This window comes from Phyllobates terribilis, unplaced genomic scaffold (genome assembly GCF_046119375.1).
Source record: "Phyllobates terribilis strain yellow unplaced genomic scaffold, ASM4611937v1 Scaffold_265__1_contigs__length_2625494, whole genome shotgun sequence".
Classification (NCBI taxonomy): Eukaryota; Metazoa; Chordata; class Amphibia; order Anura; family Dendrobatidae; genus Phyllobates; species Phyllobates terribilis.
In genome coordinates, this window is record NW_027363025.1 from 158290 (window position 1) to 302468 (window position 144179).

Consider the following 144179-nt stretch of genomic DNA (forward strand, 5'->3'; position numbering starts at 1 on the left):
TATATTCAGCCCATGTCTGCTTTCATCTTATCACTGCTCATATCATTAGGACATTGTTGGTTACATCCCCACAGAGCATTTACTATAGGTTATCTATTACCAAGATGCTCGTAAATTCATTGATCTTGGTGCAGGGGCGCTATGGGGCTCATCAGTCGGAGGGGGTCTGTCGACGCTCGGCAGTGGGCAGCATCCCTCCACCTGTCATCACAATTTCAGCGGTATTTGCTTCTTCAAGGAGGTGGGGCTGGTGGGGGCAAAAATACTGAGTAGGTGGCTAGTAGGGGCCAAAATACTGAAAGGGGGCGGTATGACTAGATATGGGGGGACTGTGAATGCTGAGTGGAGGTCATCATATTAAGTGGGGTGCTGTGGGGGTTCTCACTCTATATGGAGGCCCCCATTCTGTGTGAGGACATCATACTGAGTGGGGAGTTATGCGGACCATTATATTGTGTGAGGGACTGTGGGAACCATTATCCTGAGTGGGAGGGTTGCTGTGGGTGCCATCACACCGAGTAGGGGGTTGTGGCTGGCCTCCTTCTAAGTGGTGGCCTCCTTAGGAGGATTCACTGTGGGGATACCATACTCATTGAGTGTGGGTGTGGGCATTTTTGGGAGCATCATACTCTAAAATGGACATAAAAGTTGTATTGCTGGTGAGAACACCAAGCTGCTTCAACAGGGATATAAATATATTTCTTTTTTATTTTTTAGGGTGGGGGGCAATTATGTAGCACCCTGAGGATTCGGCTGCTACAGGTGTATTGCACCTCAACCCAGAGGTGTGATATTCCACTCCCGGGTAAGGATGGAGTGTGGAACTGAGCTCAGTTAGCTGCATGCACTACACACATCCCAATTCCGGGGAACAGACCGACGGTACTCCCACCAGTTTATGTGCAGGTACGACAGTGTCTGTTCCTGGCTGGAGTGGGAGGGGGGTGGAACATCCCAGTAGTGTAGGGGCAGATAGGGGGAGCAGCCTGGGTAAAGCTAGGAGCTCATTGGGTGCTGGTCACCTGAGCTCACACATAGAGGGAGTATATAAGGTGGGAACCATCTTAGATCAGGGTCAGTCTGTGAGACGTCAGTCTTTTGTAGAGGTTTGGTCAGTCTGAGAGAGCCTGAGAAGCAGAGAAAGAGGAGAAAGAAGGACCCAGAAGGGGGAGAAGAGGGAACTCCAAGAACCCAAAATTAGATCAGAGGGTGAAGAGTTGGCAACAGGGTACCGGATCCCAAGCTGGTGGAGGCTACAGCACACCTTAGCCAGAGACCGGAGGTCGTGGGCAGGATCTGCCACGACCACCCACTAAATCCACCCGGAAGGCAAACCAAGAATAGGGTCAGGGAACCCAGAGACAAGGGTTTACCAACAAGAGGCCCGAGGGAGCCGGACTTAGGTGGATCCCTGGTGGGGAAGGCCAGAGAGAAGGACAAGTCAGAAAGGGAGCTCAGGACCACGCTCCAGAATCACCTGGGTGTTGGCCGAGTCCAAGACCTGGTGGACGCAGCACGGCTCGGGCGGTCACTTAAGGCCAGAGTGACCACAAGAACAGCAGTAAGTAAAAACCCTGAACTGCACAGCCCGGCTCGGAGTCTTCTTAACATCCACACTGCACCACCACTACCACCATCCTCTACACCTGACCCCCTGAGGCTATACCCCTCCCGTTGGGGGTTATACTACCAGAGCTGCACAAGCACCACCAGCCTCAGCGGACCCTGCTGCAGCGGCGGCCGTATTGACCGCAAATCAACGGGTGGCGTAGTCGACACAAAGAACACTAATAACATCTGTAAGGTCTGCCACACACTGAGCTTGACACCCTGGGCACGGACCGGGTCACCGCCACTCGGAGACTACAACCCCCATCTGATCCGGCTCCGGGTATTCCCCCAAACAACACTGGCCCAGGGGGCGCGTCAACTTTGGCGTAGTCGGCAGGATAACGTGCCCGCAACAACCGGGTACTGCGTGCCTGAAGAAAAGTTCACCGTTACCTCAAAAAGAAGTCTCCCGCCGGTTCCGGAGGGTCCCCGCCAACGGACCCCATCACAGGTCGTTTCCCGCCGGTTGTCCGCCATTTGCAGCTTTTTCCCGCCATGCATGGAGTTTCCCGCCACAGGGAGACGATTCCCGCCATTTCCAAAGATTTCCCGCCTTGGAAGAGCGGACGCCATTATGGGCGTGCCAGAGGGTGGCAAGAGGTCACCTCCCATCGTGGGCCAGGTCGAAGAATGGCGCCAAAAGCGGAAACCGCGCCCACCAACAGAGACTGTGATGCTGGAAGTGTCCATCAGCGTAAAAGAACTGCCCCTGGAACTGACAATCACAAAGTTGCCCCGGGACCACCCTCAATGTGGGCGGAGACAGAACAAGAGAACGAAGATGGGTGTCGCCTGGAGCAGTCTGGAGAGAGCGCACCCGGAGACAAGAAGTCTGGAGAGGAGTCCAGAGAAAGCCTACCCGGAGATGGAGGGAAAGTCAGGCAGCACCGACCCAGTGGTCAGGAGCCTGCTACAAGCCACAACCCCACTAGGCCTAGTGGAGGTCCTGGCACAGCTCCCCCGAGACCGGGAGTGTGCACAGACTGCGCTGGAGAGCCTCGCACGGAGGATGGCCCGGGTACAGCGAGAGACGTTGGCGGAGTGGAGCAGAGAGATGGCCCAGCAGACCGAAACCCGTCAGCGGAGCACGCCACCCGAGACGAGGAGACAGACCGCCTCTGAGGATGGTGCAGGAGGACTGAAGGCCGGAGACGGCGCCGAGAAGGGAGCTGAACGGATGGAGGCAGGTAAAGGGGACGTCTCTACCCCGAGCCGGGAAACCGCGTGCCTGCCCCAGCTCCCCGTCGCAGAGCCCGAAGTTCCCCCTGCCGTGCCCGTCGCTGCATCGTCACCGCCGCCGACTAGGCCTCAACCGGAAACCGCGGCCGCGACCCCTGTGACGTCACACGCCTCGACCTCGAGCGTGGCCAAGCAGGAAATACCACCGGCCTGGTCGCAAGGCCTAGTACACCCGGGCGCCGCAATTCCAACAGCGCCCCCTACCTCCGCGGAGCCACCGGCCTGGTCGCAGGGCCGAATAACCCAGGGCGCCGCCGTTCTTACGGTGCCCTTTGCCTTTAGGGTGCCCCAAGCCTGGTCGCAAGGCCTGGTTAACCCGGGCGCCGCTACCATCAACGCGCCCTCAACATCTAGAGTGCCGCACCTGGGTGAAGATCTATTCGCCCAGCATACATGCCCGGATGGGCAGCCCTTCATATGGCCCCAGGAGTATATTCAGCTGGAACTCCAAAAGGCAAGGCCCATGTGCGAGCCCCTGATTCCGGCTCCGAAGCCCGTAAAGAGGACCTCGCCCCCGCTGGAGGAGGCACAGTTTGAGTGGGATCCCACTGGAGAAGACCTCATGGGATTCACTCAGGAGACTCGGGCGGCCGCAGCAGAGCGTGCAGAGTGCTGCCGCCAGCAGCTCGAGGTCTTCGAGAAGGAGCGGAGAGAGAGGCGGGTCCGGGAACAGCAGATGCAGATAAGAAGCGCGGAGCAGAAGAGCCGGACCAGGAGGAATCCCCGTGCAGCTCATGGTCCCCCTTCCACCGGGACTGTGATAAAATTCAACATGCGGCATGGGTGGGGCTTCATTAGAGACCATCATACCCCCGGCGACGTCTTTGTGACCCGCAGAGACGTAGAAAGCCATCTGCCGGAGGGACACAGAGGTCGTGACCTGTATGTAGGGGACGAGGTCACCTTCACCCGGCACAAGTGTGCCAAAGGACCCTACGCCCTCCATGTGCATCGCCTGACGGAGGAGGAGCTGCGGTGTGAAGAGGAGCAAGAGGACCCGGACGGGTCTGAAGAAGGAGCAGGAGGACGCCGTCGTTGAAGTACGGTAGAGAGAGACTGTACATAGTTACCCGTCAGGGTATAAGAACTGTTCTAGTTAAAATATAGTCCCCGTTGGGACCAGCCAATTGAACTGAAACCCGTGTGTCCCTGTTCCCACTGACCGAGGACTGAGAGCGGTCATTCCTCCCTAATACCTGGCCGAGGACTGAGAGCGGCCATATTTCCCTTGTATATAGTTGCGCTTCCTAAGGCGCCCCCTACCGGTTTTATAGGAAACTGTTTTCTTCCAAGAGAGACTGTCGCACCTTACCCGGTCACAAGTTGCACCGTGGCCGGAGGAACAAGAATGTTATTTATGAAAAGTTTTATATGAAAAGTTTGATAGCTGATAATATATATGATGTTTTATATGTTGATGTTTATGAAAAAAAAAAAAATTGTATGTTTTGATGTTTTGTTATCTTACAGCCCGAGGACGTGCTGTGGTTTACCAGGGGGGAATGTAGCACCCTGAGGATTCGGCTGCTACAGGGGTATTGCACCTCAACCCAGAGGTGTGATATTCCACTCCCGGGTAAGGATGGAGTGTGGAACTGAGCTCAGTTAGCTGCATGCACTACACACATCCCATTTCCGGGGAACAGACCGACGGTACTCCCACCAGTTTATGTGCAGGTACGACAGTGTCTGTTCCTGGCTGGAGTGGGAGGGGGGTGGAACATCCCAGTAGTGTAGGGGCAGATAGGGGGAGCAGCCTGGGTAAAGCTAGGAGCTCATTGGGTGCTGGTCACCTGAGCTCACACATAGAGGGAGTATATAAGGTGGGAACCATCTTAGATCAGGGTCAGTCTGTGAGACGTCAGTCTTTTGTAGAGGTTTGGTCAGTCTGAGAGAGCCTGAGAAGCAGAGAGAGAGGAGAAAGAAGGACCCAGAAGGGGGAGAAGAGGGAACTCCAAGAACCCAAAATTAGATCAGAGGGTGAAGAGTTGGCAACAGGGTACCGGATCCCAAGCTGGTGGAGGCTACAGCACACCTTAGCCAGAGACCGGAGGTCGTGGGCAGGATCTGCCACGACCACCCACTAAATCCACCCGGAAGGCAAACCAAGAATAGGGTCAGGGAACCCAGAGACAAGGGTTTACCAACAAGAGGCCCGAGGGAGCCGGACTTAGGTGGATCCCTGGTGGGGAAGGCCAGAGAGAAGGACAAGTCAGAAAGGGAGCTCAGGACCACGCTCCAGAATCACCTGGGTGTTGGCCGAGTCCAAGACCTGGTGGACGCAGCACGGCTCGGGCGGTCACTTAAGGCCAGAGTGACCACAAGAACAGCAGTAAGTAAAAACCCTGAACTGCACAGCCCGGCTCGGAGTCTTCTTAACATCCACACTGCACCACCACTACCACCATCCTCTACACCTGACCCCCTGAGGCTATACCCCTCCCGTTGGGGGTTATACTACCAGAGCTGCACAAGCACCACCAGCCTCAGCGGACCCTGCTGCAGCGGCGGCCGTATTGACCGCAAATCAACGGGTGGCGTAGTCGACACAAAGAACACTAATAACATCTGTAAGGTCTGCCACACACTGAGCTTGACACCCTGGGCACGGACCGGGTCACCGCCACTCGGAGACTACAACCCCCATCTGATCTGGCTCCGGGTATTCCCCCAAACAACACTGGCCCAGGGGGCGCGTCAATTACAACTTTTGATATGGGGTCTTGTGATTTCTATGTACGCCACTATCTGTGTGATCTCACCAGGATGTTTCCACTCACTGCTCATTATACATCATGGTTATCTGCTCGTGGTATATCATGGTTATCTTCTGTATAAACCCCTCACCGGTCATATTTCCTTTCTTCTATAGGTGGAGACTGTGGGACCCTTCTAAGCACCAGGGGTACTTTCTCTGTCCCCATGGCCCGCTTGTACTTTGCAGAGGCGGTACTTGCCGTGGAATATCTGCATAGTTACGGTGTGGTGCACAGAGACCTGAAGCCGGAAAAGTAAGTGCCCCCGTAGTATAATAAACTGGGGAAAGTTGTCATTTATTATCATTCAGTCTGTGAGGCTAAAACCATCTTCTCTTTTGCAGCCTCCTGATTACATCTACTGGACATATTAAAGTTACCGATTTTGGGATTTCAAAACTTGGTCTAATGATACCGAAAACCAACACCTACAAGGAATTAGCAGTGGACATCTCCAGAGAGTTCCAGGACCGTGAGGTCAGCATCACCTACAAGAACTTAGCTTGTTATTTGCAAATCTCATCACACTATTGTCTCTTCTCTACGTTCTTCCTTTCTAGAGAACTTTTCCACTAATATTTTATCTTCTGCATTGTGTTTTAACGATGATATCTTGTCATAATAATTGTTTCATCGATTCTCATCTCTATGTTCTGTTGGTTTCCAGTTCTGTGGCACCCCATGTTACATAGCCCCAGAGATCATCCTGAAAGAAGGCTATGGAAGACCTGTTGACTGGTGGTCATTGGGGATCATCCTGTATAAATTCCTGCTGGGATGTGTACCATTTGATGCTGATTCCCTCACTGAGCTTTATAAAAGGGTTGTCATTGGTGAGTAGAATAATCCGATCATTGCGTTGATTGGTTACATTTGTTTAGTCATTTCCTTTGCTTTATGTTACAGTCCAGTAAAGAGGTTTTATTTTCTGTAATTTTCTATGTAACAGGAGAACTAATTTGGAATTGTGATCGCGCTCCACCCCTGGATGCTCAGAATCTCATCACTGAGCTGCTCAGAAGAAATCCTGTGCGTAGACTTGGGACAGGTAACAGATATACTAGTATTAATATTCCCTTATTAGACCAAGGACATATCGCTCATGTCCATGAAGATCAGCATTTCTCTATCAGCTCATCTACTGTATTTCTAGTTCTCCACACTAAGACTTTCAGTTTATTTCCTTCATGTCGGCTCAGTTTTGTCATTAGTTCAGATTACGATAAACTGTTCAGATATGGAGCCATCCCTGACTATGTCCGCATCACTTTTGTTTTTCTTTTTCTAGGAGGAGCATTTGAGATCAAGGTTCATCCATTCCTGAGTGACTTGGACTTTGACAACATTCTGAGCCAGGAGCTGGAGTATGTTCCTCAGCTTGTTTCAGACGCAGACACCAGCTTATTTATCAGTAAGTAGAAGGAGACGTCATCTAGACTAAGCGACTGTTTGTCTCATCTTCCCTAATATGTGATCATCTGTTCCCATTAATATTAGTGATAAATAGTGACTGTGTTATACTGACAACCTCTAATAATACTTCATTACCTATTTCTTGTAGATCATTCTGATATAAACAAACATCTGGTCTCAAAGGATGAGGAAGGCACAAGTGAGAACAATGAGAGCCTTGACTTCCAAAATTTTACGTCATCTTCTGAAAAGCTTTGTAAAGTAAGTATGTGATTAATAAATCCAAAATATGTAAAAAAAAATAAAAAAAACTCTAAAAGTACATAAAAAAATATTTTATATCTTATTTTTATCCGTATTTAGCTCTGTATCATCGCTACCAGGATGGTGAACAATGAGGATCCCAATGCCCCTCCAGAGTATACACCAGAAACCAACACAAACATCTCAGAAATGTGAGTAGATTATAAAGGGTCATTACTTCATTACTGGGAGTTCCAGGCTGATCTATGTACACAACACCAAATATAGGACATAAATATCAGAATATCAAATGCAGCATCCACCGCTTCATGGTTAACGGTCATTGTACTTTTGGCTTCAGAAAATGCAGAAGATAACAGCCCATAATTGTGGCAGGTCATGCATTTTTAGCACTGCCTACTCTGTAGGAGAGCTGTAGTATTACTTGCCAGACATTCTTGGTAGTTGTGTTCTGATCCATGGAAGGTAGTTTTGAGCAGAAAACCTTCCCCACTATGACAGTCATATGTCCTATTAGGCCTTATAGTCAGTGTTCTTATAGTGAGACAACCCATTTTATACTGTGTTTACTTACGATTTACATGTTTTTCTTCTTCAAACAGGCAGAAAGAATCTGTTCCTGTATGTAATACAGACTATGCTGTTACCATCTTGCCACCCTCGTCCCCATTGCCAGGTATGTACATGTCTACAGCACCAACAATGTGAATGTTGACTTCAAGGCTCAAATATTTCCACATGGTTTTTCTGGTCTACTATGTTATCCATGTTTCATGGATCTCAGCTATGTTGACCATGGGTTCGTACTGTATCCCTATTTCCCTAATTTTGTACAGGAGTTTTTTTTCATGTATTCTGTATATTACGTTGCATCATCTATTAACCTAGTGAGATATAGTGACTGTGTTATACTGACACCCTCTAACAATCCTTCCTTACCTATGTCTTGTAGATCACTCTGATGAAAACAACCATCTGATCTCAGAGGATAAGGAGGGCACAAGTGAGGACGATGAGAACTTTATCTTCCGAATATTTGCATCATCATCTTCTGAGAGGCTTTCTAAAGTAAGTATGTGATCGATAAATCCAAAATATGTACAAAAAAAGGATCTATAAAATTAAAAAGTATGTATATTTAATAACTTATTGTTATCCACATTTAGCACTCTACCACCACTAACGGGATGGTGAACAACGAGGATCCCAAGGCCCCTCCAGAGTGTACACCAGAATCCAACACAAACATCTCAGAAATGTGAGTAGATTATGGGGTCATTACTGGGAGCTCCAGGCTGATATATGTGCACAACACCAAATATAGGACATAAATACCATAATATCAAATGCAGCATCCACCGCCCCATGGTTATGGGTCATTGTGCTTTCAGCTTTCGGAATTGTTGGAGATAACAGCCCATAATTGTGGCCGGTCATGCACTTTTAGTGCTGCCCTCACTGTAGGAGAGATGTAGTATGAAATGCCGGCCATTCTTGGTAGTTGTTTTCCTCTCAGCTCTCTATAAAAGGTAGTCTTGAGCAGAAGACCTTCCCCACTATGACAGTCATATGTCCTACTAGTCCTTATAGTCGGTGTTCTTCTAGTGAGACAACCCTTTTTATACAGAGTTTACTTGAGATTTACATGTTTTTCTTCTTCAAACAGGCAGAAAGTATCTGTTCCTGTATGTAATACAGACGATGCTGTTACCATCTTGCCACCCTCGTCCCCATTGCCAGGTATGTACATGTCTACAGCACCAGCAATGTGAATGTTGACTTCAAGGCTCAAATATTCCCACATGGTTTTATACAATACTATAGGTCTCTTATGTTATCCATATTATGACAAAGCAGATCCTATAAGAATATATTGTTACTGATTTTTTTTTTTTAATTTTTCATCAGAATTTCCATCTCATGAAGAAAGAAAATCGGCAATAAATCTGAGTATGGAGCAACAAAACTCAGAAAATGGAAAAAATGGGAAAAAGAGACGAGGTAAGTGTGAGAATCAACTCCATGTTGTGTGATGTCAGTGATAATAATTCATGTGGAGTAGATGTCATCTGTCAGTGATGGGATTGTCACATGTATGATTGCTGACAATGACCCCTGACCTCTGTATGATAATATTCCTCTGCCGTCCGGCCACAGTGACTGCACAGCATTATCATGTAATATGGAGTCCCATCACTTACATTATATTTATTTCTCTTGTCATAGGTTCCATCTTCCGCCGGATCTTATCATCCTGCCGGCGTGGATTATCCAGGGCTGCTCGTGCATTTGCATGCTGTCACTGTTGCCCTAAAACCATCTAAAAGACGGGACACCTAAGCATCTAGCGCCCTGAAGTCCAGCAGATCCATCATCACTGCTGGAGCTGTATAGAAGGACCTTCACCATCTACCTGTGGCCTTCTGACTGGTCAACCTGGACAAGTTTCAGTAACGCCTCTGTCATCGGGCTCCGCGGTATTCATACTGCTCGTCTGACTTGTCATTTACTGATCACCTGGTATCTGACCCCGGCTATCTTCCTGACTTTGATTTAGTCTATTGATAATGTTCACGATTTTATTCATCCCATTATTAATTAAAAAAAAGTTATATCTGTTACTGTTGCTCTGATTCCTTTTTGTCTTGAATTCACAAATACTTGTAACTCACTAATTGCTCTTCTTCACACTAAATGTATTTCTCATTATCCTTAATGCAGCAGTCAGTCTCATATTTCTGTCCAGCAGTTACACTGGTGCCTCCACCCTGTACCAGTCATTACACTCATCCACAAACCTCTCCACACTGCTGCACAGTCCTGCATCTCTACCATATCTACACTCCAATGAGCTAAGATTAACATCCTCCATAATCAGGACCTCCCACTCTCATGTCCAAGACATTTTCTCTGCTGCACCAGCTCTCAGGAGTGCACTACTGCAGGCAATCATGTTCATTCCCACTATCAGAGATTTTAAGTGTGGAGTAGAAACAGATTATTTGTGGCAGGACTATCAAATCACCTCACTATTCTAAGTTTTTCCTACAGCACTCAGTAGCACTTAATATTTGTACATATACAGATAATGGTTGGTGACTGGTTCATGCAGCCTTAATTCCACAAAGATAGAAATAAAAGGTCAACATGTTTCATACATCCAAACCATCCTTAATCATGGCAGAAAAACATAATTTTAAGTTCCCACTATGAATATTTGGTGAGATATCACAGCACAAAGAACGCATCTTGCAGATCAGCAAATCACAGTGTGCTGACGCTTAGTGTTGTAGTTTTGAACAACACCATTCATTTTATCATATAATGTGTTGAAAAGTGAGAAAAAATGCCAGGTTTGGGTTCCTTCATTTTACAGTGTGTATTGTGTTGTAAAAACAAACTGACAAAATGATTCAGAGTCAGTAGTACGATTACTGTGATACCAAACTTATAAGGTTTATATATATATATATATATATATATATATATATATATATATATATACACAGTGTTTAGCATACATCAGTACACCCAAATAGATTTGTCAGCAAACCTGTAGTTTCCTTTCAGAATCATCATTTTATATGGGATACCATACTACAAAATACTCTCGCAAATTTGAGCCATTGAATGCAAACAAGATTTGGTATTTTGCAGACCCCAAAAAAGTAATTTTCTTAACAAACTCATTCAAGATCATGTTTCAAAAATGAGAACATCCCAGTAACAGTCTTAAGAGAAAAGCTAAGTTTAGACAACAAAATTCTAATTAACAAGAACTGAACCACAGGTAAGTGTAATTATTCATTAACCAGAAGTCCAGCAGACAGGTGTCTGTAAAAGGAAGTTACTTAATAAAGAAAACTCCTTCCCATTTCATGCTATCAGCAATGGCACCACATAGAAGGGAAATGTCACAAAACCTGAGAAAGAAAATAATTTCTTTGCAATAAATGTGAAGTCTACAAGAAGATCAGCAAAACTTTACTTATCAGTCAGAATACTGTAGCAAAAGTGATGCAAAACTATAACAAAGATGGAACTGCAACCATCTTACAGAGACGTCCAGGCCGACTATGGAAGTTAACACCTAAACAAAAGCGTCCTCTGATGAGAAGGGTAAGTGGCACCACATAGAAGAGAAATGTCACAAGACATTTCTGAGAAAGAAAATAATTTCTTTACAAAAAATGTGAAGTCTACAAGAAGATCAGCAAAGCTTTTCTTATCAGTCAGATGGAAGTTAACATCTAAACAAAAGCATCTTCTGATGAGAAGAAAATCGACAGGCAAATTCATTGCTATTAGCTGAAGAAGAAGAAAGCCAAACCAGGGCGAGTGTTTTCCATGACACGACACGGTGTACACTGCAAATGAATGGCATTCATGAGTGTCCTCCACAAAGGAAGCCTCTCTCCCTTAAAGCCCATGAACAATAGAAGTCCGTCTACAATTTGCCAGGGTCCATGCTTAAAACTATGAGGACTACCGGGACTCTATACTGTGTATGTGCATCTTATGTGTATGTCCGTATTTTATGTTTGTGTGCACTATGTATATGCATACGTTAAAATGTGTATAGAGTATTAGCATGTGCAAATTTTATATGTGTGCCTAATATAAATATACATGGAAATGTATATGTAGGTGGTGCCTGATGGAGGATGGGGGGCCCAGATCAGAAGTCCTGATTAAGGGCCCTTCACTGTCATTGTCTGCCCCTTATATAAACAGTAAAATCTCCTTTAATAACTGGACTTCCATTGGGGTGGACTTCTCATAGATGGCCAGTAGGCATACTATATTGTGAATCTGGGCATCTCTCACAGAAAATCTGATCTGGATATGTGGGTGGTCTTCTATAAGCGGTGATGTTTTGGAGAGATTTAGGGAAAAGTCCCAATGCTTATCCATCGATCTGGTAATTTGAGTAAAATATTTGTGTTGATAACTGATCACAAAGTCACAAAATATGTAAGATTTGGCAAAACCTGGTTCATTTTTCAAAAAGTTATGCTCAATTTTTTTAGCACCAAGTTTTGTTGCTTTTTTGTAGACTTACACTAACTTAGTATATTGTGTGAGAATTAAATGAATTATGAATTAGTTGGTGCATTTTACCACACTCTGGGGGTCCCTGACAGTCCTTCTTTACCGGCCCTCTAGTGATGCCAATGTAAACTTCCAAGTGACCGCGCAGTCAATCACTGTCACGAATGCAGGACAACCTATGATTAGCTAATTTTTGGGAAATCCTTATAACAAAAGGGGATTGAAAATATTTACAATTATTTTAAAAGCATTAAAAAAAAACAGACCCAATACTTATAATTAGTTTGTTGAAAGTAGTCTAATTAAAGGGAGCTGAAAGGATTAGAGATTATGAACCCGATTCACCAGTGTTTTGCCAGAAAACTGGCATAAAGCTCTTGAAAAGTTGCAAAGTTTTGTGACTTTTCCCATTTTCACATAATTTTAACTTCTTTAAAGCCCAAGACGTACTGATACGTATCTGCGCCCTGGGACTTAAGAGCCTGATACGTATTAGTACATCTTTGTGATCGCGCACACAGGCTGTGCGGGCGTGATCGCTGCCGGGTGTCAACTGATTGTCACAGCTGACACCCGGTGCTATGTGCTGGGAGAGGTCCCGCACATTAACCCCCGCAATGCTGCGATCGAAGTCGTTCGCAGCATTGCGGGGGAAAGGGGAGGTGATCGGGATAGTCACCTCTCCTGCCGGCGTCCAGCAATGTGTGCCGCGGCTTCCCGGATGTTGCCATGAAGACCCGATTCACTGAGCGGTGCAGTTTTAAGAATGGTGTCACTTTTGGGTATTTTCAGTCATAAAGACCCCTCAAAGTGACTTCAAATGTGATGCGGTCCCTAATAAAATGGTTTTGTAAATTTTGTTGGAAAAATGAGAAATCGCTGGTCAATTTTAACCCTTATAGCTCCATAATAAAAATAAATTTGGGTTCCAAAATTGTGCTGATGTAAAGTAGACATATGGGAAATGTTATTTATTAACTTTTTTTGTGTGACATATCTCTCCGATTTAAGGGCATAAAAATTCAAATTTTGAAAATTGCAAAATTTTAAAAATTTTCGCCAAATATCTGTTTTTTTCACAAATAAACACAAGTGATATCGAAGAAATTTTACCACAATCATAAAGTACAATATGTCATGAAAAAATATTCTCAGAACCAGGGGGATCCGTTCAAGCGTTCCAGAGTAATTACCTCATAAAGTGACAGTGGTCAGAATTGTAAAAATTGGCTTGGTCATTAACGTGCAAACCACTTTGGGTTGTAAAGGGGTTAAGGACTCTACCTGCATATACAGTCATGGCGGAAAGTGCTGGCACCCTTGAAATTGTTTCAGAAAATTACACATGTTTTATTACACGCATGTTTATTTCCTTTGTGTTTATTGGAACAACACAAAAAAACTGAGAAAAAAAAGGCAAATTGGACATAATTTCACACAAAACTCCAAAATGGGCCGGAATACATATATATATTTTTGATGGGACAACACTGAAGATGCGACACTTTGATACAATGTACAGTAGTCAGTGTACAGCTTGTTTAACTGTAAATTTGGTGTGCCTGCAAAATAACTCAACACACAGCCATTAATGTCTAAACCGCTGGCAACAAAAGTGAGTACACCCCTAAGTGTGTTCTCAGCTGATGTTATTTGTTGGTTTTTCTTTGCATCCCGAACAATTTTCTTGGCAGTTGTGGCTGAAATTTTTGTTGGTCTACCTGACTGTGGTTTCGTTTTTACAGAGCATCTGATTTTCCATTTGTTAATCACAGTTTGAACACTGCAGACTGGCATTATCAATTCCTGGGATATCTTTTTGTATCCCTTTCCTGTGTTATACTCTTTTTGCCTCCCTTTCCTGTGTTATACAGTTCAACTACCTTTTCCCGTAGATCCGTTGATAATTCTTTTGCTTTCCCCATCTCAAAATCCAGAAACGTCAGTGGCTGGATCCCAGAAACTCACTCAGCTTTATGCACACACACTGATTACAAGCAAACAGGTCATAGGTGAGGATGTTACCTTTAGTAGCCATTCAAACCCATTTGTGTCAAATTCTGTGCATGTTATCAGGCCAAAATCACCAGGGTATGTGAACTTTTTGATCAGGATTATTTGGATGTTTTTGGTTGTCATTAGTGATGAGCGAGCACTAAAATGCTCGAGTACTCGTTGCTCGGGTCGAGCAAATTGAAATACTCGGGTGCTCAACCCGAGCAATCAGCCCAATATAAGTCTAGGGGAAACTTGAGCATTTTTCAGGTGGCTCCCCACGGCGGTCTGCAGAGGGCCTAAAAATTGCCCAAATCGATGGGAACTGTGCTCAAATGACATGGGAACAGCATGGGGAAGACCCCTGGAAGCATCTCTGAATCCCAGATCACTGCTGTCAACAACGTCGTCAGAGTATTACGCCACTTTTACGGCGTAAGGAACATCCTTTCCAGGGTGATGACTTGTATATAAGGCAAAATAAATAAACAAAAACAAAAATACTCCTACACACCTTGGGCTATGTTCACACGTAGCATTTTTGACACGTTTTTGCACTTTTGCATTGCTTTCAACCAAGACAAATGCATTCACCAGGAAATGTCATTTTAACATTTTACAACCTTATCTGGCCATGTGGTGTGTGACACATCATCAGACACATGCATACAGTGCTGAAAAGACATGGGAACAGCAAGGGGAAGACCTCTGGAAACATCTCTGACTCCCAGGTCACTGCCTAAATGTGTGCCCATCATAAGTGATCCTTGGCACATGCGAAGATGCCTCCCGCCATGCACCTGTCGTTGCAGACTTGCAACAATCACCGTCCACGTCCTTGTCCCACTGCAGTGTTCAGTTGTCCCTACCCCATTCCTTGGAATGCAAGCACAAGAATGCCGGCAGCCACCCACCCACAGGCAGCAATACTATACTGCCAAATTTTTGACAGCTGCTTGCACTTGAAATGTGGCCTTTTAGGCTCGTGGAGGCGGAAGCTTTTCATAACCTCATGCCAGCGGCGGCCGGGTGTCCATACTCGGTCCCCAGCCGCCACTATATTTCCCGGTATCGCCTCCGCCTTCCACAAGCACGGGTCCCATAACATTACCCGTGCCCTCCCCAGTGCACTTACTGGGAAGGACCGCCTAACCACAAACACGTGGACAGGTGAATGTGGCCAGGGACGGTACGGAGCCAGTCCACAACTTTTTTTGCTAAGAGTTGTATTTAGCTCGGTGAAAGGAATGGCATAGAGGGAAACCGTATCTACCCTGCGTGTCATTTCTCCCAGAAAATCCTGTAATTGAGCTTGTTGCAGAAGCAATGGCAGCCCATCCAACATCAACTCGCACTTGTCAATGGTGCTTTGACACACACACATCTTTCTTTGCGCATTTAATTTCTTGAATACAGAGTTGGAAAATGGCCTGATCCGTAATGCGTTTTGAGAAATAACATGCATAAGCATGGTCGATCCGCATTAAAAAAGGCAGGGTTGCACGGGCCCACCAGAGAACCGGAGACTCCTCCGGCGGGCCCTGGCTTCTCCTTCAGGAGAGTTCATAGTGCCGAGGTGAGGCCATGATGATGATAGAGGCCATCATCTGCTTAGTTTTCTGTTACTTGGAATGTAATTGCAAGTATGCAGCCAGCCACCCACCCACCCACAGGCCGCAACACTAAACTGACAGATTTCTGGGCAGCTCTTTGCACTTGAAATATGGCCTTTTAAGCTTGTGGAGGTGGAAGCTTTTCACAACCTCATGCAGGCGGCGGCCGGGTGTCCATACTCGGTCCCCAGCCGCCAGTATTTTTCCCTGTATCGCCTTCGCCTTCCACAAGCACGGGTCCCACAACATTACCCATGCCCTACCCAGTGCACTTACTAAGAAGGACTGCCTAACCACAAACACGTGGACAGGTGAATGTGGCCAGGGACGGTACGGAGCCAGTCCACAACTTTTTTTGATAAGAGTTGTATTTAGCTCAGTGAAAGGACTGGCATAGAGGGAAACCGTATCTACTCTGCGTGTCATTTCTCCCAGGAAGTCCTCTAAAGCTGCTTGCACTTGAAATGTGGCCTGAACATTACTGCTGGTACTTTTCTGTGGGAATTTTCTTGCCTCCTACCAGCCTGGAATATTTCCAGCAAACTATGGTACAACACCATGGTATTAGCACTGCCCCCTTACCAGTAGCGAAGCCATCCTCAATTTCCTTCTCTGGAATTTTATTTGGTAGACTGAGTGGCTGCCCAAATACATTTTCTCACAAAGGAGCTGATGATAGAGTGGCAGTAGGTTCAAGTTTCTCCAGCCTGTTAGATATTAGAGGGTGAACGGCAGCACATTGGATCAGTGGTTAGCACTGAAGTCTTGCAGCACTGGGATCCTGGGTTCAAATCCCAGCAAGTACAACATCTGCAAGAAATTTGTATGTTCTCCCCATGTTTGCTTGTGTTTCCTCCTCAGTAAAAATAGAGTGTCCTGGAATCTTCCCACACACTTTTCTTAGCCAGGACTGCTTCTCGGCAGGGTTGGACAGTCCCTCCAGAGAATTCTCTGGTGTGCCTTGGCTTCTACCTCAGGAGAGTTCATGATAGCGCTAACTTTGCAGCTGCTATAGGGCTCTTGAGCGGGTGAGAAAGGTTAGCCCGCAGAAACAAATCCTCTGGTGGGCACAATGTTTTTCAATCTGAAACAACTTCTCAGTGAGAGTTGTATTTCACCACAGCCATATTCTTTAGCTCTGTGAAAGGACTGGCATTGAGGGAAACCTTATCTACCCCGGTTGTCATTTCTCCATCACCAGGTTCCGCCCATTGTAACACACGACCGTGCATGGCTGTATGTTCAGCGGTGAGAGCCACAGATCAAGCTGCTGTGTTACAGCTTTCAACAACTATGCAGCGCTGGGCGGTTTGTCAATTAAGCATTAAGCATGTTATCTTCAGCACAGCCTGTTGCTGTTTGGCCAAGGCAGTGCTGCAGTGCTGTCAGCTTGTGACTGATGTGGTCAATTCGGAGATGGAGGAGGAGGTGCATGAGCTGAACAATGTGATTACATTGAGGTTAAATTGGTGATGCTGTTTTTTATACTAAAGAAAGATCCTATTGTTATGTTTTTTTATGTTATTTTTTATGACAAATGCATTCACCGGGAAATGTCATTTTAACATTTTACAACCTCATCTGGCAATGTGGTGTCATCAGACACATCCTGTTTTATTTATGATGGAGGGACTCTGAAAGTCATAAAGCCTATTTTTATAGGGACATCAGACGGCCCTTACTATTCTTAAAAGGCCAGCAGTCGGCCCTAGCTATTGTTAGAGAGCCATCAGAGGGCTATGCTTTGTTGTTCCCATTATTAACAAGTGGGTCTCCTATACTGTTATTGCGCATCCAGTGACTGCAAGGGTTGTCAAAAATTTGGACGCAACCTAATACCCCTTTGAAGAGACATAGAGGAGGGTCTCAGTAAAAAAAATGTTCCCATTATAAAGGAGCGGGTCTTCTATAGTGGTAATGCCCATGCTGTGACTGCAAGGGTGGCCAAAATTTTTGAAAAAAAACACTAACAATTTAAAGACACAAAGAGCATGGCCACAGTAACAAGGTACGACATGTTCCTGTTAGAAAGGAGAGGGTCTGCTATACAGTTATAGGGTATGCAGTGAATCCAACGGCTGACAAATTTTAGGAAAAACCCCACTAAGAATTTAAGGACACACAGAGCAGGGCCACAGTAACAAGGTACGACATGTTCCCATTAGAAAGTAGAGGGTCTGCTATACAGTTATAGGGTATGCAGTGAATCCAACGGCTGACAAATTTTAATGAAAAACCCCAATAAGAATTTAAAGACACATAGAGCAGGGCCACAGTAACGACAAATTCCCATTAGAAATGATAGGGTCGGCTATACTGTTATAGGGTATGCAGTGAGTCCAACGGCTGACAGATTTTAGGAAAATCCCCACTAAGAATTTAAAGACACACAGAGCAGGGCCACAGTAACAAGATATGACATGTTCCCATTAGAAAGGAGAGGGTCTGCTATACAGTTATAGGGTATGCAGTGAGTCCAACGGCTGACCAAGTTTAGGAAAAAACTCACTAAGAATTTAAAGACACATAGACCAAGGCACAGTAATGACAAATTCCCATTAGAAAGGAGAGATTCTCCCATAGTGTTGGACTATGCAGTGACTGCAAGGGCTGCCAAAAATTTGGAGGCACTTCAATGGCCCTTGGAAGAGACGTGGAGGAGCGCATCATAAAATTTTTTTACCATTAGAAAGGAGCGGGCCTCCTATACTTGTAATGCCATGCATTAAGTGTATGGGCTGACAAACATTTACTCCTGGGGGGTATACATGAACATACTGTGTAAAAAATTGTTTTTACAGGCATCATAAAAATGTAGCGCCCCGAGGGCTCGGACGCTACAGGGGTATTGCACCTCTGCCAGAGGTGTGATATTCCACTCCCGGGTAAGGATGGAGTATGGACCAGGGTTCAGTTAGTTGCATACAGCACACTCACCCCATTTCCGAGGGACAGCTCAGCGGTGCTCCCATTAGACAGAAATGCAGGCACGACAGACCATGTCCCTGGCTGGAGTGGGGAGGGGGTAGGAATACGCAGTGATGTAGGAGCAGATAGGGGTTGTTTCCTGAGCGTAGATAGGAGCTCATTGTTTGCTGGTTACCTGGGCTCATGTTCTAGAGGGAGGTATAAAAGGTGGGCACCATCTTAGAACAGTGTTCAGTCAGAGAGAAGAAGTGACAGAGTGGGGGCCTTGGTTGTCGAACGAAGTGTGCCCTCTGCCTCCAGCGTTTTTAGATGGGAATTTTTTTAATAGTTCCGCAACAAGGGCCTTCTGGTACTGCCTAATTTTTGTACACCTGTCCGCCTCAGGAATAAGAGATATAAAGTTCTCCTTGTAGAGTGGGTCTAGAAGTGTCACCAACCAGTAATGACCTAAAATTTTGAGAATGCGAGGGTCATGGGAAAGGCAGCATAACATAAACTCAGCCATGCGTGCCAGACTACTAACAGGCAAGACTTCCGTGTCCTCACCAAGAGGATGACTGACCATGCTCTCCTCCTCCTCCTCTCTGTCCTCTGGCCATCCACGCTGAACAGACGGTATGACAGCTGTGCAGATAGCACCATCTATAGTGCATGAAACTAGTTCCTGTCCTTCCTCCTCCTCCTCTTCCTCATTGTCACCCAATCCACGTTGAGATGAGATGAGGCTTGGCTGTGTGTAATCACCCTGTATGGTTAATTGCTCCATCTTATCGTGCTCCGCCTGCAATGCATCATCTTTGATTGTGAGCAGAGAGCGTTTCAGAAGACAGAGAAGCGGGATGGTGAGGCTAATTATGGCGTCATCGCCGCTCACTATCTTGGTGGAGTCCTCAAAGTTTTGGAGGATGGTACATATGTCTGACATCCACGTCCACTACTGAGGTCTTATGTGTGGAGTCTGAACTGAATACCGATAGCCTTTTTGATGCTGGTACTCAACAACTGCCCTCTTCTGCTCACAAATCCTTCCCAACATCTGCAATGTAGAGTTCCAACGTGTGGGGACATCACACACCAGTCTGTGAGCCAGAAGCTGCAAACGCTGCTGAAACACTGCAAGGGCGGCGGAAGCTGTAGCTGACTTTCTAAAATGGGCACACAGGCGGCATACTTTAACAAGCAGATCCGGAAGCTCCGGGTAGGATTTGAGCAACCGCTGAACCACGAGGTTAAGCACATGGGCCAGGCATGGTACGTGTGTGAGCTCGCCTCGCCTCAGAGCCGCCACCAGGTTCCGGCCATTGTCACACACGACCATGCCTGGCTGTAGGTTCAGCGGTTTGAGCCACAGATCTGCCTGCTCTTTCAGAGCTGTCCATAACTCTTCAGCATTGTGTGTTTTTTCACCTAAGCATATTAGCTTCAGCACAGCCTGTTGCCGCTTGGCCGAGGCAGTGCTGCAGTGCTTCCAGCTTGTGACTGATGTGGTCATTTCGGAGATGGAGGCTGAGGAGGAGGAGGAGGCTGAGGAGCATGAGGTTCAGGAGCTGTAGACCGTGGGGGCAACCCTGATTGACCTAGGGCCTGCAATCCTTGGCGTCGGGAGGACGTGTTCCGTCCCAAGGTCCGACTGGGTCCCGGCTTCCACTATGTTAACCCAGTGTGCCATCAGCGAGATGTACCATCCCTGCCCACAAGCACTTGTCCACGTGTCCGTGGTTAGGTGGACTTTACCGGTAACTGCGTTGTTGAGGGCACGGCTAATGTTTTGGGACACGTGCTTGTGTAATGTGGGGACGGCACACTGGGAGAAATAGTGGCGGCTGGAGACAGAGTACCGAGGGACGGCCGCCGCCATCAGGTTGCGGAATGCTTCTGTCTCCAGAAGCTTAAAAGGCAACATTTCGAGCCAAGCAGTCGTGAATTGTGAGAATTTAGTAGTGTGGCGTGTGGGACGTTGGCTGCATATTTGCGCTTGCATTCCAAGGACTGGAGTATGAACAACTGAACGCTGCGCTGGGACAAGGACATGGACGTGCTTCCTGATGCTGCTACTTATCATAGAATCATAGAATCATAGAATGGTAGAGTTGGAAGGGACCTCCTGGGTCATCTGGTCCAACCCCCTGCTCAAAGCAGGATTCACTAGATCATCTCAGACAGATGTCTGTCCAGCCTCTGTTTGAAGACGTCCATTGAAGGGGAACTCACCACCTCTCGTGGCAGCCTGTTCCACTCATTAATCACCCTAACTGTCAAAAAGTTTTTTCTAATATCTAATCTGTGTCTCCTCCCATTTAGTTTCATCCCATTGCTTCTAGTCTTTCCTTGTGCAAATGAGAATAAAGATGATCCTTCTACAATGTGACAGGCCTTGACATATTTGTAGACAGCTATTAAGTCTCCTCTCAGTCTTCTTTTTTGCAAGCTAAACATTCCCAAATACTGCAATCGTTCCTCATAGGACATGGTTTGCAGACCAGTCACCATTCTGGTCGCTCTTCTCTGAACTTGCTCCAGTTTGTCTATGTCTTTTTTAAAATGTGGTGCCCAAATCTGTACACAGTATTCCAGATGAGGTCTGACCAAAGAGGAGTAAAGACCGATAATGACTTCACGTGATCTAGACTGTATGCTTCTGTTAATACATCCCAGAATTGTATTTGCCTTTTTTGCTGCTGCATCACACTGTTGACTCATGTTCAGTCTATGATCTATTAGTATACCTAAGTCTTTTTCACATGTACTGTTGCTTAGCTCTATTCCTCCCATTCTGTGTATGCTTTTTTCATTTTTATTGCCCAGATTTAGTACTTTGCATTTTTCCCTGTTAAAAACCATTCTGTTGGTTGCTGCCCACTGCTCCAGTTTATTTAGGTCTTTTTGAATCCTCTCTCTCTCTTCTCTAGTATTAGCTATCCCTCCTAGCTTTGTGTCATCAGCAAATTTAATCAGTTTACCCTCAATTTCTTCATCTAAATCATTGATAAAGATGTTGAACAATACAGGTCCCAGGACGGAGCCCTGTGGTACCCCACTTGAGACATTTATCCAGCTGGATGTGAAGCCATTTACAACCAACCTTTGAGTCCGATCACTAAGCCAGTTATGAATCGACCTAACAGTTGCCTGGTCCATTGCATACTTGGTCATTTTTTCAATAAGGATGGTGTGAGATACTTTGTCAAATGCTTTGCTGAAGTCAAGACATACTATATCTACAGCATTTCCCTGATCCACCCAGTCAGTGATTCTGTCATAGAAGGAAATTAAGTTAGTCTGACATGACTTGTTAGTTACAAACCCATGCTGACTCTGGTTAATCACTTCATTCTTATCCATGTACTTACATACATGTTGTTTAATAATTTGTTCAAAGATCTTTCCTGGTATAGAAGTCAGACTCACCGGCCTATAGTTCCCTGGGTCCACCTTCTTCCCCTTTTTGAAGATAGGAACAACATTTGCTCTTCTCCAGTCTTCTGGGACTTCTCCTGTTCTCCAAGAATTTTCAAAGATTATGGAGAGTGGTTCTAAAATTTCTTCTACGATCTCCTTCAGTACTCTGGGGTGTAATTCATCTGGACCTGGAGACTTGAACTCATTTATGTTAGCTAAATATTCCCTCACAATCTTTCTGTTTACAGATAACTTGGATTCCTCTATTCCTTTAAAAGGACAGTGAAGATCAGTTGATGTTACATTTTCTTTCTGAGAGAAAACAGATGCAAAATAGGAATTAAAAAGTTCGGCCTTCTCAACATCCTCTCTTACCATTTCTCCATTTTCATCCTGTAAAAATCCTATAGCATCTTTGACTTTTCTTTTACTTTTGACATACCCCCAAAATCATTTTTTATTGCTTTTGACATCTCTTGCAAGCCTTAATTCATTGTCAGCTTTAGCTAACCTGATACGTGCCCTACAGGATCTGCAGACTGCATTATAATCTTCTTTAGATATGCCTCCCTCTTTCCATTTAATAAACATTTCTTTCTTTCTTTTTAGCATGTGTTTAAGTTCTGTGTTCATCCATCCTGGTTTCCTTAAATGCTTCCCATTCTTCCTACTTTTCGGGATTGTTAACGATTGTGCTTTGAGAATCTCATTTTTAAAAATTTCCCATCCTTCCTGGAAATTTTTGTCCTTAAGGACATCCAGCCATTGGATCCCTCCTATTCTCTTTCTGAGTCTCTTAAAATCTGCCTTTCTAAAATCTAACCTTGAAGTTTGAGTCTTCACATGTCTTCCTCCTCTAGTTATCCAAAATTCTATAATAGCATGATCGCTGCCTCCTAGGGTCCCAGACACCTTTGCCTCCTCAACCATTTCCTCCTTGTTTATAAGGATTAGATCCAAAGTAGCAGATCCCCTTGTTTTCTCCCCTACCTTTTGGAAGATAAAGTTGTCAGCAAGAGAGGATAAGAATTTGCTTGACCTGTTAGTTTTACTTGAGAGAGATTCCCAACAAATGTCTGGATAGTTGATATCTCCCATGACCACTACGTCATATTTTTTGGAGAACTTGGTCATTTGATACATAAAGAGTTCATCCATATCTTCAGCTTGCCCAGGTGGCCTGTAGTAAATGCCTACAATGGTGTCCTTTCCGTTGTTCTCTCCTTGTATTCTTACCCAAACAGTTTCCACAGAACTCCCAGTCTCTGAAGCTTCAATCTCTGTGCAGATATACGCTTTTCTAACATACAATGCAACACCTCCTCCTCGTTTATCAAGTCTGTTTCTTGCAAATAAGTTGCATCCTTTTAGCCTTTTATTCCAATCATGTGTATCGTCCCACCAAGTTTCAGTGATTCCAATGACATCATATTCCTTTTCCTGCATTAGTAGTTCCAATTCTCCTTGTTTGTTGCCCATGCTTTGTGCATTTGTATAAAAACATTTTAGTTTGTGATTGGTTTCTCTTCCTCCCATATTTTTATTATTTAAATTGTTTTGTCTTTGTTCTTCTTTTCCACTTCCAGTAGCAGAGATCTCAATAGTATTTGTCAGCTGTATGGCTTTTTCTGGCCTTTTGCTTCCCTTCCCACATTGTTCTAGTTTAAAGCTCTTCTGATGAGTGTAGCAAGGCGACTTCCAAATACATGTTTTCCAGTCTTCGTAAGGTGCACCCCATCTCTAGCAAGTAGTCCATCGTATAGGTAATTCATTCCGTGATCCAGAAATCCAAATCCTTGTTGACGGCACCATCGACGTAGCCAGTTGTTCACCTGTAGAATCTTATTCCACTTCATTGTTCCATGGCCATCCACTGGGAGGATGGATGAGAAGACCACTTGCGCTCCCAATTCTTTCACTTTCTTGCCTAAGTCTTCAAAGTCACTGCAGATGGTTTCCAGGTCCTTTCTTGCGGTGTCATTTGTCCCCACATGTATTAGCAGGAATGGGTAGTGATCTGTAGGTCTGAAGAGTCTTGATATCCTGTCAGACACATCTTTAATTTTTGCTCCTGGAAGACAGCACATTTCTCTTGAGGTTATGTCTGGTCTGCAGATAGCGGCCTCTGTTCCTCTTAACAGGGAATCCCCCATGACCACCACTCTCCGTTTTTTCTTCACAACATTCTTCTTTCTCCATCCAGGAGGATTCTGAGGGCTTACAAGGTTATTCATTGCTGGCAAAGTCTTATTTTGCTGTATTTCTTCATGGTTCTCCTGCGTGAGAGCCTGGTACTGGTTCCTGAGCAGTATGGGTGCTGACTGCCTCTCGATCCTCCTGCTTCTGTGGGTCACATGCTTCCATTCCTCTGTTTCGTCAGGTGCAGTTCGAATTTCTTCTCTTTCTGAATCATGAAGAGATAATTCTGCTCTGTCTAAGAACTCTTCACCTTCCTTAATGATTTTCAAGGTAGTTAACCTCTCTTCTAGATTTCGCAACTTTTCCTCCAACAGGGACACAAGCTTGCATTTCTAGCATGTGAAGTTTGGCTTTTCCACTGGCAAGTCTGTGAACATGTAGCAGGATATGCAGCTCACCAAATGGCTCCTGGACTCTTCCATGTTCTTATTGTTAATGTTCTGAAAACAGTGAAAAAAGCTTAAAAAAAAAGCTTCAAAATGCGCGGTTTACCGATGTCCTCTTTTCAGCTCCAACAGCCAAAATCCAGTGTTCTTTGAGCTCGCGGAGACTCTTCACTTACCCCAAAATGCAGTGGGAATATGCAAATTATCTCCTCAGGACTCCTCCCCTGGTTTACCGATGTCCTCTTTTCAGCTCCAACAGCCAAAATCCAGTGTTCTTTGAGCTCGCGGAGACTCTTCACTTACCCCAAAATGCAGTGGGAATATGCAAATTATCTCCTCAGGACTCCTCCCCTGGTTTACCGATGTCCTCTTTTCAGCTCCAACAGCCAAAATCCAGTGTTCTTTGAGCTCGCGGAGACTCTTCACTTACCCCAAAATGCAGTGGGAATATGCAAATTATCTCCTCAGGACTCCTCCCCTGGTTTACCGATGTCCTCTTTTCAGCTCCAACAGCCAAAATCCAGTGTTCTTTGAGCTCGCGGAGACTCTTCACTTACCCCAAAATGCAGTGGGAATATGCAAATTATCTCCTCAGGACTCCTCCCCTGGTTTACCGATGTCCTCTTTTCAGCTCCAACAGCCAAAATCCAGTGTTCTTTGAGCTCGCGGAGACTCTTCACTTACCCCAAAATGCAGTGGAAATATGCAAATTATCTCCTCAGGACTCCTCCCCTGGTTTACCGATGTCCTCTTTTCAGCTCCAACAGCCAAAATCCAGTGTTCTTTGAGCTCGCAGAGAGAGTGTGCAATGACAGGTGCAGGGCAGGAGGCATCTTTGCATGCACTATGGACAGGGGATTGACTTGCATGCACAACAAGCAATGGTGCCACCTGTAGACACTGTTCCTGGACCCTGGTGTTCGGCTCACAAAGTCGAGTGCTTTGCTGCCATGTGCCTGATCATGCTGGTGGTGGTCAGGCTGGTCGTTTTGCCACCCCTGCTGATGCTGGTCTGGCTCGTGATGCAAATGGCCTTTTTGGAGTTAGCGGCAGAGTCTTTAAAAAACAACCAGACTCGGGAAGACCTAACAGTTGTAGTGGCAACTTCCTTCGTGTTGGTGTTACGGGAAACGGTAGCCTGCCTTCTGTCTGCGGCCACCACACTGCTTCTTCCTGCCTGTTGGGGTGCTCTGCCTCCCTCCCCCTGTGTGCTGCTGTCCTTGCTCTGCATGTCCTCCTGCCAGGTTGGGTCAGTTACTATATCATCCACCACCTCGTCTCCCACTTCTGCACCCTGGTACTATTCCTGACTTTCTGCCAATTGTGTCTCATCATCGTCCACCTCTTGTGACAGTTTCTCACCGTCGCCTTCGTGTGACTGTGGCTGCTCAAATATTTGGGCATCGCTACACGTGATCTCCTCTTGCCCTGCTTCAAGTGGACCGGGCGAGAGGCCCGAATCTATAAATGGAAAAGTGAACAGCTCTTCAGATTGTCCAAGTGTGGGATCAGTTGTCTCTGGGTACTCGGCATGGTGGGAGGAAGGAGGATCAGGGTGAGGAAAATGAGGTCCAGACTCATGGCTACTGAGACTTGACCGTGTGGAAGACAGGGTGGTGGTGGTGGTGGCTAAGTGACTGGAAGCATTATCCGCTATCCAACCAACAACCTTTTGACACTGATCTGGGTTCAATAGTGGTGTGCTGCGGTCCCCTAGAAATTGGGACAGGAAGGTCAGGCGAGAAGATGTGGGTGTTTGTTGTGGCACAATTTCGGCTTACCCACGGCCTTGTCCTCGGCCTCTGCATGCACCATTACCATCACTTCCAGTTCCCCGTCCCTTGCCACGTGCCTTGCCCATTTTAAATGGAGGATAGTATCTTCCACGCTCACTACAAATGACTGAGTTTGAAGCGAAGTTATATGTGATCGGTGTGATGGAGAAAACAGAGTTTTAAATACCTGGCCTGTAGGTAAGTAGTGTGAACAGCAAACTGCTGTGAATTGCTTCACTGACACACTGAAAAAATGGAGGCCAGAAATGGCAGTATTTTCTGACAACGTATATGTGATCCGTGTGACGGAGAAAACACAGTTTTAAATAGCTGGATTTCTAGCGCTCTAATATGGAAAGGACCTGGCTGTATTCTGCAGTGCCAACAAGCAAATGGCGCAGAAAAACGGTGTTCTCTGGATTGCTTTATAAGCAAATAATGAGGATTAAGATCCAAAGAAAAGTATTCCTCGCCCCTGAGACCTGGGCCTTTGTATAGAAATATCTAACAGCAGCAGAAGGCAGAATTGGAATGGAGCCTCTTGTGCTATATGCACTGCAGTCTGCTATATACACTGCCTGCCGGCCTATATACACTGCCTGCCTGATATCTCTGCAGATGGATTAGTCCTCAGAAGGACTGTTTGTTGAGATGGATATGTGTAATGTGCGGTTTTTCTCCCTACACTACCTAATGCACGATCAAATCTCTCCCTAACGCAGCAGCAGCTCTCCCTACACTGTCTGATCCGGAGTGACTGTGATGAGCATGGCGGCGCCAGGTCAGATATAGACCTGATGACGCTGTGCGGCCAGCCAATCACTGTAATGCCCACAACCAACATGGCTATGGCATTACAGTGCATGGCAGGCAATCCCTGCATGTTCATTGACTCTGTAAAGAGCGCCAAACATGCAGGGAGGGGACCCGACTTCCCGCCCGACCAACCCGGAAATACTCGGTGAGCGCAGAGCATCTCGAGCAGTGAGATACTCGGGCGAGCACCGAGCAGTAGCGAGCATGCTCGCTCATCACTAGTTGTCATTAAGATTTAAAAAGAGAAAACACAGAAATGTGACAGTAAATGGCTTCACCCAACCAATAACCATGAGTGGAGAAAAAGTGTTTTTGTTATCATTCATTTTCTCTGAAACAAGGCCAAGAAAGGAAAAATTCTGCTGGGGTATGTAAACTTTTGAGCAGAACTGTATATGCGCCAGCCCCAGTGTCTCCTATTCTATATACTCCAGCCCCAGTGTCTCCTATTCTATATACTCCAGCTTCTTCTGTGATGTATATGCTCTAGCCCCAATGTATCCTGTGATGAATATACGCCAGCCCCAGTGTCTCCTATTTTATATTCTCCAGCTCCAGTGTCTTCTGTGACGTAGCTAATGTAGCCCTAATGTCTCTTATGCAGAGGCGTCGCATGATAAAGCAGTGGGACACAAGCTCCCTGCCCTATCACTATCTCTTTCATATGCCACAGATCGCCATAGGCCTGCGGTTAACGAGATGTCAGCATACTCACGCAGGTGGCTCGATGACATCATTGCATCGCTCTGCTCTGCTGTCCCGCCATGGAAGAGGAGACAGAGGCTGTGATGTAGGGAATCAGGATTAAGTGAGAATAAACTTTATTTTTTTAAATGATCGGGCAGTGGAGCCATCCTACTATATATCTGGAGTAGTGGGTCCATCATACTACATATGGAATAGTGGGGCCATTATACTATATGTATGTGGGGCAGTGGTACCATCATAGTATATACAGGTACATCTCACTAAATTAGAATATCTTCAAAAAGTTAATTTATTCCAGTTCTTCAATACTGGTTAAGTATGCTCCACAATCATGAGGAAGACTGCTGACTTGACAGATGTCCAGAAGGCAGTCATTGACACACTCCACAAGGTCCTAGAGTTCCAATTTTCATTTGGAAATCAAGGTCCCAGAGTCTGGAGGAAGAGTGGAGAGTCCACAATCCAAGCTGCTTGAGGTCTAGTGTGAAGGCTCCACAATCAGTGATGGTTTGGGGGACCATGTCATCTGCTGGTGTAGGTCCACTGTGTTCTATCAAGACCAAAGTCAGCACAGCCGGCTACCAGGACATTTTACAGCACTTCATGCTTCCCTCTGCCGACAAGCTTTTTGGAGATGGAAATGTCATTCTCCAGCAGGACTTGGCCCCTGTCCACACGGCCAAAAGTACCAATACCTGGTTTACACACAACAGTATCACTGTGCTTGATTGGCAGCAAACTCGCCTGACCTTAACCCCATAGAGAATCTATTATACAGAATCTATGGGGTATTGTCAAGAGGAAGATGAGAGACACCAGACCCAACAATGCAGATGAGCTGAAAGACAGCTTTTTGTATTGAAGAACTGAAATAAACTAACTTTTTGATGATATTCTAATTTAGTGAGATGCACCTGTATATGGAGCAGTGGGACCATCATGCTGTATATATGGAGGAGTGGGGGCATCATACTAAATATAGAGCAGTGTGTGTGTGTCACCCCAGGCCTGGATGCCACAAACAATAATCTGTTTCTGAAAGCAGGAGGGAGGTCCCCTGGTTAGGGACAGTTAGCATACAGCACCACCTGTCCCAGGCCAGCAGGGGGAGCTGGCTGCCCCTATAAAAGCTGGAACTGGGGGCAGGGTTAGAGAAAACTGGACGACATAGCTCAGGAGTGAGACTAGTCCCAGAGAAGGAGGGACAGTTCAGCTGTAGCTGAGGAGTCCGTGAGGCAGAGGAGAAACTGTAAGCCAGGGACAGAGGCGACGAGAGCCTGTCCTGGCAGAGAACCAATCTACCGGACATTGGGGTCTGAGGCTGTCAGGGTTACAAGCCCGGAAGCAGAGAACCAACCTGCGAGGGATTTCAGGTCCCTTGGCCTAAGAAGCCTGGAGGCTCCGCCACACAGAGGGACCAGTACATCGAGGAGCAAGCAACAGGTACCCAAGGCCTGAGTCGCAAGCCATACAGGAGAGAAGTACACGGCCAGCTCAGGGACGTGGGCTATTACACCACGAAAAGGGGGATAGTCAGAAAGAGCATAGAGAGAACGGTAGGCCTACACACTCACCCTGACCAGTGGGTCTCGCCCGAATGCTCTCAGACACCCAGGCCCATTCTTAACCGATACTGTTGGGTCATTAATAATATCTACAATAAAGACCCTGAACTGTTTGAAGCGGACTCTGAACTCTTACTATTGCGGCCTGCACTATCACCCCCAACATCCACCTACACTGCCCTGAGGCTACACTCTTCCCGTGGGGAGTTATCCTACCCCTGTGCTGCACACTAACACCAGCCTCAGCGGTCTGCCTTGCAGCGGCGGTTATCTCCAACCGCAATCCACGGGTGGCGTAGTCGGACATTCAAAACACTGATAAATAGACTGCCACCATTTGGTCTGACCACCCTGAGCCACGGGATCGGGTTGCCACTACTACCCCCATCAGCACCGTACACTAGAAGGCCCGGTTCCGGGTACCCCACGGCCCAGGGGGCGAGTCAGCTTTGGCGTAGTCGGCAGAATTGTGACCAACCTGCCACAAACGGGTATTGCATGCCTGTAAAAGACTCTATACATATCTGAGTGAAGTTTCCCGCCATTCGGGGCCATTTCCCGCCCTACGCTGAGACGCTGCTCATGGTCCTGGAAGGAGATCCAGCGGATGCCGACGTCATCACCGAGCAACGCAAGGTCCTCGCCCAGAGCATCGCGAGCGAAGCCGCGGCCTACAGAAGAGGATCGCCAGAAGGTAGGCCACGGTTAACTAGGGGGGAGGAAGATGTCGGACGCGGAGGGACCCTCTACCACCAGCGTAGCCGCTGCAGCTGTGATGCCGTTTTCCATGCCCTATATCCATAGGCGGATTATAATGAGGGCAATCCGGGCGACCGCCCAGGGCCCCGAGCCTGCAGGGGGTCCGCGGCTCCAGGCGGGGTGTCTAATGCCAGATTGCCCTCATTATATGTGCGGGCCGCCGCGGCACATAGCGGTAGCAGTGGCGGGAGGGGGGGGCCCGGACCGCTCCACCAGCAGCGGCCGCTGCTACTTCTTCATCGACCGGGCAATCACTGCAGCAGTTAACTTCCCTGTGCTGGCCCGGCCGCGTCACTGCTAGGAGACATGGCCCTGTGCGCGGCTGTGTCTCCTAGCTGTGACGTCACGCAGTGCGCCCCGGCCTGCAGTGCTGCACCGGAAAAGAGAGAGAGCAGGCAGGAGGAATTGAGCCGGGGGATGGTGAGTGTGTGTGTGTGTGGGCAGGTGTGTGTGTGTTTGTGAGCAGGTGTCTGTGGGGGCAGGTGTCAGTGTGGGCAGGTTTGCGTGTGTGTGTATATGCGTGTGTGTGTATATGTGTGTGTGTCTCTGTGGGCAGGTGTGTGTGTGTGTATATGTGTGTGTGTGTGTGTGTGTGTGGGCAGGTGTCTGTGTGGGCAGGTGTCTGTGTGGGCAGGTGTGGGTGTGTGTGTGGGCAGGTGTGTGTGTGTGTGGGGGCAGGTGTGTGTGTGGGCAGGTGTGTGTATATGGGTGTGTGTGTGTTTGTGGGCAGGTGTCTGCGTGGGCAGATGTGTGTGTGGGCAGGTGTGTGTGTGTGTGTAGGCAGGTGTGTGTGTGTGTGTGTGGGCAGGTGTGTGTGTGTGGGCAGGTGTGTGTGTGTGAGCAGGTGTTTGTGTGTGTGTGGGCAGGTGTGTATGTGTGTGGGCAGGTGTGTGTGTGTGTGTGGGCAGGTGTGTTTGTGTGTGGGCAGGTGTGTGTGTGTGTGTGGGCAGGTGTGTATGTGTGTGGGCAGGTGTGTGTGTGTGTGTGGGCAGGTGTGTGTGTGTGTCTTTGTGGGCAGGTGTGTGTGTGTGTCTGTGTGGGCAGGTGTGTGTGTGTGTATATGTGTGTGTGTGTGGGGGGGGGGCAGGTTAGAAAGTCTTGCCCTGTTGAACACTACACCTGACTTGAGGCCACCACCTCTTGGTTGTCCAATGTTCTTGCTTCTCTAGGGCTCTTCTCAGATATTCATTATACCAGCTCCCCAGAATACCAAAGTTAGGGTGGGTGACCGCGAGCCCTGGTGGTGGTCATAACTGCGGCCACCCAGGGGCAATACTCCATAACAACAATCCCCTGAGGTGGTGTAGGATGTAAGGACCTATTCACACTACATTCAGCTCTGCATTCAGGTCTTTACACAAGGCTTACAACTGAATCCCTGAAATTCAGGATTGTGCTGTCTGAAATGAGACATCTGAAAGCAGAGAAAATGGAGCCTAAAGATTCAGACTTTAGCCTCGGTTTGCCTTTGTTCAAATCAATGGCTATGTCAAGGCACATCTGAATGACATTTTTCAGGGATTTAGATAGAAGCCTGGAAAGAGGAGATGAATGCATTGCAAAATTCAGTGTGAATAGGCCCTTATATCTGGAGTCTTGATATTGATGCCACAAGCATTTTACTTGTTTTTAACTTAAAAAAAATACACACACACAAATTATACACACACACACACACACACACACTATACATACACACACACTATACATACACACACATTATACACACACACTATACATACACACACACAGATGTGTATGTGGGCAGGTGTGTGTGTGTGGGCAGGTGTGTGTGTGTGTGGGCAGGTGTGTGTGTGTGATGTCTGTCTGTTTGTGTGTGTGTGTGTGTGTGGGCATATGTCATTGTTTGATGTCTGTTTGTATGTATTTTTGTGTTTCAAATGTGTTTATGCGTGTCTGTATATGTATGTGTGTGTGTGTATGACTGCATGCGGCCTCCTGCTGAGTATAGTTGGCACCGTGCGGACTCCTGATGTCTCTGGGGGGGCTCCGTGCAGCCTCCTGCTGAGTATAGATGGCTATGTGCGGCCCCCCGCTGTTTATAGACGGCGCCGTGCGGCCCCCCGCTGTGTATAGATGGTTACGTGCGCACCCCCGCTGTGTATAGATGGCTACGTGCGGCCCCCCGCTGAGTATAGATGTCGCCATGCGGCCTCATGCTGTGTATAGATGGCTACGTGTGGTCTCCCGCTGAGTATAGATGGCGCTGTGCGTCCTCCTGCTGTCTCTGGGGGGAGCGCCGTGCGGCATCTATACTCAGCAGGAGGCCGCACGTAGCCATCTATACACGTATACTCAGCAGGAGGCTGCACGTAGCCATCTATACGGTGCCATCTATACACAGCGGGAGGCCGCACGGCGCCATCTATACACAGCGGGAGGCCGCACGGCGCCATCTATACACAGCGGGAGGCCGCACGGCGCCATCTATACACAGCGGGAGTCTCAGTGCTTTGCAAGAGCAGTCAATAAATTCTGCTTGACTAATTCTGAGCACCATAAAGTCTGGTTCGCTTCTAACCTGCTGTCTTCATTTTCAGCTTGCTGAATTCTAACTCATTTACTGTCATTCGAGACGATGCCTTTGCTGGTCTCTTTCACGTTGAATACCTGTAAGTGCTCCACTTAATGTCATATTTTTGATTGTGTTCTTCTTCATCTTTTGGCATGTGCAATTGTATGAGCAAGTATTCATATGAATTTATGACCTACTTAAACCTTTGAGGACCTTAAATTTTATTCAATCAAATTTTTTTCCAGTTTAAAACTATGGGACATATATGTGCCTTGGTCCTCAAAGGGTTTTTAAAGGGGCTGCAAATATAAATACGAAAAAAATAATTCAATTAGTGCTTTTTGTGTTCATTTAATTTTTATTTGAAGTCCATTTTTTTATATACCTTGAAATTAAGCCCTACCCCATGGAATGAAGCCCTACCTACATGACATCTGAGAGCTACATGGATCCCGCTTGTGAGGTGCCTGTCCGTCACTACTATTCAGTTTTAGGGTCCACTCACTAAGCCATATATTCTCTCATGCAAGAGAATAGGGCCAATTATGCTAATGACACTGGGCTCAAACTCTGTCAGAGCTTCAACTGAGTGTGATCCGATTCTCTCGCAGCACAGATATGGAGAAGATGGAGAACTTAATTTCTCCATCTTCTCCATAGTCTCTGTGAGTGTTCATCGGACTGCACTTGGACGACATCCGAGTGCAGTCCAATGTTTTACGTGCACCCATAGACTTGTATGGGTGCACATGGTCCGAATATCGAATGAGATTATTTTCTCATGCCAATAATCGCACTGTCCCATAGTATAACATAGGGCCGAGTCCTATCCGATAAAACATAACATAGCATTCGGCCGTGTTATACGACAGTGTGAGCGAGCCCTTAGAGTCAAGGAATATTTACATGCAGATGATGATATTACTCTCCAAGTGTATATTTTTTTAGGCGAGTTCATAGTAAATGCTTTGCATTTTTGACATGTGATCAACTAAAGAACAAGAAAGATTTAGGACCTCCCCTATAGAGAAACGGAAAATAGTTTGGAGGACTTGCATGTCCTTTTTTATTTATTATGAGAAAATCATAAAAGATCCCATTTTTTAACCATGCTGTGACTTTCTGCTGAGGGAGAGGGAGAGAGCTGCCCTATTCAGAGTCTGTAATAAGACCTGCTGACAAAAGTGTTGAAGATACAGTCTAATGTGAATTAACAATGAAAAAAAGTTAATTTAACAAATGGCTTGTATTTTTTTTAATACAAACTTTTTTGTCTTTACAGCTCCTTTAAAGGGAATCTGTCATCAGGTTTTTGCCATCTAATCTGAGAGCAGCATAATGTAGGGTTAGAGGCACTGATTCCAGTAATGTGTCACTTACTGGGCTGCTTAGTGTTGTTTTGATAAAATCATTGATTTGTCAGAAGGTAATTATTACTAGATGACTAGTAAGTTCTGTAGGACCCCACCCCCATCACTGATCAGTAGATTTCTGTGTACACTGAGCATGGGCAGAAAGCTGCCAATCAGTGGTGTGGGTGGGGCTATACAGAGCGCAGCATTCAGAGAGCTGCTAGATCTGCAGCAGATAAAACGGTGATTTTCTCAAAATGACAACAAGCAGCTGAAAAAGTGACACATCGCTGGAATCAGGGTATCTGCCCCAATATTGTGCTGCTCTCAGATGAGGCAGCACAATTAATATTATGCCAAATTAATTTCCCGTGAACTATCACATGATCTATCACAGGGGATCATGTGACATGTCACGTGATAAATCAGGTGTGTGGAGGGGGCCCGCGCCTTCTAAACTGCCCGGGGCCCTTGCTACTCTTAATCCACCCCTGCCTATATCCCCGGAGCGGCCTGGCTGCCCCAGTATGCCGGCGAGTCGCATACCTTGGGCGACTTTAAAGAAAGGCTGTATAGACTGTTCAAAGTTTATCCCCTGACAGAAGAACAGAAAGTAAGCATACTGATAGGGCAGTTAACTGGTGCGGCCCAGCGGGAGGTAAAGTCTTGGACAGCTGAGGAGAAAAGGACTGTAAGGGGGGTTCTGACCCGTCTACGGGACACCTTTGATACCCGTACCTCAGCAGAAATCAAAATGCGGTTCTATGGATGTAAGCAGCGAGATCAAGATAGCATCCGAGATTATGCCCTAAATTTACAGGAAGCCTTGGGGGCAATTAAGCAAGCTGACCCTGGCAGCGTGCAGGATACAGATAAACTATTGACTGACCAGTTCATAGAAGGTCTGCTGTCCAGCGCCCACAGAACCCAGCTGCGCCTCATGGCCCTACAGAACCCCGATTTGACTTTTGCACAGTTCAAAGATAGGGCCATCCGGGTGCTCCGAGAACCTGCACCGGGTGGTGCTGTAGCTTCCCGGCGCCCTGCCATCCCTTACCACCAGGGGGCGGCGCCCTATCCCGCAGACCTTGTGGGGGCTGATGCGCAGGCCCTAAATCCATCCCCGCCTGCAATCCTGCACCATCAGGTCCAAGAACTAACAAAGCGTGTTGCTGCATTGACCAGGACCGTACAGTCGTTACAGATGGACCCGTCAGGACCAATCAAGCTGGCTTCCAGTCCGGAGGATGTCCCGTGGCGTCAACGGAGGAGGATCCCGTCATTCAGAGGGAGGCCCGCCGATCATTACACTGAGGATGGACAGCCGATTTGCCGCCGTTGCAGCCAGCCGGGACACGTAGCCAGGTACTGTAGTTTAAATGGGTCCGACCTGGGGCAAAGGGCCAACCCCCAGGCATAAGGTCATCAGGCCCATCTAATTGGCGTGATAATTACGTAGGGGGACGCCCGGTTTTACCCGTAGTGCAGGACGGTATCCCCATGAGTGCACTGCTGGACACCGGGTCCCAAGTGACTACCATCCCCTATGTACTTTTCAAGCAGTACTGGAGTGACACTGATATAACTCGTTATCCAGACGATGACTTGAGCATCATCGCCAGCAATGGTCAACCCGTGCCGCAGGTGGGGTTCAGAGAGATGACCATTAAGATTGGTAAAGTTGAACTGCTGGCACAGGGAGTGATCATTGTGGACATTGACCGTCGAGAAAGTCACCCTAAAATAACCTTGGGTACTAATGTGATTGAAAATTGTCTTTCAGAAGTAATTGTAATTTTGCAGCAGGTGGCGATGAATGCGAGCTCCAGCCAACAGAGGGTCCTCCAGAAGGAGATAAGAGCCCTGATGAGATGGCAACAGGTAGAACTGTCTGGTGGTGAGATCGGTAGCGTGAGGATGAGTGACCCGTTCCCCATTGCTATGCCCCCCAAAAGTGAAATGATCTGGTGTCGGACTGCAATCGGGTTAAGAGGGAGAGACTACCAAGCCATGGTAGAACCCGTGTACTCAGACAGCAGGCCCACCATTTTGACAGCCCGGGGGTTGGTCTATGTCCGCCATGGAAGGGTGCCCGTCCGGATCTTAAACATTGGGGAAAGGGAAGTACACTTGCCCCGGTACGCTACACTAGCCAAATTGTATACTGTTGAACACAATGCTGTCAGGGCCGTGGAACCCTTGCCTCCATCTCCCCAGGCGGAGGGTAATGGTTCCCAGAAACCCAAGGAGGACTGGTGCCAGAAACTCCACGTGGGTGCTGACTCCACTCCCTTGCACCAAAAACAAGGAGTCTACCGGGTGGTTCAAGAGTACGAGAGAATCTTTAGTAAGCACCCGCTAGACTTCGGCAGAGTGAAAGGAGTAGAACACCACATCCCCACGGGGAGCCACCCACCAATAAAAGAAAGATACAGACCTGTACCACCCTGCACACTATCAGAACGCAAAGGGCATTCTGAGAGAAATGAAGGAAGCCGGGGTCATTAGAGACAGTTGTAGCCCCTGGGCAGCCCCCTTGGTTCTGGTAAAAAAGAAAGACGGTACTATGCGAATGTGCGTGTGACTCGCCCCCTGGGCCGTGGGGCACTCGGAGCCGGGCAATAGGGAACGATGGGAGTAGTAGTGGCAACCCGGTTCCGTGGCTCAGGGTGGTCAGGCCAGTGGTAGTCCGTTATGTGTTATTGGTTATGTCCGACTACGCCACCCGTGGATTTGCGGTCATTAGGAACCGCCGCTGCATGCAGACCGCTGGGGCTGATGAGGTGTGCAGCTAGGGTAGTGTGACTCCCCACGGGAAGAGTGCGGCCCCAGGGCAGTATAATGGATGTTGGGAGTGATGGTAGTGAGAGTCCCAGAGCTGATAGTGCTGGAGGAGCAAGGAGCACGCAGACAACAGGTTGCAGTCCAGGGTCTTTACTAGAACAGGTAAATTGACCCACAAACAGTCCCAGCTAGGAGGGGACCTGGATGTCTGAGAGAAATGGGGAAATTGGCCCTGGTCAGGGTGAGGGTGTAGGCCTACCGTGCTTTCTGTGCTCCTTCTGGCTATCTCCTCGTTATAGGGTAACAGCCCACGTTTCCGAGCTTTCCGTGTATTCTCGCCTGTATGGCCTGCGACGTGGGTTCCTTTCTGCTCCCAGCCTTGTACGGCTTTACTGGTCCCTTCGGTTGTGGCAGGGCCTCCAGGCTTCTTAGGCCAAGGAATATACAGTCCCTTGCGGACTAGTTCTCTGCTGGGGAATGTGGAATCCTCCCAGCCTCAGACACCAAAGTCTGGTAAAGTCAGTCTCTTATTTGCCAAGACAGGCTCTCTTCGCCTCTTATCTCTGGCTTGTGGCTCTCCTACTGCCACACTTCCTCTTAGGTGCAATCAACTTTCTGTCCCTGCTCCACTCTGGGACACATCCAGTTCTCCTCTAACCCTGCCCCCAGTACCAGCTTTTATAGGGGCAGCCAGCTCCCCCTACTGGCCTGAGACAGGAGGCATTGCATGCTAATGTTCCCCTGACTAGAGAACCTCCCCCTTGCTCTCAGACACAGCTTTAATTACACTTGTGGCATCCAGGCCAGGGTGATACATTCCCCCCTAGTGAAATTTAGTACTCCGGGACTAAACAGTAGACAAAGACAATATGCATAACAATAAAACATTAATAGACAGATGACGCACAAATTGAGTTCTTTAGGTCACAGTGTGGTCTGTGACCGGGTGTCCATATCACCAGAACAACGGGAGCCTTAACCAGGTGGGGGTCTGTCCTACCCCAAGTCCTTTACAGTCTTAGTTCATTCCTGGGTTAGACTCCAAACGCAGTCAATACAAGGTCCCGGTTATAAAAAGTCCATAACCTTTGAGTCCTTACGGTAGCTGCAAGAAACTGAAACACGCTATTAATAATCACGCAGGTAACTTGGCAAACATTTCAACATTTTGCAACAGGGTTATTTACAATTTTAGTGTACAGGTAAGGCAGGCAGCTGTCTGCGGGTCCTTTGGCTTACCGCAGGCATGGCAGGCTCACTGTCAGCAGAGGGTTGACTCTCCTGGGCTGCTGGAACAGGCTCTTCTGCCTCTGGAACCGCTTGCTCCTCTTCACCTTCCGGCTCTGGTGTTGGTTGTTGCTGGGCCGGTTGCAGAAAATGCAGGACGGGTACCACTATGGCATCATTTATGCGAGTCCAGGACTGAGGGAACTCTCCGAGAACGGTGCTGATCATTTCTTCCTTGTCCTCTGCGGGTTCAAGGTCACTCTGATCCTCTTCTGCACTACGGAGTTGCTCGGGGCACCTTTTGAGGTGGTCTCTGGAGACGACACTAGTGGTTTCTCCTCCGTCCTTGGTGATTACGCACACCTTTGGGTTGTCTTGGTCAGACTGCAGTACGGTGTAGGGTTCCCTTTCCCACTGGTCGTCCAACTTATGTAGCCTTCTTTTTCGCTTTAGGACTTGCTCACCAGGTTCTAGGGGAACAGCAGGGGCGTGTTGATTGAAGAGTCTTTCTTACTTCTCTCTCACCTGGGCCAGGCTCTTCTCCACACTCTCCTGTACCTTCTTGTACTGCAGTTGCCTTTCCGTATCCCAGTCCACATCCGGGGAGGTGTCCTCAGGTATTAGGACTCCCATCTCCAGGTCTACGGGCAGCTTACCCGGTCTGGTTCGCATCAGGTAAGCCGGGGTGCAGTTTGTAGCATTCACCGGGATATTGTTGTATAGGTCTATCAGGTCCGGCAGATTTTCTGGCCACAGGCTGCGTTCCTCCAGGGGCAACGTCTTCAGGAGATCAATGACTATATTGTTCATCTTCTCACACATCCCGTTGGTTTGGGGGTGGTAAGGCGTTGTACGAATCTTCTTACAGCCATAGAGGTTGCTGAACTCAGGAAGATTTCAGCCTCGAACGCTGGACCCTGGTCTGTCAGGACCTGTTCCGGATACCCGTGTGGATGGCAGAAGTATTGCTGGAAGGCTCTGGCCGCTGATTGGGCTGTCAAGTCCTTTACCGGGACCACCACTAGAAAAAGGGAATAGTGGTCCACGATTGTCAGGGCGTAGATGTATCCGGACCGGCTTGGAGCCAATTTGACGTGGTCCAGAGCTACCAGCTCAAGAGGCTGCGTGGTGACGATGGGCCTCAAGGGTGTCTTCTGGCTGGTGCGGTCCTTCCTCCTTAGGTGACAAGGGCCACAGTCTCTGCACCATTTTTCTACAGCTCCTCTCATGCCGACCCAAAAGAACCTTCCTTTTAGAAGGAACTCCAGTTTCTTCCAACCGAAGTGTCCCGCTCTGTCGTGGTAAGCCCCCAGGACCATAGCTGCATCCCGCCTTGGTACCACGACTTGCCAGGTCAGCTCGTGTGTCCGGTGGTTAACAATCCTTCTGCACAACTTGCCTTCGTAGAGGAACAGCTTGCTCTTCTCCTTCCATAGCTGCTTGGCTTCCTCTGGGGCATCTGGATCTAAGCGGGCGTCTTCCCGGGTCAGCAGATCTTTCACCAGGCGGACTGCAGGGTCACTATCTTGGGTCTCGGCCCAGCTGTGGTGAGGTAAGGGATTGATCATCACAGTTGTTAGATCCTCCTCCTTCACGCGGTGAGAGTGTTGAGCGGCTCCATACCGGTGAAACGCGGGGAGTTCTACCTCTTCCAGCTCTTCTGGGTCTTCGTCACCTTCAGGTAAGTGAGGCATCCTTGATAGGGCGTCCGCGTTGGCGTTGGTTTTGCCTGCCCGGTACTTGATCACGAAGTCATAGTTGGAGAGACGGGCCATCCACCGCTGTTCCAGGGCACCCAGTCTTGCATTGTCCAGGTGTGTCAACGGGTTGTTGTCCGTGTACACGGTGAACTTTGTGGAGGCCAGGTAATGCTTGAAGCGTTCCGTCACGGCCCACACCACTGCCAAGAATTCTAGCTTGAAGGAGCTGTAATTCTCCGGGTTCCTCTCGGTGGGCCTCAGCTTCCGACTGGCGTACGCGATCACCCGTTCTCTGCCCTGTTGGTTTTGGGACAGTACGGCTCCCAGTCCCACATTACTGGCGTCTGTGTGGAGAATGAAAGGCTGGCCATAATTAGGGTAGGCCAGGATCTCATCCCCCGTGAGGGCCATCTTTAGCTGGCGGAAGGACTCCTCTTCCGGTTTATCCCACTTGAAGGGCGGCTTTTGACTTCGGAACTTAGACTGTCCAATCAGGAGGTCCTGCATAGGAGCTGCCATCTTAGTGAACCCAGGGATGAACCTTCGGTAGTAGCCTACCAACCCGAGAAACTGTCTCACCTCTTTGATGTTCGAGGGGCTTGGCCAGCTCTTGATTGCCGTGACGTTGTCAGGGTCGGGGGCCACTCCTTCCGCGCTTACCACGTGCCCTAGGTACTGGACCTTTGGTTTCAGCAGGTGACACTTCGATGGTTTCACCTTCAGGCCGTAGCCTGCCAGGGCTTCGAACACCTCGGCCAGGTGCTTTAGATGGTCCTCGTAGGTCTTCGAATAGACGATCACGTCGTCCAGGTAAAGGAGGACCGTCTCGAAGTTTCGGTGCCCTAGACAGCATTCCATCAGCCTCTGGAAGGTCCCTGGTGCGTTGCAGAGCCCGAAGGGCATACAGTTGAACTCACTCAGTCCCATCGGGGTGGTGAAGGCGGTCTTCTCCTTGTCAGCCTCTGCCACAGGAACCTGCCAGTACCCGCTAGTAAGGTCCAAAGTAGAAAAGAAGTTAGCAGATTTTAGTGCGGCTAAAGACTCCTCTATTCTAGGCAGCGGATATGCGTCTTTGTGGGTGATACGGTTGATTTGTCTATAGTCCACGCACATTCTCATGGTGCCGTCTTTCTTTTTCACCAGAACCAAGGGGGCTGCCCAGGGGCTACAGCTATCTCTAATGACCCCAGCTTCTTTCATCTCTCTTACCATGCCCTTGGCGTTCTGATAATGTGCAGGGGGTACAGGCCTGTGTCTCTCTTTTATTGGTGGGTGGCTCCCTGTGGGGATGTGGTGTTCTATCCCCTTTACTCTGCCGAAGTCTAGCGGGTGCTTACTAAAGACTCTCTCGTACTCCTGTACCACCCGGTAGACTCCTTGTTTTTGGTGCAGGGGAGTGGAGTCAGCACCCACGTGGAGTTTCTGCCACCAGCCCTCCTTTTGTTTCTGGGAGCCATTACCCTCCGCCTGTGGAGATGGAGGCAAGGGCTCCACGGCCCTGATAGCTTGGTGTTCAACAACAAACAGTTTGGCGAGTGTAGCGTACCTGGGTAAGTGTACTTCCCTCTCCCCAATGTTGAGGATGCGGACGGGCACCCTCCCATGACGGACATCAACCACCCCCCGGGCTGTCAAAATGGTGGGCCTGCTGTCTGAGTACACGGGTTCTACCATGGCTTGGTAGTCTCTACCTCTCAACCCGATTGCAGTCCGACACCAGATCATCATTTCACTTTTGGGAGGCATGGAAATGGGGAATGGGTCACTCAGTCTTACGCTACCGATCTCACCACCAGACAGTTCTACCTGCTGCCGTCTCATCAGGGCTTTTATCTCCTTGTTGAGGACTCTCTGTTGGCTGGAACTAGCATTCACCGCCACCTGTTGTAGAATTACAATTACCTCTGAAAGACAATTTTCAATTACGTTAGTACCCACAGTTATTTTAGGGTGACTTTCATGACGGTCAATGTCCACAATAATCACTCCCTGTGCCGGCAGTTCAACTTTACCAATTTTAATGGTCATCTCCTTGAACCCCATCTGCGGCACGGGTAAGCCATTACTGGCGATGATGCTCAAGTTACTGTCTGGATACCGTGTGATATCAGCATCAGTCCAATACTGCTTAAAAAGTACATAAGGGATTGTGGTTACTTGCGACCCAGTATCCAGCAAGGCGCTCATAGGGATACCGTCCAGCACCACGGGTAAAACCGGGCGCCCCCCAACGTACTTATCACGCCAATTATAAGGGCCTGGTGATCTTATGCCTGGGGGTCGGCCCTCTGCCCCCGGTTGGACCCGTTTAAATTACAGTACCTGGAAATGTGTCCGGTCTGGTTGCATCGACGGCAAATGGGCTGTCCATCCTCTGCGTAGCGGTCTGTGGGCCTCCCTCGGAACGACGGGATCCTCCTCTGTCGACGCCACGGGACATCCTCCGGACTTGAAGCCAGCTCGATGGGTTTTGATGGGTCCACTTGTAACGCCTGGACGCTCCTGGTCAGCTCCTGGACTTGGTGATGCAGGTCTTTCGACGGGGCTTGATTCAGGGCCTGTGCATCAGCCTCCACGGAGTCCATAGAGGAGGGCGCCGCCTCCTGGTGGTAGGTGATAGCAGGGCGCCGGGGGTTTATAGCGCCACTGGTTGCAGATTCACGGAGCACCCTTATGGCCCTGTCCTTAAATTGGGCAAAGGTCAGGTCGGGGTTCTGAAAGAACATGAGGCGCAGTTGGGCCCTGTGGGCGCTAGACAGCAGACCTTCTATGAATTGTTCTGTTAGCAGCTTATCGGTTTCCTGCACACTGCCAGGGTCAGTTTGTTGAATAGCCCTCAAGGCTTCCTGCAGATTTAGGGCATAGTCTCTGATGCTGTCCTGTGCCCGCTGCTTACATCCATAGAACCTCATTTTAATCTCAGTGGAGGTACGTGTATCAAAGGTACCCCGCAGCCGGGCCAGAATACCCTTCACAGTCCTTTTCTCCTCAGTGGGCCATGATTTTACCTCCCTTTGGGCTGCGCCAGTTAACTGCCCTGTCAATATGCTGACCTTCTGCTCCTCTGTCAGGGGGTAAACCTGGAACAAACTTTATAGCCTTTCCTTAAAGTCAGTTAGGGCATGGGGCTCCCCTGAGTACTTGGGCAACCAGGCCGCTCCAGGAGTGTAGGGCAAGGAAAAGGGCATCACCGCTGCTGCAGCTGCGTTGGTGGTAGTGGGCGACTCTGTGTCCGACATCTTCCTCCCCCCTAGTTAAGCGTGGCCTACCTTCCGACGATCCTTTTCTGTAGGCCGCGGGTCCGCTGCTGCTGCTATGGACGAGGACCTGGCGTCGCGTCCTGATGACGTCAGCGTCGCTCTCTTTCCCTTCCAGGACCTTGTGCAACGTCGGTGCATGGGGCAGAGCTTCGGATCTCGCGCGGTTTTGACGTCCACGCCCCCTGCGCGGCGTCCTGAAGATGGCGTCCGATGGCGGGAAGCAACCGCAGATGGCGGGAAGACGGCAGAAGACGGCGGGAAATGGTCCAAGATGGCGTCCGATGGCGGGAATCGGCTCCGGATGGCGGGAAACGACTCCGGGCGGCGAGAAACGGTCCAAGATGTCGTCTGATGGCGGGAATCGGCTCCGGATGGCGGGAAACGACTCCGGACGGTGGGAAACTTCGCCACAGGTAAGTTACAAAAGTCTTTTTCAGGCACGCAGTACCCGGTGGTTGCGGGCACGAAATCCTGCAGACTACGCCAAAGCTGACTCGCCCCCTGGGCCGTGGGGCACTCGGAGCCGGGCAATAGGGAACGATGGGAGTAGTAGTGGCAACCCGGTTCCGTGGCTCAGGGTGGTCAGGCCAGTGATAGTCCGTTATGTGTTATTGGTTATGTCCGACTACGCCACCCGTGGATTTGCGGTCATTAGGAACCGACGCTGCATGCAGACCGCTGGGGCTGATGAGGTGTGCAGCTAGGGTAGTGTGACTCCCCACGGGAAGAGTGCAGCCCCAGGGCAGTATAATGTATGTTGGGAGTGATGGTAGTGAGAGTCCCAGTGCTGATAGTGCTGGAGGAGCAAGGAGCACGCAGACAACAGGTTGCAGTCCAGGGTCTTTACTAGAACAGGTAAATTGACCCACAAACAGTCCCAGCTAGGAGGGGACCTGGATGTCTGAGAGCAACGGGGAAATTGGCCCTGGTCAGGGTGAGGGTGTAGGCCTACCGTGCTTTCTGTGCTCCTTCTGGCTATCTCCTCGTTATAGGGTAACAGCCCACGTTTCCGAGCTTTCCGTGTATTCTCGCCTGTATGGCCTGCGACGTGGATTCCTTTCTGCTCCCAGCCTTGTACGGCTTTACTGGTCCCTTCGGTTGTGGCAGGGCCTCCAGGCTTCTTAGGCCAAGGAATATACAGTCCCTTGCGGACTGGTTCTCTGCTGGGGAATGTGGAATCCTCCCAGCCTCAGACACCAAAGTCTGGTAAAGTCAGTCTCTTATTTGCCAAGACAGGCTCTCTTCGCCTCTTATCTCTGGCTTGTGGCTCTCCTACTGCCACACTTCCTCTTAGGTGCAATCAACTTTCTGTCCCTGCTCCACTCTGGGACACGTCTCAGTGCTGAGACAGGCCATCCAGTTCCCCTCTAACCCTGCCCCCAGTACCAGATTTTATAGGGGCAGCCAGCTCCCCCTACTGGCCTGAGACAGGAGGCATTGCATGCTAATGTTCCCCTGACTAGAGAACCCCCCCTTGCTCTCAGACACAGCTTTAATTACACTTGTGGCATCCAGGCCAGGGTGACACACGTGGACTATAGAGAAGTCAATCGTATCACCCATAAAGATGCATACCCGTTGCCTAGAATAGAGGAGTCTTTGGCCGCACTAAAATCAGCTAATTTCTTCTCTACTTTGGACCTTACTAGTGTGTACTGGCAGGTTCCTGTGGCAGAGGCTGATAAGGAGAAGACCGCCTTCACCACCCTGATGGGATTAAGTGAATTCAACTATATGCCGTTCGGGCTCTGCAACGCACCCGAGACCTTCCAGAGGCTGATGGAATGCTGTCTAGGGCACCGAAACTTTGAGACGGTCCTACTTTACCTGAACGACGTGATTGTCTATTCGAAGACTTACGAGGACCATCTAAAGCAGAGGTCCCCAACCGCCGGTCCGCGGACCAGGACCGGGCCGTTGGGGATTTTCAGCCGGTCCGCGGGGAGAGGGGGCCCCTCCAGCCTCCAGCAGGGCCGCCATCAGGGCATGACTGCCCTGACTCCAGTATGGGGCCCGGCCGGTAGGAGCCCCCTCGGAGCCCCCCTCTTGTGCGTCTCTCTCCTCATGGGGCCCCCGGCCGCATGCTAAGCGCCGGGTCCGGAACATCTTAGCGCTGCGCTGCTGCGGCAGCACCTTCATGATTCCCCTGACTTCCGGTCATGTGACGGCGCCGTCACATGGCCGTAAGTCAGGAGAACCTGGTGTCAGCGATTTGGACGAGCGCCAGGATTCTGCAGGGATCGCATGGGGGTAAGTATAACAAGTTTTATTTTTTTTTAAATACAATTAACTAGGAGTGGGGGGAATGGGAGATGCACATGGGGGGAGGGGAGAGATGAGAGATGCACATGGGGGAGGGGAGAGATGAGAGATCCACATGGGGGGGAGGGGAGAGATGAGAGATGCACATGGGGGGAGGGGAGAGATGAGAGATGAACATGGGGGGGAGGGGAGAGATGAGAGATGCACATGGGGGAGGGGAGAGATGAGAGATGCACATGGGAGGGAGGGGAGAGATGAGAGATGCACGGGGGGGTGAGAGATGCACGGGGGGGGATGAGAGATGCACGGAGGGGGATGAGAGATGCACGGAGGGGGATGAGAGATGCACGGAGGGGGATGAGAGATGCACGGGGGTGAGCTGCACATGGGGGGGTGAGAGATGCACATGGGGGGGTTATGTTTACATAACTTTGTTGCCTTATGAAGGGCGGGGGGGGGGCCCCCAAAAATTTCTTGCACAGGGGCCCACTACAGTCTGTGTCCGCCCCTGGGATGAAGTAAATGCAGCTGAACAGCAGCTGTCAGGACAGCTGCCCTGTCCTGCTGCAGGGCGTGATGGGGCCTCAGTGATGCGGCTCCTGGCACAGCACATTATGTGGGGCTCCTGGCATAGCTCCTGGCGGGGACCTGGTCTACACTATATGATAAGTATGCACTAAACTCCAAATCCCTCCATTACCCCGCCCCCATATGACCAAAGCCCCGCCCACCCCACCCCCTCCTTGCTGGGCCATGGAAAAATGATCTTGCTTCAAGCCGGTCCCTGGTGCAAAAAAGGTTGGGGACCACTGATCTAAAGCACCTGGCCGAGGTGTTCGATGCCCTGGCAGGCTTTGGCATGAAAGTGAAACCCTCCAAGTGCCATCTGTTAAAGCCGAAGGTACAGTACCTGGGACACGTGGTGAGTGCAGAAGGAGTAGCCCCTGACCCTGACAAAATCACGGCAATAAAGAACTGGCCAAGCCCCTCTAACATAAAAGAAGTGAGGCAGTTCCTCGGGTTGGTAGGCTACTACCGAAGGTTCATCCCCAGGTTCACCAAGATGGCAGCCCCTATGCAGGACCTCCTTATAGGACAATCTAAGACCAGAAGCCAAAAGCCACCCTTCAAGTGGGACAAGCCGGAAGAGGAGTCCTTCCGCCAGATGAAGATGGCCCTCACGGGGGATGAGATCCTGGCCTACCCTGATTATGGCCAGCCTTTTATCCTCCACACAGACGCCAGTAATGTGGGGCTGGGAGCCGTACTGTCACAGAACCAACAGGGCAGAGAAAGGGTGATCGCGTACGCCAGCCGGAAGCTGAGGCCCACTGAGAGAAACCCGGAGAATTACAGCTCCTTTAAGCTGGAGTCCTTGGCAGTGGTGTGGGCCGTAACAGAACGTTTCAAGCATTACCTGGCCTCTGTGAAGTTCACTGTGTACACGGACAACAATCCGTAGACACATCTGGACAATGCGAGACTTGGTGCCCTAGAGCAGCGGTGGATGGCCCGGCTAGCAAACTATGACTTCACCATCAAGTACCGGGCAGGCCGAGCCAATTCCAATGCAGATGCCCTATCGAGAATGCCCCACTTGCCCGATGAGGGAGAAGATCCAGACAAGTTGGAGGAAATAGAGCTCCCTGCATTCCACCGGTACGGGACCACTCAGTACTCCCACCGTGTAAGAGACAAAGACTTGACCACTGTCATGTTCAATCCCTTACCTCACCACGGCTGGGCTGAAACGCAAGATAGTGACCCTGCAATTCGCCTGGTGAAAGACCTCTTGACCCAGGCAGACGCTAGCCCTGGCTCGGACGCTCCAGAGGAAGCCAAGCAGTTATGGAAGGAGAAAAGCAGGCTATTCCTCTACGAAGGTAAGCTGTGCAGAAGGCTTGTCAACCACCGGACGCACGAGCTGACCTGGCAGGTAGTGGTCCCGAGACGAGATGCAGCAATGGTCCTGGAGGCCTACCATGACAGAGCGGGACACTTTGGGTGGAAGAAACTGGAGTTCCTACTGAGAGAGCGGTTCTACTGGGTCGGAATGAGAGGGGCCATAGAGAAGTGGTGCAGGGACTGCGGCCCATGTAACTTCAGAAGGAAGGACGGTACCAGCCAGAAGACGCCCTTGATGCCCATCATCACCAGGCAGCTTCTTGAGCTGGTAGCTCTGGAGCATGTGAAACTGGCTCTAAGCCGGTCGGGCTACGTCTATGCCCTGACAATAGTGGACCACTATTCCCGGTTCCTGGTGGTGGTTCCTGTTAAAGACTTGACAGCCCAAACAGCGGCCAGAGCCTTCCAACAACACTTCTGCCGTCCACACGGGTATCCGGAACAGGTCTTGACAGATCAACGTCCAGCGTTTGAGGCTGAAATCTTCCAGGAGTTCTGCAACATCTACGGCTGTAAGAAGATTCGGACAACGTCTTACCACCCACAAACCAACGGGCTGTGTGAGAAAATGAATAATATCGTCATTGTTCTCCTCAAAACGTTGCCCCTGGAATAACGCTGCCAGACCTGATAGACTTATACAACCATATCCCGGTGAATGCTACAAATTGCACCCCGGCTTACCTGATGCGGGCAAGACCAGGTAAGCTGCCAATAGACCTGGAGATGGGAGTCCTGACCCCCGAGGACACCTCCCCAGACGCGGACTGGGATACGGAACGGCGGCTACAGTACAAGAAGGTACAGGAGAGTGTGGAGAGGAGTCTGGCTCAAGCGAGAGAAAAGCAAGAGAGGCTCTTCAACCAACATGCCCCTGCTGGTCCCCTGGAACCTGGTGAGCAGGTCCTGAAGCGGAAGAGAAGGCTTCACAAGCTAGATGACCAGTGGGAGAGTGACCCGTACACAGTACTGCAGTCCAACCACAACAACCCGAAGGTATGTGTAATTACCAAGGATGGAGGAGAAACCACTAGCACCATCTCCAGACACCACCTAAAAAGGTGCCCCGAGCAACTACAGAGTGCAGGAGAAGATCAAGATGACCTTGAACCCGCAGAAGACAAGAAAGAAATGATCAGCACAGTTCTTGGAGAGTTCCCCCGGTCCTGGACTCGGATAAATGATGCAATAGTGGTACCCGTCCTACACTTCCTTCAACCAACCCAGCAGGAACCTACAGGAGAGCAGGAGGAATCAGAAGACCAAGCAGCCCTAGAGGCAGAAGAACCCATGCCAGCAGCCCAGGAGAGTCAACCCTCTGCTGACAGTGAGCCTGCCATACCTGCGGTAAGCCAAAGGACCCGCAGATAGCTGCCTGCACTGCCTGTAAACCCAGCTAGTAGCTGTACCCTGAATGCTAGTGGGGAAAGTCAGGTTAGACCACCACCAGACAGTGGGTTACGCAGGTCAACCCGGAGCACTAGGGGGCAAATACCAGCTCGCTGGAAGATCTAAATGCTGTATATTGTAAATGTTTTATGTTTGTTGCCTGGTTGCTAATTATGTTTTTCCAGTCTTTCTAGTTCATGGACTAACAGGTTATGGACGCTGAATAACCGGAACTATCTTGTAGATAGTTGCACTTGGTGCCCTCTTTCGAAGATGGCCACGGAAGAAAAATCTGTCCGGTGTGGCCTCCTTGTGGCCCAAAGTAGAGAGTTCAGCCTTGTCGCCACGCCCAAGGCCAGGAAATTGGGGTTTATGGAAACAGGTCCCCACACCGTGGAAAACTTCACCTTGTTGGGTGAAATGGACACCCGGTCACGGAAGCGCCGTGACCTCAAGGACAAAATATACTTGTATATATGTTATGTTGTCATTTATACCCTGTATTTGTGTTTCCTGTTTAGTCCGGAGTACTAAATTTTACTAGGGGAGAATGTGTCACCCCAGCCCTGGATGCCACAAACAATAATCTGTGTCTGAGAGCAGGAGGGAGGTCCCCTGGTTAGGGACTATTAGCATACAGCACCTCCTGTCCCAGGCCAGCAGGGGGAGCTGGCTGCCCCTATAAAAGCTGGAACTGGGGGCAGGGTTAGAGAGAACTGGAAGACCTAGCTCAGGAGTGAGACTTGTCCCAGAGAAGGAGGGACAGTTCAGCTGTAGCTGAGGAGTCCGTGAGGCAGAGGAGAAACTGCAAGCCAGGGACAGAGGCGACGAGAGCCGGTCCTGGAAGAGAACCAATCTACCGGGCATTGGGGTCCGGGGCTGTCAGGGTTACAAGCCCAGCAGCAGAGAACCAACCTGCGAGGGATTTCAGGTCCCTTGGCCTAAGAAGCCTGGAGGCTCCGCCACACAGAGGGACCTGTACAGCGAGGAGCAAGCAACAGGTACCCAAGGCCCTAGTCGCATGCCATACAGGCGAAAAGTACACGGCCAGCTCAGGGACGTGGGCTATTACACCACGAAAAGGGGGATAGTCAGAAAGAGCATAGAGAGAACGGTAGGCCTACACACTTACCCTGACCAGTGGGGCTCGCCCGAATGCTCTCAGACACCCAGGCCCATTCCTAACCGGTACTGTTGGGTCATTAATAATATCTACAATAAAGACCCTGAACTGTTTGAAGCGGACTCTGAACTCTTACTATTGCAGCCTGCACTATCATCCCCAACATCCACCTACACTGCCCTGAGGCTACACTCTTCCCGTGGGGAGTTATCCTACACCTGTGCTGCACACCAACACCAGCCTCAGCAGTCTGCCTCGCAGCAGCGGTTATCCCTGACCGCAATCCACGGGTGGCGTAGTCAGACATTCAAAACACTGATAAATAGACTGCCACCATTTGGTCTGACCACCCTGAGCCACGGGATCGGGTTGCCAATACTACCCCCATCAGCACCGTACACTAGAAGGCCCGGTTCCATGTACCCCACGGCCCAGGGGGCGAGTCATGTGCATCAAATTATACATAAACATATGGGGCATTGGGGCTTCATACTATATACAGGTGCTTCTCACAAAATTAGAATATCATCAAAAGTTAGTTTATTTCAGTTCTTCAATGCAAAAAGTGAAACTCCTATATTATATAGAGTCATTACACACAGAGGGATCTATTATATAGAGTCATTACACAGAGGGATCTATTATATAGTCATTACACACAGAGGGATCTATTATATAGAGTCATTACACAGAGGGATCTATTATATAGAGTCATTACACACAGAGGGATCTATTATATAGAGTCATTACACACAGAGGGATCTATTATATAGAGTCATTACACACAGAGGGATCTATTATATAGAGTCATTACACACAGAGGGATCTATTTTAAGTGTTTATTTCTGTTAATGTTGATGACTATGGCTTACAGCCAATGAAAACACAAAAGTCATTATCTCAGTAAATTAGAATACTTCATAACAACAGCTTGAAAAATGTTTTTAAAATCCGAAAAGTTGGCCTACTGAAATGTATGTTTAGTAAATGCCCTCAATACTTGTTCGGGCTCCTTGTGCATCAGTTACTGCATTAATGCGGCAATGTGGCATGGAGGCGATCAGCCTGTGGCACTGCTGAGGTGTTATGGAAGCCCAGGTGGCTTTGATAGCAGCCTTCAGCTCATCGGTATTGGGGGGTCTGGTGTCTCTCATCTTCCTCTTGACAATACCCCATAGATTCTCTATAATAGATTCTCTATGGGGTTAAGGTCAGGCGAGTTTGCTGCCAATCAAGCACAGTGATACTGTTGTGTGTAAACCAGGTATTGGTAATTTTGGCAGTATGGACAGGGGCCAAGTCCTGCTAGAGAATGACATTTCCATCTCCATAAAGCTTGTGGGCAGAGGGAAGCATGAAGTGCTGTAAAATGTCCTGGTAGACGGCTGCGCTGACTTTGGTCTTGATAAAACACAGTGGACCTCCACCAGCAGATGACATGGCTCCCCAAACCATCACTGATTGTGGAGACTTCACACTAGACCTCCAGCAGCTTGGATTGTGGCCTCTCCACTCTCCCTCCAGACTCTGGGACCTTGATTTCCAAATTAAATGCAAAATTTACTTTTCATCTGAACACAACACCTTGGGCCACTGAGCATCAGTCCAGGTCTTTTTCTCTTTGGCCCAAGTAAGACGCTTCTGGCGTTGTCTATTGGTCATGAGGGGCTTGACACAAGCAATGCGACACTTGTAGCCCATGTCCTGGATACGTCTGTGTGTGGTGGCTCTTGAAGCAGTGACTCCAGCAGCAGTCCACTCCTTGTGAATCTCCCCCAAATTTTTGGATGGCCTTTTCTTAGCAATCCTTTCAAGGCTGCGGTTATCCCGGTTGCTTGTGCACCTTTTTCTACCACACTTTTTCCTTCCATGTCCATTAATATGCTCGGATACAGCTCTCTGTGAACAGCTGCTTCTTTAGCAATGACCTTTTGTGGCTTACCCTCCTTGAGGAGTGTGTCAATGACTGCCTTCTGGACATCTGTCAAGTCAGCAGTCTTGCCCATGATTGTGGAGCCTACTAAAACAGACTAAGGGACCTTTTTAAATGCTTAGGAAGCCTTTGCAGGTGTTTCTTGTTAATTCTAATTTACTGAGATAGTGACTTTTGTGTTTTCATTGGCTGTAAGCCATAATCATCAACATTAGCAGAAATAAACACTTAAAACAGATCACTCTGTTTGTAATGACTCTGTATAATATATGAGTTTCACTTTTTGGATTGAAGAACTGAAATAAATTCACGTTTTGATGATATTCTAATTTTCTGAGAAGCACCTGTATGTAGTAGTGCGGCAATTATACTATATACAGTCAGGAGTATAAGTACTTGATACACTGACAATTTCGAAAGTTTTTCCACCTACAAAGAATGAAGAGGTCTGTTTTGTTCTACTTAACTGCTGCAACTTGGACCTTTAACAGGATTTATATTTGACCTATGAGAAAGCATACTATGTGTATTTGGCAGATTAACTCAGGCATGTTTATGATAAACTGAATACCTGGATTGGAGTCCTATTTATATACAGAATATTGACTATTAATGCTGGCAGAGTAAGTCTTAGGCTATATTCACACTAGGTGTTTTTTTTCTGCAGCAAAACATAATCTCTTGGCAGGAAAGAAGTAGCGTCAAAAACGCAGGTTTTGGTGTGTTTTTTTGCAGTGGTGCTTGGTGCATTTTTGGTGCATTTTTCAGGATCCCAAAGTTCAGCTTTGCTTCCAACATAGACACATGAAAACAGGTCACCATTGCAAGGCATATGTTCATGAAAAAGTACACATTACAAATGTAACAGGGGGGGGGGTGAATTGGTCTGGAATGGTTTATCTAAGACCCTGGCAGTGCATTGAATTTGTAGGACACTATTTACTTTCACATTATGGTTTGCCATTGAGTTGCTCAGGCATTGTTCATTTTCACACCTCCCTGGGCCACACGTGTTGTTCAATCTCACACCTAGCTCAACCAATGTTTACTTTGTAGGCATCACTAATTTAATTAAACTGTAATAATCCAAGCTGCTATCTCAGGTGACCAAGACAAGATGGTTTAAAGTTGGGAAAATCCCAGGAATAAATGTGTGTCACACACTTGCTTTTTTCACTAAAAACGCAGCAAAATGTTCACACTAGGCTTTTTTTCAGCATTTTTTTCCACCACCCTTTTTTTAATGGGTGAAAAACGCTGAAACAAGTGACATACTCTATTGCAAAAAGCCATGGAAAGCACAAAATACTGAGGACAAATAAGCAAGCTGTGTGCATGAGATTTCGGAAATCTCATAGACTTTGTTGGTACTGTAAAACGCAGCTGAAAATTTGCATAAAAAAGCCCGCTAAAAAAACGTCTAGTGTGAATATAGCCTTGTATAACAGTTTGCCAATGAGTTAGGATATATGACCACGATGCAGAAATGCTGCAGATTTTTCCTAAGCGTTTCTGCATCTCCCTGGGTTGTCAAGCGCTTTGCCAAGTGATTTTAGCATCACTTGGAAAAGTGCTTGACAACTTGGTCACACTATATAATTCCATGCAACCGGCATGGATTTACATAGTGTGACCAAGTTACAATGCTGCAAATGCAGCATCAATAATAAAAAAAAAGAATAATAATGGTGAAGAATAAAAAAAATATATTATACTCATCTTCCGATGGTCCTCGATCTCCTTCTCCGGTGCGTCCGGTGTCTTCGGCGGATCACGATGCTGTAAAAGGACCTTCCATGACGTCATTTAGTCATGTGACAGGTCACGCGACCGCCGATGTCAGCGGTCGCGTGACCTGTCACATGACTAAATGGCGTCATGGAAAGTCCTTTTACCACCGCGATCAGCGGAAGAGCCAGCAGCACCGCCGGGAGCAGACAGGGGCCATCAGAAGGTAAGTATATGTTTATTTTTTATTTTAATTCTATTTTAACTACAGGTACTATGGTACCCGGGTCTGGAGGAGAGTCTCTTCATCTCCAAACCCGGGTACCATCCACGCATTGAGTCGCATAATATCCACATGTGTATTTGTAGTCATGCGGATGTTATGCGTTCCAATGCAAGTTAATGGCGGCTAAATCGCAGCGACTCTGCAAAATTAAAGGACGTGCTGCGGATTTTTCCGCAATGATAATCCGCAGCGGAAATCTCCGCGGCATGTGCACAGCACATGCGGATTATCATTGGGGACCATTGCAGACCTATCACCAAGCGTTTTTTAAGTGTTTGCGCGGCAGAAGTTACGCTGCAGAAACGCCTAAAAAACGCATAGTGGGCACACAGCCTTAAAAGCTCTATGGTGAAGAAAAACACGTGAGATAATAAATGCGAAATATACAATATTTCCCATAATATGACTGAGGATATCTTTAGGGTGTATTCACTGTTTTTTCTTCTGCAGCAAAAATGCTGTGTTTTACAGTACCATCTTAGTGAATGACATTTCTGAAATCTCATTCACATGCTGTTTTTTTTGCATTTTTTTTAAATCTGCAGCTTGTCAAGTCTTTCAGAGGTTTTGCAGCATTTTTCACCCATTCAAATGAATGGAAAAAAAAACACAAGTAAAAACACCTGAATTTTAAGCAGCGTTTTTCCTGCCTCCTTTGATTTTTGAGGTAGAAAAAAAATACTGCCAAAATCCAACTTGTGAACACACCTTTATCCTGGTTGTGTTCTAATTGGATATAAAATAGAACGGCCATGATAACATGGGTATTTAATTGTATGGTGTTTTCACTTTATATAATGCCAGGCCGCATTCTATTTGCGCAGAGCTGCTCCGTGAAGATTCTATCACAAGATTCCGTGATGACATCACAGGTGATGGTGACATCACTGCTCACAGTCGCTATATATACAATGCACATAGGCTCACCCGTGCCTTTCTTGGCTCTATAGTGACTGATAGCACTTGCAGTTTTTCACTATGGCTGGAATTGTTTTGGACATTCCTCAGGTAAAAGCACTATTGTTGATCCTTATGATCAATCGTCCTAACAGTGTGCTTCTACCACCCGATGGCGTCCTCAGCTTCACTCACCGGCTGGTGATGGAGCTAGTAAAGGATTGCCTGACCAAACACCGACAACGTCGTCTAACGTCAGACTATCTGACGGATTTACTTCAGAACATCAGGACATTACTACACCAGGTAAGTGGCGGACACTCTGCACAGAACATCTCAATATTAACAGATAATAATGGAGGGATAGAAGCTTTTTCTTCTAATATATCATATTTTGCAGACCATAAGACGCACCAAAAATTTTTGTGAGGAAAATAGGAAAAACATTTATTATAATAAAATGGGGGTCTGTCTTATAGTCCTGTCTTATAGTCCGAATTTTCGGTTGCTTACTGAGGTGGGTGGTGGCAGTGGAGCGAGGTCACAGGAGGCAGAGTCGCTGCTGCAGGAAGTCAGCAGTAGGAGTGGGGCGCTGCTGCGGGCCCCAAGCTGGGAGGAGCGGGGTGTCCAGAAGGTGCGAGGAGGCGGGCCCTGGGCTTCAAGGAAATGTTAGCGGTAATTCAGGAGGGGAGGCCCTGCTCTGCTTATTGATTTCTCTGCAGTGGGCTTCAAGAAGTAGGCTGCTGGAGATGGCCAATACGCAGATTGAGATCTCAGCTCCTCATTGAGCCGAGATCTAAATCTGCACATGCACTGCCTCCAGCGGCCATTTGCCTGAAGCCCACCGCCAGAAATTCAATGGGCAGAGCGGGGACTCCCCTCCTAAATCACCGCTAACATTTCCTTGAAGCCCAGGGCCCGCAGCCTCGCACCTCCTGGATACCCCGCTCCTCCCAGCTCGGGGCCCGCAGCAGCGCCCCACTTCTACTGCCGGCTTCCTACAGCAGTGACCCTACCTCCTGTGACCTCACTCCACCACAGCCACCCCCCTGGTAAGCTACATTCAGACAATTATTATTATTAATAATCTGTCTGATATGCTGGGGTGGAGAGTTCCAGAGTAGGGGGCATGCACGGGAGAAATCTTGTATGCGATTGTGGGAAGAGGAGATAAGAGGGGAGTAGAGAAGAAGATCTTGTGAGGATCGGAGGTTGCGTGCAGGTAAGTACCGGGAGACTAGGTCACAGATATATGGAGGAGACAGGTTGTGGGTGGCTTTGCATGCCAAGGTTAGGGTCTTGAACTGGAGTCTCTGGGTAATGTGGAGCCAGTGAAGGGATTGGCGGAGCGAGGGGAAAAGCCAGGGAATAGCGGGGGGACAGGTGGATTAGTCAGACAGCAGAGTTTAGGATAGATTCGAGGGGTGCGAGAGTGTTAGAAGGGAGGTTAAAAATTTTGGAAAAAAAGGCATCTTATAGTCCAAAAAATACGGTAAAACACAACGAGTCCCCAAATACAGTATGTAGTCATTGTATCTGCAGACAGAGAACCGATGTCACATACAATTTCCGCCTCCATTCTGACTGCTCTCATCTCAAAATTCTCCTTTCCATTTTTCCTTCTTTATAGGCTGAAGAAAGATCTCAGACTGAAGATTTGGCTGTCTTTAAAGAACTGGCCGAAAAAGTCCTGTCTATACTAGAACGCTCATTGGAACGCCCGGTAAGGATCAATATTAATAGACGTATCTTAATCCACCGTATCTGAGGAGACTTTCTGAGAAAAGGTCTGAAGATGGCGCGGGATTTGTATCGTTACAATTGGTGCATCTGTAAATGTTGGTTTAGTCCTTCATGATTTATGTATTTGGTGATTTAGTGAAATCTTCCACATAGTAATTATATATATTATATCTATCAGGAAACAACAGGAGGTGATGCCAAATATGGGCAAAATGTGACCCCGAAAATCCCTGACCCTAATAGGAGTCAGCCGGAGCTGAACAGCGATCTGATTACAGGTGAGCGATCACCCGACCTTCTACAAGGAATTTCCAGATATTACAGAGGACGGAGGATAATGTTAGATTTACTCTCTACTCTGTGTAATGGGAACCTGGCAGCACATTGTTACATATAGAAGTAGTGGTGTGACGGTATAGGCCATTGTCCCCTAATAATAAATCCAATGTGCCAGTCAGGAGAAATGTAAAGTAGACACCATATACAAATTAGAATGGAAGTGCGCTGGGGGCGTGAAAGAAGAAATCCAAGTGCAGTGACACGCCCCCAGTGCACTTCCAGGCTAATTTGCAAATCTCTCCTATGTTTCAGCTCTCTTACCATCACTCATATGTGCAGCGTGGGTGGGGGGTTCCTCATTCATGTGATGGAGGGTCCATTCTGCTGTGCTATAGCAAGTAACATGAAATAAATTAAATTTAAATTGCATTACTGCTCTAGTAAATGGGAAAAAACTAAGATACTGAGCACATAATTTGGCCAATTCATGAATGCCCTGCAGCCAATGACAAGGCGATCTTTTTGTTGGAATCCTCTCCTAATGTGAATCCTCTCCTAGACTGAAGCCTACATTTATATGGGTAGGTAGGATCCTGTTGTAATTAAAACCACCCCGGGCTGATGGGTGGAGATAGGTTCTCAGCAAAAAAGGTCGCCTTGCCGTGACTGCTGGGCATGCACCGAGCAAAAGAAGGTCGGCTTGCCGTGGCTGCTAGGCATGCACCCAGCAAAAGAAGGTCGCCTTGTCGTGACTGCTGGGCATGCACCCAGCAAAAGAAGGTCGCCTTGTCGTGACTGCTGGGCATGCACCCAGCAAAAGAAGGTCGTCTTGCCGTGACTGCTGGACATGCACCCAGCAAAAAAAGGTCACCTTGCCGTGGCTACTTGGCATGCACCCAGAAAAAGAAGGTCGCCTTGCCGTGGCTGCTGGCCATGCATGAATTGGCCAAATTATGCGTTAAGTATCTTCCTTTTATCCTATTTTCTACAGCAGTAATGCAATTCAAATTTCATTTATTTCATGTTTACATGCTATAGCGTTACAGAGTGCAACTTTGTTAGTTATGTATTTGGATGGCTACTCTTAGTATGCACCTGTTCACACCCATTTTCTTTTCGGAAGTGATGGTCAGTCTTTTGTTATTTATGAAGGGGTTCCTCCATCATTTACATTACATTTATCTATGGATTCCCCGTATATTCTCATATTTAGAATCCCCATATAACGAGTATTAATCCCATTTACAGACATCTTGTCATTTCTCCGTTATATTGCTGTATTATCTATGTAGGAATAATATCCTCTAATACATTTCATTTCTTCATCATTATTTTAGAAACAACTGAGCTGTCGAATCCTAACAATGGAATTAGTGAGATCCCGGAGATCCAAGAATCCGTAAGTATCATAGAGGGGGTTGCGTGTGTGTCATCAGATCATGGGGTGTGAATGACTCGTCCAGTATTATCCCCCATACAACCATGGGACGTCTCTATTCTAAGTGTAGATGACCCTATGGTGTTAATTACATTTGAATTACAGGGAATCTGTCACCAGGTTTATGCTATTTGGTCTGAGAGAAGCATGATGCAGGGACAGAGACCCTGATTCCATGTGTTGATTACTTTACTCGGTGGAGCAGTTGTGATAAAATCACTATTTTTTTCTGCTGCAGAGCTCTGAATGCTGAGTCTTGATTGGCAGCTTTCTGTGTACACTGTGCATAGGCAGAAAGCTGCTAATCAGTGGTGGAGGCAGGGGTACAGAGCAATAGGACTACCTGGCTAGACAGATAGTCTTCTAGTGATAATCTACTGATTTTATTGAAACAGCCACACACAGCCTAGTAAGTAACACATCACTGGAATCAGGGTCTCTGCCCCTACATCATGGTGCTTTCAGAATACATAGCAAACACCTGGTGACAGATTACCTGTAAGTCCTCCTCTGTGTGATCTCCCACATTATCCAGAATGTTATAGTAATGTATGATGACCGTTGCAGGGCGGCTCCAGGATTTCGTGGGCCCTGGGCGACAGAGTCTCAGTGGCCCCTTTAACACATACCACGATTCATGATGCACAGATACCGCAGATAAATATATATATATATATATATATATATATATATATATATAGTACAAGCCCGAAGATTTCACTTCTTACATTACATGAGCGATATCTATTGTAAATTCCACAATAACTCAGAAAGCGGCGAATCCTCACAGCTCACAGTGCAGACCGGACAGTATAATGGCACCACATAGTCCTCTATACCGTATTATGAGCTCCATATATTGCTCCATATAGAATAATGGACCCCATAAAATGCTCCACGCAGGCTGTGCCCCCATATAATGCCCCATGCAGGCTGTGACCCCACACATAATGCCCCATGCAGGCTGTGCCCCCCACATAATGCCCCATGCAGGCTTTGACCCCCCACATAATGCTCCATGCAGGCTGTGACCCCCACATAATGCCCCATGCAGGCTTTGACCCCCCAAATATTGCCCCATGCAGGCTGTGCCCCCCCCAACATAATGCCCCATGCAGGATGTCCCCCTCCCACATAATGGCCCATGCAGGATGTCACCCCCCATATAATTCCCCATGCAGAATGTCCCTCCCACATAATGCCCCATGCAGGCTGTGCCCCCCACATAATGCCCCATGCAGGCTGTGCCCCCCCACATAATGGCCCATGCAGGATGCCACCCCCCATATAATTCCCCATGCAGGATATCCCCTCCACATAATGCCCCATGCAGGATGTCCCACCCCACATAATGCCCCATGCAGGATGTCCCCCACACATAATGCCCCATGCAGGATATCCCCCCCACATAATGCCCCATGCAGGATGTCACCCCCCATATAATTCCCCATGCAGGATGTCCCCCCCACATAATGCTCCATGCAGGATGTCCCACCCCACATAATGGCCCATACAGGATGTCACCCCCCATATAATGCCCCATGCAGGATGTCACCCCCCCATATAATGCCCCATGCAGGATGTCCCCCCAACACATACGGCCCCATGTAGGATGTCACCTCTCACCCCATATATTGCCCCATGCAGGATGTCACCTCTCACCCCATATAATGCCCCATGCAGGATGTCACTTTTCCCCCCATATAATACCCCATGCAGGATGTCACTCCCCCCATATAATGCCCCATGCAGGATGTCACCCCCCATATAATGCCCCATGCAGAATGTCACCTCTCACCCCATATAAAGCCCTATGCTGGATGTCACTTCCCCCCCATATAATGACCCATGCAGGATGTCACTTCTCCCTCTCATATAATACCCCATGCAGGATGTCACCCCCCTATATAATGCCCCATGCAGGATGTCCCCCCCATATAATGCCTCATGTAGGATGTCACCTCTCACCCCATATAATGCCCCATGCAGGATGTCACTCCCCCCCATATAATGCCCCATGCAGGATGTCACTTCTCCCCCCCCATATAATACCCCACGCAGGATGTCCCTACCTCCCTCCCATATAATGCCCCATGCAGGATGTCACTTCTCCCCCCATATAATGCCCCATACCTCCATACATAAAAAAAAAAATCAAATGCTCACCTCACTGCTCACCAGCTGTGGAGAGGTAAGTATTGTGCCGGCCGTGGTCCTGGGCAAGCATTGGGGGGGGGGAGCAAGGCCCACTAGCTGGCGCTGGCAGCACTCTCCTCTGCTCACTGGTCCCATAGCGCGCCAGGGTGCCCGACAGCAAGTGGGCCCCTCGCCTACTCAGGGCCCCGGCACTTGCCTGGGTGTGCTGGGTGCTAGCGCCAGGTCTGCCCAGCGTCCGGTTTGTATCCTCCCAACATCATATCAGTGTAAATCATCTGGGACATAATATGGGGGGAGAAGTTTTTGCATCTCTAACTTTTTTCCTGCATCTTCAATAAATCAGTATTATTTCTTATTCTTTTATAGAGCGTGATGGATTCATTGGTTCTGGCGAGAAAGCCGCATATGAGCGACTATGAAACTTCCAAACTCATCAGCAGTGGAAATTTTGGGTGAGATTTCTGTTGCCATAATCCACATTTCTCAGGGTTCCCTATGACAATGCTTCTGCCCCTGCACTCTGCCATTCAGTGTTATCATAGGGAAATTATATGATCTGTAGCAAATCAAACTGTAAGGAAAGCGATTTAAATAATATAATTACATATAATATAATATATAATAATATAATATTATTACATTTGCCTGTGCTAGACCCTCATCTGTTCTTATGCTGCCTCCTCCACCTGAGCTTTTCTGCTCTCCACTCTGATCTTTGTTTTGATGGGGGGGCTCCATTATGAAGCTGATCAGAGAAGTTGGCTACACATGGTCACATGAAGGGTGACACCATATTGATGTCAATGACATCTACACCCTCCACCATGACCATGTGGGCCCAATCACTGGCCTCAGCAGCAGAAGAGAGCCCTGGAGCACATTCATTTTGGACCAATTTTATTTGCACTAAATTGTATTTGGTCAGTTATAGCGAATCTGCCCAAAGAGAATTTCGATAGATTCTCGTATCTATAATGTGACCTGGGTGATGGCTCCGGCAGAAGTGGCATTGTGGAGACCTCCAATAGGTGATCTATGTAGTGCTATTTTATGTATTTCTAGATGTGGATTTATAGTGGCGGCCAGACTTCTAGTATTAAACATATGCAAATTGTCTCTTCAGAGAGGAAGCAAACTAGAACTCCACCTATAGGAAGTAGCAATCCTAAAAGTCAATATCGACCCTTTAACAAGCCTTGTCGCATGACTTAGGATAATAGCCAAAACCAAAATCTCAATTTGCAGGAACTGTGTTCTGGGGTACTGCCCCTCTTCAGTGCAAAGTGTGAGATATGGTTTGACTGGGTGAGAGGTGTCTGACCGGTATCCAAGGGGTTGACGTTTCTCCTTGCGGACATGAGGAGACTTTTAAGACTTTTAAGCCGCAATGCTCCTCTGGGAAATAGGATTGCTACTTCCTATAGGTGGCACTAGGGTGCTAGTTCTCTTCCTCTCTGAAAAGAGACAATTTGCATATTTCCCAGAAGAGCATTGCAGCTTAAAAGTCTCCTTACCTTGACATGCTTAACATGGCTTTTTCCGCAAGGAGAAACGTTACCGCTTGGATCCCGGTCAGATGCCTCTCACCCCGCCAAACCATATCTCACACTTTGCACTGATGAGTGCTTGTACCCCAAAACATAGTGTCCGAAAATTGAGATTTTGGTTATGGCTATTATTCCATGTCATGTGTTAAGGCTCGTTAAAGGGTCGATATTGACTTTTAGGATTACTACTTCCTATAAGGGGCACTAGAGTTCTAGTTCTCTTTCTCTCTGAAGAGACAATTTGCATATTTCCCAGAGGATCATTGAGGCTTAAAAGTCTCCTCACCTTGACAAGCTTAACATGTCACTCTCCGCAAGGAGAAATGTTACCCCTTGGATACCAGTATTAAACATATAATGATTTCTATAGATGGATTATTAATAAGGATTTATTATAACCGATGGATTCTCCTTCTCTCCAGGGCCGTCTACTTAGTGCATCATAAAGACTCACACCAGACCTTTGCTATGAAGAAAATGGCTAAGCGGAACCTAAATACTGCACAGAGATTGGAATGGGCCTTTCTGGAGAGGGACATCTTAACATTTGCTGATTGTCCCTTTGTGGTCTCCATGCTCTGCTCCTTTCCAACTAGATCTCACCTGTGTATGGTCATGGAGTATGTAGGAGGTAAGACACATCTATTGTATTATATTCAGCCCATGTCTGCTTTCATCTTATCACTGCTCTTATCATTAGGACATTGTTGGTTACATCCCCACAGAGCATTTACTATAGGTTATCTATTACCAAGATGCTCGTAAATTCATTGATCTTGGTGCAGGGGCGCTATGGGGCTCATCAGTCGGAGGGGGTCTGTCGACGCTCGGCAGTGGGCAGCATCCCTCCACCTGTCATCACAATTTCAGCGGTATTTGCTTCTTCAAGGAGGTGGGGCTGGTGGGGGCAAAAATACTGAGTAGGTGGCTAGTAGGGGCCAAAATACTGAAAGGGGGCCGTATGACTAGATATGGGGGGACTGTGAATGCTGAGTGGAGGTCATCATATTAAGTGGGGTGCTGTGGGGGTCCTCACTCTATATGGAGGCCCCCATTCTGTGTGGGAACATCATACTGAGTGGGGAGTTATGCGGACAATTATATTGTGTGAGGGACTGTGGGAACCATTATCCTGAGTGGGAGGGTTGCTGTGGGTGCCATCACACCGAGTAGGGGGTTGTGGCTGGCCTCCTTCTAAGTGGTGGCCTCCTTAGGAGGATTCACTGTGGGGATACCATACTCATTGAGTGTGGGTGTGGGCATTTTTGGGAGCATCATACTCTAAAATGGCCATAAAAGTTGTATTGCTGGTGAGAACACCAAGCTGCTTCAACAGGGATATAAATATATTTCTTTTTTATTTTTTAGGGTGGGGGGCAATTACAACTTTTGATATGGGGTCTTGTGATTTCTATGTATGCCACTATCTGTGTGATCTCCCCAGGATGTTTCCGCTCACTGCTCATTATACATCATGGTTATCTGCTCGTGGTATATCATGGTTATCTTCTGTATAAACCCCTCACCGGTCATATTTCCTTTCTTCTATAGGTGGAGACTGTGGGACCCTTCTAAGCACCAGGGGTCCTTTCTCTGTCCCCATGGCCCGCTTGTACTTTGCAGAGGCGGTACTTGCCGTGGAATACCTGCATAGTTACGGTGTGGTGCACAGAGACCTGAAGCCGGAAAAGTAAGTGCCCCCGTAGTATAATAAAGTGGGGAAAGTTGTCATTTATTATCATTCAGTCTGTGAGGCTAAAACCATCTTCTCTTTTGCAGCCTCCTGATTACATCTACTGGACATATTAAAGTTACCGATTTTGGGATTTCAAAACTTGGTCTAATGATACCGAAAACCAACACCTACAAGGAATTAGCAGTGGACATCTCCAGAGAGTTCCAGGACCGTGAGGTCAGCATCACCTACAAGAACTTAGCTTGTTATTTGCAAATCTCATCACACTATTGTCTCTGACGCGCCCCTGGGCCTTCATTGCGCGGCATCGCGCGCACGGGGGAGGGCTTACCCGGAGCCGGATCCGATGGGAGTAGTAGTCTCGTGGCGGTGAACCGGTCCGTGCCCAGGGAGTCAAACTGAGCGGCACTGTTTTGCAGTAGATGTTAAAATGTTCGACTACGCCACCCGTTGATTGCGGCTATGAGGCCGCCGCTGCAGGGCAGACCGCTGAGGCCGGTGATAGGATTGTGCAGCGTAGATGGTATAACCCCCAACGGGAGGGGTATGGCCTCAGGGCAGCAGATGTAGATGACAGTGGTGGTGATGGTGAAGTAAGGAAGCTCAGAGACGTGTGGTGTAGTTTCAAGGCTTTTACTCACAGGTGTTGCTCCGGTCACTTCGGCCAAGAGTGACCACCCAAGCCGTGCTGCGTCCACCAGGTGCGGGACTCGGCCAACTCCCGGGCAGTTCCAGAGCGTGGTCCTGAGCTCCCCTCTCTTCCTTCCTACTGGCCGTCCTCACCAGGGACCCACCTATGTCCGGCTCCCTCGGGCCTTTTGGTGGCGAAACCTGTCCCGGCTTCCCTGACCCTATTCGTGGTCTGCCTTCCTGGTGGATATGGCGAGGGGTCGCGCCAAAACTTGTCCACGACCTCCGGTTCCTGGCTAAGGATGATTAGCCTCTACCAGCTTGGGATCCGGTACCCTTTTCTGCCAACCCTTCACCCTTCTGGTTTACTTCTGGGATCTCAGGGTTCCCTCTTGTCTTGTGTCTCTGGGCCTCTCTTCCTCCTTCTCTCCACTACAGGCCTGGCCCGGGAGCTGGGCCCAGCCGGAGCCACAGCTCCCTGTCAGCCCTCCTGGCTGAACTCTCTCTCAGAACTCACCCTGTCTCTAGATGGTGCCCACCATATATACTCCCTCTATGTGTGAGCCCAGGTGACTAGCACCCAATGGGCTCCTACCTCTATGCCCAGAGCCCCTCCCCTATCTGCCCCTACACTACTGGGATGTTCCTCCCCCCTCCCCACTCCAGCCAGGGACAGACGCTGTCGTACCTGCACAACTATTTGGTGGGAGTACCGTTGTTCTGTCCCCCGGAAATGGGGTGAGAGTAGTGCATGCAGCTATCTGAGCTCAGTCCCACACTCCATCCTTACCCGGGAGTGGAATACCACACCTCTGGTTTGAGGTGCAATACCCCTGTAGCAGCCGAGTCCTCGGGGTGCTACATCTCTTCTCTACGTTCTTCCTTTCTAGAGAACTTTTCCACTAATATTTTATCTTCTGCATTGTGTTTTAACGATGATATCTTGTCATAATAATTGTTTCATCGATTCTCATCTCTATGTTCTGTTGGTTTCCAGTTCTGTGGCACCCCATGTTACATAGCCCCAGAGATCATCCTGAAAGAAGGCTATGGAAGACCTGTTGACTGGTGGTCATTGGGGATCATCCTGTATAAATTCCTGCTGGGATGTGTACCATTTGATGCTGATTCCCTCACTGAGCTTTATAAAAGGGTTGTCATTGGTGAGTAGAATAATCCGATCATTGCGTTGATTGGTTACATTTGTTTAGTTATTTCCTTTGCTTTATGTTACAGTCCAGTAAAGAGGTTTTATTTTCTGTAATTTTCTATGTAACAGGAGAACTAATTTGGAATTGTGATCGCGCTCCACCCCTGGATGCTCAGAATCTCATCACTGAGCTGCTCAGAAGAAATCCTGTGCGTAGACTTGGGACAGGTAACAGATATACTAGTATTAATATTCCCTTATTAGACCAAGGACATATCGCTCATGTTCATGAAGATCAGCATTTCTCTATCAGCTCATCTACTGTATTTCTAGTTCTCCACACTAAGACTTTCAGTTTATTTCCTTCATGTCGGCTCAGTTTTGTCATTAGTTCAGAATATGATAAACTGTTCAGATATGGAGCCATCCCTGACTATGTCCGCATCACTTTTGTTTTTTCTTTTTCTAGGAGGAGCATTTGAGATCAAGGTTCATCCATTCCTGAGTGACTTGGACTTTGACAACATTCTGAGCCAGGAGCTGGAGTATGTTCCTCAGCTTGTTTCAGACACAGACACCAGCTTATTTATCAGTAAGTAGAAGGAGACGTCATCTAGACTAAGCGACTGTTTGTCTCATCTTCCCTAATATGTGATCATCTGTTCCCATTAATATTAGTGATAAATAGTGACTGTGTTATACTGACAACCTCTAATAATACTTCATTACCTATTTCTTGTAGATCATTCTGATATAAACAAACATCTGGTCTCAAAGGATGAGGAAGGCACAAGTGAGAACAATGAGAGCCTTGACTTCCAAAATTTTACGTCATCTTCTGAAAAGCTTTGTAAAGTAAGTATGTGATTAATAAATCCAAAATATGTAAAAAAAAATAAAAAAAACTCTAAAAGTACATAAAAAAAATATTTTATATCTTATTTTTATCCGTATTTAGCTCTGTACCATCGCTACCAGGATGGTGAACAATGAGGATCCCAATGCCCCTCCAGAGTATACACAAGAAACCAACACAAACATCTCAGAAATGTGAGTAGATTAGAAAGGGTCATTACTTCATTACTGGGAGTTCCAGGCTGATCTATGTACACAACACCAAATATAAGACATAAATATCAGAATATCAAATGCAGCATTCACCGCTTCATGGTTAACGGTCATTGTACTTTTGGCTTCAGAAAATGCAGAAGATAACAGCCCATAATTGTGGCAGGTCATGCATTTTTAGCACTGCCTACTCTGTAGGAGAGCTGTAGTATTACTTGCCAGACATTCTTGTCAGTTGTGTTCTGATCCATGGAAGGTAGTTTGGAGCAGAAAACCTTCCCCACTATGACAGTCATATGTCCTATTAGGCCTTATAGTCAGTGTTCTTATAGTGAGACAACCCATTTTATACTGTGTTTACTTACGATTTACATGTTTTTCTTCTTCAAACAGGCAGAAAGAATCTGTTCCTGTATGTAATACAGACGATGCTGTTACCATCTTGCCACCCTCGTCCCCATTGCCAGGTATGTACATGTCTACAGCACCAACAATGTGAATGTTGACTTCAAGGCTCAAATATTTCCACATGGTTTTTCTGGTCTACTATGTTATCCATGTTTCATGGATCTCAGCTATGTTGACCATGGGTTCGTACTGTATCCCTATTTCCCTAATTTTGTACAGGAGTTTTTTTTCATGTATTCTGTATATTACGTTGTATCATATAACCTAGTGAGTTATAGCGACTGTGTTATACTGACACTCTCTAACAATCCTTCCTTACCTATGTCTTGTAGATCACTCTGATGAAAACAACCATCTGATCTCAGAGGATAAGGAGGGCACAAGTGAGGACGATGAGAACTTTATCTTCCGAATATTTGCATCATCATCTTCTGAGAGGCTTTCTAAAGTAAGTATGTGATCGATAAATCCAAAATATGTACAAAAAAGGATCTACAAAATTAAAAAGTATATATATTTAATAACTTATTGTTATCCACATTTAGCACTCTACCACCACTAACGGGATGGTGAACAACGAGGATCCCAAGGCCCCTCCAGAGTGTACACCAGAATCCAACACAAACATCTCAGAAATGTGAGTAGATTATGGGGTCATTACTGGGAGCTCCAGGCTGATATATGTGCACAACATCAAATATAGGACATAAATACCATAATATCAAATGCAGCATCCACCGCCCCATGGTTATGGGTCATTGTGCTTTCAGCTTTCGGAATTGTTGGAGATAACAGCCCATAATTGTGGCCGGTCATGCACTTTTAGTGCTGCCCTCACTGTAGGAGAGATGTAGTATGAAAAGCCGGCCATTCTTGGTAGTGGTTTTCCTCTCAGCTCTCTATAAAAGGTAGTCTTGAGCAGAAGACCTTCCCCACTATGACAGTCATATGTCCTACTAGTCCTTATAGTCGGTGTTCTTCTAGTGAGACAACCCCTTTTATATGGAGTTTACTTGAGATTTACATGTTTTTCTTCTTCAAACAGGCAGAAAGTATCTGTTCCTGTATGTAATACAGACGATGCTGTTACCATCTTGCCACCCTCGTCCCCATTGCCAGGTATGTACATGTCTACAGCACCAGCAATGTGAATGTTGACTTCAAGGCTCAAATATTCCCACATGGTTTTTATACAATACTATAGGTTTCTTATGTTATCCATATTATGACAAAGCAGATCCTATAAGAATATATTGTTATTGATTTTTTTTTAAAATTTTTCATCAGAATTTCCATCTCATGAAGAAAGAAAATCGGCAATAAATCTGAGTATGGAGCAACAAAACTCAGAAAATGGAAAAAATGGGAAAAAGAGACGAGGTAAGTGTGAGAATCAACTCCATGTTGTGTGATGTCAGTGAGAATAATTCATGTGGAGTAGATGTCATCTGTCAGTGATGGGATTGTCACATGTATGATTGCTGACAATGACCCCTGACCTCTGTATGATAATATTCCTCTGCCGTCCGGCCACAGTGACTGCACAGCATTATCACGTAATATGGAGTCCCATCACTTACATTATATTTATTTCTCTTGTCATAGGTTCCATCTTCCGCCGGATCTTATCATCCTGCCGGCGTGGATTATCCAGGGCTGCTCGTGCATTTGCATGCTGTCACTGTTGCCCTAAAACCATCTAAAAGACGGGACACCTAAGCATCCAGCGTCCTGAAGTCCAGCAGATCCATCATCACTGCTGGAGCTGTATAGAAGGACCTTCACCATCTACCTGTGGCCTTCTGACTGGTCAACCTGGACAAGTTTCAGTAACGCCTCTGTCATCGGGCTCTGCGGTATTCATACTGCTCGTCTGACTTGTCATTTACTGATCACCTGGTATCTGACCTCGGCTATCTTCCTGACTTCGATTTAGTCTATTGATAATGTTCACGATTTTATTCATCCCATTATTAATTAAAAAAAAGTAAAATCTGTTACTGTTGCTCTGATTCCTTTTTGTATTGAATTCACAAATACTTGTAACTCACTAATTGCTCTTCTTCTCACTAAATGTATTTCTCATTATCCTTAATGCAGCAGTCAGTCTCATATTTCTGTCCAGCAGTTACACTGGTGCCTCCACCCTGTACCAGTCATTACACTCATCCACAAACCTCTCCACACTGCTGCACAGTCCTGCATCTCTACCATATCTACACTCCAATGAGCTAAGATTAACATCCTCCATAATCAGGACCTCCCACTCTCATGTCCAAGACATTTTCTCTGCTGCACCAGCTCTCAGGAGTGCACTACTGCAGGCAATCAGGTTCATTCCCACTATCAGAGATTTTAAGTGTACAGTAGAAACAGATTATTTGTGGCAGGACTATCAAATCACCTCACTATTCTAAGTTTTTCCTACAGCACTCAGTAGCACTTAATATTTGTACATATACAGATAATGGTTGGTGACTGGTTCATGCAGCCTTAATTCCACAAAGATAGAAATAAAAGGTCAACATGTTTCATACATCCAAACCATCCTTAATCATGGCAGAAAAACATCATTTTAAGTTCCCACTATGAATATTTGGTGAGATATCACAGCTGTGTATTTTCACAGCACAAAGAACGCATCTTACAGATCAGCAAATCACAGTGTGCTGACGCTTAGTGTTGTAGTTTTGAACAACACCATTCATTTTATCATATAATGTGTTGAAAAATGAGAAAAAATGCAAGGTTTGGGTTCCTTCATTTTACAGTGTGTATTGTGTTGTAAAAACAAACTGACAAAATGATTCAGAGTCAGTAGTATGATTACTGTGATACCAAACTTATAAGGTTTTTATATATATATATATATATATACATATATATATATATATATATATATATACAGTGTTTAGCATAAATCAGTACACCCAGATAGATTTGTCAGCAAACCTGTAGTTTCCTTTCAGAATCTTCATTTTATATGGGATACCATACTACAAAATACTCTCGCAAATTTGAGCCATTGAATGCAAACAAGATTTGGTATTTTGAAGACCCCAAAAAAGTAATTTTCTTAACAAACTCATTCAAGATCATGTTTCAAAAATGAGAACATCCCAGTAACAGTCTTAAGAGAAAAGCTAAGTTTAGACAACAAAATTCTAATTAACAAGAACTGAACCACAGGTAAGTGTAATTATTCATTAAACAGATGTCCAGCAGACAGGTGTCTGTAAAAGGAAGTTACTTAATAAAGAAAACTCCTTCCCATTTCATGCTATCAGCAATGGCACCACATAGAAGGGAAATGTCACAAAACCTGAGAAAGAAAATAATTTCTTTGCAATAAATGTGAAGTCTACAAGAAGATCAGCAAAACTTTACTTATCAGTCAGAATACTGTAGCAAAAGTGATGCAAAACTATAACAAAGATGGAACTGCAACCATCTTACAGAGACGTCCAGGCCGACTATGGAAGTTAACACCTAAACAAAAGCGTCCTCTGATGAGAAGGGTAAGTGGCACCACATAGAAGAGAAATGTCACAAGACATTTCTGAGAAAGAAAATAATTTCTTTACAAAAAATGTGAAGTCTACAAGAAGATCAGCAAAGCTTTTCTTATCAGTCAGATGGAAGTTAACATCTAAACAAAAGCATCTTCTGATGAGAAGAAAATCGACAGGCAAATTCATTGCTATTAGCTGAAGAAGTAGAAAGCCAAACTAGGGCGAGTGTTTTCCATGACACGACACGGTGTACACTGCAAATGAATGGCATTCATGAGTGTCCTCCACAAAGGAAGCCTCTCTCCCTTAAAGCCCATGAACAATAAAAGTCCGTCTACAATTTGCCAGGGTCCATGCTTAAAACTATGAGGACTACCGGGACTCTATACTGTGTATGTGCATCTTATGTGTATGTCCGTATTTTATGTTTCTGTGCACTATGTATATGCATACGTTAAAATGTGTATAGAGTATTAGCATGTGCAAATTTTATATGTGTGCCTAATATAAATATACATGGAAATATATATGTAGGTGGTGCCTGATGGAGGGTGGGGGGCCCAGATCAGAAGTCCTGATTAAGGGCCCTTCACTGTCATTGTCTGCCCCTTATATAAACAGTAAAATCTCCTTTAATAACTGGACTTCCATTGGGGTGGACTTCTCATAGATGGCCAGTAGGCATACTATATTGTGAATCTGGGCATCTCTCACAGAAAATCTGATCTGGATATGAGGGTGGTCTTCTATAAGCGGTGATGTTTTGGAGAGATTTAGGGAAAAGTCCCAATGCTTATCCATCGATCTGGTAATTTGAGTAAAATATTTGTGTTGATAACTGATCACAAAGTCACAAAATATGTAAGATTTGGCATAACCTGGTTCATTTTTCAAAAAGTTATGCTCAATTTTTTTAGCACCAAGTTTTGTTGCTTTTTTGTAGACTTACACTAACTTAGTATATTGTGTGAGAATTAAATGAATTATGAATTAGTTGGCGCATTTTACCACACTCTGGGGGTCCCTGACAGTCCTTCTTTACCGGCCCTGTAGTGATGCCAATGTAAACTTCCAAGTGACCGCGCAGTCAATCACTGTCACGAATGCAGGACAACCTATGATTAGCTAATTTTTGGGAAATCCTTATAACAAAAGGGGATTGAAAATATTTACAATTATTTTAAAAGCATTAAAAAAAAACAGACCCAATACTTATAATTAGTTTGTTGAAAGTAGTCTAATTAAAGGGAGCTGAAAGGATTACAGATTATGAACCCGATTCACCAGTGTTTTTGCCAGAAAACTGGCATAAAGCTCTTGAAAAGTTGCAAAGTTTTGTGACTTTTCCCATTTTCACATAATTTTAACTTCTTTAAAGCCCAAGACGTACTGATACGTATCTGCGCCCTGGGACTTAAGAGCCTGATACGTATTAGTACATCTTTGCGATTGCGCACACAGGCTGTGCGGGCGTGATCGCCGCCGGGTGTCAACTGATTGTCACAGCTGACACCCGGTGCTATGTGCTGGGAGAGGTCCCGCACATTAACCCCCGCAATGCTGCGATCGAAGTCGTTCGCAGCATTGAGGGGGGCAAGGGGAGGTGATCGGGATAGTCACCTCTCCTGCCGGCGTCCAGTAATGTGTGCCGCGGCTTCCCGGATGTTGCCATGAAGACCTGATTCACTGAGGGGTTCAGTTTTAAGAATGGTGTCACTTTTGGGTATTTTCAGTCATAAAGACCCCTCAAAGTGACTTCAAATGTGATGCGGTCCCTAATAAAATGGTTTTGTAAATTTTGTTGGAAAAATGAGAAATCGCTGGTCAATTTTAACCCTTATAGCTCCCTAATAAAAATAAATTTGGGTTCCAAAATTGTGCTGATGTAAAGTAGACATATGGGAAATGTTATTTATTAACTTTTTTTGTGTGACATACAGTACAGACCAAAAGTTTGGACACACCTTCTCATTTAAAGATTTTTATGTATTTTCATGACTATGAAAATTGTACATTCACACTGAAGGCATCAAAACTATGAATTAACACATGTGGAATTATATACTTAACAAAAAAGTGTGAAACAACTGAAAATATGTCTTATATTCTAGGTTCTTCAAAGTAGCCACCTTTTGCTTTGATGACTGCTTTGAACACTCTTGGCATTCTCTTGATGAGCTTCAAAAGGTCGTCACCGGAAATGGTCTTCCAACAATCTTGAAGGAGTTCCCAGAGATGATTAGCACTTGTTGGCCCTTTTGCCTTCACTCTGCGGTCCAGCTCACCCCAAATCATCTCGATTGGGTTCAGGTCTGGTGACTGTGGAGGCCAGGTCATCTGGCGTAGCACCCCATCACTCTCCTTCTTGGTCAAATAGCCCTTACACAGCCTGGAGGTGTGTTTGGAGTTATTGTCCTGTTGAAAAATAAATGATGGTCCTACTAAACGCAAACCGGATGGAATAGCATGCCGCTGCAAGATGCTGTGGTAGCCATGCTGGTTCAGTATGCCTTCAATTTTGAATAAATCCCCAACAGTGTCACCAGCAAAGCACCCCCACACCATCACACCTCCTCCTCCTTGCTTCACGGTGGGAACCAGACATGTAGAGTCCATTCGTTCACCTTTTCTGCGTCGCACAAAGACACGGTGGTTGGAACCAAAGATTTCAAATTTGGACTCATCAGACCAAAGCACAGATTTGCACTGGTCTAATGTCCATTCCTTGTGTTCTTTAGCCCAAACAAGTCTCTTCTGCTTGTTGCCTGTCCTTAGCAGTGGTTTCCTAGCAGCTATTTTACCATGAAGGCCTGCTGCACAAAGTCTCCTCTTAACAGTTGTTGTAGAGATGTGTCTGCTGCTAGAACTCTGTGTGGCATTGACCTGGTCTCTAATCTGAGCTGCTGTTAACCTGCGATTTCTGAGGCTGGTGACTCGGATAAACTTATCCTCAGAAGCAGAGGTGACTCTTGGTCTTCCTTTCCTGGGGCGGTCCTCATCTGAGCCAGTTTCTTTGTAGCGCTTAATGGTTTTTGCAACTGCACTTGGGGACACTTTCAAAGTTTTCCCAATTATAAGCAGTGACTGACCTTCATTTCTTAAAGTAATGATGGCCACTCATTTTTCTTTACTTAGAATTTGTATTATGGCGAGAAAAAAGCAGCTAACAGTCTATTCTGTGTATCCACCTGATTTCTGCACAACACAACTGATGGGCCCCACCCCATTTATAAGGCAAGAAATCCCACTTATTAAACCTGACAGGGCACACCTGTGAAGTGAAAACCATTTCCGGTGACTACCTCTTGAAGCTCATCAAGAGAATGCCAAGAGTGTGCAAAGTAGTCATCAAAGCAAAAGGTGGCTACTTTGAAGAACCTAGAATATAAGACATATTTTCAGTTGTTTCACACTTTTTTGTTAAGTATATAATTCCACATGTGATAATTCATAGTTTTGATGCTTTCAGTGTGAATGTACAATTTTCAAAGTAATGAAAATACATAACAATCTTTAAATGGGAAGGTGTGTCCAAACTTTTGGTCTGTACTGTATCTCTCTGATTTAGGGGCATAAAAATTCAAATTTTGAAAATTGCAAAAAAAAAAGTGATATCGAAGAAATTTTACCACAATCATAAAGTACAATATGTCATGAAAAAATATTCTCAGAACCAGGGGGATCCGTTGAAGCGTTCCAGAGTAATTACCTCATAAAGTGACAGTGGTCAGAATTGTAAAAATTGGCCTGGTCATTAACGTGCAAACCACTTTGGGTTGTAAAGGAGTTAAGGACTCTACCTGCATATACAGTCATGGCGGAAAGTGCTGGCACCCTTGAAATTGTTTCAGAAAATTACACATGTTTTATTACACGCATGTTTATTTCCTTTGTGTTTATTGGAACAACACAAAAAAACTGAGAAAAAAAAGGCAAATTGGACATAATTTCACACAAAACTCCAAAAATGGGCCGGAATACATATATATATTTTTGATGGGACAACACTGAAGATGTGACACTTTGATACAATGTACAGTAGTCAGTGTACAGCTTGTTTAACTGTAAATTTGGTGTGCCTGCAAAAATAACTCAACACACAGCCATTAATGTCTAAACCGCTGGCAACAAAAGTGAGTACACCCCTAAGTGTGTTCTCAGCTGATGTTATTTGTTGGTTTTTCTTTGCATCCCGAACAATTTTCTTGGCAGTTGTGGCTGAAATTTTTGTTGGTCTACCTGACTGTGGTTTGGTTTTTACAGAGCATCTGATTTTCCATTTGTTAATCACAGTTTGAACACTGCAGACTGGCATTATCAATTCCTGGGATATCTTTTTGTATCCCTTTCCTGTGTTATACTCTTTTTGCCTGTGTTATACAGTTCAACTACCTTTTCCCGTAGATCCGTTGATAATTCTTTTGCTTTCCCCATCTCAAAATCCAGAAACGTCAGTGGCTGGATCCCAGAAACTCACTCAGCTTTATGCACACACACTGATTACAAGCAAACAGGTCATAGGTGAGGATGTTACCTTTAGTAGCCATTCAAACCCATTTGTGTCAAATTCTGTGCATGTTATCAGGCCAAAATCACCAGGGTATGTGAACTTTTTGATCAGGATTATTTGGATGTTTTTGGTTGTCATTAGTGATGAGCGAGCACTAAAATGCTCGAGTACTCGTTGCTTGGGTCGAGCAAATTGAAATACTCGGGTGCTCAACCCGAGCAATGAGCCCAATATAAGTCTAGGGGAAACTTGAGCATTTTTCAGGTGGCTCCCCACGGCGGTCTGCAGAGGGCCTAAAAATTGCCCAAATCGATGGGAACTGTGCTCAAATGACATGGGAACAGCATGGGGAAGACCCCTGGAAGCATCTCTGACTCCCAGATCACTGCTGTCAACAACGTCGTCAGAGTATTACGCCACTTTTACGGCGTAAGGAACATCCTTTCCAGGGTGATGGCTTGTATATAAGGCAAAATAAATAAACAAAAACAAAAATACTCCTACACACGTAGCATTTTTGACACGTTTTTGCACTTTTGCATTGCTTTCAACCAAGACAAATGCATTCACCAGGAAATGTCATTTTAACATTTTACAACCTTATCTGGCCATGTGGTGTGTGACACATCATCAGACACATGCATACAGTGCTGAAAAGACATGGGAACAGCAAGGGGAAGACCTCTGGAAACATCTCTGACTCCCAGGTCACTGCCTAAATGTGTGCCCATCATAAGTGATCCTTGGCACATGCGAAGATGCCTCCCGCCATGCACCTGTCGTTGCAGACTTGCAACAATCACCGTCCATGTCCTTGTCCCACTGCAGTGTTCAGTTGTCCCTACCCCATTCCTTGGAATGCAAGCACAAGAATGCCGGCAGCCACACAACCACAGGCTGCAATACTATACTGCCAAATTTTTGACAGCTGCTTGCACTTGAAATGTGGCCTTTTAGGCTCGTGGAGGCGGAAGCTTTTCATAACCTCATGCCGGCGACGGCCGGGTGTCCATACTCGGTCCCCAGCCGCCACTATATTTCCCGGTATCGCCTCCGCCTTCCACAAGCACGGGTCCCATAACATTACCCGTGCCCTCCCCAGTGCACTTACTGGGAAGGACCGCCTAACCACAAACACGTGGACAGGTGAATGTGGCCAGGGATGGTACGGAGCCAGTCCACAACTTTTTTTGCTAAGAGTTGTATTTAGCTCGGTGAAAGGACTGGCATAGAGGGAAACCGTATCTACCCTGCGTGTCATTTCTCCCAGGAAGTCCTCTAAAGCTGCTTGCACTTGAAATGTGGCCTGAACATTACTGCTGGTACTTTTCTGTGGGAATTTTCTTGACTCCTACCAGCCTGGAATATTTCCAGCAAACTATGGTACAACACCATGGTATTAGCACTGCCCCCAGTACCAGAAGCGAAGCCATCCTCAATTTCCTTCTCTGGAATTTTATTTGGTAGAGTGAGTGGCTGCCCAAATACATTTTCTCACAAAGGAGCTGATGATAGAGTGGCAGTAGGTTCAAGTTTCTCCAGCCTGTTAGATATTAGAGGGTAAACGGCAGCACATTGTATGTTCTCCCCATGTTTGCATGTGTTTCCTCCTCAGTAAAAATAGAGTGTCCTGGAATCTTCCCACACACTTTTCTTAGCCGGGACTGCTTCTCGGCTGGGTTGGACAGTCCTACCAGAGAATTCTCTGGTGTGCCTTGGCTTCTACCTCAGGAGAGTTCATGATAGCGCTAACTTTGCAGCTGCTATGGGGCTCTTGAGCGGGTGAGAAAGGTTAGCCCTCAGAAACAAATCCTCTGGTGGGCACAATGTTTTTCAATCTGAAACAGCTTCTCAGTGGGAGTTGTATTTCACCACAGCCATATTCTTTAGCTCTGTGAAAGGACTGGCATAGAGGGAAACCGTATCTACCCCGGTTGTCATTTCTCCGTCACCAGGTTCCGCCCATTGTAACACACGACTAGTGTTGAGCCACCCCCGTAGTGTTCGAGTTCGGTTCGGTTCGTCGAACACCCGTGTGTTCGCCGAACTGTTCGTCGAACTGTTCGTCGAACACCTTCGAACACCGTTAAAACCAATGGCAGGCAAACAAAAACACATAGAAACACATAGAAAACACCTTCAAAGGTGTCCAAAAGCTGACAAACTGCTCAGAAGACACAACTAACACATGGAAAAGTGACAAGTACATATAGTCATGCGAAAAGAAAAGAGGTGGAGGAGTAAAAGGAGGGGGAGACACAGATATAGGCATGTCATGCCCTTCTAAAATCCAAAAAGTGAGAAGCCGACACGTTCAGTCCGCTCCTGCCCGTGCCACCTCCGTGTCGCCGGGTTTGTGCCAGAGCCGCGGTGAACCCTGACGGCCAGCCCCCCTCTCCCAATACTGGTGCCTGTCCGCTGGTGGGTCGAGCGAGCCCCCCTGTGGTGGAGGCAGCTCTAAGCTTTTTAATTTAAATTGTCTCTCTAATTTGAATGAATACACTTTAAATCCATTTACAAGGATCTATTGGAGGGCAAGTCTCATGCCAGCAGCCGCGTAATTCCAGCTCCAGTAGCGTCCACTAAAGCTGCTGCAGTTAAAAAGCTTTTATAAGGATCGAGCTCGGCTGTCCACCGCAAGGCATCCTACTGCCAGTCCCAGCCCCTATGCCTTGGGGTGCCTCCTGATGCTCTTCACTGAGTATCCCGTGGTCCCGAAGCATTTCCTTTGAAAAAATTAAGTGTCCAAACTACAGGTGGTGTAGCTTGCTTAACAGCCGGGATAATCCGCTGACTAGCAGACACTGCTACTAGGCACAAAGTATTTCCTGGGCTAGATGCAGTTAAAAATTTGTAATTAGATACTCTCGTTGGATGCTGAGAAAGCATTCCATAGAGTCTCCTGGCACGCCATATATGATTCTCTTAAAAAGCTTGGGGTAGGTGTCTAGGGGACCCTTTTATAGCCAAAATCACGGCCCTGTATCACAATACGTCACCTAGGCTGAAGATAAATGGAACTGTAGCACCCTGAGGGCTCGGTTGCTACAGAGGTATTACACCTCACCCAGAGGTGTGATATCTCACTCTCAGGTAAGGATGGAGTGTGGATCAGGACCCGACACCTGCATGCATTACACCACATTGCCGTGGGGCAGGGCGACCAATATGCCTCTGAGATGGGCACGACAGTCCCTGTCCCTGGCTGGAGTGGGGGGAGGGAACACTGAGGAAGGGGAACCCTGTAGTGCAGGAGCAGGGAGGAAGCAGTTCCTGGGTGCATTGAGAAGGGAGTATAAAAGGTGGGCACCATCTTAGTTCAGTGCAGAGAAGTCTGAGCAGAAGTGGCAGGGAGCAGGGGCTCTGCATGAGCTCTGCTCCGGAGGCGGGCCTAGTAACAGAGGCCCAGGCCTGGAAGAGGGAGAAGGAAGGAAGAGGAGCGGAGAAGGCTCCAGGAACGAGGAATGAAGGGATCCCAGGGGTGCGGACAGGCGAGTCGCCACCGCACGCCCGAATCCACCTGCGTGGAGGGGTCAGGCCAAAGGGGGAGACCGGTCCCCAAAACTAGTGGAGGCAGGAAACGACCCTCAGCTAGAAACCGGAGGCTGTGACATTTTATGTGGCGCAGCCCCTCGCTACACCCGCTAGGAGGGCACCACATAGGGTCAGGGAAACTGGCACCAAGTTTACCAAGAGGAGGCCCGAGGCAGCCGGACAGAAGGGTTGGTAAGAAAGGCCAGACAAAGGACACACAAAGCGCTCCAAATTTATCTGGGAGTTGTCTGAGCCCCTCACCTGGTGAGCACAGTACGACGTGGGCAGCCGTTACCTGCAGACGTGGTCTGGATAATAAGAACTGTGAGTAAAGGCCCTGGACTGCATCACTGACTCCGTGTCGTTACTGCTGCTGCCCTGCACCATCACCCCCATCCTCCGCATACACTGCCCTGAGGCTATACTCCTCCCGTGGGGAGTTATGCTACGCTCTGCTGCACCCACAACACCAGCCTCAGCGGTCTGCCCTGCAGCGGCGGTTCACTCTGACCGCAATCCACGGGTGGCGTAGTCGGACATTTAAACATCAAAACCACATAAATAGTTCCGCCACTGGTTTGACAACCCTGAGCCACGGAACCGGGTCGCCGCCACGAAGACTACAACCACCAGCATCCACCAAAAAGGGTCCGGCTCCGGGTGTCCCAAGGCCCAGGGGGTGCATCAGAACATTTTCATCACCTTTCACAATCACCAATGGGACAAGGCAGGGATGTCCTCTGTCCCCTCTCTTATACATCCTAGTGACGGAGCACCTGCTTTCATCAATTCGCCATAACCCCAATATTAGGTAGATTGAGGTGGGAGGCACCGAGTACAAGTGCTCTCTATTTGCTGATGATGTCCTAGTATATATCACTCAATCACATATATCCATCCCTGCTGTTATGGCTGAAATAGATCACTTTGTTACATGGTCAAATTTTAAAATCAATGCAGCGAAGTCTGAGGCCCTCGATGTCTCCCTCCCCAAATCCATATAGGATTCCATCCAGTCCAACTTTCCCTTTGCCTGGCCCTCACAGGGTATCAAATACTTAGGAATTCCTATTCATAGAGACCTCTCCCATCTATGTTATCTTAATTTTGGGCCCTTTATTGAACAACTCCATACAGACCACGGTTGGCAAGTTAGAACTGTAAGATTCACTACGTGAACCACTGGTGTTTTGTGGAAAAGCACATGTACACTGCGTTCCAAATTATTATGCAAAAAATGTTTAGGAGTGATAAGGGAAGAATTTGTTTGTTTATCAGTTAAACTCATTGATGGTGATGTGTGTCAGGGGTCTTTATATCACTGTAAGCAATTGCAGACACCTGTGCTAATTAGTTTGGCAGGTGTGTCCAATGAAAGGCAAGACTACTTAAGAAGGCTGTCTCACATTATTAAGCAGCCTACATTTTCTGCCAAAATGGGAAAGAAAAAGGATGTGTCGGCTGCTGAGAAGCAACAAATTGTGGAGTGTTTAGGTCAAGGCATGACTACAATCAACATTGTGCGATGATCAGGATGAAGTGTCTTGGCAATCAAGAAGTATGTAGCTGATTCACAGTACACACGTGTGCGTGCTGATAAGGGCAAATTGAGGACTCTTTCCTACAGGCAATTACGTCAGGTTAAAAGAGCAGCGGCAAAAAAGCCTTGTCATAGCAGCAGACAAGTTTTTGAAGCTGCTTGTGCCTCCAACGTCCCCCGAACAACAAGATGCAGGGTCCTTCAGAGGTTTGCAGCTGTGCATACGCCATCCTGTCGACCTCCTCTATCCACTTCACACAAGCAGAAACGGCTCCAGTGGGCCAAACATTACATGAAGACTGATTTCAAAACTGTTTTGTTCATGGATGAGTGCCGTGCAGCGCTCGATGGTCCAGATGGATGGAGTGGAGGATGGCTGGTTGATGGACACCCCACGCAAACACGGCTACAGCGCCAACAAGGAGGAGGTGGAATAATGTTTTGGGCTGGAATCATGGGGAGAGAGATTGTCGGCCCCTTTAGGATCCCTGAAGGCGCTAAAGATGAACTCCATAATGTATGTGGATTTTCTCAAACAGCACTTCCTGCCATGGTTCAAGAAGAAGAACCGTGTATTTCACAGCAAGATCATTTTTTTGCATGATAATGCACCATCTCATACTGCACATAAAACATCTGCATCTCTGGCTGATATGGGCATAAAAGGGGACAAACTTATGGTGTGACCCCCATGCTCCCCTGACCTCTACCCCATTCAGAACCTCTGGAGCATCATCAAAAGGAGTGTCTATGATGGCGGGAGGCAGTTCACATCTAAGCAACAGCTCTGGGAGGGTATTCTGTCCTCATGCAAAACAATTGAAGCAGAAACCATCCAAAACCTGACAAATTCAATGGACGAGAGAGTTCAGAAGCTCCTTTCGAACAAGGGGTCCTATGTGAAAATGTAACATCACCTAGAATAAAGTTTTGAGTTGAAAACTGTTTGATTTCAGTTTCTAATAACCTGCTAATGCTTATAATTTCAAAAATGACCATTTTTTTGGTGTTTATTAAAATGAAAAGGTTGATCGAAAAGTTTGGGGGATCTAAGAGTGTGGCAACCCAGTAGTCATGATTACTTCGAATTCTGACAATATGAGGGTCATGTTGCAGGTAGTGCAGCAAGAAGGCACTTATGTGTCTTGCGCATCTCGGAGCCCCAAAATTATTTTCCGGGCTAGATGCAGCTAAAAATTATTATTAATTTTAAATCTGGTGGAGCTTAGTATAGATGGCCTAATAGGATCAGTGCTGCACACTGCTACAAAGCCCAAATTATTTTCCAGTCAAGATACAGATAAACATGATTAGTAATTTTAAATCTGGTGGAACTTATTATAGATGGCCTAATAGAATCAGTGCTGCACACTGCTACAAAGCCCAAATTATTTTCCAGCCAAGATACAGATAAACATGATTAGTAATTTGAAAGCATAAAATGGTTGGTAGGGTGATTTTAACCAATCATCAAGCTTTTACTCTCCCCAGGATGACACAGGGGTAGAAAAGTCGTTTCGGATCCATGATTTGTTCATCTTTATGAACGTGAGTCTGTCTACATTATCAGTGGAGAGCCGCGTGCGCTTATCTGTCAGCACACCACCAGCAGCGCTGAACACACGTTCAGACAGAACGCTGGCTGCGGGGCATGACAAGATCTCCAAGGCGTAAGTGGCTAGCTCCGGCCATTTATCCAGATTGGAAGCCCAAAAAGAGCAAGGGTCCAGTGACACAGTCATGGCTTCAATGTTTACTTGGAGATACTCCTGTACCATCGTCTCTAGGCGTTGACTATGTGTCAGACTTCTTGTCTCCTGTGGCCTTGCAAAGGATGGGCTAAAAAAGTGGTGAAATGATTCCGCAAAATTGATGTTACCAGCAGATACTGTGGTTCTGTTACGGTTTGAGTGCTGAACACTTGACGGTCCCACGGTTGGCAAGTTGGAACTGTGAGATTCACTACGTGCACCACTGGTGTTTTGTGGAAAAGCACATGTAAGATTCTGCAACAGTCTCTGCTGATACTCCTGCATGCGTGCATCCCTTTCTATGGCAGGAATAATTTCTGCAAATTTACTTTTGTACCGGGGATCTAACAGTGTGGCAACCCAGTAGTCAGGATTATTTCTAATTCTCACAATTCGAGGGTCATGTTGCAGGTAGTGCAGCAAGAAGGCACTCATGTGTGTTGCGCATCCAGGAGCACCAAGTCCCTGTTGTGTTGGTGGCGAGGTAACAATCATGCTTCCTTCCTCTGTCCTCTCCCCCCAACCTCGCACAACAGAAATGTGATCAAGGTCTCCCTCATCTGATGAGTCTTCCATCAGTTCGTCCTCCACTTCTTCCTGGGCTCCTGCACCTTCCTCACTAGTTTGGCTGCTACCATGCGCCCTGGTAAAACCATCTCCCCCACCCTCACATGCCTGCCGCCTTGGTGCTGCCGACCGTCTGGACCTTGCAGATGTTAGCCCTTCCGCATACAACTCCTCCTCCTCTACTTCCTCCACCTCCTCTTGTGCCACCACCTGACTCCGAATTCTGTTTAACATGTGCTCCAGCATGTAAATCACCGGAATAGTCATGCTGATAATGGCATCGTCAGCACTAAACATCTTCGTCGCCATTTCAAAACTGTGCAGAAGGGTGCATAAGTCCCTGATCTGAGACCACTCCTCCAGCGTGATTTGCCCCACCTCTGGATCTCGTTGGCCCAGGCTATACGTCAGAACGTATTGCACCAGGGCTTGTCGGTGCTGCCACAGTAGCTGCAACATGTGCAGAGTTGAATTCCACCGGGTAGGCACATCGCATTTTAGCCGGTGAAGTGGCAGGCCCAACGACTTCTGTAGAGATGTAAGTCGCTGAGCTGCGGGATGCGAACGGCGGAAGTGAGCACACAACGACCGTGCCCTCTGCAGAAGGCCATCTAGTCTGGGATAGTGGGCTAAAAATTGCTGGACAACCAGGTTCAACACGTGAGCCATACAAGGCACGTGTGTGACATTGCCCCGGCGAAGGGCCGCACCCAGGTTTGCAGCATTGTCGCACACGGCCTTCCCTGGCTTCAGGTCCAGTGGAGACAACCATTCATGAAATTGGTTCTCCAGAGCTGACCACAACTCCTCAGCTGTGTGACTCACATTTCCCAGACATTTCAAAGTAAAAACCGCCTGATGACGTTGAGCCCTACTGCCAGCATAGTAAGGAGGTGTGCAGGATCCCTTCTGCGCAGTTAGAAAGCTTGTGGCATGACCAGACAGGCTTTGGGTGCAGGTGGAAGACCGAGAGGAGGTTGAGGAGGCAGAAGCAGTGGAGGAACTTTGACATAAAGAGGATTGACGCACAACTCGTGGGGACGGCAAGACTTGGACAGCAGCCCCTTGTCCTGCTGTCACCATAGTTACCCAGTGCCCAGTCAGCGACATGTAACGCCCCTGTCCATGCCTACTCGTCCAAGTGTCTGTGGTGAAATGCACCCTGTCACACACAGAGTTTCTCAAAGAAGCGGTGATGTTGTGTGCGACATGCTGGTGGAGCGCAGGCACACCTTTCTTTGAGAAGTAGTGCCGACTGGGCATCTGGTACTGGGGCACTGCGACGGACATAAGGTCTCGAAAATCCTCTGTGTCCACCAGGCGGAAAGGCAGCATTTCTGTAGCCAAGAGCTTGCAGATGGTGAACCTCTTAGCTTTCTCATGGCTAGGAGGAAATGGTCTTTTACTTGTCCACATCTGAGGGACCGAGGGCTGGCTATTGTGCTTAGACGGGGTTGATAAGGGTGTCCCCGGCAAACTGCCGGTCTGTGAGGAAGATGCAGGCGGACATGTTAGGTTGCCTTGATCCAAAGGTGGTGCTATCGATGTCGGACAGCGCTCAACACCAGCTGGTGTTACCACCTCCAAAGAAAATGATGACCTGCCAATCACGCTGGCTGTTGCGGGTAAAGAGGTGGCAGGTCTGCGCCCCAAAACAGGTGTGACTGCTGTCCCCCCAGTCACAGAGGATAAAGAGGCCGCGGATGCACAAGATATGGCAGACGGTGGTTGGCCCGGCCGGCTAGCCCGCATTGTAGCACACTGAGCTTCCCACTGCAACTTATGCTTCATGTCCATGTGCCGGTTCATGCATGAAGTACTCAAACTATGTATTTTTTGGCATCTACTTAGCTTTTGCTGACAAATGTTACAGATAACACGAGTTGGGTCATCTTTATCGATCTGAAAAAATGGCCAGGCTATGCAAGGCTTAGCACCCATGCGACCTGAAGAGCCACCACGACTTGTGGTGAGAGGCAGAGTTGTGTTTGAGGATGCAGTTGTTGACGTGCTTCCAGTACTACGTCTCTGTCCAGGAAGGCGCAACCTGACCTCGTCGTCACTAGCATCTTCCTCCACCTCCTCTGCTGACCTCATCTCTTGGCTGACTGTGGATTGACAGTAAGTGGGATCTCCAACCTCATCATCATCACCCTGTGCGTTATCACACCCGTCGTCCTCAGAGCCAACCTGTTCCTGCCCTGACAAAAAACTAAAGTTGTCGCTCCAATCAGGTATTTGAGTCTCATCATCGTCTTCCTCATTGTCTCTACCAACAGGAGTTACAGTTTGGGAATGAGGGTCTACATTATGGTCAGAACCTTCTGCGTCTGGTCCTGGATCCGACTCATAAAGATTCTGGGCATCAGTGCAGATCATTTCCTCGTCTGGATTCACAGATGCGCTGGAGTCGACCTCTGATTCCCAGGCTATAGTATGAGTAAACAGCTCTGCAGACTCAACCATCTGTTCTACCTCATACTCAGATGGGCAGCTGGAGATTTGGGAGCTGTGAGGAAGCAAGTGCGATTGGGGTGACACCTTTGAGGACTAGAGTATTTGTGATGTTGAAGTTGATGTGGAGGAGAGCACACTTAAAGGAGCACTTGATATCCGTTGAAGCACCTGCTGTTTTTGTGCCTCATCTGGAATTTGTAGCGATTGGCGTGGCCGTAAGAAAGGGATCTTATCACATTGTCCGCTAAAAGAAGTAGACATTTTAGTTTGGCTGGAAGATGGTCTTTCTTCTGCAGATGTTACTGTTGCTTTAACACCTACCCCACGGACACAACCTTTTTTCCCCTTCCCAAGACGCCTATTCCCCTTTCCACCAGCAGCAGGCCTTTTTCCACTCATTTTGGTGGTTAACTAATTCACAACACTGGAGTTGTTTGCACAAAAAAACAATGGATGGGAACCGAGCAGAGCTGAGTGGCCAAACTGTGGTATTAGGCCAAAACTATTGGCTGGGTTAGATGCAGAAAAAAATTATATTCAATTTGCAACCTGATGGAGGTCAGTATAGATGGACTAATAGAACAAGTCCCACACACAGCTAGAAGCCCAAATATTTTTTCAGAGGTAGATGCAGAAAAAAATTGTATTCAGTTTGCAACCTGATGGAGGTCAGTATAGATGGACTAATAGAACAAGTCCTACACACAGCTAGAAGGCCAAATATTTTTTCAGAGGTAGATGCAGAAAAAATATATATTCAGTTTGCAACCTGATGTAGGTCAGTATAGATGGACTAATAGAGAAAGTCCCACACACTGCTAGAAGGCCAAATATTTTTTCAGAGCTAGATGCAGACAAAAAATTATTTTTAATTTGCAACCTGATGGAGGTCAGTATAGATGGACTAATAGAGAAAGTCCCACACACTGCTAGAAGGCCAAATATTTTTTCAGAGCTAGATGCAGAAAAAAATTATATTCAGTTTGCAACCTGATGGAGGTCAGTATAGATGGACTAATAGAACAAGTCCCACACACAGCTAGAAGGCTAAATATTTTTTCAGAGCTAGATGCAGATAAAACTTATTTTTAATTTGCAACCTGATGGAGGTCAGTATAGATGGACTAATAGAGAAAGTCCCACACACTGCTAGAAGGCCAAATATTTTTTCAGAGCTAGATGCAGAAAAAAATTATATTCAGTTTGCAACCTGATGGAGGTCAGTATAGATGGACTAATAGAACAAGTCCCACACACAGCTAGAAGGCTAAATATTTTTTCAGAGCTAGATGCAGATAAAACTTATTTTTAATTTGCAACCTGATGGAGGTCTGTATAGATGGACTAATAGAGAAAGTCCCACACACTGCTGGAAGGCCAAATATTTTTTCAGAGCTGGATGCAGATATAAATTATTTTTAATTTGCAACCTGATGGAGGTCAGTATAGATGGACTAATAGAGAAAGTCCCACACACTGCTAGAAGGCCAAATATTTTTTCAGAGCTAGATGCAGAAAAAAATTATATTCAGTTTGCAACCTGATGGAGGTCAGTATAGATGGACTAATAGAACAAGTCCCACACACAGCTAGAAGCCCAAATATTTTTTCAGAGGTAGATGCAGAAAAAAATTATATTCAGTTTGCAACCTGATGGAGGTCTGTATAGATGGATTAATAGAACAAGTCCCACACACAGCTAGAAGCCCAATATTTTTTCAGAGGTAGATGCAGAAAAAAATATATTCAGTTTGCAACCTGATGGAGGTCATTATATATGGACTAATAGAGAAAGTCCCACACACTGCTAGAAGGCCAAATATTTTTTCAGAGCTAGATGCAGACAAAAAATTATTTTTAATTTGCAACCTGATGGAGGTCAGTATAGATGGACTAATAGAGAAAGTCCCACACACTGCTAGAAGGCCAAATATTTTTTCAGAGCTAGATGCAGAACAAAATTATATTCAGTTTGCAACCTGATGGAGGTCAGTATAGATGGATTAATAGAGAAAGTCCCACACACTGCTAGAAGGCCAAATATTTTTTCAGAGCTAGATGCAGAAAAAAATTATATTCAGTTTGCAACCTGATGGAGGTCAGTATAGATGGACTAATAGAACAAGTCCCACACACAGCTAGAAGGCCAAATATTTTTTCAGAGGTAGATGCAGATAAAAATTATTTTTAATTTGCAGCCTGATGGAGGTCAGTATAGATGGACTAATAGAGAAAGTCCCACACACTGCTAGAAGGCCAAATATTTTTTCAGAGCTAGATGCAGACAAAAAATTATTTTGAATTTGCAGCGTGATGGAGGTCAGTATAGATGGACTAATAGAACAAGTCCCACACACAGCTAGAAGCCCAAATATTTTTTCAGAGGTAGATGCAGAAAAAAATTATATTCAGTTTGCAACCTGATGGAGGTCAGTATAGATGGACTAATAGAGAAATTCCCACACACTACTAGAAGGCCAAATATTTTTTCAGAGGTAGATGCAGAAAAAAATTATATTCAGTTTGCAACCTGATGGAGGTCTGTATAGATGGATTAATAGAACAAGTCCCACACACAGCTAGAAGCCCAAATATTTTTTCAGAGGTAGATGCAGAAAAAAATTATATTCAGTTTTCAACCTGATGGAGGTCTGTATAGATGGATTAATAGAACAAGTCCCACACACAGCTAGAAGCCCAATATTTTTTCAGAGGTAGATGCAGAAAAAAAATATATTCAGTTTGCAACCTGATGGAGGTCAGTATAGATGGACTAATAGAGAAAGTCCCACACACTGCTAGAAGGCCAAATATTTTTTCAGAGCTAGATGCAGACAAAAAAATATTTTTAATTTGCAACCTGATGGAGGTCAGTATAGATGGACTAATAGAGAAAGTCCCACACACTGCTAGAAGGCCAAATATTTTTTCAGAGCTAGATGCAGATATAAATTATTTTTAATTTGCAACCTGATGGAGTCCAGTATAGATGGACTAATAGAGAAAGTCCCACACACTGCTAGAAGGCCAAATATTTTTTCAGAGCTAGATGCAGAAAAAAATTATATTCAGTTTGCAACCTGATGGAGGTCAGTATAGATGGACTAATAGAACAAGTCCCACACACAGCTAGAAGCCCAAATATTTTTTCAGAGGTAGATGCAGAAAAAAATTATATTCAGTTTGCACCCTGATGGAGGTCTGTATAGATGGATTAATAGAACAAGTCCCACACACAGCTAGAAGCCCAATATTTTTTCAGAGGTAGATGCAGAAAAAAAATATATTCAGTTTGCAACCTGATGGAGGTCAGTATAGATGGACTAATAGAGAAAGTCCCACACACTGCTAGAAGGCCAAATATTTTTTCAGAGCTAGATGCAGACAAAAAATTATTTTTAATTTGCAACCTGATGGAGGTCAGTATAGATGGACTAATAGAGAAAGTCCCACACACTGCTAGAAGGCCAAATATTTTTTCAGAGCTAGATGCAGAAAAAAATTATATTCAGTTTGCAACCTGATGGAGGTCAGTATAGATGGACTAATAGAACAAGTGCCACACACAGCTAGAAGGCCAAATATTTTTTCAGAGGTAGATGCAGATAAAAATTATTTTTAATTTGCAGCCTGATGGAGGTCAGTATAGATGGACTAATAGAGAAAGTCCCACACACTGCTAGAAGGCCAAATATTTTTTCAGAGCTAGATGCAGACAAAAAATTATTTTGAATTTGCAGCGTGATGGAGGTCAGTATAGATGGACTAATAGAACAAGTCCCACACACTGCTAGAAGGCCAAATATTTTTTCAGAGCTAGATGCAGAAAAAAATTATATTCAGTTTGCAACCTGATGGAGGTCAGTATAGATGGACTAATAGAACAAGTCCCACACACTGCTAGAAGCCCAAATATTTTTTCAGAGCTAGATGCAGAAAAAAATTATATTCAATTTGCAACCTGATGGAGGTCAGTATAGATGGACTAATAGAATGATGCTATGCCCAAAAGATTTTACTTCACTAGGTGCAGTAAAAAAATTGGTATTCTATACACAGGTGGTATATCTTGCAACACAGATAGGCTACTCCACTGACTAACACACTCTGCAATAGGCCAAAAAGGATTAGCTTTGCTAGATTCAGCCAAATGCTGTGAAAAAAACTTGCACAGCACTGGCACAGACCTGCCTGGCAAAAACTGATAGGAACTGATGTAACCTAGTCCTGAAAAGGACTGCAATTACAATTAGTCTTTACTCCCACAATCTATCTATTTAAGAGCACAGACCTGCCTGATAAAAGTCATAGGAAATGCTGTAACCTAGTCCTTAAAAGGACTGCAATCACAACTATTCCCTACTCCCAAGCTATCTGTAGATTTGTGCGAAAATTGGCTTGAAATTAACAAGGTATAGCGCACACAGCAACAGCGGTGCCGTCTAACACGCAGCTGCAGCAGTGAGAAAATGGTGGCGACAGGGAAAATGGCTTGGTCTTATAGGGCAAGGACATGTGACATACACTGCCAATGACACATGCCCTTGCTTGTGTGAAAAAAAGCACTTCGCTCCGTGTGTGCGCTGCTGATAGGCTGACAGATTGCACCTCCCCACTGTAAATGCGGGAAAGAGAAAAAAAAATGGAGATCTTCATTGTTCCTGCAGAGATCCATCCCCTGCCCCTCCCCCCACCCCGCTGTACACTCAAACTGCGTATTAACATTAATTTTCATCATTACTGAGAAAAAATCCAGTTATGATTTTGGTGCACGAACAGTTATTGAACATAACCTCGAACAGCCGAATTTTTCTCAAATCGTTCGTGTTCACCGAACGGCTCGAACACCGCCCAAAACAGTTCGAATTTGAGATTGGCGAACAGTTCGAGTCGAACAACGCTCATCTCTACACACGACCATGCCTTGCTGTATGTTCAGCGGTGAGAGCCACAGATCAAGCTGCTGTGTTACAGCTTTCAACAACTATGCAGCGCTGGGCGGTTTGTCAATTAAGCATTAAGCATGTTATCTTCAGCACAGCCTGTTGCTGTTGGGCCAAGGCAGTGCTGCAGTGCTGTCAGCTTGTGACTGATGTGGTCATTTCGGAGATGGAGGAGGAGGTGCATGAGCTGAACAATGTGATTACATTGAGGTTAAATTGGTGATGCTGTTTTTTATACTAAAGAAAGATCCTATTGTTATGTTTTTTTATGTTATTTTTTATGACAAATGCATTCACCGGGAAATGTCATTTTAACATTTTACAACCTCATCTGGCAATGTGGTGTCATCAGACACATCCTGTTTTATTTATGATGGAGGGACTCTGAAAGTCATAAAGCCTATTTTTATAGGGACATCAGACGGCCCTTACTATTCTTAAAAGGCCAGCAGTCGGCCCTAGCTATTGTTAGAGAGCCATCAGAGGGCTATGCTTTGTTGTTCCCATTATTAACAAGTGGGTCTCCTATACTGTTATTGCGCATCCAGTGACTGCAAGGGTTGTCAAAAATTTGGACGCAACCTAATACCCCTTTGAAGAGACATAGAGGAGGGTCTCAGTAAAAAAAATGTTCCCATTATAAAGGAGCGGGTCTTCTATAGTGGTAATGACCATGCTGTGACTGCAAGGGTGGCCAAAATTTTTGAAAAAAAACACTAACAATTTAAAGACACAAAGAGCATGGCCACAGTAACAAGGTACGACATGTTCCCGTTAGAAAGGAGAGGGTCTGCTATACAGTTATAGGGTATGCAGTGAATCCAACGGCTGACAAATTTTAGGAAAAACCCCACTAAGAATTTAAGGACAGACAGAGCAGGGCCACAGTAACAAGGTACGACATGTTCCCATTAGAAAGTAGAGGGTCTGCTATACAGTTATAGGGTATGCAGTGAATCCAACAGCTGACAAATTTTAATGAAAAACCCCAATAAGAATTTAAAGACACACAGAGCAGGGCCACAGTAACAAGGTACGACATGCTCCCATTAGAAAGGACAGGGTCTGCTATACAGTTATAGGGTATGCAGTGAGTCCAACGGCTGACCAATTTTAGGAAAAAACCCACTAAGAATTTAAAGACACATAGAGCAGGGCCACAGTAACGACAAATTCCCATTAGAAATGATAGGGTCGGCTATACTGTTATAGGGTATGCAGTGAGTCCAACGGCTGACAGCTTTTAGGAAAATCCCCACTAAGAATTTAAAGACACACAGAGCAGGGCCACAGTAACAAGATATGACATGTTTCCATTAGAAAGGAGAGGGTCTGCTATACAGTTATAGGGTATGCAGTGAGTCCAACGGCTGACCAAGTTTAGGAAAAAACCCACTAAGAATTTAAAGACACATAGACCAGGCCACAGTAATGACAAATTCCCATTAGAAAGGAGAGAGTCTCCCATAGTGTTGGACTATGCAGTGACTGCAAGGGCTGCCAAAAATTTGGAGGCACTTCAATGGCCCTTGGAAGAGACGTGGAGGAGCGCATCATAAAAAAATGTTACTATTAGAAAGGAGCGGGCCTCCTATACTTGTAATGCCATGCACTAAGTGTATGGGCTGACAAACATTTACTCCTGGGGGGTATACATGAACATACTGTATAAAAATTTTTTTTTACAGGCATCATAAAAATGTAGCGCCCCGAGGGCTCGGCCGCTACAGGGGTATTGCACCTCTGCCAGAGGTGTGATATTCCACTCCCGGGTAAGGATGGAGTATGGACCAGGGTTCAGTTAGCTGCATACAGCACACTCACCCCATTTCCGAGGGACAGCTCAACGGTGCTCCCATTAGACAGAAATGCAGGCACGACAGACCATGTCCCTGGCTGGAGTGGGGAGGGGGTAGGAATACCCAGTGATGTAGGAGCAAATAGAGGTTGGTTCCTGAGCGTAGATAGGAGCCCATTGTTTGCTGGTCACCTGGGCTCATGTTCTAGAGGGAGGTATAAAAGGTGGGCACCATCTTAGAACAGTGTTCAGTCAGAGAGAAGAAGTGACAGAGTGGGGGCCTTAGTTGTCGAACGAAGTGTGCCCTCTGCCTCCAGCGTTTTCAGATGGGAATTTTTTTAATAGTTCCGCAACAAGGGCCTTCTGGTACTGCCTCATTTTTGTACACCTGTCCGCCTCAGGAATAAGAGATATAAAGTTCTCCTTGTAGAGTGGGTCTAGAAGTATCACCAACCAGAAATCACATAAAATTTTGAGAATGCGAGGGTCATGGGAAAGGCAGCATAACATAAACTCAGCCATGCGTGCCAGACTACTAATAGGCAAGACTTCCGTGTCCTCACCAAGAGGATGACTGACCATGCTCTCCTCCTCCTCCTCTCTGTCCTCTGGCCATACACGCTGAACAGACGGTATGACAGATGTGCAGATAGCACCGTCTATAGTGCATGAAACTAGTTCCTGTCCTTCCTCCTCCTCCTCTTCCTCATTGTCACCCAATCCACGTTGGGATGAGATGAGGCTTGGCTGTGTGTAATCACCCTGTATGGTTAATTGCTCCATCTTATCGTGCTCCGCCTGCAACGCATCATCTTTGATTGTGAGCAGATAGCGTTTCAGAAGACAGAGAAGCGGGATGGTGACGCTAATTATGGCGTCATCGCCGCTCACCATCTTGGTGGAGTCCTCAAAGTTTTGGAGGATGGTACATATGTCTGACATCCACGTCCACTACTGAGGTCTTATGTGTGGAGTCTGAACTGAATACCGATAGCCTTTTTGATGCTGGTACTCAACAACTGCCCTCTTCTGCTCACAAGTCCTTCCCAACATCTGCAATGTAGAGTTCCAACGTGTGGGGACATCACACACCAGTATGTGAGCCAGAAGCTGCAAACGCTGCTGAAACACTGCAAGGGCGGCGGAAGCTGTAGCTGACTTTCTAAAATGGGCACACAGGCGGCATACTTTAACAAGCAGATCCGGCAGCTCCGGGTAGGATTTGAGTAACCGCTGAACCACGAGGTTAAGCACATGGGCCAGGCATGGTACGTGTGTGAGCTCGCCTGCCTCAGAGCCGCCACCAGGTTCCGGCCATTGTCACACACGACCATGCCTGGCTGTAGGTTCAGCGGTTTGAGCAACAGATCTGCCTGCTCTTTCAGAGCTGTCCATAACTCTTCAGCATTGTGTGTTTTTTCACCTAAGCATATTAGCTTCAGCACAGCCTGTTGCCGCTTGGCCGAGGCAGTGCTGCAGTGCTTCCAGCTTGTGACTGATGTGGTCATTTCGGAGATGGAGGCTGAGGAGGAGGCTGAGGAGCATGAGGTTCAGGAGCTGTAGACCGTGTGGGCAAACCTGATTGACCTAGGGCCTGCAATCCTTGGCGTCGGGAGGACGGTTTCCGTCCCAAGGTCCGACTGGGTCCCGGCTTCCACTATGTTAACCCAGTGCGCCATCAGCGAGCTGTACCATCCCTGCCCACAAGCACTTGTCCACGTGTCCGTGGTTAGGTGGACTTTACCGGTAACTGCGTTGTTGAGGGCACTGCTAATGTTTTGGGACACGTGCTTGTGTAATGTGGGGACGGCACACTGGGAGAAATAGTGGCGGCTGGGGACAGAGTACCGAGGGACGGCCGCCGCCATCAGGTTGCGGAATGCTTCTGTCTCCACAAGCCTAAAAGGCAACATTTCGAGCCAAGCAGTCGTGAATTGTGAGAATTTAGTAGTGTGGCCTGTGGGACGTTGGCTGCATATTTGCGCTTGCATTCCAAGGACTGGAGTATGAACAACTGAACGCTGCGCTGGGACAAGGACATGGACGTGCTTCCTGATGCTGCTACCTAAGAGTGTACAATGACAGGTGCAGGGCAGGAGGCATCTTTGCATGCACTATGGACAGGGGATTGACTTGCATGCACAACAGCAGAAGAAGCAATGGTGCCACCTGTAGACACTGTTCCTGGACCCTGGTGTTCGGCCCACAAAGTCGAGTGCTTTGCTGCCATGTGCCTGATCATGCTGGTGGTGGTCAGGCTGGTCGTTTTGCCACCCCTGCTGATGCTGGTCTGGCTCGTGATGCAAATGGCCTTTTTGGAGTTATCGGCAGAGTCTTTAAAAAACAACCAGACTCGGGAAGACCTAACAGTTGTAGTGGCAACTTCCTTCGTGTTGGTGTTACGGGAAACGGTAGCCTGCCTTCTGTCTGCGGCCACCACACTGCTTCTTCCTGCCTGTTGGGGTGCTCTGCCTCCCTCCCCCTGTGTGCTGCTGTCCTTGCTCTGCATGTCCTCCTGCCAGGTTGGGTCAGTTACTATATCATCCACCACCTTGTCTCCCACTTCTGCACCCTGGTACTATTCCTGACTTTCTGCCAATTGTGTCTCATCATCGTCCACCTCTTGTGACAGTTTCCCACCGTCGCCTTCGTGTGACCGTGGCTGCTCAAATATTTGGGCATCGCTACACGTGATCTCCTCTTGCCCCGCTTCAAGTGGACTGGGCGAGAGGCCCGAATCTATAAATGGAAAAGTGAACAGCTCTTCAGATTGTCCAAGTGTGGGATCAGTTGTCTCTGGGTACTCGGCATGGTGGGAGGAAGGAGGATCAGGGTGAGGAATATGAGGTCCAGACTCATGGCTACTGAGACTTGACCGTGTGGAAGACAGGGTGGTGGTGGTGGTGGCTAAGTGACTGGAAGCATTATCCGCTATCCAACCAACAACCTTTTGACACTGATCTGGGTTCAATAGTGGTGTGCTGCGGTCCCCTAGAAATTGGGACAGGAAGGTCAGGCGAGAAGATGTGGGTGTTTGTTGTGGCACAATTTCGGCTTGCCCACGGCCTCTGCATGCACCATTACCATCACGTCCAGTTCCCCGTCCCTTGCCACGTGCCTTGCCCATTTTAAATGGAGGATAGTATCTTCCACGCTCACTACAAATGACTGAGTTTGAAGCGAAGTTATATGTGATCGGTGTGATGGAGAAAACAGAGTTTTAAATACCTGGCCTGTAGGTAAGTAGTGTGAACAGCAAACTGCTGTGAATTGCTTCACTGACACACTGAAAAAATGGAGGCCAGAAATGGCAGTATTTTCTGACAACGTATATGTGATCCGTGTGACGGAGAAAACACAGTTTTAAATAGCTGGATTTCTAGCGCTCTAATATGGAAAGGACCTGGCTGTATTCTGCAGTACCAACAAGCAAATGGCGCAGAAAAACGGTGTTCTCTGGATTGTTTTATAAGCAAATAATGAGGATTAAGTTCCAAAGAAAAGTATTCCTGGCCCCTGAGACCTGGGCCTTTGTATAGAAATATCTAACAGCAGCAGAAGGCAGAATTGGAATGGAGCCTCTTGTGCTATATGCACTGCAGTCTGCTATATACACTGCCTGCCTGCCTATATACACTGCCTGCCTGATATCTCTGCAGATGGATTAGTCCTCAGAAGGACTGTTTGTTGAGATGGATATGTGTAATGTGCGGTTTTTCTCACTACACTACCTAATGCACGATCAAATCTCTCCCTAACGCAGCAGCAGCTCTCCCTACACTGTCTGATCCGGAGTGACTGTGATGAGCATGGCGGCGCCAGGTCAGATATAGACCTGATGACGCTGTGCGGCCAGCCAATCACTGTAATGCCCACAACCAACATGGCTATGGCATTACAGTGCATGGCAGGCAATTCCTGCATGTTCATTGGCTCTGTAAAGAGCGCCAAACATGCAGGGAGGGGACCCGACTTCCCGCCCGACCAACCCGGAAATACTCTGTGAGCGCAGAGCATCTCGAGCAGTGAGATACTCGGGCGAGCACCGAGCAGTAGCGAGCATGCTCGCTCATCACTAGTTGTCATTAAGATTTAAAAAGAGAAAACACAGAAATGTGACAGTAAATGGCTTCACCCAACCAATAACCATGAGTGGAGAAAAAGTGTTTTTGTTATCATTCATTTTCTCTGAAACAAGGCCAAGAAAGGAAAAATTCTGCCGGGGTATGTAAACTTTTGAGCAGAACTGTATATGCGCCAGCCCCAGTGTCTCCTATTCTATATACTCCAGCCCCAGTGTCTCCTATTCTATATACTCCAGCTTCTTCTGTGATGTATATGCTCTAGCCCCAATGTATCCTGTGATGAATATACGCCAGCCCCAGTGTCTCCTATTCTATATACTCCAGCCCCAGTGTCTCCTATTCTATATACTCCAGCTTCTTCTGTGATGTATATGCTCTAGCCCCAATGTATCCTGTGATGAATATACGCCAGCCCCAGTGTCTCCTATTCTATATACTCCAGCTCCAGTGTCTTCTGTGACGTAGCTAATGTAGCCCTAATGTCTCTTATGCAGAGGCGTCGCATGATAAAGCAGTGGGACACAAGCTCCCTGCCCTATCACTATCTCTTTCATATGGCACAGATCGCCATAGGCCTGCGGTTAACGAGATGTCAGCATACTCACGCAGGTGGCTTGATGACATCATTGCATCGCTCTGCTCTGCTGTCCCGCCATGGAAGAGGAGACAGAGGCTGTGATGTAGGGAATCAGGATTAAGTGAGAATAAACTTTATTTTTTTAAATGATCGGGCAGTGGAGCCATCCTACTATATATCTGGAGTAGTGGGTCCATCATACTACATATGGAGTAGTGGGGCCATTATACTATATGTATGTGGGGCAGTGGGACCATCATAGTATATACAGGTGCATCTCACTAAATTAGAATATCTTCAAAAAGTTAATTTATTCCAGTTCTTCAATACTGTTTCAGTATGCTCCACAATCATGAGGAAGACTGCTGACTTGACAGATGTCCAGAAGGCAGTCATTGACACACTCCACAAGGTCCTAGAGTTCCAATTTTCATTTGGAAATCAAGGTCCCAGAGTCTGGAGGAAGAGTGGAGAGTCCACAATCCAAGCTGCTTCAGGTCTAGTGTGAAGGCTCCACAATCAGTGATGGTTTGGGGGGCCATGTCATCTGCTGGTGTAGGTCCACTGTGTTTTATCAAGACCAAAGCCAGCACAGCCGGCTACCAGGACATTTTACAGCACTTCATGCTTCCCTCTGCCGACAAGCTTTTTGGAGATGGAAATGTCATTCTCCAGCAGGACTTGGCCCCTGTCCACACGGCCAAAAGTACCAATACCTGGTTTACACACAACAGTATCACTGTGCTTGATTGGCAGCAAACTCGCCTGACCTTAACCCCATAGAGAATCTATTATAGAGAATCTATGGGGTATTGTCAAGAGGAAGATGAGAGACACCAGACCCAACAATGCAGATGAGCTGAAAGACAGCGTTTTGTATTGAAGAACTGAAATATATTAACTTTCTGATGATATTCTAATTTGGTGAGATGCACCTGTATATGGAGCAGTGGGACCATCATGCTATATATATGGAGGAGTGGGGGCATCATACTAAATATAGAGCAGTGTGTGTGTGTCACCCCAGGCCTGGATGCCACAAACAATAATCTGTTTCTGAAAGCAGGAGGGAGGTCCCCTGGTTAGGGACAATTAGCGTACAGCACCTTCTGTCCCAGGCCAGCAGGGGTAGCTGGCTGCCCCTATAAAAGCTGGAACTGGGGGCAGGGTTAGAGAAAACTGGATGATCTAGCTCAGGAGTGAGACTAGTCCCAGAGAAGGAGGGACAGTTCAGCTGTAGCTGAGGAGCCCATGAGGCAGAGGAGAAACTGTAAGCCAGGGACAGAGGCGACGAGAGCCGGTCCTGGCAGAGAACCAATCTACCGGACATTGGGGTCTGAGGCTGTCAGGGTTACAAGCCCAGCAGCAGAGAACCAACCTGCGAGGGATTTCAGGTCCCTTGGCCTAAGAAGCCTGGAGGCTCCGCCACACAGAGGGACCAGTACATCGAGGAGCAAGCAACAGGTATCCAAGGCCTGAGTCGCAAGCCATACAGGAGAGAAGTACACGGCCAGCTCAGGGACGTGGGCTATTACACCACGAAAAGGGGGATAGTCAGAAAGAGCATAGAGAGAACGGTAGGCCTACACACTCACCCTGACCAGTGGGGCTCGCCCGAATGTTCTCAGACACCCAGGCCCATTCCTAACCGGTACTGTTGGGTCATTAATAATATCTACAATAAAGACCCTGAACTGTTTGAAGCGGACTCTGAACTCTTACTATTGCGGCCTGCACTATCACCCCCAACATCCACCTACACTGCCCTGAGGCTACACTCTTCCCGTGGGGAGTTATCCTACCCCTGTGCTGCACACCAACACCAGCCTCAGCGGTCTGCCTTGCAGCGGCGGTTATCTCCAACCGCAATCCACGGGTGGCGTAGTCGGACATTCAAAACACTGATAAATAGACTGCCACCATTTGGTCTGACCACCCTGAGCCACGGGATCGGGTTGCCACTACTACCCCCATCAGCACCGTAAACTAGAAGGCCCGGTTCTGGGTACCCCACGGCCCAGGGGGCGAGTCAGCTTTGGCGTAGTTGGCAGAATTGTGACCAACCCGCCACAAACGGGTATTGCGTGCCTGGAAAAGACTCTATACATATCTGAGTGAAGTTTCCCGCCATTCGGGGCCATTTCCCGCCAATCGGAGCCGTTTCCCGCCATCGGGCGCCATCTTCGGGACGCCGCACGGGAAGAAGAGGGGCGTGGACGTCCAAAAACGCGCTAGACCTGAAGCCCCGCCCTACGCTGAGATGCTGCTCAAGGTCCTGGAAGGAGATCCAGCGGATGCCGACGTCATCACCGAGCAACGCAAGGTCCTCGCCCAGAGCATCGCGAGCGGAGCCGCAGCCTACAGAAGAGGATCGCCAGAAGGTAGGCCACGGTTAACTAGGGGGGAGGAAGATGTCGGACGCGGAGGGACCCTCTACCACCAGCGTAGCCGCTGCAGCTGTGATGCCGTTTTCCATGCCCTATATCCATAGGCGGATTATAATGAGGGCAGTCCGGGCGACCGCCCAGGGCCCCGAGCCTGCAGGGGGCCCGCGACTCCAGGCGGGGTGTCTAATGCCGGATTGCCCTCGTTATATGTGCGGGCCGCCGCGGCACATAGCGGTAGCACTGGCGGGAGGGGGGGGCCCGGACCGCTCCCCCAGCAGCGGCCGCCGCTACTTCTTCATCGGCCGGGCCAGCACTGCAGCAGTTAACTTCCCTGTGCTGGCCCGGCCGCGTCACTGCTAGGAGACATGGCCCTGTGCGCGGCTGTGTCTCCAAGCTGTGACGTCACGCAGTGCGCCCCGGCTTGCAGTGCTGCACCGGAAAAGAGAGAGAGCAGGCAGGAGGAATTGAGCCGGGGGATGGTGAGTGTGTCTGTGTGTGGGCAGGTGTGTGTGTGTGTTTGTGGGCAGGTGTCTGTGGGGGCAGGTGTCTGTGTGGGCAGGTGTGTGTGTGTGTGTATATGTGTGTGTGTGTATATGTGTGTGTGTCTGTGTGGGCAGGTGTGTGTGTGTATATGTGTGTGTGTGTGTATATGTGTGTGTGTGTGTGTGGGCAGGTGTCTGTGTGGGCAGGTGTGGGTGAGTGTGTGGGCAGGTGTGTGTGTGTTGGCAGGTGTGTGTGTGGGCAGGTGTGTGTATATGGGTGTGTGTGTGTGTTTGTGGGCAGGTGTCTGTGTGGGCAGATGTGTGTGTGGGCAGGTGTGTGTGTGTGTGTGGGCAGGTGTGTGTGTGTGTGGGGGCAGGTGTGTGTGTGTGTGGGCAGGTGTGTGTGTGTGTGGGCAAGTGTTTGTGTGTGTGTGTGGGCAGGTGTGTATGTGTGTGGGCAGGTGTGTGTGTGTGTGTGGGCAGGTGTGTTTGTGTGTGGGCAGGTGTGCGTGTGTGTGGGCAGGTGTGTGTGTGTGTGTGTAGGCAGGTGTGTGTGTGTCTGTGTGGGCAGGTGTGTGTCTGTGTGGGCAGGTGTGTGTGAGTGTATATGTGTGTGTGTGTGTGTGTGTGGGCAGGTTAGAAAGTCTTGCCCTGTTGAACACTACACCTGACTTGAGGCCACCACCTCTTGGTTGTCCAATGTTCTTGCTTCTCTAGGGCTCTTCTCAGATATTCATTATACCAGCTCGACAGAATACCAAGGTTAGGGTGGGTTACCGCGAGCCCTGGTGGTGGTCATAACTGCGGCCACGCAGGGGCAATACTCCATAACAACAATCCCCTGAGGTGGTGTAGGATGTAAGGACCTATTCACACTACATTCAGCGCTGCATTCAGGTCTTTACACAAGGCTTACAACTGAATCCCTGAAATTCAGGATTGTGCTGTCTGAAATGAGACATCTGAAAGCAGAGAAAATGGAGCCTAAAGATTCAGACTTTAGCCTCGGTTTGCCTTTGTTCAAATCAATGGCTATGTCAAGGCACATCTGAATGCCATTTTTCAGGGATTTAGATAGAAGCCTGGAAAGAGGAGATGAATGCATTGCAAAATTCAGTGTGAATAGCCCCTTATATCTGGAGTCTTGATATTGATGCCACAAGCATTTTACTTGTTTTTAACTTAAAAAAAAATATACACACACATTATACACACACACACACTATACATACACACACACAAATGTGTGTGTGGGCAGGTGTGTGTGTGTGGGCAGGTGTGTATGTGTGTGGGCAGGTGTGTGTGTGATGTCTGTCTGTTTGTGTGTGTGTGTGTGTGTGTGTGTGGGCAGATGTCATTGTGTGATGTCTGTTTGTATGTATTTTTGTGTTTCAAATGTGTTTATGCGTGTCTGTATATGTTTGTGTGTGTGTATGACTGCATGCGGCCTCCTGCTGAGTATAGTTGGCGCCGTGCAGCCTCCTGATGTCTCTGGGGGGGCTCCGCGCGGCCTCCTGCTGTGTATAGATGGCTACGTGCGGCTCCCCGCTGTGTATAGATGGCTACGTGCGCCCCCCGCTGTGTATAGATGGCTACGTGCTTCCCCCCGCTGAGTATAGATGTCGCCGTGCGGCCTCCTGCTGTGTATAGATCGCCAAGTGCGGTCTCCCGCTAAGTATAGATGGCGCTGTGCGGCCTCCTGCTGTCTCTGGGGGGAGCGCCGTGTGGCATCTATACTCAGCGGGAGGCCGCACGTAGCCATCTATACACGTATACTCAGCAGGAGGCCGCACGTAGCCATCTATATGGTGCCATCTATACACAGCGGGAGGCCGCACGGCGCCATTTATACACAGCGGGAGGCCGCACGGCGCCATCTATACACAGCGGGAGGCCGCACGGCGCCATCTATACACAGCGGCAGTCTCAGTGCTTTGCAAGAGCAGTCAATAAATTCTGCTTGACTAATTCTGAGCACCATAAAGTCTGGTTCGCTTCTAACCTGCTGTCTTCATTTTCAGCTTGCTGAATTCTAACTCATTTACTGTCATTCGAGACGATGCCTTTGCTGGTCTCTTTCACCTTGAATACCTGTAAGTGCTCCACTTAATGTCATATTTTTGATTCTGTTCTTCTTCATCTTTTGGCATGTGCAATTGTATGAGCAAGTATTCATATGAATTTATGACCTACTTAAACCTTTGAGGACCTTAAATTTTATTCAATCAAATTTTTTTCCAGTTTAAAACTATGGGACATATATGTGCCTTGGTCCTCAAAGGGTTTTTAAAGGGGCTGCAAACATAAATACGAAAAAAATAATTCAATTAGTGCTTTTTGTGTTCATTTAATTTTTATTTGAAGTCCATTTTTTTATATACCTTGAAATTAAACCCTACCCCATGGAATGAAGCCCTACCTACATGACATCTGAGAGCTACATGGATCCCGCTTGTGAGGTGCCTGTCCGTCACTACTATTCAGTTTTAGGGTCCACTCACTAAGCCATATATTCGCTCATGCAAGAGAATAGGGCTAATTATGCTAATGACACTGGGCTCAAACTCTGTCAGAGCTTCACCTGAGTGTGATCCGATTCTCTCGCAGCACAGATATGGAGAAGATGGAGAACTTAATTTCTCCATCTTCTCCATAGTCTCTGTGAGTGTTCATCGGACTGCACTTGGATGACATCCGAGTGCAGTCCAATGTTTTACGTCACCCACAGACTTGTATGGGTGCACATGGTCCGAATATCGAATGAGATTATTTTCTCATGCCAATAATCGCACTGTCCCATAGTATAACATAGGGCCGAGTCCTATCCGATAAAACATCACATAGCATTCGGCCGTGTTATACGACAGTGTGAGCGAGCCCTTAGAGTCAAGGAATATTTACATGTAGATGATGATATTACTCTCCAAGTGTATATTTTTTTAGGCGAGTTCATAGCAAATGCTTTGCATTTTTGACATGTGATCAACTAAAGAACAAGAAAGATTTAGGACCTCCCCTATAGAGAAACGGAAAATAGTTTGGAGGACTTGCATGTCCTTTTTTATTTATTATGAGAAAATCATAAAAGATCCCGTTTTTTAACCATGCTGTGACTTTCTGCTGAGGGAGAGGGAGAGAGCTGCCCTATTCAGAGTCTGTAATAAGACCTGCTGACAAAAGTGTTGAAGATACAGTCTAATGTGAATTAACAATGAAAAAAAGTTAATTTAACAAATGGCTTGTATTTTTTTTAATACAAACTTTTTTGTCTTTACAGCTCCTTTAAAGGGAATCTGTCATCAGGTTTTTGCCACCTAATCTGAGAGCAGCATAATGTAGGGTTAGAGGCACTGATTCCAGTAATGTGTCACTTACTGGGCTGCTTAGTGTTGTTTTGATAAAATCATTGATTTGTCAGCAGGTAATTATCACTAGATGACTAGTAAGTTCTGTAGGACCCCACCCCCATCACTGATCAGTAGATTTCTGTGTACACTGAGCATGGGCAGAAAGCTGCCAATCAGTGGTGTGGGTGGGGCTATACAGAGCGCAGCATTCAGAGAGCTGCTAGATCTGCAGCAGATAAAACGGTGATTTTCTCAAAATGACAACAAGCAGCTGAAAAAGTGACACATCGCTGGAATCAGGGTATCTGCCCCAATATTGTGCTGCTCTCAGATGAGGCAGCACAATTAATATTATGTCAAATTAATTTCCCATGAACTATCACATGATCTATCACAGGGGATCATGTGACATGTCACGTGATAAATCAGGTGTGTGGAGGGGGCCCGCGCCTTCTAAACTGCCCGAGGCCCTTGCTACTCTTAATCCACCCCTGCCTATATCCCCGGAGCAGCCTGGCTGCCCCAGTATGCCGGCGAGTCGCTTACCTTGGGCGACTTTAAAGAAAGGCTGTATAGACTGTTCAAAGTTTATCCCCTGACAGAAGAACAGAAAGTAAGCATACTGATAGGGCAGTTAACTGGTGCGGCCCAGCGGGAGGTAAAGTCTTGGACAGCTGAGGAGAAAAGGACTGTAAGGGGGGTTCTGACCCGTCTACGGGACACCTTTGATACCTGTACCTCAGCAGAAATCAAAATGCGGTTCTATGGATGTAAGCGGCGAGCTCAAGATAGCATCCGAGATTATGCCCTAAATTTACAGGAAGCCTTGGGGGCAATTAAGCAATCTGACCCTGGCAGCGTGCAGGATACAGATAAACTATTGACTGACCAGTTCATAGAAGGTCTGCTGTCCAGCGCCCACAGAACCCAGCTGCGCCTCATGGCCCTACAGAACCCCGATTTGACTTTTGCACAGTTCAAAGATAGGGCCATCCGGGAGCTCCGAGAACCTGCAACGGGTGGCGCTGTAGCTTCCCGGCGCCCTGCCATCCCTTACCACCAGGGGGTGGCGCCCTATCCCGCAGACCTTGTGGGGGCTGATGCGCAGGCCCTAAATCCATCCCCGCCTGCAAACCTGCACCATCAGGTCCAAGAACTAACAAAGAGTGTTGCTGCATTGACCAGGACCGTACAGTCGTTACAGATGGACCCGTCAGGACCAATCAAGCTGGCTTCCAGTCCGAAGGATGTTCCGTGGCGTCGACGGAGGAGGATCCCGTCGTTCAGAGGGAGGCCCGCCGATCATTACACTAAGGATGGACAGCCGATTTGCCGCCGTTGCAGCCAGCCGGGACACGTAGCCAGGTACTGTACTTTAAATGGGTCCGACCTGGGGCAAAGGGCCAACCCCCAGGCATAAGGTCATCAGGCCCATCAGGCCCATCTAATTGGCGTGATAAGTACGTAGGGGGATGCCCGGTTTTACCCGTAGTGCTGGACGGTATCCGCATGAGTGCACTGCTGGACACCGGGTCCCAAGTGACTACCATCCCCTATGTACTTTTAAAGCATTACTGGAGTGACACTGATATAACTCGTTATCCAGACGATGACTTGAGCATCATCGCCAGCAATGGTCAACCCGTGCCGCAGGTGGGGTTCAGAGAGATGACCATTAAGATTGGTAAAGTTGAACTGCCGGCACAGGGAGTGATCATTGTGGACATTGACCGTCGAGAACGTCACCCTAAAATAACCTTGGGTACTAATGTGATTGAAAATTGTCTTTCAGAAGTAATTGTAATTTTGCAGCAGGTGGCGATGAATGCGAGCTCCAGCCAACAGAGGGTCCTCCAGAAGGAGATAAGAGCCCTGATGAGATGGCAACAGGTAGAACTGTCTGGTGGTGAGATCGGTAGCGTGAGGATGAGCGACCCGTTCCCCATTGCTATGCCCCCCAAAAGTGAAATGATCTGGTGTCGGACTGCAATCGGGTTAAGAGGGAGAGACTACCAAGTCATGGTAGAACCCGTGTACTCAGACAGCAGGCCCACCATTTTGACAGCCCGGGGGGTGGTCGATGTCCGCCATGGAAGGGTGCCCGTCCGGATCTTAAACATTGGGGAAAGGGAAGTACACTTGCCCCGGTACGCTACACTAGCCAAATTGTATACTGTTGAACACAATGCTGTCAGGGCCGTGGAACCCTTGCCTCCATCTCCCCAGGTAAAGGGTAATGGTTCCCAGAAACCCAAGGAGGACTGGTGCCAGAAACTCCACGTGGGTGCTGACTCCACTCCCTTGCACCAAAAACAAGGAGTCTACCGGGTGGTTCAAGAGTCCGAGAGCATCTTTAGTAAGCACCCGCTAGACTTCGGCAGAGTGAAAGGGGTAGAACACCACATCCCCACGGGGAGCCACCCACCAATAAAAGAAAGATACAGACCTGTACCACCCCGCACACTATCAGAACGCAAAGGGTATGCTGAGAGAAATGAGGGAAGCCGGGGTCATTAGAGACAGTTGTAGCCCCTGGGCAGCCCCCTTGGTTCTGGTAAAAAAGAAAGACTGTACTATGAGAATGTGCGTGGACTATAGAGAAGTCAATCGTATCACCCATAAAGACGCATGCCCATTGCCTAGAATAGAGGAGTCTTTGGTCGCACTAAAATCAGCTAATTTCTTCTCTACTTTGGACCTTACTAGTGGGTACTGGCAGGTTTCTATGGCAGAGGCTGATAAGGAGAAGACCGCCTTCACCACCCCGATGGGATTAAGTGAATTCAACTATATGCCGTTCGGGCTCTGCAACGCACCCGGGACCTTCCAGAGGCTGATGGAATGCTGTCTAGGGCACCGAAACTTTGAGACGGTCCTACTTTACCTGGACGACGTGATTGTCTATTCGAAGACTTACGAGGACCATCTAAAGCACCTGGCTGAGGTGTTCGAGGCCCTGGCAGGCTTTGGCATGAAAGTGAAACCCTCCAAGTGCCATCTGTTAAAGCCGAAGGTACAGTACTTGGGACACGTGGTGAGTGCAGAAGGAGTAGCCACCGACCCTGACAAAATCACGGCAATAAAGAACTGGCCAAGCCCCTCTAACATAAAAGAAGTGAGGCAGTTCCTCGGGTTGGTAGGCTACTACCGAAGGTTCATCCCCAGGTTCACCAAGATGGCAGCCCCTATGCAGGACCTCCTTATAGGACAATCTAAGACCAGAAGCCAAAAGCCACCCTTCAAGTGGGACAAGCTGGAAGAGGAGTCCTTCCGCCAGCTGAAGATGGCCCTCACGGGGGATGACATCCTGGCCTACCCTGATTATGGCCAGCCTTTTATCCTCCACACAGACGCCAGTAATGTGGGGCTGGGAGCCGTACTGTCACAGAACCAACAGGGCAGAGAAAGGGTGATCGCGTACGCCAGCCGGAAGCTGAGGCCCACCGAGAGAAACTCGGAGAATTACAGCTCCTTTAAGCTGGAGTCCTTGGCAGTGGTGTGGGCCGTAACAGAACGTTTCAAGCATTACCTGGCCTCTGTGAAGTTCACTGTGTACACGGACAACAATCCGTAGACACATCTGGACAATGCGAGACTTGGTGCCCTAGAGCAGCGGTGGATGGCCCGTCTAGCAAACTATGACTTCACCATCAAGTACCGGGCAGGCCGAGCCAATGCCAATGCAGATGCCCTATCAAGAATGCCCCACTTGCCCGATGAGGGAGAAGATCCAGACGAGTTGGAGGAAATAGAGCTCCCTGCATTCCACCGGTACGGGGCCACTCAGTACTCCCACCGTGTAAGACACAAAGACTTGACCACTGTCATGTTCAATCCCTTACCTCACCACGGCTGGGCTGAAACGCAAGATAGTGACCCTGCAATTCGCCTGGTGAAAGACCTGTTGACCCAGGCAGACGCTAGCCCTGGCTCAGACGCACCAGAGGAAGCCAAGCAGTTATGGAAGGAGAAAAGCAGGCTATTCCTCTACGAAGGTAAGCTGTGCAGAAGGATTGTCAACCACCGGACGCACGAGCTGACCTGGCAGGTAGTGGTCCCGAGACGAGATGCAGCAATGGTCCTGGAGGCCTACCATGACAGAGCGGGACACTTCGGGTGGAAGAAACTGGAGTTCCTACTGAGAGAGCGGTTCTACTGGGTCGGAATGAGAGGGGCCATAGAGAAGTGGTACAGGGACTGCGGCCCATGTAACCTCAGAAGGAAGGACGGTACCAGCCAGAAGACGCCCTTGATGCCCATCGTCACCAGGCAGCCTCTTGAGCTGGTAGCTCTGGACCATGTGAAACTGGCTCCAAGCCGGTCGGGCTACGTCTATGCCCTGACTATAGGGGACCACTATTCCCGGTTCCTGGTGGTAGTTCCTGTTAAAGACTTGAAAGCCCAAACAGCGGCCAGAGCCTTCCAACAACACTTCTGCCGTCCACACGGGTATCCGGAACAGGTCTTGACAGATCAAGGTCCAGCGTTTGAGGCTGAAATCTTCCAGGAGTTCTGCAACCTCTACGGCTGTAAGAAGATTCGGACAACGTCTTACCACCCACAAACCAACGGGCTATGTGAGAAAATGAATAATATCGTCATTGATCTCCTCAAAATGTTGCCCCTGGAAGAACGCAGCCTGTGGCCGGAGAAGCTGCCAGACCTGATAGACTTATACAACCATATCCCGGTGAATGCTACAAATTGCACCCCGGCTTACCTGATGAGAGCAAGACCAGGTAAGCTGCCGATAGACCTGGAGATGGGAGTCCTGACCCCCGATTACACCTCCCCAGACGTGGACTGGGATACGGAACGGCGGCTACAGTACAAGAAGGTACAGGAGAGTGTGGAGAGGAGTCTGGCTCAAGCGAGAGAAAAGCAAGAGAGACCCTTTAACAAACACGCCCCTGCTGGTCCCCTGGAACCTGGTGAGCAAGTCCTGAAGCGAAAGAGAAGGCTTCACAAGCTAGATGACCAGTGGGAGAGCGACCCGTACACAGTACTGCAGTCCAAGCACAACAACCCGAAGGTATGTGTAATTACCAAGGATGGAGGAGAAACCACTAGCACCGTCTCCAGAGACCACCTAAAAAGGTGCACCAAGCAACTACAGAGTGCAGGAGAAGATCAAGATGACCTTGAACCCGCAGAAGACAAGAAAGAAATGATCGGCACAGTTCTTGGAGAGTTCCCCCGGTCCTGGACTCGGATAAATGATGCAATAGTGGTACCCGTCCTACACTTCCTTCAACCAACCCAGCAGGAACCTACAGGAGAACAGGAGGAATCAGAAGACCAAGCAGCCCTAGAGGCAGAAGAACCCATGCCAGCAGCCCAGGAGAGTCAACCCTCTGCTGACAGTGAGCCTGCCATACCTGCGGTAAGCCAAAGGACCTGCAGATAGCTGCCTGCACTGCCTGTAAACCCAGCTAGTAGCTGTACCCTGAATGCTAGTGGGGAATGTCAGGTTAGACCACCACCAGACAGAGGGTTACGCAGGTCAACCCGGAGCACTAGGGGGCAAATACCAGCTCGCTGGAAGATCTAAATGCTGTATATTGTAAATGTTTTATGTTTGTTGCCTGGTTGCTAATTATGTTTTTCCAGTCTTTCTAGTTCATGGACTAACAGGTTATGGACGCTGAATAACCGGAACTGTCTTGTAGATAGTTGCACTTGGTGCCCTCTTTCGAAGATGGCCACGGAAGAAAAATCTGTCCGGTGTGGCCTCCTTGTGGCCCAAAGTAGAGAGCTCAGCCTTGTCGCCACGCCCAAGGCCAGGAACTTGGGGTTTATGGAAACAGGTCCCCACACCGTGGAAAACTTCACCTTGTTGGGTGACATGGACACCCGGTCACGGAAGCGCCGTGACCTCAAGGACAAAATATACTTGCATATATGTTATGTTGTCATTTATACCCTGTATTTGTGTTTCCTGTTTAGTCCGGAGTACTAAATTTTACTAGGGGAGAATGTGTCACCCCAGGCCTGGATGCCACAAACAATAATCTGTGTCTGAGAGCAGGAGGGAGGTCCCCTGGTTAGGGACAATTAGCATACAGCACCTCCTGTCCCAGGCCAGCAGGGGGAGCTGGCTGCCCCTATAAAAGCTGGAACTGGGGGCAGGGTTAGAGAGAACTGGAAGACCTAGCTCAGTAGTGAGACTAGTCCCAGAGAAGGAGGGACAGTTCAGCTGTAGCTGAGGAGTCCGTGAGGCAGAGGAGAAACTGCAAGCCAGGGACAGAGGTGACGAGAGCCGGTCCTGGAAGAGAACCAATCTACCGGGCATTAGGGTCCGGGCTGTCAGGGTTACAAGCCCAGCAGCAGAGAACCAACCTGCGAGGGATTTCAGGTCCCTTGGCCTAAGAAGCCTGGAGGCTCCGCCACACAGAGGGACCAGTACATCGAGGAGCAAGCAACAGGTACCCAAGGCCTGAGTCGCAAGCCATACAGGAGAGAAGTACACGGCCAGCTCAGGGATGTGGGCTATTACACCACGAAAAGGGGGATAGTCAGAAAGAGCATAGAGAGAACGGTAGGCCTACACACTCACCCTGACCAGTGGGGCTCGCCCGAATGCTCTCAGACACCCAGGCCCATTCCTAACCGGTACTGTTGGGTCATTAATAATATCTACAATAAAGACCCTGAACTGTTTGAAGCGGACTCTGAACTCTTACTATTGCGGCCTGCACTATCACCCCCAACATCCACCTACACTGCCCTGAGGCTACACTCTTCCCGTGGGGAGTTATCCTACACCTGTGCTGCACACCAACACCAGCCTCAGCAGTCTGCCTCACAGCGGTGGTTATCCCTGACCGCAATCCACGGGTGGCGTAGTCGGACATTCAAAACACTGATAAATAGACTGCCACCATTTGGTCTGACCACCCTGAGCCACGGGATCGGGTTGCCACTACTACCCCCATCAGCACCGTACACTAGAAGGCCCGGTTCCGTGTACCCCACGGCCCAGGGGGCGAGTCATGTGCATCAAATTATACATACACATATGGGGCAGTGGGGCTTCATACTATATACAGGTGCTTCTCACAAAATTAGAATATCATCAAAAGTTAGTTTATTTCAGTTCTTCAATGCAAAAAGTGAAACTCCTATATTATATAGAGTCATTACACACAGAGTGATCTATTATATAGAGTCATTACACAGAGGGATCTATTATATAGAGTCATTACACACAGAGGGATCTATTATATAGAGTCATTACACACAGAGGGATCTATTATATAGAGTCATTACACACAGAGGGATCTATTATATAGAGTCATTACACACAGAGGGATCTATTATATAGAGTCATTACACACAGAGGGATCTATTATATAGAGTCATTACACACAGAGGGATCTATTATATAGAGTCTTTACACACAGAGGGATCTATTATATAGAGTCATTACACACAGAGGGATCTATTATATAGAGTCATTACACACAGAGTGATCTATTATATAGAGTCATTACACAGAGGGATCTATTATATAGAGTCATTACACACAGAGGGATCTATTATATAGAGTCATTACACACAGAGGGATCTATTATATAGAGTCATTACACACAGAGGGATCTATTATATAGAGTCATTACACACAGAGGGATCTATTATAAAGAGTCATTACACACAGAGGGATCTATTTTAAGTGTTTATTTCTGTTAATGTTGATGATTATGGCTTACAGCCAATGAAAACACAAATGTCATTATCTCAATAAATTAGAATACTTCATAACAACAGCTTGAAAAATGTTTTTAAAATCCAAAAAGTTGGCCTACTGAAATGTATGTTTAGTAAATGCCCTCAATACTTGTTCGGGCTCCTTGTGCATCAATTACTGCATCAATGCGGCAATGTGGCATGGAGGGATCAGCCTGTGGCACTGCTGAGGTGTTATGGAAGCCCAGGTGGCTTTGATAGCAGCCTTCAGCTCATCTGTATTGTGGGGTCTGGGGTCTCATCTTCCTCTTGACAATACCCCATAGATTCTCTATAATAGATTCTCTATGGGGTAAAGGTCAGGCGAGTTTGCTGCCAATCAAGCACAGTGATACTGTTGTGTGTAAACCAGGTATTGGTACTTTTGGCCGTGTGGACAGGGGCCAAGTCCTGCTGGAGAATGACATTTCCATCTCCATAAAGCTTGTGGGCAGAGGGAAGCATGAAGTGCTGTAAAATGTCCTGGTAGACGGCTGCGCTGACTTTGGTCTTGATAAAACACAGAGGACCTACACCAGCAGATGACATGGCTCTCCAAGCCATCACTGATTGTGGAGACTTCACACTAGACCTCCAGCAGCTTGGATTGTGGCCTCTCCACTCTTCCTCCAGACTCTGGGACCTTGATTCCCAAATGAAATGCAAAATTTACTTTTCATCTGAAAACAACACCTTGGGCCACTGAGCATCAGTCCAGGTCTTTTTCTCTTTGGCCCAGGTAAGACGCTTCTGGCGTTGTCTATTGGTCATGAGGGGCTTGACACAAGCAATGCGACACTTGTAGCCCATGACCTGGATACATCTGTGTGTGGTGGCTCTTGAAGCAGTGACTCCAGCAGCAGTCCACTCCTTGTGAATCTCCCCCAAATTTTTGAATGGCCTTTTCTTAGCAATCCTTTCAAGGCTGCGGTTATCCCAGTTGCTTGTGCACCTTTTTCTACCACACTTTTTCCTTCCACGTCCATTAATATGCTCGGATACAGCACTCTGTGAACAGCTGCTTCTTTAGCAATGACCTTTTGTGGCTTACCCTCCTTGAGGAGTGTGTCAATGACTGCCTTCTGGACATCTGTCAAGTCAGCAGTCTTGCCCATGATTGTGGAGCCTACTGAAACTGACTAAGGGACCTTTTTAAATGCTTAGGAAGCCTTTGCTGGTGTTTCTTGTTAATTCTAATTTACTGAGATAATGACTTTTGTGTTCTCATTGGCTGTAAGCCATAATCATCAAAATTAGCAGAAATAAACACTTAAAACAGATCACTCTGTTTGTAATGACTCTGTATAATATATGAGTTTCACTTTTTGGATTTAAGAACTGAAATAAATTCACTTTTTGATGATATTCTAATTTTCTGAGAAGCACCTGTATGTAGTAGTGCGGCAATTATACTATATACAGTCAGGAGTATAAGTACTTGATACACTGACAATTTCGAAAGTTTTTCCACCTACAAAGAATGAAGAGGTCTGTTTTGTTCTACTTAACTGCTGCAACTTGGACCTTTAACAGGATTTATATTTCACCTATGAGAAAGCATACTATGTGTATTTGGCAGATTAACTCAGGCATGTTTATGATAAACTGAATACCTGGATTGGAGTCCTATTTGTAAACAGAATATTGACTATTAATGCTGGCAGAGTAAGTCTTAGGCTATATTCACACTAGGTGTTTTTTTTCTGCAGTAAAACATAATCTCTTGGCAGGAAAGAAGTAGCGTCAAAAACGCAGGTTTTGGTGTGTTTTTTTGCAGTGGTTCTTGGTGCATTTTTGGGGCGTTTTTCAGGATCCCAAAGTTCAGCTTTGCTTCCACCATAGACACATGAAAACAGGTCACCATTGCAAGACATATGTTCATGAAAAAGTACACATTACAAATGCAACAGGGGGGGGGTGAATTGGTCTGGAATGGTTTATCTAAGACCCTGGCAGTGCATTGAATTTGTAGGACACTATTTACTTTCACATTATGGTTTGCCATTGAGTTGCTCAGGCATTGTTCATTTTCACACCTCCCTGGGCCACACGTGTTGCTCAATCTCACACCTAGCTCAACCAATGTTTACCTTGTAGGCATCACTAATTTAATTAAACTGTAATAATCCAAGCTGCTATCTCAGGTGACCAAGACAAGATGGTTTAAACTTGGGAAAATCACAAAAGTAAATGTGTGTCACATACTTGCTTTTTTCACTAAAAACGCAGCAAAATGTTCACACTAGGCTTTTTTTCAGCATTTTTTTCCACCACCCTCTTTTTTAATGGGTGAAAAACGCTGAAACAAGTGACATACTCTATTGCAAAAAGCCATGGAAAGCACAAAATACTGAGGACAAATAAGCAAGCTTTGTGCATGAGATTTCGGAAATATCATAGACTTTGTTGGTACTGTAAAATGCAGCTAAAAATTTGCATAAAAAAGCCCGCTAAAAAAACGTCTAGTGTGAATATAGCCTTGTATAACAGTTCGCCAATGAGTTAGGATATATGACCACGATGCAGAAATGCTGTGGATTTTTCCTAAGCGTTTCTGCATCTCCCTGGGTTGCCAAGCGCTTTGCCAAGTGATTTTAGCATCACTTGGAAAAGTGCTTGACAACTTGGTCACACTATATAATTCCATGCAACCGGCATGGATTTATATAGTGTGACCAAGTTACAATGCTGCAAATGCAGCATCAATAATAAAAAAAAAGAATAATAATGGTGAAAAATAAAAAAAAAACATTATACTCATCTTCCGATGGTCCTCGATCTCCTTCTCCGGTGCGTCCGGTGTCTTCGGCGGATCACAGTGCTGTAAAAGGACCTTCCATGACGTCATTTAGTCATGTGACAGGTCACGCGACCGCTGGCATCGGCGGTCGCGTGACCTGTCACATGACTAAATGGCGTCATGGAAGGTCCTTTTACCACCGCGAGCAGCCGAAGAGCCAGCAGCACCGCCGGGAGCAGACAGGGGCCATCAGAAGGTAAGTATATGTTTATTTTTTATTTTAATTCTATTCTAACTACAGGTACTATGGTACCCGGGTCTGGAGGAGAGTCTCTTCATCTCCAGACCCGGGTACCATCCACGCATTGAGTCGCATAATATCCACATGTGTATTTGTAGTCATGCGGATGTTATGCGTTCCAATGCAAGTCAATGGCGGCTAAATCGCAGCGACTCTGCAAAATTAAAGGACGTGCTGCGGATTTTTCCGCAATGATAATCCGCAGCGGAAATCTCCGCGGCATGTGCACAGCACATGCGGATTATCATTGGGGACCATTGCAGACCTATCACCAAGCGTTTTTTAAGTGTTTCCGCGGCGAAAGTTACGCTGCAGAAACGCCTAAAAAACGCATAGTGGGCACACAGCCTTAAAAGTTCTATGGTGAAGAAAAACACGTGAGATAATAAATGCGAAATATACAATATTTCCCATAATATGACTGAGGATATCTTTAGGGTGTATTCACTGTTTTTTCTTCTGCAGCAAAAATGCTGTGTTTTACAGTACCATCTTAGTGAATGACATTTCTGAAATCTCATTCACATGCCGTTTTTTTTGCATTTTTTTTTAATCTGCAGCTTGTCAAGTCTTTCAGAGGTTTTGCAGCATTTTTCACCCATTCAAATGAATGGAAAAAAAACACAAGTAAAAACACCTGAATTTTAAGCAGCGTTTTTCCTGCCTCCTTTGATTTTTGAGGTAGAAAAAAAATGCTGCCAAAATCCAACTTGTGAACACACCTTTATCCTGGTTGTGTTCTAATTGGATATAAAATAGAACGGCCATGATAACATGGGTAGTTAATTGTATGGTGTTTTCACTTTATATATTACCAGGCCGCATTCTATTTGCGCAGAGCTGCTCCGTGAAGATTCTATCACAAGATTCCGTGATGACATCACAGGTGATGGTGACATCACTGCTCACAGGCGCTATATATACAATGCACATAGGCTCACCCGTGCCTTTCTTGGCTCTATAGTGACTGATAGCATTTGCAGTTTTTCACTATGGCTGGAATTGTTTTGGACATTCCTCGGGTAAAAGCACTATTGATGATCCTTATGATCAATCGTCCTAACAGTGTGCTTCTACCACCCGATGGCGTCCTCAGCTTCACTCACCGGCTGGTGATGGAGCTAGTAAAGGATTGCCTGACCAAACACCGACAACGTCGTCTAACGTCAGACTATCTGACGGATTTACTTCAGAACATCAGGACATTACTACACCAGGTAAGTGGCGGACACTCTGCACAGAACATCTCAATATTAATAGATAATAATGGAGGGATAGAAGCTTTTTCTTCTAATATATCGTATTTTGCAGACCATAAGACGCACCAAAAATTTTTGGGAGGTAAATAGGAAAAACATTTATTATAATAAAATGGGGGTCTGTCTTATAGTCCGAATTTTCGGTTGCTTACTGAGGGGGGTGATGGCAGTGGAGCGAGGTCACAGGAGGCAGAGTCGCTGCTGCAGGAAGTCGGCAGTAGGAGTGGGGCGCTGCTGCGGGCCCCAAGCTGGGAGGAGCGGGGTGTCCAGAAGGTACGAGGCTGCGGGCCATGGGCTTCAAGGAAATGTTAGAGGTAATTCAGGAGGGGAGGCCCTGCTCTGCTTATTGATTTCTCTGCAGTGGGCTTCAAGAAGTAGGCTGCTGGAGATAGCCAATACGCAGATTGAGATCTCAGCTCGTCATTGAGCCGAGATCTAAATTTGCACATGCACTGCCTCCAGCGGCCATTTGCCTGAAGCCCACCGCCAGAAAATCAATGGCCAGAGCGGGGACTCCCCTCCTAAATCACCGCTAACATTTCCTTGAAGCCCAGGGCCCGCAGCCTCGCACCTCCTGGATACCCCGCTCCTCCCAGCTCGGGGCCCGCAGCAGCGCCCCACTTCTACTGCCGGCTTCCTACAGCAGTGACCCTACCTCCTGTGACCTCACTCCACCACTGCCACCCCCCTGGTAAGCTACATTCAGACAATTATTATTATTAATAATCTGTCTGATATGCTGGGGTGGAGAGATCCAGAGTAGGGGGATGCACGGGAGAAATCTTGTATGCGATTGTGGGAAGAGGAGATAAGAGGGGAGTAGAGAAGAAGATCTTGTGAGGATCGGAGGTTGCGTGCAGGTAAGTACCGGGAGACTAGGTCATAGATATATGGAGGAGACAGGTTGTGGGTGGCTTTGCATGCCAAGGTTAGGGTCTTGAACTGGAGTCTCTGGGTAATGTGGAGCCAGTGAAGGGATTGGCGGAGCGAGGGGAGAAGCCAGGGAATAGCGGGGGGACAGGTGGATTAGTCAGACAGCAGAGTTTAGGATAGATTGGAGGGGTGCGAGAGTGTTAGAAGGGAGGTCAAAATTTTTGGAAAAAAAGGCATCTTATAGTCCAAAAAATACGGTAAAACACAACGAGTCCCCAAATACAGTATGTAGTCATTGTATCTGCAGACAGAGAACCGATGTCACATACAATTTCCGCCTCCATTCTGACCGCTCTCATCTCAAAATTCTCCTTTCCATTTTTCCTTCTTTATAGGCTGAAGAAAGATCTCAGACTGAAGATTTGGCTGTCTTTAAAGAACTGGCCGAAAAAGTCCTGTCTATACTAGAACGCTCATTGGAACGCCCGGTAAGGATCAATATTAATAGACGTATCTTAATCCACCGTATCTGAGGAGACTTTCTGAGAAAAGGTCTGAAGATGGCGCGGGATTTGTATCGTTACAATTGGTGCATCTGTAAATGTTGGTTCAGTCCTTCATGATTTATGTATTTGGTGATTTAGTGAAATCTTCCACATATTAATTATATATATTATATCTATCAGGAAACAACAGGAGGCGACGCCAAATATGGGCAAAATGTGACCCCGAAAATCCCTGACCCTAATAGGAGTCAGCCGGAGCTGAACAGCGATCTGATTACAGGTGAGCGATCACCCGACCTTCTACAAGGAATGTCCAGATATTACAGAGGACGGAGGATAATGTTAGATTTACTCTCTACTCTGTGTAATGGGAACCTGGCAGCACATTGTTACATATAGAAGTAGTGGTGTGACGGTATAGGCCATTGTCCCCTAATAATAATTGTTTGTAGAAATCCAATGTGCCAGTCAGGAGAAATGTAAAGTAGACACCATATACAAATCAGAATGGAAGTGCGCTGGGGGCGTGAAAGAAGAAATCCAAGTGCAGTGACACGCCCCCAGTGCACTTCCAGGCTAATTTGCAAATCTCTCCTATGTTTCAGCTCTCTTACCATCACTCATATGTGCAGCGTGGGTGGGGGCTTCCTCATTCATGTGATGGAGGGTCCATTCTGCAGTGCTATAGCAAGTAACATGAAATAAATTAAATTTAAATTGCATTACTGCTCTAGAAAATGGGAAAAAACTAAGATACTGAGCACATAATTTGGCCAATTCATGAATGCCCAGCAGCCAAAGACAAGGCGATCTTTTTGTTGGAATCCTCTCCTAATGTGAATCCTCTCCTAGGCTGAAGCCTACATTTATATGGGTAGGTAGGATCCTGTTGTAATTAAAACCACCCCGGGCTGATGGGTGGAGATAGGTTCCCAGCAAAAAAGGTCGCCTTGCCGTGACTGCTGGGCATGCACCGAGCAAAAGAAGGTCGCCTTGCCGTGGCTGCTAGGCATGCACCCAGCAAAAGAAGGTCGCCTTGTCGTGACTGCTGGGCATGCACCCAGCAAAAGAAGGTCGCCTTGTCGTGACTGCTGGGCATGTACCCAGCAAAAGAAGGTCGTCTTTCCGTGACTGCTGGGAATGCACCCAGCAAAAAAAAAAGGTCACCTTGCCGTGGCTACTTGGCTTGCACCCAGAAAAAGAAGGTCGCCTTGCCGTGGCTGCTGGCCATGCATGAATTGGCCAAATTATGCGCTAAGTATCTTCCTTTTATCCTATTTTCTAAAGCAGTAATGCAATTCAAATTTCATTTATTTCATGTTTACATGCTATAGCGTTACAGAGTGGAACTTTGTTAATTATGTATTATGATGGCTACTCTTAGTATGCACCTGTTCACACCCATTTTCTTTTCGGAAGTGATGGTCAGTCTTTTGTTATTTATGAAGGGGTTCCTCCATCATTTACATTACATTTATCTATGGATTCCCCGTATATTCTCATATTTAGAATCCCCATATAACGAGTATTAATCCCATTTACAGACATCTTGTCATTTCTCCGTTATATTGCTGTATTATCTATGTAGGAATAATATCCTCTAATACATTTCATTTCTTCATCATTATTTTAGAAACAACTGAGCTGTCGAATCCTAACAATGGAATTAGTGAGATCCCGGAGATCCAAGAATCCGTAAGTATCATAGAGGGGGATGCGTGTGTGTCATCAGATCATGGGGTGTGAATGACTCGTCCAGTATTATCCCCCATACAACCATGGGACGTCTCTATTCTAAGTGTAGATGACCCTATGGTGTTAATTACATTTGAATTACAGGGAATCTGTCACCAGGTTTATGCTATTTGGTCTGAGAGAAGCATGATGCAGGGACAGAGACCCTGATTCCATGTGTTGATTACTTTACTCGGTGGAGCAGTTGTGATAAAATCACTATTTTTTTCTGCTGCAGAGCTCTGAATGCTGAGTCTTGTATAACCCCGCCCACACCATTGATTGGCAGCTTTCTGTGTACACTGTGCATAGGCAGAAAGCTGCTAATCAGTGGTGGAGGCAGGGGTACAGAGCAATAGGACTACCTGGCTAGACAGATAGTCTTCTAGTGATAATCTACTGATTTTATTGAAACAGCCACACACAGCCTAGTAAGTAACACATCACTGGAATCAGGGTCTCTGCCCCTACATCATGGTGCTTTCAGAATACATAGCAAACACCTGGTGACAGATTACCTGTAAGTCCTCCTCTGTGTGATCTCCCACATTATCCAGAATGTTATAGTAATGTATGATGACCGTTGCAGGGCGGCTCCAGGATTTCGTGGGCCCTGGGCGAAAGAGTCTCAGTGGCCCCTTTAACACATACCACGATTCATGATGCACAGATACCGCAGAAAAAAAAAAATATATATATATATATATATATATATATATATATATATATATATATATATATAGTACAAGCCCGAAGATTTCACTTCTTACATTACATGAGCGATATCTATTGTAAACTCCACAATAACTCAGAAAGCGGCGAATCAACACAGCTCACAGTGCAGACCGGACAGTATAATGGCACCACATAGTCCTCTATACCGTATTATGAGCGCCATATATTGCTCCATATAGAATAATGGACCCCATAAAATGCTCCACGCAGGCTGTGCCCCCATATAATGCCCCATGCAGGCTGTGACCCCCCACATAATGCCCCATGCAGGCTGTGCCCCCCACATAATGCCCCATGCAGGCTTTGACCCCCCACATAATGCGCCATGCAGGCTGTGACCCCCACATAATGCCCCATGCAGGCTTTGACCCCCCACATAATGCCCCATGCAGGCTGTGCCCCCCCCCCACATAATGCCCCATGCAGGATGTCCCCCTCCCACATAATGGCCCATGCAGGATGTCACCCCCCATATAATTCCCCATGCAGAATGTCCCTCCCACATAATGCCCCATGCAGGCTGTGCCCCCCACATAATGCCCCATGCAGGCTGTGCCCCCCCACATAATGGCCCATGCAGGATGTCACCCCCCATATAATTCCCCATACAGGATGTCCCCTCCACATAATGCACCATGCAGGATGTCCCACCCCACATAATGCCCCATGCAAGATGTGCCCCCCACATAATGCCCCATGCAGGATATGCCCCCCACATAATGCCCCATGCAGGATGTCACCCCCCATATAATTCCCCATGCAGGATGTCCCCCCCACATAATGCTCCATGCAGGATGTCCCACCCCACATAATGGCCCATACAGGATGTCACCCCCCACATAAAGCCCCATGCAGGATGTCACCCCCCCATATAATGCCCCATGCAGGATGTCCCCCCAACACATACTGCCCCATGTAGGATGTCACCTCTCACCCCATATATTGCCGCATGCAGGATGTCACCTCTCACCCCATATAATGCCCCATGCAGGATGTCACTTCTCCCCCCATATAATACCCCATGCAGGATGTCACCCCCCCCATATAATGCCCCATGCAGTATATCACCCCCCATATAATGCCCCATGCAGAATGTCACCTCTCACCCCATATAAAGCCCTATGCTGGATGTCACTTCCCCCCCATATAATGACCCATGCAGGATGTCACTTCTCCCCCTCATATAATACCCCATGCAGGATGTCATACCTCCTATATAATGCCCCATGCAGGATGTCCCCCCCATATAATGCCTCATGTAGGATGTCACCTCTCACCCCATATAATGCCCCATGCAGGATGTCACTCCCCCCCATATAATGCCCCATGCAGGATGTCACTTCCCCCCCATATAATACCCCATGCAGGATGTCCCTACCACCCCCCCATATAATGCCCCATGCAGGATGTCACTTCTCCGCCCCATATAATGCCCCATACCTCCATACATAAAAAAAAAAAAAATCAAATGCTCACCTCACTGCTCACCAGCTGTGGAGAGGTAAGTATTGTGCCGGCCGTGGCCCTGGGCAAGCATTGGGGGGGGGAGCAAGGCCCACTAGCTGGCGCTGTCACCGCTCTCCTCTGCTCACCGGTCCCATAGCACGCCAGGGTGCCCGACAGCAAGTGGGCCCCTCGCCTACTCAGGGCCCCGGCACTTGCCTGGGTGTGCAGGGTGCTAGCGCCAGGTCTGCCGAGCGTCCGGTTTGTATCCTCCCAACATCATATCAGTGTAAATCATCTGGGACATAATATGGGGGGAGAAGTTTTTGTATCTGTAACTTTTTTCCTGCATCTTCAATAAATCAGTATTATTTCTTATTCTTTTATAGAGCGTGATCGATTCATTGGTTCCGGCGAGAAAGCCGCATATGAGCGACTATAAAACTTCCAAACTCATCAGCAGTGGAAATTTTGGGTGAGATTTCTGTTGCCATAATCCACATTTCTCAGGGTTCCCTATGACAATGCTTCTGCCCCTGCACTTTGCCATTCAGTGTTATCATAGGGAAATTATATGATCTGTAGCAAATCAAACTGTAAGGAAAGCGATTTAAATAATATGATTACATATAATATAATATATAATAATATAATATTATTACATTCGCCTGTGCTAGACTCTCATCTGTTCTTATGCTGCCTCCTCCACCTGAGCTTTTCTGCTCTCCACTCTGATCTTTGTTTTGATGGGGGGGCTCTGGAGCACATTCATTTTGGACCAATTTTTATTTGCACTAAATTGTATTTGGTCAGCTATAGCGAATCTGCCCAAAGAGAATTTCGGTAGATTCTCGTATCTATAATGTGACCTGGGTAATGGCTCCGGCAGAAGTGGCATTGTGGAGACCTCCCATAGGTGATCTATGTAGTGCTATTTTATGTATTTCTAGATGTGGATTTATAGTGGCGGCCAGACTTCTAGTATTAAACATATGCAAATTGTCTCTTCAGAGAGGAAGCAAACTAGAACTCCACCTATAGGAAGTAGCAATCCTAAAAGTCAATATCGACCCTTTAACAAGCCTTGTCACATGACTTAGGATAATAGCCAAAACCAAAATCTCAATTTGCAGGAACTGTGTTCTGGTGTACTGCCCCTCTTCAGTGCAAAGTGTGAGATATGGTTTGACTGGGTAAGAGGTGTCTGACCGGTATCCAAGGGGTTGACGTTTCTCCTTGCGGACATGAGGAGACTTTTAAGCAGCAATGCTCTTCTGGGAAATAGGATTGCTACTTCCTATAGGTGGCACTAGGGTGCTAGTTTTCTTCCTCTCTGAAAAGAGACAATTTGCATATTTCCCAGAAGAGCATTGCAGCTTAAAAGTCTCCTCACCTTGACATGCTTAACATGGCTTTTGCCGCAAGGAGAAACGTTACCCCTTGGATCCTGGTCAGATGCCTCTCACCCAGCCAAACCATATCTCACATTTTGCACTGATGTGTGCTTGTACCCCAAAACATAGTGTCCGAAAATTGAGATTTTGGTTATGGCTATTATTCCATGTCATGTGATAAGGCTCGTTAAAGGGTCGATATTGACTTTTAGGATTACTACTTCCTATAAGGGGCACTAGAGTTCTAGTTCTCTTCCTCTCTGAAGAGACAATTTGCATATTTCCCAGAGGATCATTGAGGCTTAAAAGTTTCCTCACCTTGACAAGCTTAACATGTCACTCTCCGCAAGGAGAAATGTTACCCCTTGGATACCAGTATTAAACATATAATGATTTCTATAGATGGATTATTAATAAGGATTTATTATAACCGATGGATTCTCCTTCTCTCCAGGGCCGTCTACTTAGTGCATCATAAAGACTCACACCAGACCTTTGCTATGAAGAAAATGGCTAAGCGGAACCTAAATACTGCACAGAGATTGGAATGGGCCTTTCTGGAGAGGGACATCTTAACATTTGCTGATTGTCCCTTTGTGGTCTCCATGCTCTGCTCCTTTCCAACTAGATCTCACCTGTGTATGGTCATGGAGTATGTAGGAGGTAAGACACATCTATTGTATTATATTCAGCCCATGTCTGCTTTCATCTTATCACTGCTCATATCATTAGGACATTGTTGGTTACATCCCCACAGAGCATTTACTATAGGTTATCTATTACCAAGATGCTCGTAAATTCATTGATCTTGGTGCAGGGGCGCTATGGGGCTCATCAGTCGGAGGGGGTCTGTCGACGCTCGGCAGTGGGCAGCATCCCTCCACCTGTCATCACAATTTCAGCGGTATTTGCTTCTTCAAGGAGGTGGGGCTGGTGGGGGCAAAAATACTGAGTAGGTGGCTAGTAGGGACCAAAATACTGAAAGGGGGCCGTATGACTAGATATGGGGGGACTGTGAATGCTGAGTGGAGGTCATCATATTAAGTGGGGTGCTGTGGGGGTCCTCACTCTGTATGGAGGCCCCCATTCTGTGTGGGTACATCATACTGAGTGGGGAGTTATGCGGACCATTATATTGTGTGAGGGACTGTGGGAACCATTATCCTGAGTGGGAGGGTTGCTGTGGGTGCCATCACACCGAGTAGGGTGTTGTGGCTGGCCTCCTTCTAAGTGGTGGCCTCCTTAGGAGGATTCACTGTGGAGATACCATACTCATTGAGTGTGGGTGTGGGCATTTTTGGGAGCATCATACTCTAAAATGGCCATAAAAGTTGTATTGCTGGTGAGAACACCAAGCTGCTTCAACAGGGATATAAATATATTTATTTTTTATTTTTTAGGGTGTGGGGCAATTACAACTTTTGATATGGGGTCTTGTGATTTCTATGTACGCCACTATCTGTGTGATCTCCCCAGTATGTTTCCGCTCACTGCTCATTATACATCATGGTTATCTGCTCGTGGTATATCATGGTTATCTTCTGTATAAACCCCTCACCGGTCATATTTCCTTTCTTCTATAGGTGGAGACTGTGGGACCCTTCTAAGCACCAGGGGTCCTTTCTCTGTCCCCATGGCCCGCTTGTACTTTGCAGAGGCGGTACTTGCCGTGGAATACCTGCATAGTTACGGTGTGGTGCACAGAGACCTGAAGCCGGAAAAGTAAGTGCCCCCGTAGTATAATAAAGTGGGGAAAGTTGTCATTTATTATCATTCAGTCTGTGAGGCTAAAATCATCTTCTCTTTTGCAGCCTCCTGATTACATCTACTGGACATATTAAAGTTACCGATTTTGGGATTTCAAAACTTGGTCTAATGATACCGAAAACCAACACCTACAAGGAATTAGCAGTGGACATCTCCAGAGAGTTCCAGGACCGTGAGGTCAGCATCACCTATAAGAACTTAGCTTGTTATTTGCAAATCTCATCACACTATTGTCTCTTCTCTACGTTCTTCCTTTCTAGAGAACTTTTCCACTAATATTTTATCTTCTGCATTGTGTTTTAACGATGATATCTTGTCATAGTAATTGTTTCATCGATTCTCATCTCTATGTTCTGTTGGTTTCCAGTTCTGTGGCACCCCATGTTACATAGCCCCAGAGATCATCCTGAAAGAAGGCTATGGAAGACCTGTTGACTGGTGGTCATTGGGGATCATCCTGTATAAATTCCTGCTGGGATGTGTGCCATTTGATGCTGATTCCCTCACTGAGCTTTATAAAAGGGTTGTCATTGGTGAGTAGAATAATCCGATCATTGCGTTGATTGGTTACATTTGTTTAGTTATTTCCTTTGCTTTATGTTACAGTCCAGTAAAGAGGTTTTATTTTCTGTAATTTTCTATGTAACAGGAGAACTAATTTGGAATTGTGATCGCGCTCCACCCCTGGATGCTCAGAATCTCATCACTGAGCTGCTCAGAAGAAATCCTGTGCGTAGACTTGGGACAGGTAACAGATATACTAGTATTAATATTCCCTTATTAGACCAAGGACATATCGCTCATGTCCATGAAGATCAGCATTTCTCTATCAGCTCATCTACTGTATTTCTAGTTCTCCACACTAAGACTTTCAGTTTATTTCCTTCATGTCGGCTCAGTTTTGTCATTAGTTCAGATTACGATAAACTGTTCAGATATGGAGCCAGCCCTGACCATGTCCGCATCACTTTTGTTTTTCTTTTTCTAGGAGGAGCATTTGAGATCAAGGTTCATCCATTCCTGAGTGACTTGGACTTTGACAACATTCTGAGCCAGGAGCTGGAGTATGTTCCTCAGCTTGTTTCAGACGCAGACACCAGCTTATTTATCAGTAAGTAGAAGGAGACGTCATCTAGACTAAGCGACTGTTTGTCTCATCTTCCCTAATATGTGATCATCTGTTCCCATTAATATTAGTGATAAATAGTGACTGTGTTATACTGACAACCTCTAATAATACTTCATTACCTATTTCTTGTAGATCATTCTGATATAAACAAACATCTGGTCTCAAAGGATGAGGAAGGCACAAGTGAGAACAATGAGAGCCTTGACTTCCAAAATTTTACGTCATCTTCTGAAAAGCTTTGTAAAGTAAGTATGTGATTAATAAATCCAAAATATGTAAAAAAAAAAATAAAAAAACTCTAAAAGTACATAAAAAAAATATTTTATATCTTATTTTTATCCGTATTTAGCTCTGTACCATCGCTACCAGGATGGTGAACAATGAGGATCCCAATGCCCCTCCAGAGTATACACAAGAAACCAACACAAACATCTCAGAAATGTGAGTAGATTAGAAAGGGTCATTACTGGGAGTTCCAGGCTGATCTATGTACACAACACCAAATATTGGACATAAATAACAGAATATCAAATGCAGCATTCACCGCTTCATGGTTAACGGTCATTGTACTTTTGGCTTCAGAAAATGCAGAAGATAACAGCCCATAATTGTGGCATGTCATGCATTTTTAGCACTGCCTACTCTGTAGGAGAGCTGTAGTATTACTTGCCAGACATTCTTGGTAGTTGTGTTCTGATCCATGGAAGGTAGTTTGGAGCAGAAAACCTTCCCCACTATGACGGTGATATGTCCTATTAGGCCTTATAGTCAGTGTTCTTATAGTGAGACAACCCATTTTATACTGTGTTTACTTACGATTTACATGTTTTTCTTCTTCAAACAGGCAGAAAGAATCTGTTCCTGTATGTAATACAGACGATGCTGTTACCATCTTGCCACCCTCGTCCCCATTGCCAAGTATGTACATGTCTACAGCACCAACAATGTGAATGTTGACTTCAAGGCTCAAATATTTCCACATGGTTTTTCTGGTCTACTATGTTATCCATGTTTCATGGATCTCAGCTATGTTGACCATGGGTTCGTACTGTATCCCTATTTCCCTAATTTTGTACAGGAGTTTTTTTTCATGTATTCTGTATATTACGTTGTATCATCTAGTAACCTAGTGAGATATAGCGACTGTGTTATACTGACACCCTCTAACAATCCTTCCTTACCTATGTCTTGTAGATCACTCTGATGAAAACAACCTTCTGGTCTCAGAGGATAAGGAGGGCACAAGTGAGGACGATGAGAACTTTATCTTCCGAATATTTGCATCATCATCTTCTGAGAGGCTTTCTAAAGTAAGTATGTGATCGATAAATCCAAAATATGTACAAAAAAGGATCTGCAAAATGAAAAAGTATATATATTTAATAACTTATTGTTATCCACATTTAGCACTCTACCACCACTAACGGGATGGTGAAAAACGAGGATCCCAAGGCCCCTCCAGAGTGTACACCAGAATCCAACACAAACATCTCAGAAATGTGAGTAGATTATGGGGTCATTACTGGGAGCTCCAGGCTGATATATGTGCACAACATCAAATATAGGACATAAATACCATAATATCAAATGCAGCATCCACCGCCCCATGGTTATGGGTCATTGTGCATTCAGCTTTCGGAATTGTTGGAGATAACAGCCCATAATTGTGGCCGGTCATGCACTTTTAGTGCTGCCCTCACTGTAGGAGAGATGTAGTATGAAATGCCGGCCATTCTTGGTAGTTGTTTTCCTCTCAGCTCTCTATAAAAGGTAGTCTTGAGCAGAAGACCTTCCCCACTATGACAGTCATATGTCCTACTAGTCCTTATAGTCGGTGTTCTTCTAGTGAGACAACCCCTTTTATATGGAGTTTACTTGAGATTTACATGTTTTTCTTCTTCAAACAGGCAGAAAGTATCTGTTCCTGTATGTAATACAGACAATGCTGTTACCATCTTGCCACCCTCGTCCCCATTGCCAGGTATGTACATGTCTACAGCACCAGCAATGTGAATGTTGACTTCAAGGCTCAAATATTCCCACATGGTTTTTATACAATACTATAGGTCTCTTATGTTATCCATATTATGACAAAGCAGATCCTATAAGAATATATTGTTACTGATTTTTTTTTTTAATTTTTCATCAGAATTTCCATCTCATGAAGAAAGAAAATCGGCAATAAATCTGAGTATGGAGCAACAAAACTCAGAAAATGGAAAAAATGGGAAAAAGAGACGAGGTAAGTGTGAGAATCAGCTCCATGTTGTGTGATGTCAGTGAGAATAATTCATGTGGAGTAGATGTCATCTGTCAGTGATGGGATTGTCACATGTATGATTGCTGACAATGACCCCTGACCTCTGTATGATAATATTCCTCTGCCGTCCGGCCACAGTGACTGCACAGCATTATCATGTAATATGGAGTCCCATCACTTACATTATATTTATTTCTCTTCTCATAGGTTCCATCTTCCGCCGGATCTTATCATCCTGCCGGCGTGGATTATCCAGGGCTGCTCGCGCATTTGCATGCTGTCACTGTTGCCCTAAAACCATCTAAAAGACGGGACACCTAAGCATCCAGCGCCCTGAAGTCCAGCAGATCCACCATCACTGCTGGAGCTGTATAGAAGGACCTTCACCATCTACCTGTGGCCTTCTGACTGGTCAACCTGGACAAGTTTCAGTAACGCCTCTGTCATCAGGCTCCACGGTATTCATACTGCTCGTCTGACTTGTCATTTACTGATCACCTGGTATCTGACTTCGGCTATCTTCCTGACTTTGATTTAGTCTATTGATAATGTTCACGATTTTATTCATCCCATTATTAATTAAAAAAAAGTTAAATCTGTTACTGTTGCTCTGATTCCTTTTTGTCTTGAATTCACAAATACTTGTAACTCATTAATTGCTCTTCTTCACACTAAATGTATTTCTCATTATCCTTAATGCAGCAGTCAGTCTCATATTTCTGTCCAGCAGTTACACTGGTGCCTCCACCCTGTACCAGTCATTACACTCATCCACAAACCTCTCCACACTGCTGCACAGTCCTGCATCTCTACCATATCTACACTCCAATGAGCTAAGATTAACATCCTCCATAATCAGGACCTTCCACTCTCATGTCCAAGATATTTTCTCCGCTGCACCAGCTCTCAGGAGTGCACTACTGCAGGCAATCATGTTCATTCCCACTATCAGAGATTTTAAGTGTGCAGTAGAAACAGATTATTTGTGGCAGGACTATCAAATCACCTCACTATTCTAAGTTTTTCCTACAGCACTCAGTAGCACTTAATATTTGTACATATACAGATAATGGTTGGTGACTGGTTCATGCAGCCTTAATTCCACAAAGATAGAAATAAAAAGTCAACATGTTTCATACATCCAAACCATCCTTAATCATGGCAGAAAAACATAATTTTAAGTTCCCACTATGAATATTTGGTGAGATATCACAGCTGTGTATTTTCACAGCACAAAGAACACATCTTACAGATCAGCAAATCACAGTGTGCTGACGCTTAGTGTTGTAGTTTTGAACAACACCATTCATTTTATCATATAATGTGTTGAAAAATGAGAAAAAATGCCAGGTTTGGGTTCCTTCATTTTACAGTGTGTATTGTGTTGTAAAAACAAACTGACAAAATGATTCAGAGTCAGTAGTACGATTACTGTGATACCAAACTTATAAGGTTTATATATATATATATATATATATATATATATATATATATATATATATATATATATATATATATATATATACAGTGTTTAGCATAAATCAGTACACCCAAATAGATTTGTCAGCAAACCTGTAGTTTCCTTTCAGAATCATCATTTTATATGGGATACCATACTACAAAATACTCTCGCAAATTTGAGCCATTGAATGCAAACAAGATTTGGTATTTTGCAGACCCTAAAAAAGTAATTTTCTTAACAAACTCATTCAAGATCATGTTTCAAAAATGAGAACATCCCAGTAACAGTCTTAAGAGAAAAGCTAAGTTTAGACAACAAAATTCTAATTAACAAGAACTGAACCACAGGTAAGTGTAATTATTCATTAAACAGATGTCCAGCAGACAGGTGTCTGTAAAAGGAAGTTACTTAATAAAGAAAACTCCTTCCCATTTCATGCTATCAGCAATGGCACCACATAGAAGGGAAATGTCACAAAACCTGAGAAAGAAAATAATTTCTTTGCAATAAATGTGAAGTCTACAAGAAGATCAGCAAAACTTTACTTATCAGTCAGAATACTGTAGCAAAAGTGATGCAAAACTATAACAAAGATGGAACTGCAACCATCTTACAGAGACGTCCAGGCCGACTATGGAAGTTAACACCTAAACAAAAGCGTCCTCTGATGACTAGGGTAAGTGGCACCACATAGAAGAGAAATGTCACAAGACATTTCTGAGAAAGAAAATAATTTCTTTACAAAAAATGTGAAGTCTACAAGAAGATCAGCAAAGCTTTTCTTATCAGTCAGATGGAAGATAACATCTAAACAAAAGCATCTTCTGATGAGAAGAAAATCGACAGGCAAATTCATTGCTATTAGCTGAAGAAGTAGAAAGCCAAACTAGGGTGAGTGTTTTCCATGACACGACACGGTGTACACTGCAAATGAATGGCATTCATGAGTGTCGTCCACAAAGGAAGCCTCTCTCCCTTAAAGCCCATGAACAATAAAAGTCCGTCTACAATTTGCCAGGGTCCATGCTTAAAACTATGAGGACTACCGGGACTCTATACTGTGTATGTGCATCTTATGTGTATGTCCGTATTTTATGTTTGTGTGCACTATGTATATGCATACGTTAAAATGTGTATAGAGTATTAGCATGTGCAAATTTTATATGTGTGCCTAATATAAATATACATGGAAATGTATATGTAGGTGGTGCCTGATGGAGGGTGGGGGGCCCAGATCAGAAGTCCTGATTAAGGGCCCTTCACTGTCATTGTCTGCCCCTTATATAAACAGTAAAATCCTCTTTAATAACTGGACTTCCATTGGGGTGGACTTCTCATAGATGGCCAGTAGGCATACTATATTGTGAATCTGGGCATCTCTCACAGAAAATCTGATCTGGATATGAGGGTGGTCTTCTATAAGCGGTGATGTTTTGGAGAGATTTAGGGAAAAGTCCCAATGCTTATCCATCGATCTGGTAATTTGAGTAAAATATTTGTGTTGATAACTGATCACAAAGTCACAAAATATGTAAGATTTGGCATAACCTGGCTCATTTTTCAAAAAGTTATGCTCAATTTTTTTAGCACCAAGTTTTGTTGCTTTTTTGTAGACTTACACTAACTTAGTATATTGTGTGAGAATTAAATGAATTATGAATTAGTTGGCGCATTTTACCACACTCTGGGGGTCCCTGACAGTCCTTCTTTATCTGCCCTGTAGTGATGCCAATGTAAACTTCCAAGTGACCGCGCAGTCAATCACTGTCACGAATGAAGGACAACCTATGATTAGCTAATTTTTGGGAAATCCTTATAACAAAAGGGGATTGAAAATATTTACAATTATTTTAAAAGCATTAAAAAAAACAGACCCAATACTTATAATTAGTTTGTTGAAAGTAGTCTAATTAAAGGGAGCTGAAAGGATTAGAGATTATGAACCCGATTCACCAGTGTTTTTGCCAGAAAACTGGCATAAAGCTCCTGAAAAGTTGCAAAGTTTTGTGACTTTTCCCATTTTCACATAATTTTAACTTCTTTAAAGCCCAAGACGTACTGATACGTATCTGCGCCCTGGGACTTAAGAGCCTGATACGTATTAGTACATCTTTGCGATCGCGCACACAGGCTGTGCGGGCGTGATCGCCGCCGGGTGTCAACTGATTGTCACAGCTGACACCCGGTGCTATGTGCTGGGAGAGGTCCCGCACATTAACCCCCGCAATGCTGCGATCGAAGTCGTTCGCAGCATTGCGGGGGCAAGGGGAGGTGATCGGGATAGTCACCTCTCCTGCCGGCGTCCAGCAATGTGTGCCGCGGCTTCCCGGATGTTGCCATGATGACCCGATTCACTGAGGGGTGCAGTTTTAAGAATGGTGTCACTTTTGGGTATTTTCAGTCATGAAGACCCCTCAAAGTGACTTCAAATGTGATGCGGTCCCTAATAAAATGGTTTTGTAAATTTTGTTGGAAAAATGAGAAATCGCTGGTCAATTTTAACCCTTATAGCTCCCTAATAAAAATAAATTTGGGTTCCAAAATTGTGCTGATGTAAAGTAGACATATGGGAAATGTTATTTATTAACTTTTTTTGTGTGACATATCTCTCCGATTTAAGGGCATAAAAATTCAAATTTTGAAAATTGCAAAATTTTCAAAATTTTCGCCAAAAATCTGTTTTTTTCACAAATAAACACAAGTGATATTGAAGAAATTTTACCACAATCATAAAGTACAATATGTCATGAAAAAATATCCTCAGAACCAGGGGAATCCGTTGAAGCGTTCCAGAGTAATTACCTCATAAAGTGACAGTGGTCAGAATTGTAAAAATTGGCCTTCTCATTAACGTGCAAACCACTTTGGGTTGTAAAGGAGTTAAGGACTCTACCTGCATATACAGTCATGGCGGAAAGTACTGGCACCCTTGAAATTGTTTCAGAAAATTACACATGTTTTATTACACGCATGTTTATTTCCTTTGTGTTTATTGGAACAACACAAAAAAACTGAGAAAAAAAAGGCAAATTGGACATAATTTCACACAAAACTCCAAAAATGGGCCGGAATACATATATATATTTTTGATGGGACAACACTGAAGATGCGACACTTTGATACAATGTACAGTAGTCAGTGTACAGCTTGTTTAACTGTAAATTTGGTGTGCCTGCAAAATAACTCAACACACAGCCATTAATGTCTAAACCGCTGGCAACAAAAGTGAGTACACCCCTAAGTGTGTTCTCAGCTGATGTTATTTGTTGGTTTTTCTTTGCATCCCGAACAATTTTCTTGGCAGTTGTGGCTGAAATTTTTGTTGGTCTACCTGACTGTGGTTTGGTTTTTACAGAGCATCTGATTTTCCATTTGTTAATCACAGTTTGAACACTGCAGACTGGCATTATCAATTCCTGGGATATCTTTTTGTATCCCTTTCCTGTGTTATACTCTTTTTGCCTCCCTTTCCTGTGTTATACAGTTCAACTATCTTTTCCCGTAGATCCGTTGATAATTCTTTTGCTTTCCCCATCTCAAAATCCAGAAACGTCAGTGGCTGGATCCCAGAAACTCACTCAGCTTTATGCACACACACTGATCATTGTACCCTGTACAGATTCAAGACACCCTGTACCAGATGCAGCAGAGCAGCCCCAGAACATAACTGTGCCTCCAGCATGTCTCACAGTAGCTACAATGCTCTTTGTAGGCTTCATTTTTACATCTGTGAACCTAGAGCTCATGTGATTTGCCAAAAAGTTCCAGTTTTGTCTCATCTGTCTCTACTTAGAGTAATTGTTTTAATGCATAGTACACATGGAAATAAGCGACTTTGTTAATTATATTATCAGAGAAATTTGCTCCTTTGTCTTCCTGGACTGATCTTTCACTCTTAATTTCTCGAATAAACTCTGTATTCAAAGGATCCAAAGGATGAAAGAGTCTACAATATACACAATGCAGGATGAATATGCCTGGCTACCCCCGTAACGTCAGTGTGTAACAATAATTTTTGTGCGTTGATTGGGGGTGAACGTAATCAGCACTGCAGACCCGGCAATCTTATCTTAACCTCCTCCCTTTAGCCGTCCTTTACCTCTCAACTGGTTCTCCGTACAGAATTGCTCCCATTTTCTCTTATACTCCTAGATTTTGGTTCAGTCTCAATGATTTCCAGGACTTATTCTTTTAATTAAAAATGCATTTTGCTCATGTTTGTATAAATGTGCTATGAAATCTGTGGTATATTTTGGATGTCTTATCCTCTTGAGTGGTCTCTCTCATTATAAGTCAATTATGCAGGACATCTCCATTTTCTTATTTGAACAGATGGCTATATTGGCAGGACATCTTGAGCGATGTCAGAGAGTGATGTCGAAAATGAGTCATGGTGAATGTAGAATGAATAACCGAAGCACCACTATATTTATGCTGGAGATGCTGTATTGTGGAGGCTTAATTTTAATGTTTAATTCGTGGTGCTTAGGTTGCACTCCCACATCTGTGATGCACGGCCTGAGCACCGGACTCGCTACCCAAACTCTACAGCCTCCTGCTGTTCTGGTCAGGAGCCCAGCGGCCAGTCCGTGCATCCATCCTTCTACACTCGGACCGCGACACACAGATATGCGAGTCCGGCCTTCATTTTCTGAATGGTTTATATAACCCAAAGCTATTAAAACAGACTTTTCCTTCAGAATGGGGGTGTTATTTTAAGACACTCCCTTTACTTAAAGTTAGCCCAACTAAAAGAATACAGTGCACTTAACCTCTGCAGCCTATCACTTGACTCAAAAGTGATGGCAAGATAGCTGGCATGAGACTTCTGAGCCCAGTGATTGGCTGCCACAATCACATATGCTGTAGTCGTGCTGTCACCACTGCAGCCTGTCAGCAAAGACTAGGGGCAGAGGTGAAGAGGCAGCATTTGGACCTTAGATGAGTAAGTTAATTTTGTTATTTTTACATTGGACACAAAAAATAATTATAAACCCCTTAAGCCAAAACTGGCCAAGACTAAGTTTTGTTAATGTTTTGGACCCGTTCCTGCTTTTTGGCTTTTAGAGGTTTTCTCATGCTGCTCTATAAAGACATATGGACATATTAGAGGGGTGATAGTCTTAGTAGTTACCTCGGGGGGGCCTTAATGGAAAGCTACTCTGTGCTCGTCTATCCATCTCTCCTTGTATTACAAGATCGGCCATACTGCGGCTGTGAATCTGCCTGGCTGGCCCTGACTTTCCAATGCAAAATTAGCTAATTGATGGAAGTACTGGAAACCAGACCTGGCGGACCCATGACCTTCTTGAAAGGTTTTGTCTCTAATAACAAAATCTCCTTGCAAATTACTGTCTAGGAAAACCTGAGAGTGAATATTGGCTGATCAACATTTAGGAATCGTAGCTGATCAATGGGTTTGGAAGAGATTCATGATGCAATTGTTCCAAGGCCGGCCATGTACTAGAAATTGCAGATATTTCTCAGATTTATTCCATGCTGATCTGTGAAGGAGACGAAGTTAACCACTTAATGACTGCCAACGTATTTTTTTTCTTATGAGGGTCATTAAGGGACCTTATTCTATAGTTCATCAAAAGGCTGAACTATATAATAAGTCCTGACCCACCATTGCTCTCAGCCTTCGATCGCGACAGTTTAAAGGGAACGTGGGATCAGATTCTTGCTGTCTGAACCACGGGCAGCATGAATCAGAGCCTGGTTGTGGGATTGCAGCCGGGTATATTTTACTCTGAAACGCTGAGGTGTCTCAGAGTATTTAAAGCCTCAACTGAACGTGAGCTCCAGAAGCTTCCTGCCACCTGTATTAGTTATCATTGGTCCTCTCACTTCCCTGGGTGTAGTCTTCCTGGTAGCTACAGCGATGGTTTCCTCCCTCTTCCTTTTCTCTCTACAGATACTTATTGAATATATACCTACTGATTGTTGGAGGCTGACCAAGTATTTTTAATATGACTGAGCAAAGGTTTCATCTTAAAGCCATAGACTACTAGCCAAACTACATTTCTCCTGACTCCCACATACACATACCTTCTTGGCTGAGTGTGCATGTGTTCTCAGTGAGGAGAGGGCAGTCAGTCTATGCCAGGCCGCTCTCGAGGTGGGTAATGTGCTCTCAGCAGTTTTTCCCCTGACCACAAAAGGATCAGGCATATTGAAATCCAACATACCCGATGCTTCTTTTCCCAGTCATCTGCCATTGATTAGATTATTGTCCAGTGCTACTGAATTTAGCAGATCCAGTTACCATTAATGTATGACTGCTCTTAGGCATAATTCACAATACGGTTGAGTCTGGTCAGTTCTCTCCTTGGCTGAGCTGGAAACAAATGAAAAGTTGTCCAGTTTTGTGCACTTGTTTGGACATCCACCATTTCAGTGTCTTCACGAGACGTCCGACACAAACAAAGAAACTCTCAGATTAGTTTTGTTATCTGTTTCATTTTGGTGCTTTTTTTTTTTACTACACTGTGGAGAAAAATGGCTAGTGGACCATACAGATGTGAACGAGCTTTTCTTTTCTGAAGTGAATGGATGATCTGACAAGAAAAAGGTCAAATAATAACAAAAAAGGGTGGGTCAGGTCTGGGGTTGTCTCCAGCTGCATAGTTTCTGCAGGGCTGGATGGGACGCTGGTGTTTTGACACATGGTTTCACTCAGATTTCATGGAGGAAAAAGAGAAGAGGAAATAGCTGTGGTAGATCACAAGGATTTGAGAAGAAATCACATACCGCTCTCCAGCAAGGAGGAAAAGTGAAAACATCATTTGGATGACCTATTTTCCTTGGAAGAACTGCAGCTTTAATAAGTGCAAGCCAGAAGTTGTTAATGAAGGACTTGTTATCTTCAGTATCTGATGAGGCATCACTTACATGTTACTTTAGTAATTATGGCGGCCAGATCTCACCAGAGATGGGGGGGGGGTGGAGTACATTTCACAGCATTTCAGGCAACATCATGGAACGGGTCCTCTTTCAACTTATATTTGCAGTAGGCAGAAGAAATACTCCTAAAAACTGGGCTTTCAGGAAATGACCTGAAGGACTGCGCCCCTTGATAAATTTCAGCTACAGAGGTTTATAGATGCTGAAAGATGACCCAAGGCTGTATTTTTACAGCGATTTTTGGACAGAATTTTTTTTTTTTTTCAGGTGACACACATTCCAAAAAAGTGTAAAAACCAGGGTGCTGAACACTGCAACAAATCATTGCTTTTTACTGTAGAAAATGTATTTAGATTGTAACATGTTTTTATGTAATTAATAGGCACACGCAAATTGTTAAAATCATGACCAAAACTGTGGAAACCTTCCACCATATCTGCCTTACAAATGCACTTGAGAAACTTGTCAGTGTCCCTTGTTTTGCAACATGAAATAGCACAGCCGAGACATTCGTGAAAGAAACTTTTGCCATGTTGTTTTGGGTTTTTTTGTTGTTGTTTTTTAAATCCAAGGGAACCTATGGCTGACGAATGGCACTGTATGCCTTTACAGTAGCCTTTGTCAGAGGTATATATTGGGGAATTCTTCCATCCGATGGACACAGCAAATTGCACTAGAGGAAGGACAAGTTGGCCTATTTTCAGACGGCCATATTTCTATGGTTCTTGTGCTCGTGATTTGATTTTGCACATGAAAAATTGCAACATGCAGTAATTTCGTCCATTTTTCAGACCAGATATTGCATATTTAAATGGCAGGCGGATGAGCAACTTAAAGCAGCATGTTTACCCTGCAGCTTAACCCCGAATAAAAACTCTTACTGTAAATTTTAACAGGCGCAATTTTTTTTTTCTCTTAGCCAGACATCAAGCAAACCCAAAAACTTGAGTCAATTTTCCAGACTCTTCAGCTGCTTTGAGGGCTGTGGAGACAGAGGAGTTGGAGCTAGTTTTGGGTGGAGTTGGAATTTGTAGGAATGCACCAACTTAAAATAATATACATGTTTATTTTTGCTTTAAGGAGTTGTCCACTGCTTTCACATTGCTTCCTTATCTATAAGATAGGGCATCAGTGTATGATCGGCTGGGGTCCTGCTCGCGGCACCCCCGCCAATCAACTGTTATCGGCGCCGCCGGTCGGAAGTTCTTGCCTTCAGTGCTTTTCCGTCAAGTTGTAGTGGCCAGCGCTTGTTACTGCACATCCGCCTCCTTAAAGGAGATATCCAGCACTTTTTTTTTTACTTTTTTTTTTTCTTATTGGGCTAAGAACTTACCGTCAGGTAGTTGCTAGCTACCTGCCTGTTCTGCCCAGCATAGATCTGCTCCAGCTCAGAGTGATCACGGACCACTCCTGAGAGCGAGTCTTCTGCTTCTGGTGACATCAGTTCAACAGAGCAGCTCCTTCTCTTCCTCTCTGCTCTGTTGGTCGGGCGTCTCTGCTGATCTCATACTGATTGATAGTTATCTACCCACTGCCTGACTGCAGGGAGTAGGCTGTCAATCAGAAGAGCTGTTCTGTTCACATCAGGTCAAAGGAAGCAGGAGAATCACCGCCTGAACACATCATCACAGGGCAGAACGGGCAGGTAGATGGCAACTACCTGCCGGTAAGTTCTTAGCCCAATAGGCCAAAAACTTCAAAGTCCTGATGACCCCTTTAGCTCTGTTAATAGAATAGAAAATATTTTGAAGTCAATATGCAGTCCCTATGTAATACTGTTACCATTTTACTGTAATAAGCTTGTTCTTACTAATTGTTGGCTCTTTATGAAAGAGTCGGAGTGTAGAAAAATAGGCATTATAAGCATGGCTTACTGACCCCACAGCCCTGCTTCTATCAGCTGAGATTCCTACTATTTTTTGGAAAAGCAGCTACTAATACTTTCTAGTATAGCAGAGGATAACCAATATTTAGTTGTGATTTTCATTATTATGATATTTTTTTCCCCTCTGTACAATATTGTATTATGTGACTTTGCACGTTACATGTTATTTAGATAAGAAGTATCCGGCTAATTGTTACTAATTATTATCAAACCCTTTGTGCTCAGAGGCCATGTCAGAATCCATTCATTGATGACTTGTGTAGCTTGATGGCTAAAACAGGTCTTTAAAATACATGTCTTTCCTTTTCTTCCAGGAACTTCTTTTCTAAAAGATCAAAGGACCTCAAATCCGCAGCATCGAGTGCTCCCGGCTGGAAGCTGTTTGGTAAAGTTCCTCCTAGAGAGAGCGCTCAGAAAGACTGTAAAATCATTCAGCAGGTGAGCGGCCTCCCCGTATAGACCCCATCCCAGTCCATGAACTGTTTATATACAAACCTTACATGGGAAGTCTTCGCTGTGCGATTGTGCACTGGACGTACAATTGTGTTTAGTTAACAGTCTCTGTCTAAGCTTTGTGCACAATTTACAGACGTAAGCATCACTTATTTGCACTGCAAGCTCCCAAAACCTGTTTTCTGTATTAATGTATTTTTCCTACTGCTTTATGAATTTAGTTATTAGGGTAAGATCAGACTTACTGGATTTTCAAGTGGAAATTGTGAACAGTAGAAAAATGGCAATATATTAAAATCCACAGCACCAACTTTATCTGAATGAGGCATTTAAACAGCCCTCCAGTCTCATTACTCTTGTTGTGTGTTCGGCAGTTAACGATCAATGATCTTTATTATTTTACTCATTTTTATAGCCCCATTACTTACATGCCACATTACAGACATTGTGAGCCCCAATGGGGACATTGATGATGATCTACTGTACATTCCCTATCAGAGTGTGGGAGGAAACCAATGAAAACACGGCGAGAAAGAACAAACTCCTTGCAGATGTTATCCTTAAGCTCTTCCTGTTCAGCTCTTGTTCTTCTTCCAGGCTCTGCTGTTGACGGGGCGTGATTGCCCAAGTCATGGTGATTGACAGCCGGCTTCACAGTGGCCTGTCAATCAGCAGGACATCAGCAGTCACGCCCCGTCAGCACAGCGGAAAATAAGCATCTGCTCTGTTATATGATGCTATCGGAAGCCACAGAATCGCCGTCAGAACCCATCCGTGATTGCTCAGAGGATTGGTATCGGACACTACAGTCAGGTATTAGCAACTACCTGCCTGTAAGTTGTGATGCCCATGAAAAGAAAAAAATAGACCCTGATAACCCCATTAATGGGAACCTAGCAACCTAGTGCTAACCACTGAGCCACCATGCTGCCCATCTTGCAGTATGTACTTTATCATCATTCTGCCCGCCTTTTAAAAAAAAATGTCCTACTGGTGAGCTTGTGATGGTATTCTGCTGGTATAAAGCAGTCAGTAAGCGGTGACTGAGCTTCCGGGAAAGGGACCAGTAATAATATGAAGTGTCTGACTACCTCCCTCTGTAGAAGAAAAACTGAGAAAAAAGCGCGCTATATGAAGAACCTGATAGGTAGATGTGACGGAAACAGCCAAAAGGCCACTCACCTATTGGAGTTGTGCACCCCTGCACAACTCCGGTGTTAGTGTGAGGATGGAAAGAGCAGGCACGTCTCACCGCAGGGTACAGGTGGCTTGGCATACCACGTGCCGTGCGCTGCAGACCGCCGCTCGTGCTCACCGCTTCCAGGTTCCAAGTTGCAGACCACGTGACCGCCCACAGATCACATGACTCAGGATCAGATGTGCATCACCACAGGTCCTGAAAGTTAGGAGAGTGCAGCCCCTAACCGCAGGTCCTGAGTTGAGCAACGAAAGGGGGATTTTATGGTAAGGGGATTTAAGAATGATTGACTAGAAGCTGCTCTTGCCGCTAACCCCAAAAGGGGGACTGAAAGTGGTCCAAGTTAAATAAAATAAAAAAGCGGTCTATAGGGCGCTAAAAGAATGAACACTAGAGGTAAAAGATTTAGGGCTAAAAAATAAAATACATTTAATGAGCCCTTTCCACAACGCGTTTCGATAATTAACTATCTTCCTCAGGTGGTACAAGGGTATGAGCACAAACATAAAATATATATAGACAAGGATTCACAGTGATTGGTTGATACTAATTAGTTAACCTGGGTCCAAACAAAGGAAACCCTTCATGTGCTGGTGCAAAGTGTCCACATTGGTTTCACATAAGCCACCTTCACATGAATACAAAGTATCAAAAACACATTGGATAAGATATAGAATATGGCAATACAAGTTGGTAAACAGTTATTCAAAAATACATCTGTAGTGCCTACATCAATTTCATAGAAGTCACCTACACATAAATACAAAGAATCGAAACATATTAAGTGAGATATAGAGTAGTAATAAATATTAAAAAACAGTTATTCAAAACTGTAACATAAAAAAAAAAAAAATTACCCCCAAGGGTTAATAGACAAAATTAAGTATATATTTTCAAAGAATATACATCACCAATGCAAAGCACACAAAAACATCACTGAATTATGATGTATTGCAAATTAGCGATGGAAGAAAAAAGAAAAACATTTAAAACATAGCAATTATAATTCCATTAGAAAGGAGAAGGAAATGACCTTAAGAACTGGTTACATTTTCAAGGGCCAAATTCAGACCCTCAGGGGCCAACGTGCCCAACTTGAAGATCCAAAAACTTTCTTTATTAATCAAACTCACTAGTCGGTCGGGGACAGTATCAGGTATGTGGTCTATAATAGTTAGCCTCATATCTCCTGGATCTTTTTGATGAACAATGCTAAAATGTTTGGATACGCTGTGTAATTGATAGCCTATCCGAATGTTATGTCTGTTTATTTAGACGTGCGTGCATAGTTTGTATCGTTCGACCCACGTACTGGAGGTTGCAAGTACACTCAAGCAAATAGATCACATGTGTCGATTGACAATTCACATTGTGTTTGATAGAGAATTTTTTTTCCTGTGGTATCTGATGAAAAATTCTTTTGATTACCACTTTGAATGACTCTACGACATAAACATTTAGCCATATTACAGGAAGACGCCCCGAACAGACACCCCCTTGTGAGGGTTGTGTTCTAGATTTCAAGGATGTGTTACTTGGTGCTATTAAGTTTCGCAAATTTCTGTTCTTCCTATAGATAATGCTCGACTTGTTGGGTATAAAGGGTCCTAAAATAGGGTCACCCTTCAAGATAAACTAGAATTTATTCAAAATATTATGGATGGTAACCCTAGATTGACTAAATATGGTGACCATGCTCCATCTAGTCAAGTCTGAGGCTAATTTATTTCTACTCTTATTTTTATCAGTGAATGACTCAATCCTATCAAGACACATACCCTGTGTAAGGGTTTTAGTTCTGGAGAAAGCATCCATCAATAACTTTTTGGGGTAGCCTTTCTGTAGAAATCGTTTTTTCAATATTTTAGATTCCACTAAAAATTCAGAATCTCTGGTGCAGTTTTTTCGGACCCTCTAATATTGCCCATAAGGGACATTGGTGATCCATTTACTCAAATGTCCATGCACATCTACATGTATCGGTTCAGTCTCTATAGATTGGTGACCAGGGAAGGGCTTTGTGGGGGTGGAATTATAGTTTTTCCTCTCTTTTCTTCTAATAAAAAATGTTGTTGTATAGTTAGTTTTTAAAAAAAATCATTGAGATCAAGATATAAAGAAAACAGTAGGAGAATTAGGGCAGAAGGACAAACCTCGTTCAAGTAATCGGATCTTATCATCGGTTAAAATATGGTCCGACAAATTAAAAATTCCTAAATTCCCATTCGTGCTATTGTATTCTAATCTGCCTTTGTCCTTTTTTCGGATATATCCAGTAGAGGTACCGGGTTTGCGGAGGGTTCGTCCTCTCCCTCTACAATCCCGTTTTCTCTTTTTCTCTTTGGGTGACGTCCGGGCGCAACCCGAAAAAAACTGTGTGATTTTTCAATCCCTCATATTGGGATTCTGAATGTAGGTAGCATTTTTCTCATTCAGAGAAGCCGAAAAATGGGCTCTAGTTGATGATTCTTGTACAGATGGGGTTAAGTCAATTGTCGAAGATACATTTCGTAAAACAAGTAAGGGAACTACAGGATAAGTGATGTTGGTGGTATTAGATTCCTTAACCCCTTAAGCCCCGGAGCATTTTTCGTTTTTGCATTTTCGTTTTTGCTCCCCTTGTTCCCAGAGCCATAGCGTTTTTATTTTTTGGTCAATATGGCCATGTGAGGGCTTATTTTTTGCGGGACGAGTTGTACTTTTCAACGCCATTACTAGTTTTATCATATCCTGTACGGGAAAACGGGAAAAAAATTCCAAGTGCGGTAAAATTGCAAAAAAAGTGCAATACCACAGTTGTTTTTTATTTATTTATTTTACCATGTTCACTGAATGCTAAAACTGACCTTCCCTTCTTATTCTACAGGTCATTACGAGTTCATAGACACCAAACATGTATAGGTTCTTTTATATTTAAGTGGTGAAAAAAAATTCCAAAATTTGGTAAAAAAATAAAATAAAAAAATAGCGCCATTTTCTAAGACCCGTAGCGTCTCCATTTTTCGTGATCTGGGGCTGTTTGATGGCTTATTTTTTGCGTGCCAGGCTGACGTTTTTATTGATAACATTTGGGGTAGATCCGATGTTTTGATCGCCCGTTATTGCATTTTATTGCAATTTTGCGGCGACCAAAAAACGTAATTCTGGTGTTTAGAATTTTTTTCTCGCTACGCCATTTACCGATCGGAATTATTCTTTTTTTATATTGATAAATCGGGCGATTCTGAACGCGGCGATACCAAATATGTGTATGTGGGGTTTTTTTTTATATATTTTATTTTGAATGGGGCGAAAGGGGGGTGATTTAAACTTTTATATTTTTTTTTATATTTTTAAAAACTTTTTTTTTTACTTTTTGCATGCTTCTATAGTCTCCAGAGGAGACTAGAAGCAGCAACTATCCGATCACCTCTGCTACATACAGGGGACGAGCAGGTCCCCTGCATGCAGCAGAAATGGTCCTGTGCTATGAGCGCCGACCACTAGGTGGCGCTCATAGCGACAAGATCATGACAACCACAGGCGTCTGCTGCAGACCCTGGGTTGTCATGCACGCCCATCGGCGACCCGCGATCACGTGACGGGGTCGCCGGTGGGCGGGGCTTATGACGCGCTACCCGGAAGCGCGCGTTAAATGCTGCTGTCGGAGATTGACAGCAGCATTTAACTGGTTAACAGCCGCGGGTGGATCGCGATTCCACCCGCGGCTGTTGCGGGCACATGTCAGCTGTAAGAATCAGCTGACATGTGCTCCGTTCAGTGAGGGCTCAGCGCAGCAGCCCTCACTGAACGGAGGGTACGCAAATATGCGTACTAATACGTCCCCGGTAAGTAAGGGGTTAATCCCATCCACAACAGGTGATTCAAACGAAGTGAGAAAGTGTATAGTTGTGCACTGTCAACAAGGATAAATTCTTGAGGTCAACATGGACCTCCATTTGTGTAGATATGGCTGTGGGTGGGGAGTTGATTTCAAGGTCTGATGAAAACTGGACTGGATCTTTATCTATAGAATGGACTATTGGGGCTATATCCAAAGATGTGGGATTTTAGTCCAAAAAGGACTGCATCGTCTGAACAGTGTCTAAATTTTCTGTATCAATTGAAACCCTCTTATTATTTTCTGACCTATTTTTATCTGCCATAGATTTCATGACTCCCATTTTTGTAGAAACAGTTGGTAAAGTTTTCTTGTGCTGTTCATAAAAACTCTTTTGTTTAATAGATTTAAGAAATTTTAAAGACAAACTTCTCTTTTTGTCAGGGGAATCGGGTGTGGTAAACGGAGGATTTGGAATTAAAATAGGATCAGATTCGATCCCTCAGTGAAATTAGCTGGTTCCTGTCGGGATGGAATAGAGGAACCAGCAATTGCATCTATTGCACATATGTCCTTCCAATCCCATAGTAATTTTGCTGCTTTTTTCCTTATAATCTCCTCTTCAAATTTAATTAGTCTGATTTTGAGATTTGCATCCTTCTCATTAAACTCTACAAAGGGAACAAATGAATCAAGCTTCCTTCTGAGAGATTTAAGTTCCTCTAGGGCCTGTTGCGCTAGAAGAGTTCTCTTGGTGATGAGAAGATTCATCATACCAAAGAAACCAATGTGGACACTTTGCACCAGCACATGAAGGGTTTCCTTTGTTTGGACCCAGGTTAACTAATTAGTATCAACCAATCACTGTGAATCCTTGTCTATATATATTTTATGTTTGTGCTCATACCCTTGTACCACCTGAGGAAGATAGTTAATTATCGAAACGCGTTGGGGAAAGGGCTCATTAAATGTATTTTATTTTTTAGCCCTAAATCTTTTACCTCTAGTGTTCATTCTTTTAGCGCCCTATAGACCACTTTTTTATTTTATTTAACTTGGACTACCTCCCTCTGTAAGCACCGTACTCGCAGGTCACAGTCCTGATGGAGCGGAGTTAGAGGAGGCTAGCCGCAATGCAGTAGTGAAATAAATGACAGTCATGTATTGACTTGGATATATTATTTTTGTTTTTTAAAACCCGAGTGTACAATTGCTTACAGGGGACTGCCTGAGCTGAACTGAAACCTCTACAGAATTGTGAATGTGTGCAATGTCCCCAGCTGATCAACGGTCACATAACCGCATGAAAGCAATTTGTATACTTGTGGGCACATGCCAACTATACGTAAGAATTGAGCGAAACTGAGACCATCCACTGACTGGGGAACTATGACAGTGTGTGCTTTACTCATGGGCACAATTCTGTAGTCTGCAAACTTTTAATTTCAGCCCTGACAATCCCGTTCTTTCGTTTTATTACTCTTTTCCAAGAGCAAAAAGGTTTTATTATTTTTCCATTGACACAGCCATGTGAGGATTTTTTTTTTTTGCAGAACGAGTTGTAGTTTTGAATGATGCAATTAATTTTGCTATAAAACATACAGTTATAAAAAAGGCAGCCATACTTGCCAATACCTAGTCGCAATACTAATGTACTACGGGATGTAGCAGCCCTCAGGTGGAGACAGAGCTGGTGCAAAATACTGATGAAATAACCACTCTCACACCTACCGTATTTTTTGGACTATAAGATGCACCGGACCATAAGAAGCACCTAGGTTTTAGAGAAGAAAAAAAAAATATTTACGCAAAAGATGTGTTCATGATGCACTTTTAAGGGGAAGGGGGTCTTCTGCTGACACTGGTATAGGGGTAATGTCCCCCAATTCTGACAATATCCCCCATCCTGGTATATATGCCCCCCCCCCCCTTCCTTTTATACGTGGTCCCCATCCTGGTATGCTTGGCATCCCTCCATCCTGGTATGCCTGGCATCCCTCCATCCTGGTATGCATGGAACTCCTCCATCCTGGTATGCATGGCACCCATCATCCCTATCCTGGTGTGCATGGCACCCCTAATCCCTATCCTGGTATGCATGGCACCCCTCATCCCTGTCCTGG